Source organism: Eleutherodactylus coqui, chromosome 3 (assembly GCF_035609145.1).
Source record: "Eleutherodactylus coqui strain aEleCoq1 chromosome 3, aEleCoq1.hap1, whole genome shotgun sequence".
Lineage (NCBI taxonomy): Eukaryota > Metazoa > Chordata > Amphibia > Anura > Eleutherodactylidae > Eleutherodactylus > Eleutherodactylus coqui.
Window position 1 is genome coordinate 110,003,224 of NC_089839.1, and position 139,416 is coordinate 110,142,639.

Consider the following 139,416-nt stretch of genomic DNA (forward strand, 5'->3'; position numbering starts at 1 on the left):
ATTGTTTTCCTTGCTGACTAATTTCAAAAAGTGGCCTTTATCTGTAAAATGTAATTCTATGTTGTTCTTAGTAGCGTGCACAAAAGAGAAGGGCCCTATAGCAAATATTAATCTGGGCCTCCATTATGGTGGTTCCTTGAAGCATCTGGTGTTTGTTTCCCAATTCACTCCCTTTGCATGATCAGGGGGTCAATTATCTAATCTGCATGCCAACAATACAGTACCTTTGGAGAAGAGTCCTGCATGGGTTCCTGTCAGCTAACAGCAAAGGTGACAATGCCAACCAGGATTGAGGCCCTTCTGTTCTAGGTGATCCACACATAGGCGTAGCATCAGGGGTTGCTGGGGTCGCCATGGCGACCCGGCCCCTGCGTCCAGGGGGCCCGAGGCCGCCCTCCGCCATACCCACATGCACATTCAGTGCATTAATGGCTGGCCGTTCTTTCCCCCGCATGATGCGGCAGCCAGAACGGCCAGCCTGAGAGGAAAAGCAGGGAGGTACTCACATGGGCCGGCAGGGGAGGAGGGAGGAAGTCACATGGGATGGCAGGTGAGGAGGGAGGAAGTCACATGGGACGGCAGGGCACAGTGATCATGTGATCATGTGCTGCCCCCCTGCTTCCTGCTGAACGGGAAGCTTCTGAGTTTGCCTCTCCTGCTGCTGCTGTCACATGGAGGAAAAGTGGACCGGGCCCTGGGGTAAATGTATATATGTGTGTGTATCTGTCTGTCTGTCTCCCTTCTTTATCTATCTATATATCTATCTATCTCATATCCTTCTATCTCATATCTATCTATCTATATACCATCTATCTATTCCATATCTATCTATGTATCTATCTATCTATCTATCTATCTATCCCATATCTATCTATCTATCCCATATCTATCTCCTATCTTATATCTATCTATCTACTATCTATCTATCCTCTATCTCATATCTATCTATCTATCTATCTACTATCTATATACTATCTATCCTCTATCTCATATCTATCTATTCATTCATCTATATACTATCTATCTATCTATCTATCCTCTATCTCATATCTATCTATCTATCTATCTATCTATCTATCTATCTATCTATCTATCTATCTATCCTCTATCTCATATCTATCTATTCATCCATCTATATACTATGTATCTATCTACTATCTATCATCTATCTCATATCTATCTATCTATCTATCTATCTATCTATCTATCTATCTATCTATCTATCTATCCTCTATCTCATATCTATCTATTCATCCATCTATATACTATCTATCTCATATCTATCTATCTATCCATCTATATACTATTAATCTATCTATCTATCCCATATTTATCTATCTATCTATCCCATATCTATCTATCCATATACTATCTATCTATCTATCTATCTATCCCATATCTATCCATCTATCTATATACTATCTATCTCCTATCTATATCTAACTATCTCATATCTATCTATCTATCTATCTATCTATCTATCTATCTATCTATCTATCTATCTATCTATCTATCTATCTATCTATCTATCTATCTATCTATCTATACCACATCTATCTATCCATCTATCTATATACTATCTACTATCTATCCTCTATCTCATATCTATCTATCTATCTATCTATCTATCTCTGGTATAAGTTATACATCTCCCTGGATTTACTGTATTTTTTTGCACCCTTTACACACAATTAAAAAATGCATCAAAAGCGCATGCTGTTATTAATAGTGTCTGCAGCTCCTTAAGGGTGACTACCCACTACAGTTTTTTTTCACTGTGAAATTCACAGCGTTTTTTTTTCTGCAGGGGTCTATGGGACTTGTAATGTTAAAATAGCGATCGTGCAAAATCGCAATTTACAGCAAAATCGTGATTTTGCGCGATCGTGACCCCAGCAGAAAAAAAAACGCTGTGAATTTCGCCGTGAAAAAAAACTGTAGTGGGCAGTCACCCTAATACCGTACGTGGTCTTTAAATACTGCATAGAGGTTTTTTATGTGTCTTAATTGTGGTTCTAAAGTGCAACATAAACATGACTCCCCTGAGGCCGCTCTCACACGTGTTCAGAAAACGCAGCTTGAAATCGTGGCATTTTTACCGGGATTTCAAGCAGCGTTTTCGAACACTGGTTACAGCGTGTGACAGCACTTTTTAATGCACCCCATCATTGTGATGGGTGATGAGGTGTGTTAAAAATCACGAAAATGCAAAAATAGAACAGACAGCTCTCCAAAATCACAGTGTTAGAAACACCATGTTCGAGCGCAAATTTGAGTAACCTCGTTAAAATCTATGGGAGTGTTGTACCGCGGTTAGTACGGCACTCGGGGCGCTGTGCTAATAGCGGTAAAAAGCGGTGTGTCTGAGAGTGGCCTCCGGGGCTACAAACAAATTTTCATGTTCAGGAAATGCATCATGTTTGGAAAGATTACGCCAAGGGGCAGATCATGTATGCAGCACGATCTAGGTATGGGTACGGGGAAGTGTGGGGTGGAAGCCCAAGGCGGGGGGCCCTGAGCTGGACTTTTGCACCCGGGCTCCTGAGCCTTTAGGTACGCCCCTGGATCCACATGTGTAGTATCTTGGTGTCCCTTCAATAAAGAGTCACATAAAGTATTATGGAGCACAATCTTCTAATTTCCCGTTTAAAGACACTGGCAATACAAAGTTAAATATATGTTCTTTTTTTGTAAGAATGCAAGACGTTTCTGAAAATCTGTTGCTCATATTTTGCCTTTAAATAAAGGAATACAGTAGACTAATATTTTACTTCAGTTTATTTTAGGACAAAGCTTCTTTTTCAATTTTGAATTCAAAATGTCTTGGTTATGTAAGGGGTGAAAATAATTTATGCGTATGCCCATATAAGCCTGAACTGTGTGTATCACCCTATCTGTGCATGGGATCCCATGGAAAGCGAGTGTTGTGAGGAAAGAAGCCATCTGCAGAATGGAAGGGCTTCACCTTTGCAGCATGTCAGCAGCGGACGGCAGCATATTAGGGGGGAGAGTAGTAAAAAACACGGGTGTGGTGGAAGATAAATACACAGGGATATTAAAAATGAGATATAATACTGACACTTAATAATCAACTGTGAGGGCTCAGTCACACGGGCGCATCGGCACCCGTACACAGGCGGAATTTTGTAAGAAAAATGAACAGAATAAGCTGATAAAACCTGTTGCAAAAATACTTAGACTTGCCTGTTCTGTACATTTAAAAAAGAAAGTGCAGGTACTCCTTAAAGTGGTGGAGGCCACATCTTTCGCCTGGGGAGCATCTATGGACACAGATATGAGTGACAGAGGTTTATGAACCAGAGGGACCAGACAACTAAGGGACTGAAGATGGTGAACAGTGTATGGGAGGAGATGGAGTCTCCCTAGCTGAATGCTGAGCTACAGCAGTGTTGTAAAGTTCTGCGCAGCAGCCAGTGTGGGTATTATTGTACCTTGACGCCACCGGAAGATACGGGTTTGACAGGAGGAATGCCCCTGTCACACCTCCAGAGCCCGATAGGGTCAAGGCACAAAGGTCCTAGCAGCACAGTGTGGGTTGATTTGTCCCAGCGCTGCAGCCTTAGCCTGGGGGTTACTATAGTTCTTAGGCTTGTAAATGCTCCCATGTTACCAGTATAACATGGCAGCATTTACATCTGATAATGTCAGCCAAAGAACTTTAGTAACCCTCAGGCTAAAGCTGCAGCACTGGGACAAATCATTGCAGATGCTGCAGCCTGTGTGCTCTGTCCTGGCCGCCATTTCTGCCATGCGGGCTACGCGCCTGCCCACTCACCTCTCCTTTTTGTCTGCCACTGTCTCCCTCCTAGCCGGCGGATGTGAGCTCCGTTCAACCGGCCGCATCACTGCAGTGTGATGGGCGCTCCTGGTAAAGCGGTGTGACTTCCTTTTGCCAACGTCGAGCACCGTTTGTACTGTGAGGGGGGTTCTGACTTCTGGCCCACCGCCGGGTAAGCCACTTGCTCTGAGGGGTTTGCGGCTGCAGTGCAAGCGGCCACTGTATGCTTTTTCTGTGAATCATTAGTGGTCTTGCAGGACCTGCAGGCCAACACCCTGTGCAGCCAATGAGGTACAGGGGGCGTCACCCCCCTGTCAATCTTGACTCCACCAGAAATTCCTGGTGGCGTCAAGATACAATAATACCGCCAGTGTGTAGATGAAGAGAACTGATACTGCAAAATAAGTCACGGTGATCCATGTGATCATGAGTGCTCCCATACACTATAGTATGAGAGGACATGCTGGGGGCCTGCGTGTGCATATTGGCAAACACTTCAGTATGAACCATTAACCCCTTCTCTCCTCATGATGTAAGGGTATGTCATGGGGGCGGGGTACCTCCTGCAAAATGACGTACCCTTACGTCATAGGGAGAGCGCAAGATCATGACAGTCATAGCCGGCCTAAGTAGATTGCGGCATGGGAAGGGAGCGCGCTCCCTCCCATAAAGAGAGCGCGCTCCCTCTTTGAAGTTGCCGGGCTCTCGCGATATAGTAGCAACAGGATGCCAGATACCGGCGTCCTGTGTTGCCAGAGCCTATGATCGCCTGATAAGCGATAAGGCATGGCAGGACAGAAGTCCTGCCATGCATTATCACAGCGATCATCAGTGCTGTGCTTTAAGTCCACCCGAGGGACATAGATGTTGTAAATAAAAGATAATAAAAATGTACAAAAAAGAAAAATCTAAAAAAAAAAACTTTTTTATGCTTTTTCTCATATTAGCATAAAAAAGGTAAAAAAAATTAAAATGGCACATATTTGGTATCAACGCATCCGTAACGATGCGTACAATAAGTTGAACATGCTTTTTATTCTGCATGGCAAAAAGCGTTAAAAAAACGTTAAAAAACAGAGGCAAAATGCTAATTTTTAGCATTTTGCCTCCCAAAAATGCAATAAAAGTGATCAAAAAAGCCGTATATTCCCCAAAATGGTACCAATAAAAACTACAGCTCGTCTCGCAAAAAATAAGCCCTCACAGAAATCCATACATAAAAAAATTAAAAAGTTACAGGACTTTAAATGCAGCGATTTACAAAAAAAAAAAAAGATTTACAAAAAAAGGGTTTTTATTGCAGAAAAGTGGAAAAACCTAAAAACAATATAAGAATTTTGGTATCATTGTAACCGTAAAAATGTATTGTATCATTTAGGCTGCATGATCAACGCTGTAAAAAAAAATCTATGGCAAAATTAATGCGTTTTCTCTCCCTGTTATCATAAAAAAAATAATAAAAGTTTTACAATATAGTCTATGTACCCAAAAATAGCACCATCAAAAACTACAGTTCGCCACGCAAAAAACAAGCCCTTATACGGCCGCATCGACAGAAAAGTAAAAAAGTTATGGCTTTGAAAAATGGAGATGAAAATTTGCCAAAAATCGTTGCATCCTTAAGCCCAAAATAGGCCATGTCATTAAAGGGTTAAACATAGTCGTGACAGCTGGTGTCCAGTGTGTGCATGCCAACGAGGATACTGCGAGAGATGTAAATGCTGAGAGACAAGCTGCAGAAAGTGATCCTGAAGTTGGATGTAGAGAGCCAGGGACTAGATGACAAGTGCTCCTGCACCAGGACTGGAGGCAAGTCAGAATTTTACGTACATAAATGGAGGAAAGCTGACTTAGGACAATCAACATGAGAGTTATGTGGTGAATGAACTGATGAAAATTCTATCCATTTAGGCAATAAGCCCCGTGCATGAGATTGTGCCAGAGTGGGCATTAAACCCACATATCACTTTATAGAGACTGTTCGGAGTGTTGGAACCTGTGGTAGCAAGCATATTAGTAGTTAGGAATAGATAAAGACTGAGAGGGTTATCACTTAAAGGACAATTGCTGAAGTTACTAAAACTCAGACTTTATTATAGTATGTTTTGGAACATTTAATTACTGAAGCCTCCTGTGAAGTGATGATGCATAGTAACATAGTATGTAAGGCCCAAAAAAGACAGTTCAGCCTATTAGCCCCCAATGTTGATCTAGAGAAAGACAAAAAAAACAATGAGGTAGAAGCCAATTTTCCCCATTCAAGGGAAAAATTCCTCCCTGACTCCAATCTGACAATCGGAATAATCCCTGGATCAGTAACCCTTTTGAAGTCATTAAAGGAGATGTCCCGCGCCGAAACGGGTTTTTTTTTTTTAAACCCCCCCCCCGTTCGGCGCGAGACAACCCCGATGCAGGGGTTAAAAAAACCACCCGCACAGCGCTTACCTGAATCCCGGCGGTCCGGCGTCTTCATACTCACCTGCTGAAGATGGCCGCCGGGATCCTCTGTCTTCGTGGACCGCAGCTCTTCTGTGCGGTCCACTGCCGATTCCAGCCTCCTGATTGGCTGGAATCGGCACGTGACGGGGCGGAGCTACACGGAGCCGCTCTCTGGCACGAGCGGCTCCATAGAAGACTGCTGAAGACCCAGACTGCGCAAGCGCGGCTAATTTGGCCATCGGAGGCCAAAAATTAGTCGGCACCATGGAGACGAGGACGCTAGCAACGGAGCAGGTAAGTAAAAAACTTTTTATAACTTCTGTATGGCTCATAATTAATGCACAATGTACATTACAAAGTGCATTATTATGGCCATACAGAAGTGTATAGACCCACTTGCTGCCTCGGGACAACCCCTTTAATGATTATAGCATGTAATATTGTATCACTCAAAAAAGACATCCAGGCCCCTCTTGTATTCTTTTATCAAATTCGCCATTTGTTAAAAGAGTACTATTATACATAGTCATTAGAGCGCCCGCTTGTTACAGTCCTGGGTATAAATAAATGGTGGGAGAGATCTCTGTATTGTCCTCTGATATATTATACATTGGTATTAAAGTGCCCCCTTGTTACAGTTCTGGGTATAATAGATGACGGAAGAGATCTCTGTATTGTCCCCTGATATATTTATACATAGTTATTAGAGCTCCCCCTTGTTACAGTTACAGTCCTGGGTGTAATAGATGATGGGAGAGATCACTGTATTGTCCCCTGATAAATGTATACATATTTATTAGGTCACCAATCAGCCGTCTTTTTTCACTTTTCTTTTCAGTAAAGTTTAATTTTGCTGCATACGAACATCCTCCACCTCTGTCTACCATCACACAACATCAACCTGCAATGTCTTACAATTAGATTTCAAAACTAATTTTGACCACGTTAGTACTGTCAGTAATAAGTGCCATCTTCTCAGAAATTAAAGCGATATTCCAGTTATTAATATTTATCACGTATGATATAATTGATAAATGTTAGATTTGTAGTTGTCTAAAAGCTAAAATGGGGAACTTTCATCCCTGGCCAAGTGAATTGTATGAGGCAACAGCAAATTAGGTAGTTGACAGGGTCACCAGAGTGCCAGAGGATCTCGCACTGGGCCCAGGCTCTGGCAGAATAATGGCCCCAAAGATCTAGCAGTAGACAACTCCATTTGAGTCAATCATTTATAACTAGAATCTATTTGCTTTTGCCTTGATCACCCTATGATTACACAAAATGTTATAATGCAAGTTTTTTCATCTTAAGTGAATAGGACTGGCTGCACATCCCTGCACTGCCAGGTAGTCGGAGTGTCAATGTGCAGGAAAAATGGTAAAAGGGCCATAGTGAAGCAGCACTGTGTGCCTTTTCTATTTTCAGGATTGATCGGAAGGTTGACCCTGACGCCCACTCTCATGGGTCATAAAGTGTTGAAATATCTTAGAGGTTCTAAGATGGAAGTACTCATTGCATTGTATCTAATGAGCACTAAACAGCATTTTGTGAAGAGTGCATGTAGGATTGGGACTGGAAGTCTGAAAGGTGCAGCTTCAGCCAATAACTGTAGAGCGGAAAGTGATGTCAGAGAAAGTAGTGTCATTTTGGAAACTTCTCCTGTAGAGCCCAGTAGCATTCAGCAGTTTTGTTATTTTCCGAGTTAAGGAAACACCTGTCACCAGGCCCCCCATGCATTAAAATAACAAATCAGCATTTACTAACCTCGCTCTGCCACCCCGTTCGTACCCTCCTTCCACCAGCTTTGGTCTTTTCTGCCTTTGTTTACAGGCTGCTGTGACGTCCTGTAAACCTACTGTAGTAGTTAATAACATCGCTCAGCCATGAGCACTGAGCGCTGTCATTGGCCGCTGCAGCTTGTTTGTTGACAGCTGGGGCTGACTGCGGCCTGTAAAGTGACGTTACTGGGAGACTGGAGTCTTAGGAGTTAAAGGAGATGAGCAGGGGAGCAAGGAGAGGTGTGTGACCTCTGATATGTTATTTTAAGTCATGGGGGGAACCCGATTACAGGGGCTTCCTTAACTAGGACAACCACTTTAAGAACCTATAGTGTCCAAACCATTTTGATAACTTGCATTTGAACGACTAAAGTGATAAAATGTATAGCCCTAGTACATTACATAACTCTAATAGGTCCATTTTACTAATTATGACAATTTGCCTGGAGTTTCATTTTAAAGACAATAGAATATACATGATTGTAGGAAGACCAATTGTAGACTTAGTGTCCCTTTAATGTAAAATACAAAGAAAAATAAGACAAATTAGGTTTACAGTTTTGAAGCAACTAACTTTGATATGTTTGCATTGTAGACAATAAAAGAAAATCATAGAAAGACAAAAGCAGATAATAAAAATGACTATTCATTAGAAGTCATTGTCCTTCAAGCAGTAATCAACACATTAGTCACTGAGGAAATTGCAAGGAACATAAATTGTCTTATATTTTCACTGGTGACAGGTAAGGAGAATTTTAAAGGAAATATATGACAAGTTTTTACATTTTTAAAAATTTGATAAGAATTAGAGATGAGCGAGCGTACTCGGAAAAGCACTACTCGCTCGAGTAATTTGCTTTATCCGAGTATCGCTGTGCTCGTCCCTGAAGATTCGGGTGCCGCTGCGGCTGACAGGTGAGTCACAGCAGGGAGCAGGGGAGAGCGGGCGGGAGAGAGGGAGAGAAAGATCTCCGTTCCTCCCCGCTCTCCCCTGCAGCTCCCCGCTCCGTGCCGCCACCCGAATCTTCAGGGACGAGCACAGCGATACTCGGATAAAGCAAATTACTCGAGCGAGTAGTGCTTTTCCGAGTACGCTCGCTCATCTCTAATAAGAATGTATTTTAAAATAGTTTGATATTAATTGGAGTTTGTTTTTCTCTTAATTAATGATGTGTTTAATGGACAGTATAGTGTTTAAATCTGTGCAGTCTTAGGGTTCATTCACATGGATGATTTTGCGCAGCTAAGTTACACGCACAAAAAAAAATCGTTCTTAATAGAACCACTGGTTTCCAATTGAAACTTTCAGATAAACAATTTTAAGCTGCGCAAAAAAAAAAAATCGCACCTAGAAAGATCCGTTATCAACAACTGAAATTCACTGTTGCGCGAAAAGATAGGTCTTGACCTATTTTTTGACTGAAAAATGCAACTAGCTGCCTAAGGATGGGTTCACATAAGACGCAATTCCAGCTGAATTCTGGTCGAATGGCCGCACCGAAAAAACGCGAAAATTCCACTGGGAAAAGCGCAACTCCAAAACCTTCGGCCTTTAGCTGCTGGATTTGTAGCAGTTTTGCTCTCGGCATTCCGCTGTGGCTTTCTCTCTCCAAAGAGAAGGAAGAGACCACTGCGGAAAAGAATTGACATGCTGAGGAATTGAATTCCGCGACGCATGTCAGTTTTCGTGCGGCTTGGCCACAGCGTGTGGACGAGATTTTTGCAAAATCTCATCCACTTTGCTGGCTAATCCCGGGATTAGGAGCCATGGGCGGAATTGCCTTGCGGACTTTCCGCCCAAATTCCGGGGCAATTCCGCCCCCTGTGGGGGAGTGAGATTAGCAGCATAAATTAAACATTGCCATTGTTTAGCTAACACTGCTAAACAATGGCAATTAGAGGCAAAATGAGTTTGTGAAACAATGCCAGAGGGAGTGAGATTAGCAGCAGGGAGTGTTGATAAAGAATGTCTGATGGTTGTATGTAGTGAGTTGAAGGTTTGTGCTATCTCAGTGAAATAAAAAAAACTCTCCCTCTCAGTAGCACATTTTTTGGCAACACACCACTCCCGATCATGTGAATGGGTGATGTTAATGCTAATAAGGCTCGGGACTTGATCAGGGAAAATCGTCCATTCACGCAATTTTTGGTTGATTTTTTTTTGCACTGCGCACCAAAAAGCCCGCGCCCTGGCTAGGTGCAAAATAGGGGGAAGGACTACCCCTGCTGGGAGTGCCTGGCACCAACTATGAGTCAGCCCCCAAGGGGAGGACCTATCTGTGGCTACAGACTCCTTCAACCAGAACTTTTGCTACTTTTGTCCTGCCAAGATAGACTCCGGAATAAGACACCTACACCCACGCCCAACCAGAGATATTGCTGCCGAAGCATCTCTCAGAGTACAGCCCCACTACTGGGAAGAGGACCCACAGCTTCTGCTTTTGCCCAGCAACTCATTCACCTTTCCGCAACCTAATGCGGCTACCGGAGAAGTAGAGTCAGGAGATGTTGCAGAACCCACTCGCACCCTGTACACCTTCAGACAAGAAAATGGCACTGCCCAAGCGGAGTACTCCCTTGGATACGTATCCACCACCGCAATGCCGTGGAGAGGGACTATTTTCCAGAACTTTTAAGAAGTTTTGTGATCGAGTTTGAGGATCACAATCTTTCCTTTCGCTTTGCCAGAAGCCGCCAAGTTGTACCTAACCTGCGGCAATTTTAACAGGGACCCGACACGTCTCCTATTCTAATTCAGGACACTTCTTCTTCAGAGGGAGATTCCATGCAGGCTTCTCCTTCTGCTACCAGTTCTGTTGTGTCTGAGTGTGATGAAGAGGTTGGCCGGCTTCTACAGAGAAGTTCTTTGGAAAGTTTGGGGTAGAAGTTCCTGTAAGTAAAAGAACACCATCCCCCATCACAGTCACTGACTCCGACAGTGAAGATGTCCAGGAGGTAGTGGTTGCTAACTTGCTCCAGTTGCTGAACCCCTTTCTCATCTAAAGATGGACTGTTTTCATAAGAGACTCTTCCTGTTTCTTCCCTGTTAAGCCATTTTTTATAAAAAGGACTCAAAAGTAATATTCACTTTTTGCATAGCCTACTAATGTTTTTCATATTGAAAGTTATTGTTATTTATGTTATGCAACGTTTAAGTCATGCGCAGGAGAGCGTTATTCAAACATGCTTCTTATCTCACTCTCAAGTAATTCATGTGCTTAAATATTTAAAGTAATTTATTCCCCATAAAGTAGCATGCTTAATTTAAATATGCCCCCATGTAAATGAAACAGTATGCATGATATGCATGATTTATGTGTATGACTGGAGGTCTTGTGTTCCCCATGTCGCGTGCCAGTGTCAGTCCTCTGTCCTAGTCTGTGACAGTAGGCGGGGCCTTCCTTTCACCTCATTTCTTTAGTCACAGTCAGGGGATATTGACTTTATCTGGTGAAATACTTGATAGCTGAACGGAGAACAAATGGACACAATTAAATTCAATGGGGTCCATTTGGCGCCACTCAGTTCTATCCTAAGACTGATCTTTTCGGCCTGGGAATTCCCCTTTTTTGCTCCTATAACGGAGCAGGAAAATGGAACACCTGAAAGAAGGTGTAAACATAGCCTAACATGCACCTGCATACATACGTTTCAAGTTGTTTTGGATATACTGTCTAATGTTATTTCCTACCTCTGAGTAGCGTGTCACTGCTGTACGGCCCACACAGGGCAAAGAGTAGGCGCACAAGCCATCCTATCCTCTATGCAGAATCCATATTAGCTGTGAATGTTGTTTTTGTTTCTCAGATATACATCCAACAACAAATTAGTGCCAAAACACTACTTTTTATCCTCCTTGAGTCCACCTGCGAGAACGTCAGAGCATGGCATTCTCATGCCTTTGCATAAGACTAAAGGACTCCTTCAAGAAGAATGCTCTGGGCTAAATAGACCAGCTCATATTGATAATGGCGCATAGGGTTGTCCATCTTCCACATTCCGAGACAAAACTAACACCAAGCCAACATGTGAGGGAAAACCACTATGTTCAGGCCATACAATAAGTTTAATAATGGCTCTATAAATACTCAATATAGAATGGGAAAAACACACGTAGAGCTTCATAGCATTCTGCAGCAAAAACATGCAGTCCTTGGCTGCAATCAAAAATTAGAAACACACATAAAGTAAAAGACAACATGAAAGTACACCTCAGTGAGTTCCATAACCTTACACTGATGCCAATAAAATGGCACTGTAAAGAGATATTGAAATTACAAACTCCCCACTCCTTTTGCACAAATTAAAAAGTGAAGCGAGGTGTGGTGCCAACAGCAGGGTGAGTGGATAGCCCACATTTACAACAATTATTTTACATCTTGCTTACTATACCTTCCTGTGCCAGGCAGCATTGGGAAATATGAAAATTGTTAATTAGAGATGAGCGAGTATACTCGCTAAGGGCAATTACTCGATCGAGTATTGCCCTTAGCGAGTACCTGCCCGCTCGGAAGAAAAGATTCGGCTGCCAGCGGCGGGCAGGAAGCTGCAGGGGAGGAACGGAGGGGAGATCTCTCTCTCCCTCTCTCCCCCCCGCTCCCCCTTGCTCACTGCCGCAACTCACCTCTCACCCGCGCCAGCAGCCGAACCTTTTCTTGCGAGCAGGCAGGTACTCGCTAAGGACAATACTCGCTCGAGTAATTGTCCTTAGCGAATATGCTCGCTCATCTCTATTGTTAATTCATTTTTCATAAATCCTGAAAGGAGAAAAAAAAATTGCCAAAAATACTGAAAAAAATTCTGCTGTAAATAATACAAAAGGCAACACATTCTTTTTAACAATAAGTCATGGCTCCTTTTAAAAAACTGAATGTACAAGTTAAAGCAAAATCCAAAAACTATGCATCTAAAATAAAATCAAATACAATATCAGGTATAAGATTTTGTACAAGTTCAACAAAAACATATATGGCTCCAGTGGTATCTCACTGATGCACATACATAGAGACTGTACTATTGTTCAAATGCTGTTATTAGAATGAAACATAAGATATAATGTCTACAACATGCAGTATGATGTCTACCAAGTCTTTGTTAAGAAATCTATAACTATGTGGATTTACAGTAACTGCTGGAGATGTGTTGGTTGACATCTTTCAGCACTGTATGGGTATATAAATGCTCATGATAAGACATAACTGAAGGTCAAAAAGCAGCTTGATATGAATTTTCAAAAGGCAGCAAAAAAAAAAAGAGGAGCATGAGCTGAACTGAGCTACCGGTCAGATTTTGCTTATTCACATAGGAAATAATTAGTTTAGTGAAACAAATAACCAGCCTACAACATTAAGACAGTCTTATTACAAGATTTTAGATATACTTTAGACCATATACATCAGATTCAAGGCCTGCAAGCTGGATCCGGCCCACCACATTCTTTTATGTGGTCTGGGGAGTTTGGAAACAGAAGAGCCCCATAAGATTGAAGGGTTCTGAACTTTGCTGGGAAGACCCTTTGGTGGACTCATTTGCAGCTTGCCACTGTGTACCAAGATTGTGTCTGCCATCTTGGTGCTGCACTGTGATGTTGGGTGCATGTGGACTGAGAACTGTACCTGGATGGATGTGCATGTGGACTGAGCACTGTTTCTCCCGCTGAGCCTATCCTGCAGTACAAAGCTGCTTGCCAGGAATCGGAGCAGGAGACGACATGTACATACCGACTGCTACTCACTACCATCCTGCACAGTACAGTCCATTACAGCCTGCCTGTCTATATCCTGTGATACTCACTACCATCCTGCAGAGGACAGTCGATTACAGCTTGCCTCTCTATATTCTGTGAGCCTGCTGCAGGAATCAGAGAGGATGTTATACTGCTACGTAACCCAGTGAGTAAGGGATCTGCCAAAAGGAGTTTTTTGGAAACCTTTCACCAGATTCTGCTAACTCCCATACTTTTCCATTGTCTCTAACTACCTAGCAGTTTAGAGTCAAGTCATACATCGGAAGAGGTATTATTTATTTCTTACCTTTTTGGACCTCTTTATGTCACTGTAGTCCAGTCATTTCCCATGGGATCTTACACTTTATTAAAACCTTACCAAACTCTTATAAATAACCGACACAGACACCAATATTGGATAAATAAGGCCGCGGTGTTTATTAACGGGGTTACAAACATTTGGGGAGAAATATAACCAATAATAACCATAACACTTGCTGTAAACTCTGTTTTATAGACCCAAGTTTATTAACCAATCAATAACCATAACAGTTCATGTAAACTCTGTCTTACAGACACGAGTTTACCACCACCAAACTCTCCCCCAGTTTACCTGCCCACCCGCCTAATGCGGGCGACAATCCCCCATTAACTACACCGCAACAAACCTAAGAGAGGGAGGGCGGGATGCTGCTTCCTTTCCAGATGATGATGGCCCACATCTCTGCACCTCCATATCTCACTGCTGCTCCTCTCAGCTTGTTCCTCTGGGCCAATCACCAGACACTGTCAGGCCACCAGATTCTGTCTGACAACCACAGGCATTTCCCGCCATTTTTCTTCAGCCAATCAGCTGCTGCTGCCAACCAGTCCATCACTGGGCGGAACTCACTCTCTTTCATCTCATCTGACCCAGTAATGACCTTTGTAACATATCTGGTTAACCAGAAAACCTTCTCCATAGAAGGTGACATATCATCCATCCATCATGTACATAAAGCTCCCAGATCCCATGAGGCTTTCCCTCCTAACTGTCCCTCAAGCCTTACATGGGAGTAATTGTGAAACATTGAGAACTTATTTGTACCATTATAAGTGATCAATATCTCCTTTATGCATGAATAGCATTATAGAGAAGTTTTTGATGGAACTGATTTCATATGAAGTTAGGAATTAGATGTTCACAAATCAATCAGATGTGTTTCATTTACTAACTGACAGAATCATTTATTACATATCCACAGGATATTATCACAGGTGGTTTAAGTGATGTTAATCCCAATAATCACCATAATAGCATTCCCAAGTCTGATTAGTGGAAACGTTTAACATAACATTCCAATTTTGAATCAGTGGATTAATTCACAGGTATTGTCAATGTTTTCAATAAGAAATATATAAAGAAACATATAAAGAGGATCTAGAAAAGGGGGATAAATTGACTAATTTAAAACATTCCTAAAATATTAACCTTTTAGCTTTAGATCATCTACTGGTCACTCGAGGAACAAAAAATGAAAGTCATATTGAGCTATCTCTCATAAAAGAACTTGCATTTACTCATATGTGAGATGATGTACAGCAAAAGCATGATAGTTAGAAATGAGCGAACCTACTCGGCCACGCCCCTTTTTCGCCCGAGCGCCGCGATTTTCGAGTACTTCCGTACTCGGGCGAAAAGATTCGGGGGGCGCCGTGGGTGAGTGGGGGGTTGCAGCGGGGAGTGGGGGGGAGAGAGAGAGGGCTCCCCCTGTTCCCCGCTGCTACCCCCCGCTCCACCACGCCTCCTCCCGCCCCCCGGCGCCCCCCAAATCTTTTCACCCGAGTACGGAAGTACTCGAAAATCGTGGCGCTCGATCGAGTAATTACTCGAAACGAGTACGTTCGCTCATCTCTAATGATAGTACCATGTTAAACTAAAAAATCTATGTGATGTTAAGTAGCTTGGTATAAAAGATTTTTTAGAGGTATACTTTTATTTGGTAAGCATTAAAATTGTATTTGAAAGCTTATGGGGCACAGAGGCATAGAAGAGGCACAAGATTTAAATGATGTTACATCAAGACTTTTCATATTGGGTAATGTGTGATTAAGATAAGCCAGAGCAATAAAACATAGATTTATTTACAGTATGTATGGAAGGGTAAAAGGGTGACTTGAGCGATAATTGTTGCGTGTAAATGGGCCTTTAGGAGGTCATAGCTCTGGACTCAGTCTGATGGGTGTGAAGTTTCCAAGAAATGAGTCATAAATCCAGGGGTTAGATACAGTCTTTGCTAATAATTGGAGAGTTCTTATCAGTTGAAATTCCCAAATTGCTCTCTCTTGTTCTTCGGATGCACTTTCAGTATTAAGAGCTTTACATCTGTTATACTGTGATTTAACCCACAGGTGTACCCAGCTTCTTCATTATAATTTCTTAGTGCAAATTCGTCCAGGACTGTCATTTTTTTGCTTCTTTTCCCCAATGTAAGTTCCTTTAGACCACCTTGTACATCGTATCGTGTATACTATATTGGAGAATGTACACGAGAAAGAGTCAGTTATTTTACACTCCTGTTGTGTATTGGGTATGTGGACTGTCTCTATTGGTGGGTAGAAGACTTGTATATGAAGTGTGATGGTGATGAGAGGGTACTTTTGACGAAAAGGTTCTGTGGCTACTTATATAAGAGGAGAGGAAAATCTGGGAATATTTCTTTCAACCTGTTGTCTTTGTGGCATATGGTTTGGAGATCAGCAGTGATTTTCCTCAAGATGTTTATCTGAGGGTTGTATGTGACAATGAAAGCTGTTCCTGGGCTGCCTCAGAATTCAGGGAGTCATATGTTATTAAAATAACTAATTTCTTCCCCTGCCCTTACTTACAGCATATGAAGGGCTGCAGGCTAGGACTGAAGAGATGCCATAAAGGAGTAGCTGGAGGCAGTTCAACCTCTTTTTAAGTAGACCTGCCTCTCCTCCTCCAATTACATAGACAGACTGGTTGGTAGGTAGACCAAAAGTCCAAGTTGTAAGTATCAATTCCCCCAAACCCCCTTCACACAGCCTCCATTGATGGCGCACTCTGTGGCCCATCAGAACTACAGCATCACTGGGTCTCTGTGACCTGTCGATGCAGATACAACTACATAGTGTGCTGACTAGTTAGGAGGCATATGAGGCACCCGGTTTAGGTGCCCAATTAAAGTTGCAAAAGCTTTGACCACTATAGCTATACCACTGGGCATCTAGGTTTCTTATAGTTGAAAATTCACCAGAGACCAATAAAAAGTTGTGATATTTTTAAATATCTGTTTGAGCTTGGCTCTCAAGAGGGTGCACATACCATAAGCTCTCATTATATATGGCTCTCTGGTTATACTGATGCCATCTATATCTTTAGCCTTTCCCTTATACAAATCAAAGTCTATCTGTAGCCTCATTACAATGGCCCTCTTACTTATTTATAATTCTTATTTTTACATATCTATCAGATTTCACTTTAAAAACAGTTTCAAAAGAAGAAAACTGTCCTAACATGATTACATATGGGAATTTATGGTAAATATATCTTGATGAAATTCATGAACTGTAAGAATTTAATTATTTTATCAGTTATGTCATTTGGGAAATTACTTGGAATTAATTATTAATTTAAAAGTCATGGTAAGGAAAACACTGTTCTGAACATTACTCACATAGCAGTCTGTTATTATAAATGAGAACAGGCGTGCACTATTTTATTTCTGCTCCAAAGACCACATTATCAGATTGCACTACTCTCAAGTACCATAAGAAAACTTAAAGAGGTATTCCCATCTGGGATACCTATGGCATATTGAGTATATGCTGTAAATGTCCTCGATCGCCATTCCCACTTGTCACGAAAATACAAAAATAAAGTTCAATGCAGAAAGCAGCACACATGCATGATCACTACTTCCCCTCATATCCTTCCCTCTGGAGCACTTATCAGGGAATCTCTATATATAAAGCTGAAAGCCCTCACTGACTGACTGACTGACTGACTGACTGACTGACTCGCCAAAAGTTCTCCAACTTCCCAATGTCGTAGAAACATGAAATTTGGCGCAAGCATAGATTATCTCCAAAATAGGAAAAGAAATTAGGTCCCAACTCGATTATTCAATTCTAGCGCAAAAGAATTGGCGTCGCAATTTAACGTACATAATCTAAATCACTCACTTCCCAATGTCATAGAAACGGGAAATTTGGCACGAGCATTAATTATGTCATAAATAGGAAAAGTTAATGGGTCCCAATTCAATTATTCAATTCTATGCGCAAAAGAATTGGCGTTGAAATGTTACGTGCGGAATGTAATTTTCTCACTTTCCGGTGTCATAGAAACGGGAAATTTGGCACGAGCATTGATTATGTCATAAATAGGAAAAGCTAATGGGTCCCAACTCCATTATTCAATTCTATGCGCAAAAGAATTAGCGTCCAAATTTTACGTACGGAATCTAATTTTCTCACTTTCTGGTGTCATAGAAACATGAAATTTGGCACGAGCATTGATTATGTCATAAATAAGAAAAGTTAATAGGTTCCAACTTGATTATTCAATTCTAGCGCAAAAGAATTGGCGTCGAAATTTTACGTGCGGAATGTAATTTTCTCACTTTCCGGTGTCATAGAAACGGGAAATTTGGCATGAGCATTGATTATGTCATAAATAGGAAAAGTTAATAGGTCCCAACTCCATTATTCAATTCTAGCGCAAAAGAATTGGCGTCGAAATTTTACGTGCGGAATGTAATTTTTTCACTTTCTGGTGTCATAGAAACAGGAAATTTGGCACTAGCATTGATTATGTCATAAATAGGAAAAGCTAATGGGTCCCAACTCCATTATTCAATTCTATGCGCAAAAAATTAGCGTCCAAATTTTACGTACGGAATCTAATTTTCTCACTTTCCGGTGTCATAGAAACGGGAAATTTGGCACGAGCATTGATTATGTCATATATAGGAAAAGCTAATGAGTCCCAACTCGATTATTCAATTCTAGCGCAAAAGAATTGGCGTCCAAATTTTACATACGGAATGTAATTTCTTCCCTTTCCGGTGTCATAGAAACAGGAAATTTGGCACGAGCATTGATTATGTCATAAATAGGAAAAGCTAATGGGTCCCAATTCGATTATTCAATTTTAGCGCAAAAGAATTAGCCTCCAAATTTTACGTGCGGAATGTAATTTTCTCACTTTCCGGTGTCATAGAAACGGGACATTTGGCACGAGCATTGATTATGTCATAAATAGGAAAAGCTAATGGGTCCCAACTCCTTTATTCAATTCTATGCGCAAAAGAATTAGCGTCCAAATTTTACGTGCGGAATGTAATTTCTTCACTTTCCGGTGTCATAGAAACGGGAAATTTGGCACGAGCATTGATTATGTCATAACTAGGAAAAGCTAATGGGTCCCAACTCCATTATTCAATTCTATGCACAAAAGAATTAGCATCCAAATTTTACGTACGGAATCTAATTTTCTCACTTTCTGGTGTCATAGAAACATGAAATTTGGCACGAGCATTGATTATGTCATAAATAGGAAAAGTTAATAGGTCCCAACTTGATTATTCAATTCTAGCGCAAAAGAATTGGCGTCCAAATTTTACGTGCGGAATGTAATTTCTTCACTTTCCAGTGTCATAGAAACAGGAAATTTGGCACGAGCATTGATTATGTCATAAATAGTAAAAGCTAATGGGTCCCAACTCCATTATTCAATTCTTTGCGCAAAAGAATTAGCGTCCAAATTTTACGTACGGAATCTAATTTTCTCACATTCCGGTGTCATAGAAACGGGAAATTTGGCACGAGCATTGATTATGTCATAAATAGGAAAAGCTAATGGGTCCCAACTCGATTATTCAATTCTATGCACAAAAGATTTAGCGTCCAAATGTTACGTGCGGAATGTAATTTTCCCACTTTCCGGTGTCATAGAAACGGGAAATTTGGCATGAGCATTGATTATGTCATAAATAGGAAAAGCGAATGGGTCCCAACTCGATTATTCAATTCTAGTGCAAAAGAATTGGCGTAGAAATTTTACGTGCGGAATGTAATTTCTCACTTTCCGGTGTCATAGAAACGGGAAATTTGGCACGAGCATTGATTATGTCATAAGTAGGAAAAGCTAATGGGTCCCAACTCCATTATTCAATTCTATGCGCAAAAGAATTAGCGTCCAAATTTTACATGCGGAATGTAATTTTCTCACTTTCCGGTGTCATAGAAATGGGAAATTTGGCACGAGCATTGATGATGTCATAAATAGGAAAAGCTAATGGGTCCCAACTCCATTATTCAATTCTATGCGCAAAAGAATTAGCGTCCAAATTTTACGTGCGGAATGTAATTTTCTCACTTTCCGGTGTCATAGAAACGGGAAATTTGGCACGAGCATTGATTATGTCATAAATAGGAAAAGCTAATGGGTCCCAACTCCATTATTCAATTCTATGCGCAAAAGAATTAGCGTCCAAATTTTACGTGCAGAATGTAATTTTCTCACTTTCCGGTGTCATAGAAACGGGAAATTTGGCACGAGCATTGATTATGTCATAAATAGGAAAAGCTAATGGGTCCCAACTCGATTATTTAATTCTATGCGCAAAAGAATTAGCGTCCAAATTTTACGTGCGGAATGTAATTTTCACAGGTATTCCCACCTTCCCCCGTGTGCATGCCATTCTGAAATGCTGTGGGATTTCAGAATAAAAACCCTCTGAAGTTTGACTAGGAACAGAACTCTGAGTCAAAGAGGTGGACCATGTTGGCCTCTCCCCACCCGCAGCATGTAAACTGACAGCTCTTTTCTCGTACACAAAATGGAAGAGAGCTGTCAGTCAACATGCTGTGGGTTGGGGAAGGGGCAGTGTGGCCCACTTCTTTGACTCAGAGCTCCATTGCTAGTCAAGCTTCCAAGCCGTAGCATTTTAGAATATACATGGGGGCAACAGGCATATCTGTGCCGCGTTCACTTAGATATACTAATAGATAACAGACTGAACATGTGTCAACAGTGTGATGCAGTAGTGCAGTGACCCAGACTTGGATGGTATTTAGCTAGCAGCAGGGCAAAAATAGGATGGTTGTCACGGTGGCTCTGCCGCTCCTCCTGGCAGAGTGGAAAAATGCCTGTGTAGGGTCAAACTACAGCCAGTGGTAAAAATTTTAAACAAATAAAAACAAAATAAAAATAGGTAGTTGTTACAACCTGCTACCCACGGAGTCAGATAGGGTAAGATGTTACTTTGTCATGACGCAAGCCTGGATACGGGTAGGGACTTGTTAACGGAAAGGGGGAGACACTGATTAGATATTAGTAAAAACTTTCTGACCGTCAGGGTGATCGATGAGTGGAACAGGTTTGTCATGGGAAGTGGTGAGTTCTCCTTCAATGGAAGTCTTCAAACAAAGCTGGATAGATAGGTGAATCATGCATTGAGCAGGAGTTGGACCTAATCACCCTGGAAGTCCTTTCCAATTCTACCATTCTATGATTCATGCTGCCCGTTCATACGGGCAGTATGAACCCAGTGACAGATTCCCTTTAATACTGATGACCTATACTTGGGATATGCCATCAATATTAGATCGGTGACAGACTGGCGCCTAGTCGACTAACACCTCTGCTGAATAGCTCTTCAAAAGGGCTGCAGCATCTTAGACGAGTGCTGCAGCCTCTTCGTTGTATATCATTCATAGTGCTATTCATTGTGTAGTGCTTGTCCCTGGTATTGCAGCACAATCCCATTCACATAAATGGAACTGAGCTATAGAAAGGCCATGAGGCCAATGAACATGATATCACAGGCCCAAAGAAGTGGCCATAACTACCCCTTCAAACATCTAATCAGTGGGATTGTCGGGAGTCAAAACCCCAATGACTGATCCTATATTTACCGATCTTTAGGGTCACCAGTATTAATGTCTTGGAAAACCGCTTGAAATAGAACTCAAACAGCCTTATTGTGTCCCTATAAAAGTGCTAGCCAAATAATGATGCCCATAACAGTGCCAGGCACATGATGCTTTCCCATTGCAATGCTAACTACAAAAGGCATTAGTGCTAGCAAAAAAGTGCTTCCATAACAGTGCCACTCACAGTGCTGCACATAATACTGCTAACCGCAGTGCTTTCCCTATAATGCCAGCCAGCCAAAGCTCCCTATCAGTGGTTTTCACACAGTTCGGTTATCAGTGTGTCCTGAGGGTTGGGGGTCATGTGGAACAGTATTGCGGGCCACATGTTGTGCTCCTCTGTATAAGAGCTAAGTTCACAATTTCTATTTGAGACCATTGTCCAATACACTACTTGTTGTCTAAATTGTCCTAAGCCAGTGATTTGCAACCAGGGTGCCGCGGTACTCTGGCTGGAAATCACGTTGGTACTGTTGTTCCTCGACGCAGTGGCGTAGCAGGGTGGGTGTGGGAGGGGCAGCTAGTGAGAGGGGTGACAGCTCAGCCAGTCAGCTGTGGTCCTGGCACGCGGCAGGTGGAGGAGCTACTATTGGAGTCTGCCATAAGCCCCTCACGAAGCCTGCACTGCCCCCTAGCGCTGGTAAACCCTCCACCGGCGGTCTTGTCATGAGGGGACACACAGACCTGCAGAGCCAGCAGCTTCCAGGACCTCTGATGATGTCATGTCATGTGATACCCTATGTGGGAGGAGTCAGGGGTCGCATGATCACGGGGGAGCTCAGTAAATGTAGGACTGCGCTGTGTTCTGTGTTGGAGATGTGGGGGTCAGGATGATTGGATGGATGGAGTGAGTGAGTGGAGCTGTGGGGGTCAGGATGGATGGATGGATGGAGTAAGTGAGTGGAGCTGTGGGGGTCAGGATAGATGGATTGAGTCAGTGAATGGAGCTGTGGGCGTCAGGATGGATGGATGGACTGAGTGAGTTGAGCTGTGGGGATCAGGATGGATGTAGCAGAGCTGTGTGTGTGATGTCCTGGATTCAGGATGGATGTGGCGAAGCTGTGTGTGTGATGTGTGGGGATCAGGATATATGTAGCAGAGCTGTGTGTGTGATGTGTGCGGATCAGGATGGATGTAGCAGAGCTCTGTTTGTGATGTCTGGGGATTAAGATAGGTGTAGTGGAGCTGTGTGTGATGTCTGGGGATCTGTTTGGATGTAGTGGAGCTGTGTATGTAATGTCTGGGGATCAGGATTGATGAAGCTGAATTGTGTGTATGATGTCTGGGAATGTGGATGAATGCAGCGGAGCTGTGTGTGTGATGTCTGGGGATCAGGATGGATGTAGCAGAGCTGTGTGTGTGATTTGTGGGATCAGGATAGATGTAGCGTAGCTGTGTGTGTGATGTCTGGGGATCAGGATGGATGTAGCAGAGCTGTGTGTGTGATGTCTGGGGATCAGGATGTTACCATGCAGCGGTTGCTGGTCCTCCCGGGGCAGTGGTGTGCGGGGTCCCGCGGTCAGGGCGCATCCCCCTGGCTTGTTGTCTGGTGCCTGGCCGGCGTGGTGCTGGCGGTGTGCGGCGCTGTGTGGGCGCGCACCTGTGAGTGTAGCTGCCGTGCATGAGCTCCCTTATTATGTTCTGTTGGGAGTTGGCTGTCTCCCTCTCTCTGCCCATGGGCGGAGGCTTTTGTTTTAAGGTCGGGCAGAGACTGGCCCTCACTGCCAGTTATTGGTTTCCCTCAGTGTGCTAGCTAGTCTGTCTCGGTTGGTCTCCTACTTCTGTCATCTTGTCTGCTATATTTTGCTATTTTCCACCAGGTTTTTCCATCTGCCTCAGTTCTGCTTAGTATAACTCGTGTTGGTTATTTACATCTGCCTTTTCTGTCAGTATTCTACCCTTTCCATCCAGGTATGCCAGCGTCCCTTTCTTTGTCCCTAGTAAGAATAAGGATCGCCGCCCAGTTGCCCGCCTGGGGTTAGCCAGGAGTGGAGGCAAGTAGGCAGGGACAGGTGCTGTGGGTGAGATCTAGGACACCCGGGCTGGCGTATCAAGGGTAGTATACCGTAACACAGGATGGATGTATTAGAGCTGTGTGTGTGATGTCTGGAGATCAGTTTGGATGTAGTGGAGCTGTGTGCGTGATGTCTGGAGATCAGGTTGGATGTAGTGGAGCTGTATGTGTGATGTCTGGAGATCAGGTTGGATGTAGCGGAGCTATGTGTGTGATTTCTGGAGATCAGGATGGATGTAGCGGAGCTGTGTGTGCGATGTCTGGAAATCAGGATGGATGTAGGGGAGTAGTGTGCGCAATGTGTGGGGGTCAGGATGGATGTCCGGCTGGCCCTGCAGTGACAGTGTCGGGACCCGAGGATGAGAGCAGAGGAGCAGTAAATGCGGTACAACGACGTATGTACCATGTACTGCATGTAATCTTGAATGTTTAGGTGGTATACGTTATACCAGCTGTACATATCCACGTTACATCAGCATCACTGTATACAAGGGATGTATATCTCCTGTATGTAGTGATATGGAGCATGCTGGGGTAAATTGGGTATCTCCTGTATATAATTATATATGTACTACTGGTAAAGGCTAGACATCTCTTCCATATAGTGATATGGAGCATGCTGGGGTAACCTGGTTATCTCCTGTATATAATTATATATGTACTACTGGTATAAGCTAGACATCTCCTGTATATAGTGATATAGAGCATGCTGCGGTAACCTGGGTATCTCCTGTATATAATTATATATGTACAGCTGGCATAAGCTAGACATCCCCTGTATGTAGTGATGCCTGGAGGTCAAATAATATGTTGTAATAAGCCACACCCTAGCCACGCCCCTGAACACACCATAGCCACACCCCCTAACCACACCACATTTTGGTAGGGGTACTGCGCTGTAAAAAGAATTTCCCAGAGGTGCCCCAAGGCTAAAAAGGTTGGGAAACACTGTCCTAAGCTCTCTGGTCTTGTTAAACTTCTCTGGTCATTCCAGGTAAATAAAAGCTGCCATAATATAATATATAAAATACACAAAACTGCAAATATATAAAAGTTTGAGGTTCCCACACGTCTTATAATTCTTGAAGTCAATCATTAGAAGGGAAATGTGATCACATTAGGTGACTGGTCATTATTTGTTTCGAAACTTGAGGGATAATGTTCTTGAGTCATACATAAAGACTAGATCGTGCCCTCTCCACAATTACTCTCATTGTGAAGTACAATTAAAGTAAATCTTTATGAAATTACATTTTCATCAATCTGTGATCTGGATACTGTAGCACTAGATGAAGCCAGTTAACGCTTTACAGTTTTACCAGAAGTCAGAACTTATATAAGAGTTTGTATCAACAGGAATAGCAGAAGCTTATAAATAGTTGTATTTCTTAAATTTTGTATGGCTAGTCATGTTTTTTTTTTACTTAAAATTAAAAATCATACTAAAAGAAATCCTATCCCATGAGTAATTTGTCAATATTTAAATCAGTTTCCTAATATAGTAAGGATGCTTTCATACCTGCGAAAGCAGTTTCGTTTTTTCCGTGTGGGCAGCAGGAAAGGAGAATCCCCTGTCCGAAAGGGTCTGTGTTAAGATGCAACCGAACGGCACCGAACAGGCCCCATTGACTATAATGAGATTTGTTCAGTTTCCGCCCAGCTGCCCGGCAGAAAAAGCATTCCATGAAATGCTATTTCTTCCTGTATTTTGTGCCAGATCTTGGATATGGGTTCCAGTGCAGATGTGAACCCGGTCTAATTTATAGTATTTAAAGTTGTTATGATTTCTTGCTTTAGAGTTTTTTTTTTTAACTAATTTTTTTGAAGAATTTTTTACAAACTTATAAAAGCAACAACAAGGTGGAGTCACGGGCTTCAGGCTTTTAAAAAAAAAAAAGGCATGTGTTCTTTGAAGAATGTTTCACCACACAAGAAATTGTAGAATGTATGAAGTCATTCAAAGATACCTCATGGTACCTTAAACTACATAACACAAAACCAGTTGGATAGATTAACCACTTCCCGCTATAGGACGTACAGTTACATCCTGCGGGGTCAGTGTATTTATGAAGAGAGATCGCGGGGCGACCTCTCTTCATACAGCGCAGGCATCGGCTGTTTATTACAGCCAACCCCTGCCGACAATAGCTGCAATCAGCTGTGCAGCTGATTGAAGCTATTAACCCTTTAAATGTCCCTGTTAATTTTGATAGCGGTATTTTAAATCCCCCAAATGATGTTCAGGGTCCCGTACGGCTCCTCCCTGTATAGCCCCCCCCCATGTCGGGTGTCCTGGCAGCCGGGGGGCCTTCTGAAAGGCCCCAGGTCTGTCTCAGCAGACTGCCCAGCAAGCCATTCCCATGGGGTAGCTTGATAGACTGCCTGCCTGATTGCAGTAGGATTTAATGCTATGGCATTACATCATACTGCAGGAGCGATCAAAGCATCGCTAGTTGTTGTGCCCTGTGGGGACTAAAAAAGAAGAAGAAAAAATCAGAACAATAAAGTTTTACCAAACATTAAAAAAAACTTATAAAAGTTAAAATAAAACCTTTTGCTATATCTATAATAAAAGAATCTAAATAATAAAACAAAAATGCATATTTGGCATCGTTGCATCCGTAAAAGTCTGATCTATCAAAGTAATGCATTATTGGCCAAACGAAGCAGCAGAATGGATGCAAAATCAGGAGCTCTGTGTAACCCAGACTCATTAAGCTACTGCAAAGCTACTTTGGCGGTTCTAACCTACAGCCTCTGCAGGTCTTCAGTCCTGGCGGCTTGCAGATGACCTGCCACAAGTCCTCTCGCAGCCCGGATGTCTGCAGGACTTCTTTACAGTGCGGGGCCGACCACAAAGTGCAGCTTCTGAGGCCTCTGCATTTCCAGCCGCACCGACGGAGGACTGAGAGGAAACCTGGTCTTGCAGCTCCTCCTCACTGCGAGTGCTGAGATAGATCCCTGCAGGAGGAGAATGCTGAGGTGAGCTCTCCACAGGAGTCCCCAGGCCACTCTCCTCCCCAGACAGCAATGCCCAAGCTAACTCCCAATACGAAAGGGTCCTGCAAGGAGAAGCTGCAGGCTTCTAAAATGGCTTTGGTTCCTCTTACACAGACACAGCCACAAGTCTCCCCCTTGGCTAGCCAGCTGAAACAGCGTCCCAAACTGTCAGGGGATTATGCCGAGGGATCTCATAGTCCTCCTATAGGGGACGGTATCATTTCTTTACCCACTCCAGACAAACCTGCGACTGGGGTGTTTATGAAAGAAATGGTGGCCGCTTTAAAAAATTGTATGCAAGCTAACTTTGACTCTCTGATTTCTGCCTTAAAATTAAATATGGAAGAATTTGATGAGAGACCTAATCACACTGCGAGCAAAATGGGAGAAATTACGCAGTCTCACAATAACCTTATAGCTGCCCACCATGCTCTTATCGGAGAAGGTTGATCTACTCAAAATTAAAATAGCAGACATAGAGGACAGAAATCGACGCAATAACGTTAAATTTAGTGGAATCCCAGAATCTATCACTCCAGCGGGAATCATTAAATACCTACAGCAGCTAATAAAAGCGGTAGTCTCGGATGCTTCTCCCATGGATTTACCAATTGACAGGGCTCACAGGCTACCCAAGCCCAAATTTATTCCAGACTCTGCTCCTAGGGATTTTATTGCATGAAATCATTACTTTCACATCAAAGAAGCTACCATGCAAGCAGCCCGTAAACTGAACCAACTAACGGCACTGTTCAACGAAGTCCAGCTCTACATGGACTTATCCCAAGCTACTTTGTAAGCAAGGAAAAAATTTTCTGATGTCACCAGTGCTCTTTGCAAAGCAAAAATCCTATACAAATGGGCTTTGCTTCTAAAGGACAGTGTTAACCATTCTTTTTCCAAACCCCAGGAGGCGATTCCTCTGCTGAAATCATGTGGCATCTGCCCAGCCAACAAAACCCCGCACTTCCGACCAGAAAACCTAGATTTTAGGAGAAAGGCTACTTGACCAGTGACCGGAATCACTGAAGTTTCCAAAAATTAATCCAGAGGAACTTTGAGAGAGCCTGGCTGTAGCTCTCACTCAGGTGAACCTACACCCTTAACACAAGCCCACTTGATCTACGGACTTGTCATTCTGTTTCTTTTCATATTTCAGTTAACTAAGTCAATGCTTAAGTTAATAATGTTGGTTGTTTCCCTTGTTGTTTCACAAAGACATCCAATAACGTCCACTTTTTCCTATAGCAATAAATATTTTAAGTACAGCTGTTAGACTTCTTTCCATAAATGCTAATGGGCTAAACTCTCCATTGAAATGCTCATCATTATAGAAAGAAGCCCTTTCCCATAATGCCGATACTGTGCGTGCTCAGGAAACCCAGTTTGATGCTTCCGCGTGCCTGAAAATTTCACACAAATTATTTCCTAATATTTTCTTAGCCTGTGCTCCTAACAAAAAAGCAGGAGTGTTGATCGCATTCAGAGATACTATAACCCTAGTGGTATCTCTTCTAGAGAAAGACCCCAGAGGGAGATTTATAATCCTTCCGGGAACTATTAACTGTATACCCTTTACTATGCTGCACATTTATGCACCCAATTCCACACAAATCCGATATCTATACAAAACTATCAAGAAGTAGTGGAGGCATGAATGTGGTAGCGTGATTATCTGTGGAGACCATGCGTACAGGGATTAAAAGACAAGCTGATGCGTTTTGGCTGTTATACAGCCTTAATCATAGCATAGCTACCATGCGATAGCATAGCTATGATTAAGGCTGTATAACAGCTGAAACACGTCAGCTTGTCTTTTAATCCCTGTGCGCATGGGAATTTTTTAAATATGAGCCTCGTGTGGCACAGAGTGTAATCTCTCACCTACGACCTGAAGGCTGCAAGTTCAATCCCAGCATGACTCAGGTAGCTGGCTCATGGTTGACTCAGCCTTCCATCCTCTGAGGTCGGTAAAATGAGAACCCAACTTGGTGGGAGATAATAAATATTAATTATCTGAAAGTGCTGCGGAATACGTTGGCGCTATACAAATACCAAGATTTATTTATTTATTTAAATATGTACCCAATAAAGAAGTGATTTTTTTAATTAAAAAAACAAAAAAATTGGTGCTGGATCAAACCTTCGTATTTTTCAGTTACCATTTGTGACCAACGCTAAAATCAATACCGCTACGTGGTCAGACCATGCATCGATTTTGGTTACTTTCTCATTGGGTTGTCAAGGGGAGTAGGTCAGACAATGAAGCAACAATCTCTTCTTGATGGGGATCCCCCACAGCGCCAAAATTATTTCCTTAGCCTTAGTGGAATATTTTGATGTAAACGCCACTCGGGAGGTTTCACCTCTTACGGTTTGGCAAGCGCACAAGGCATTTATTAGAAGAATTCTCATCAAGATGAGTGCCAAGCATAAAAGAGAGAAAGCAAATCAGATCACAGAGGTACTTTCACAAATCACAAAGGTTGAATCAATACTCCACACTTCTAAACCTCCTGACTAAGGGGGAGTCTTCCCATTTACCTGCCGTTTTATTAACCCTAGATGCCGAAAAAGTTTTTGACAGGCTACACTGCGGATATGCCTTTAAAGCTCTTGAGAATTTCAGTTTCGATGGAAATATTATTAAAGCAATAAGCGTATTATATTCATCTCCCACTGCAAGAGTTCTTGTTGATGGTACACTATCAGACCCCTTCTCGATCACAAATGGAACCCACCAAGAATGTCCACTGTCTCTGCTATTTTTTACATTAGTGATAGAGTCTTTAGCTGAACATTTCAGACTAAATCCCTACATCCACGGAATAAATGCAAATGCTAAGCAGCATAAAATCAGTTTATTTGCGGACGATGTCCAGCTAATTCTAACCAATTCTTATTCTTTGTAAAAAATGTGTATTACAAGAGTGAAGTAAATTTTATGTAAAATTTTTCAATATACCATTTGCTACCCTTGTTTATTAATAATAATAATAATAATATAATAATAATAATAATATAACTCTGTATTGAATGTCATCTCATGTACAATGATTTTTGTGATACCAATAAAAATTTGAATGAGGAAAAAAAAAGTAATGCATTATTTACCCCGCCCGGTGAATGTTGTCTGAAAAAAAAAAATGAAGAACGCCGGAAATGCACTTTTTCAGTTACCCTGTTTCCCAGAAAAAATGCAATAAAAAGCGATCAAAAAGTCATATGTATTCATAAATTGTACCAATGAAAACTACAGGACATCCTGTAAAAAATGAGCCCTCGCACAACTATGTCAACAGAAAAATTAAAAAGGTATTGAAATTAATTAATTTATTATTAATTTAAAAAACTATATAGGTTTGGTATCGTAGTAATCATACTGACCCATAGAATAAAGTTACCATGTCATTTTTGTTGCAGTTTGTGCGCCGTAGAAACAAGAAGCACCGAAAGACTGCGGAAAGCTACTTTTTAAAACAACTCGTCCCACAAAAAACAAGCCCTCATACAGCTACGTCGATAGATAAATAAAGGAGTTACGATTTTTTAAAACGGGGGAAAAAAAGCGAAATGCAAAAAAAGGGCTGCGTCATTAAGGGGTTAAAAATAGATTTTAAAAAAGGGGAAAAAATAACCAACGAGCAATGATAGCTAGTATACTGGAGGTTGTGATATAAACTTCATACAAATAACAGGCACATTTTCGATTTCAATTTAGAACACCAATATTCAGGTATAGTATTGAGTGCAGGGAGTGGTAGAGTGAGTTGGTGCTCAGAAAGTTAGTTGGTTTCAGTTTACTAATATTTCATAGCAACATGAGACGAGAAAGTGAGTGACATAATATAACCTACTTTCACCTACAAGCCTCTCCATGCAGATTTGTATGACTATACAAGAAAGTGATACTGATTTTCGCATTCTTTTCTTCAATATGCTGTGAAGTGTTTTTCTTTATTGTATTTTGTACTTTTTACTATTTATAAAACCTAATAAAAAGAGTTGATAAAAAGCAACAACAAAAAAAAAAAGACAATACAGAAAAATCCAAATTAGTCCATTCTTTATAGTCATGATTTTATACAGTGGTAATAACAACTACATTAAGGTACAAGAAAAAGAATTAGACATTGGGGTTGAATACACTAGCCAAAATACTTCTATAAGTATATTAGAAAGAGACGTTCTCTAAAATAATATGCAAAGTAATTTGTAGTATTTCTAGCATAACCATATCTTTTTTTCATAATGTTGAGCCTCGTGTGGCGCAGAGTGTAAGCTCTCACCTACGACCTGAAGGTTGCAAATTCGATCCCCGCATGATTCAGGTTGCCGGCTCAAGGTTGACTCAGCCTTCCATCCTTCCGAGGTCGGTAACCCAGCTTGGTGGGGGGTAATAAGTAATAATTACCTGAAAGCGCTGCGGAATAAGTTGGCGCCATACAAATACCAAGATTTATTTCTATTTTTTATAATGTTTTGTGTTTTTCCCCTTGGTGCTGCTGCTATTCTTTACTGCTGCGTGCAAGCTTAGGTTACCATTGTAGGACTCTTAATGAGAATTTAATTTAAGAATTCCTCTTTTCTAAGGCCAGGCTCACACGAGTGTAATTTGCTGCATGCTACTTGTGAGAGACAAACGCGTGGCATGCAGCATGTCTGCAATGACATTGTGGACTTGCTATATGCTGCTAATCGCCATGCATTATCTTGGCGTGTATGCATGCATAATATGCACCAAGATAGAACATGCTGCAATTTTTCTTGCGTGCATGTTTTGTGCAATGCATGTGATTAGCAACATGGCAGCTTATGGCAAATTGTTACAGCGTATTACTCACGCATAAGCCGTGTTCGTAAATCACTGTCGCCACACGTTCGTGTGAGCACGGCCCAAGTTGAGATATTAGAAATATCCAGCAGTCTGATATTACATTGGCGTCATGAGAATTGATTGTAAGTGGAGTTTATAAGTAGCAGCACCAAAAATATAGATATATAGTTGTAGATACAATAGTGTATATCTTAACTATTAATATATATTAACTGGATATTCCCTTAAAAGGTCTATTGTGTGTTAGGTATTGGCATGATATTTTCAGCGCATGCTGTCACTCAAGTTTACAGAGGAGTCTATTTCCAACTGATATAAAAAGATTGGGTAGGGATTTCCTTCCATTGTTCCATAATTTGAGAACCTCATCTGCTCTCCATCCATTTGCAGATGTGCAGAGAATATAAAGGACTTACCCATTTTCTCGACTCAGCAATAAAGCCTGTGTTATAAATAAAAACTTTGGCTCCTTTTCATTAACATGAGAATTTATTAGCATAAGAAACCGCTTGAAGAAATTAAAAGTAAGTCAACAGAGATCAGCTTAGATTTGGTTTTTAGCCGCCCCTATGCTGGGATGTAGCACAGATAGCAGCATAGGTATAGAACATGTTAATTCAAACCTAATAGAATGTAAGTTGATATGCAAGGTGATTTTGTCATGGTCAGTAACTACATTTGCTGGTTACTTCTACCTCTCTTGTCCACTGATCGCGGTCCCCAACTACACCAGTTGTCAGATTTGGCAGATATTACACCATTTCTATGCTAGTGAACTTGTACCTCCTGTCTGTAAAGTGTGTCTGCCAGGTTCACCTCTTAAAGGGCCAGCATGGGCACCCAGCTCTTTCAATCCCTGGCCAATCCAGTCAGTTGTGTGGCTATATAAGATACCTTCCTCCACTGCTGGGTGCCATAGAAATTAGTTCCATATGCTTATGCAAAGGTGCTGTTATATCCTGACTGACTCATGCTTGGACCTGTGCCTTATTCACACAGCTTGCCCGTCTTCTCCTGTCCTGACGTCAGTCTGTACTTTGACCATAAAATCTGTTTGCTGCCTGCCTTGACCCTCTACCTGTCTCACTGTTATGCAAGAACTCATCCTGACCTTGGCTTTTGATATGAAATATATTTCTGTCTGCACCGCTGGTACCGTGCTATTGTGCTCTTGACCCATCTGTGTCATCTACTGCAGAACCAAGACTGCTGTTTGGGTAATTAGTGTCTGCAACCATTAACCGCATCTCCTACAAAGTATGTGTCTGAACTGAATGCTATTATCATAACCTAGACTGAAATAGTTCTAGTGAAGCAAGACTTGTTTATGACATTCAGCTCTGTTTCCATCTCCACTTACTGCTGGTTATGTTATTTGTGCATGGGTACATGTGAGCACAAGGGCATAGAGCGTGGCACTGCAGCATCTGCTCACTAGTGCAGAAGCTATAAGGCAGCACCGTGCAGGCTCCATTAAGAGTGAAGCCGGACGCTATCATTTTGACTGCTTCATGTGCCTTGGGGTGAATTTTGATGTACTTTGCAGTGGAGTGTACAGTAAGTGTCAGTTGTAGCCGTGGTGACCGAGACTGACTGGAATCTTCCAGTATCAACCAGTCTGTTCTATTAGAAGTTTAGTTAGGTTGAGCCATTGAACCCCACTAGAGCTGTTGATCCTGAGAACATTTTGGATGGTAAACCACCACCCTATCTTGCTGATGACTGTCATCTGTGGCCTTGCTTGGGACTGCCTGGCCTACAGAGAACCTTTTACTAGAATTGTCCCCAGAAGAAGTTTTCGATTGCTACCAGGAGAAATAATCTGTAGTGTGGGCTCAACAAGCCCTGGAAATACTGCTTTTGTAACTAGAGACTATTAGTGTGCCAACCCAAATTCTCTGCCAAGTTCTGTTCAAGTGAGTTACCCTGTTTAGCTGCTATATAACATTGTTACCACCATACCAGGACTACCTAATACTACCATACAGTAATTAAAGGGGTATTTCGCTTGTGAAGCAAATTTTCAAAAATTCTGGATATGAAAGATGTTTGCGCCATGTTTATGCACTGCTAGTTATGGATAGAAATTGCATAGCCATTACTTTTTTTATCCTGTCGTCCATTTCTGATGTTTTTCCACATTGCTAGTCTCCAAGATGGTTGCTGCATCCCTGTGGCCATGCAGCTTGAGGGTTTCTTTGGACGACTGTGATTTTGTCCCATTTTGTGTCCATGATAATCACGGGCCGCAAAATGGGGCAAAACAAAACTATTGGTTTCATTTTTGCTAGCATGATTCTCTCATATTTATATTACGTGTAAGAAAAGATAGGACTTGACCTATCTTTTTCAAAGTTAGATTTTCTATGTGCAAGAAAAATAGGGCAGGACCTTTCTACCCACTTTCTTTTCAAATTCGCAATAGTGCAGAGTTTTAATTGAAAAAAAACCCACTGGTTCATGCACTAATACGCTCTGTAGCGACAAGCAACAATTCCCTGGTCTGTTCTTCCTTCCTGTGTGCGTTCCCACTATTATTGTCCCTATTATTGGTCAGCAAACGAGTTCTGAGAGATGGATATAAAAAATAGCCATCCCTGGTCATTCCTACTGAGCAAGCCCGACCCAAGGGGCTGGAATGCCTACAGGTTGTTTCCAAGGTAACCTGAGAATATACGCTTCTGAAGTGCCAAGAGAAGGTGTTGGTTTTAAATATTACATTCATGTTGGTGCTTACCACTATATAAAAAATAATATCACTAATGATAGCTCTATACAAGAGCCAAATAATACCAACACATTGTGATCACATATGGCAGCTACATAATCACTGAATAATCTTCTGAATACTTTTAATAGAATTTTAGCATACTGTTACTGAATAACGACCACTATATAATATTACCCCATACACTGGCAATATAATGGAATATATTAATTCTACACAGGCGCCCTGCAGACTATGTAAGTTGTTAAGTCCCATTACCCCCAGTGATCACAGGTGATACCTTCTCTGACTGGAGTAGTACACTTTTCAATCTGGCCCAGACGTCTATGATAACTTCTTCCAGCCTCCGGGACAGGATTCCAGTGCGGGTTGGCACGATGTAATGACATTGTGCAGCCCTGTGCAGAGAGATCCAGAGATCCATTCTGATATCCCATAGGCTGTTGAGGTAAACTAGTTCTGCAGCATGACACGGTACCTGTGCAAGCTAGGGAAAAGCACTGTGTTGCTCTGTAAAGAAATAAAGTAGTTTTTTTTTACCATGCTAAGTAGGCCAGAGATTTGGGAAAATGTGTAGTGGCCCAGAGTTAGGGTCCCTCTAGTACGTGTTTGTTTATCCGGTGTGGATTGTTTGTGTGTGTCTACACTGTTGTCGGTCTTTATGTAATGTATGTGATGGCCTCTTTAGGTAGCCCTGAGGTCATTGTTTCGTGTTGGTGTCACCAAACTTGGTGTGTCTGTGTGCCTGTTTCCCTAACCTGTTCTTTGTGGTGTGATTGGTGGATAGATAGGTTGGGGACGGAGTTAGTTGGTAGAGAGAGGAGAGAGAAGAATGTAGTCGGTGAAGCAGGATATGTGTAAGGGAGGCTGAGGCTCTGATGCTTCCGCCTAGGGTAAGCCTGGGCTCATCTCTTTTAGCCATGGGATGCAATCACTCTGGGGACCTAAAGTCAAAATCAGTTTTTGTAGGAATTGGTGGTGAAGATTACGCACTCCCCTGCTTGACTACTGAGTGGAAGGACAAGACCATCTCCGCTGCTGCAAGTTGGAGGACAAGTCTGGCGTGAGTGACGGCCCAATAAATGCTGCTAGGTCAGCGAGCAAAGGGCTCAATAAGTAATGAAGAACTCTTCATGTGTTCCTCTTTGTGTCAGGGACGCTCTCCTAAGAATTCCCATCAGATAACTGAGAATGATGGCGACTGAATCTCGGGGAATGAGTGTTTTCCTAGTGTGAGGGGTTAATTCTAGATTTTCTCCTACTTACAAATTAAATAGAGAGAAATGAGCATTAATTTCACTGTCTGAAGTTATCTTTCTGTATTTCTTTCTGTTCTTGTTCTCACACGAATTCTTTTCTATCATACGAGTTCTTATCTATATACTCCCTTTTTCTTCCCTTCTGGGAAAGTATCATTGAATACTTTCTTTTTTACTTTTTATAAACTGATCATAATATGTTGATGTACTGTTCTGGGAAACCAGGTGTCTCTGAATGGAGTATTGTCAATTGTTTCTCCAGATGTCCAGCGACCCTGGGCATGCGCAGTGATTAAATCCTACGCAAGCAAATTTCTTCTATAACTGTAACCTCTGCTGAATAAACTTCCACTTCGCTTATGACAATCCCATGGTGCATGTGGCTGTCCATTTGCGTTGTCTGAGTACTCACATCTAAGACTAATTCGGAAGCAGACAGCATCAGCTGATGGGTCCCCTTGTGACCCCCCACAATACTTGGCGCTCCAACGAGGGACAGAAGTTAACTCCTTACCTGCAGCCGATACCTGACGACCCTGCCTGCCGACCAGCCGGACTGGAGGCCACGGGACCCAAGATCTACAAAACACCGGTATAAGGTAAGCCCTTGACTTACCACTCTAGCTCTGGGTTCCCCGGTCTTCAGTCACGTGTCGACAGACGGTTAGTTGCTGCATGTTTATAGGACACTTCTGCCTGTTATTTACAGTGTTCTTAGTAACCGTGCTAGACGGAAGAACCCTTGTGTGTATATTGCCATGCTGTCTGCTGTGTGCTGTTGAAATTATTGTTTTTTTTTGCCGGACTCATAATGTTAGCTGTAATTTGTAATGAGATTACTAAAAGCTGCCCAGCAAGGCAAGCCGTGGTCCTTCCTCTATCCCCATAAGTATAGTAGTAATATATATTCGTAGTATAGATTGCGAATATCCTGCCCCTTTGCGGACGTGGCAGAAGGGACTGAAAAGTCCAAAAGTATTTCTGCCAGTTGCGGACTCGCAGAAGATAATAAATATCCTGCCCGTTGCGGACGTGGCAGAAGGGACATTTAAGTCCAAAAGTATTTCTGCCAGTTGCGGACTTGCAGAAGAGGAAATATCCTGTCAATACTTGCTTGGCAGGAGGGCCCTCAAATATCCTGCCCCATTGCGGACGTAGGCAGAAGGGACTTAAAAGTCCATAGTATCCTGCCAGTTGCGGACTCGGCAGTAGGGACAATAGTGGTAAATCGAGAGGTAACTCCATAGTTAGAATGGGGTCTCAGACTTTCCTGACACCCATTGAGATAATAAGATTGGGGGAAGGGAAGGACATCTGTAGGCAAGCCTATAAAATATATAAACAGATAGGTAAAACGGCGGGAACCTTTAACTATGAGTTCTGGCAACAGTACGAGGAAAAGCACATGCAGGAGATCAGAGATGCCGTTCTAGAAAAAGGGAAACCTTACTGGGATTGTCCCAGGTGCGGACAACAAAACACTTTACGAAGACAGATGGCTTTAACTATGTGTAGACGGGAAAAGAATGAAACCATTGAATGTTATTTTGGTAGGCTGGAAACGAAGGCTAGGGACGCGTTCATGCAAGGCATTGGCCCATCATTGGCAGATAAAATAAAAGTATGTTAGACAGATGGATTGAGGCAAGTGTAGATACGGCAGTTATTAGAGAAAGGGAATCCTTTATAGTTTGTGTTCCTTTGGGACATAAAGCAAGTTCATGCAGAATCTGTGGATAATTATGTGACAAATAACCATTATAGTTTGTCTTGTATGTTATGTACTTTAATCTTTGTTGTACGTCTTAGTCTTCTTGTAATGTCTAATTTCTAAATGTAACAAAGTTATACCCCACTCATATCTGTGGGAGCTTTTGAGAATACAAGGGTTAAAAATGCGGAGAATGTTGCGCTGTTAGAAGCGCTTAGCATGTTGAGTTTTTTTTTTCTATGTGTTTAACTATTCCTCTGCCGTCCGGGTTTGATAGTCTGTGCAGAGAAATATACCTTTGTTGTTGCTAATAATTGGTGTTGTTTGAAGTCTGAATGTTCTGGCTGTTTTCCAAAAATCTTAGTTTTTGTTCTGTTCCATAGAGATATAAAATTTAAGGTCATAGAAGAAAGAAAGACGTTGAATGAATTACGTGACTTATATGGTTTTAAAAATAGAATATATATATATATATATATATATATATAGGAATAGATAGAGGGTTAATGCTTGATTTGTGTAAAGCTCTGTTCCCCCTTGTCACCCCCCCTTCCCTTCAGAGTTTAGTGAGATTGAAGTGAAAGCCTTGACTTCGCAGAGAAGGAATGTGTGCTTCTCAAGGCCAAAGATTAGAGTGGAGAACCCTGGACACTAGCCTTGTTTGCTTGAACAGAATTGAATGCATTTGTTTGCAAGATGAGGACAGTTGCATCATACGCGTTACGTCCTGAGACTTGACCACATGAACGGATGAGAGTTAATGAACCATGTTCAGACTGTAATGAATGTAAAATGTGTGATGTAGGTGCTGTGTGCTGATGAGGTGTCAGTCAGCCACCCACCGCATGTAGGCGTTGTGTGCTGATAATTTGGAAGCCTGCCAACAAGCCACAATTATACTGTCTCTGAGAGAATGTTCTGTAGAAGAAACGCGCAAACGGCCATACCTGTACTTACACCTGCTGCCAAACTCCGCACCTTTCTGGGCCTTGTTTCATACTGCCGCCCATGGGTCCACTCTGTTTCCGCCCTTATGCAACTACTCTATGACTGCCTTTCAATCATTCTTTTCTCTCTCACCCCTGAAGCTCATTTCTCACCCTTTTACACTTTATCCTTTATTCTTTTCTGTACTGAATTTTCTGGCCATGTGACGACAGTCTTGACACAAAAGCACGGAGGACAACCACGGCCACTTGAATACTACTCCATGAGGCTAGATCCAGTGGCTCGAGGAGCTCCCTCATGTGTTTGTGCGGTGGCAGCAGTACAGGCAATGGTTGACAAATCTTCGGAGTTGGTATTGGACTACCCCCCCTAGTGGTCCTCACCCCTCATGACACCCGGAGCATATACACGCAAGTGCAACCCAAGCACTTATTTCTGGCCCGTCAAATCCAGCTACAATGTGCTCTTGTCATTTTTTTCAATGTTGCTACTACCTTGAACCCGGTTACTCTCCCAATTAAGTATCCTAGTTCAAAAGGGGGGAGGAGAAGACATAGGTGATCTAGGTATTGCAGTTCAGCTATTTTTAAAATGCTTTTTTTTTATAAGGTTCTGATCTATTTTAAATAGAATACCAGCCTGATTGTCTAGCAGTAATTGGTGCAAGGGGTTTCAGGAGTGCCAATTTAGCTGGCAGAAACTGAACCGCTTGAGGTAATGTTTAAAGGGTCGCGATGCCTCACGCGCTTCCTTGTGCTGGAAGGTCCTGAAAGCATATTGGGAACTGACGTGATGGGACCCTTGGAATGTTGTATCAAACTTCACCCGTCCGGTGAGGCTCGTATACACCCCGGGTCTGAAAGTCACCCGACCTTCTGTCGGATGGCAGCAGACCAAGCGACACCTCTCCCTGTCCTCACTCTTACGCACGCAGAGGAACAAGCTCTTAGCCCCCTCGGTCCGTCAGTACCCCCTGGCACATGTCCAGGAAGATGCAATTGCAGACACTGTCTCTTCTTTATGTTAACTTAAAGCCCTTAAGGAATGTGTCTTCCCAGCCAATACCCCTTTTGTTCCCCGTTAAAGAGAAAGAGTTTAAAGGGCCAGCCAGACTGTCAGTATTTGTTTGCATTTATTTTCAGAGGAAAGCAGTACTGTTGGACAGTGCTGCCATAAGGGGCACAGAATAGCCCACAACCAGTTTACCAGATGCATGAAGCTGGTATTAGACGCCTGGCCAATTCCCGAGGTCACCACCCTCTTGTAATATGTTGATGATTTACTTTTTTTATGTACTCCTGACCCAAATAGTTACCTCAATGCATCACTAAGCCTTTTGTGTTTCCTCCATCAAGAATAGAAAAGCTGTAAGTTTACTAATGGAAGCCATCATGTTGCCAGAACGGGTGGCCATAATAAAGGTTAACTGAAAGCCCTTGTTAACAATGCATATTTTTAGTTTTTTTTTTGTAGATGGTACCAGGGGTGATTGACGACTCCACACTGGATATGCAGTGGTCACACAACAAGATGTCCTAAAAAGCAGAATGCCTCCGCATGTCTCAGCACAAGAAGCGGAACTGGAGGCCCTCACTGAGACATGTAGAGTGGCAGAAGGTAAGGCGGCAACCATTTACACTGACTCCCGGTATGCATTTGGCATAGATCATGATTATGGCCCAATATGGAAGGCCAGACAGCTTGTTATCTCAGTAGGACAGTCAATTAAGAATGGTGCAGCGGTGCAGAGTCTCACGGAGGCCCTACTTACTTCTACCTGACAAAGTGGAAAGCTCACACCAATTCCTACACCAGAGAGACAAGAGGCAACGCCATCACAGACCACACAGCAAAGGCAGCGGCCCTCAAGCCGTGGAAGAAAAGAAGAAAAAAAGAATTTGATAAAAACTTGGACTTTGATAAAAACTTGGACTTTGATAAAAACTTGGACTTTGATATGCTAAAGACTTTACAGTTACAAGCCAGCAAGGAAGAAAGACGACAAATGGACTAAATATGGGAGCAGCAGAAATGGGACGACGTATGGCGAACAGTCAACAGCACTTGCCCACCATAGTCCCTGTGCCCCATGATGGCCCAGCTGATGCACGGAAAGACGCACCTCTCAAAGCAGCAATGATGTCGACGCTTGAACGAGGACGGGTGGCTTCTGGGTTTTCTGTAGCTGCTGCATCATCTGTCCAATTTTGCATGATCTTTGCCGTAAGCAACAGGGCAGAAGTAAATTTGCCACACAACACTTGCCTAGACCACTCTACCCATTTCAGGGATTGCAAATTGACTACACTCAGCTCCCACTTGTTGGGAAGTATGAATATGTGCTTGTTGTTGTTGATTTCTTTTCAGGTCGGAGACCTACCCTGTTACCAAAGTAAATAAGCAGGTAATCGCACAGGAGCTCATGAATGAGGTAACCTGCAGATATGGGGAATCGGAAGTGATTGACTCAAACAAAGGTACACACTTCACAGGTGAAGTGATGCGAGAGGTGATGTCAGCCCTTGGGGTGGAACAAGCATTTCACACCCCATACCACCCGCAGAGTTCAGGCAAAGTTAAAAGACTAAATGGTACGCTTAAGTTAAAAGAAGTGTTGTTTGGCTCTATGCCAAGATTGGGGCTGTATCATCCACAGGCCCTACAGCAGGACTATGACACAGTGGCCGGAGATGTAAAGCACCTGTGTGACCAACTAACAGTAACCCAGAATCTAGTTTTTTTCCTTCCATTCCAGACCCAGACAACTTAGAGGGATCATACTCTCTGCAACCTGGAGACTGGGTGATCGTAAAGAGGCTTGTCCGGAAATCTCTAGAGCCCAGACTCGAGGGGCCCTATCGAGTCCTGCTGATCACACCTACTTTGGTAAAGGTTGAAGGAATTGTTGTTTGTTCTGGGACTAATGGGACTTTTCATGCTCTGTTTCGCCCCCTATGAGAAGGAAAAATGAAGGACATTTTATTTATTGTTGGACTTTTGGACTCTTCGCTTCATACTTTGCCCCCATATGAGAAAGTTAAGCTTGGACACAATGCCCAGAACCACTTTGTTAGACACCACCAAATACTGGTAGATGGACTAAACACCTCACAGGTGAAGGACTGTTGGACTTGTACACACGCACCAGTAACTGCCACTAGTTTTCCTTTCCTGGCTGTTCCTGTTCCGTCGAAAGAACTGCTTGCATGGATAAATGGAAACTCGGAAACCAGGGATAGCTGGTGGGGTAACGCGTTTAATTCTTTGAACCCTGCCAATTGGTTCTCTGGGTTAGGAGGTTGGTTTATGGGGATTCTACCAAGTATATTACAAGTAGTGATTATTTTGCTCGTCATATATATGTTGCTTTAAAGTTAATCATGTCTTGTATCACACGTTGTAGTAAAAAGGCTTTTGCTAAACTTTAACCCAGATGGACTTTGGGACCACCACATGACTCTAGGGAATCTGGCAGGAGCCAGCACCACTCGGGTGAAGTACCTAGCATGATGGTGGACCCTATGTCCAAATGGGGGAATGTGAGGGGTTAATTCTAGATTTTCTCCTACTTACAAATTAAATAGAGAGAAATAAGCTTTAATTTCACTGTCTGAAGTTATTATCTTTCTGTATTTCTTTCTGTTCTTGTTCTCACACGAATTCTTATCTATCATACGAGTTCTTATCTATATACTCCCTTTTTCTTCCCTTCTAGGAAAGTATCCTTGAATACTTTCTTTTTTACTTTTTATAAACTGATCATAATATGTTGAGGTACTGTTCTGGGAAACCAGGTGTCTCTGAATGGAGTATTGTCAATTGTTTCTCCAGATGTCCAGCGACCCTGGGCATGCGCAGTGATTAAATCCTACGCAAGCAAATTTCTTCTATAACTGTAACCTCTGCTGAATAAACTTCCACTTCGCTTATGACAATCCCATGGTGCATGTGGCTGTCCATTTGCGTCGTCTGAGTACTCACATCTAAGACTAATTCGGAAGCAGACAGCATCAGCTGATGGGTCCCCTTGTGACCCCCCACAGTAGCTCAAGTGTGCGGAGACTGTAAAGGAAAAAATGTGCCAGAAGTATTGTACCTAAGACTGTTAGGCCTTAGTCAGACGGGCGTTTTTAGCCGCGATTTGCGCATGCGCATGCGTCCGGCGATTTTTTAAAACCATTGCTTTGCAATGGTATCGGACACATGAGCGCTTTTTATGCGCTCGTCCGATAAATTATAGAACAAAAAATCGCAGATCGCACCTATCTGCGATCTGCGATTCCTGTTCTCTTCTGTATATGCGCTCAATGGGGCCGGCGGCAGAAGCGCTGACCCCATTGAGAACATATAGAAGACAAATCATTCTTCTCTGCCACAGCTGTAACAGCTGTGGCAGAGAAGAACGATGTTTGCCCATTGAATTCAATGGAGCGGCAATACAGCCGCTCCATTGAAAGCAATGGGCTGCCAGCGTGCGCGGGGTGAATTGTCGGGAAGGGGTTAAATATATAAGCCCTTCCCTGCAATTCATCCTAAAATGTGTTAAAATAAGAAAAAATTGTATACTCACCTTTCCGCTGCAGCCGGAGTCCAGCCGCGGCCGCTGTCAGTTCTCCTGAACTGCTTCTTGGCACTATTCAGCCGGCGGGGCTTTAAAATCCCCGCCTGCTGAATGATCTGCCTCTGATTGGTCACAGCCCTGACCAATCAGAGGCTGAAAACACTCACACACCCATTCATGAATTCATGAATGGGTGAGTGACTGCTGCCTCTCAGCGCTGAGCCAATCAGGGGCAGGTCTGACTCACATCCATTCATGAATTCATGAATGGGTGTGAGTGAGGCATGCCTCTGATTGGCTCAGCGCTGAGCCAATCAGGGGGCAGGTCTGACTCACACCCCCTTCACACCCACTGCAGGACGGCCACGTGGAGCTCCGGCTGCCGGCAGAAGGTGAGTATACAATTTTTTTTTATTTTAACACATTTTAGGATGGATTGCAGGGAAGGGCTTATATATTTAAGCCCTTACCGACAATTCATCCCGGGCTCGCCAGCAGCGCATTGCTTTCAATGGAGACGGCTGTATTGCCATCTCCATTGAATGCAATGCGCTGGACAGCTCCGGCCCGTTTCTAATGAAACACGGCCAGGAGCAGATTTTCGGGCGATTTGCGGGCGACTTGCGCGCACCGGTCACGCGATTTGCGGATGCGCATCCGTCATGCGATCCGCAAATCGCGCGAAAAATCGCCCGTCTGACTAAGGCCTTACAGTGTATTCTTGGAAAATCAAAGTTGGAAATGTTAAGTAAAAACCGTGTGCCTCTGATTTAAACTACACTTTGGCTATGGACTCTTTTATTTGGCTTTGGTAATTCCTTTTCTTAGAAAAGGCAATGGCGTCACATGGACAGATAAGTTTTCATCTCTATTAGCACGGCTGCTACCTTTTACCCCTGCACGCAGCCGGGTCAGGCCATGTCTGGATGTTCTGGGAGGAGACAGTAGAGCCATCGTGACCCACCATTGTGTTCCCCGCTGTCTCCCAGACAAAAGGTCTGGACTCGGCTGCTGCAAATGCACTTATGATCTGGGGGGTAAGTTACAGCTGAAATTTATGCCTTTCTATGAATTTTATTGAAACAATTCATCGCGTATCACGCATATGTGAAACGCACATGTAATATGCGGTGAAACACCATCGTGGACATGAGGCCTAAATCTTCCCCTGTGTGCTCTTGTGCACCTTTGTACGACTTTTGCATAATAAAACACTTTCCAAAAAGTTTGTGTGGCTGCATTCCGTTGATATTAGCTGTATGAGGACTTGTTTGTTGCAGGGCGACTTGTATTTTTCTTGGCACCATTTTGGAACAGTAGGACTTAACAGAGTTCATCCTCCATGATAACCTGTTAATTTTATTGTACAGGTCATTACAGTTGCAGTGATACCAATTAAGTATAGTACATACAGTACTGTGAAATAGGCAGGTGTGGCGAAAAATGCTGTAAAATAAGAATGCTGTTAAAAATAGAAGTGTTAATAGTTTATTTTTGTCAATTAAGAAAGTGAACAAACAAAAGAGAAATCTAAATCACATCAATTATTGGTGTGACCACCCTTTACCTTCACAACAGCATCAGTTCTTCTAGGGACACTTTCACACAGTTTTTGAAGGAATTCATGAAGAAGGTTGCTCCAAACATCCAGGAGAACTAAGCACAGATCTTCTGTGGATGTGGCTCGCTCCAATCCTTCTGTCTCTTCATGTAATCCCAGACAGACTGGATGATGTTGAGATCAGGGGGCCATATCATCACTTCCAGGACTCCAGGTCAACCATAATGACATGTACAATAGAATAAATTGGTTATTTATCCTGCACAATGAACACTGTGAAGTCCTATGCTGTTAACTGACGAACATAAAACTATTAACACTTCTATTTTTGAAAGTATTCTTACCTTGGAGCGTTTTTCCACACCTGCCTAAAAATTTTGCAGAGTACTGTATTTATGTATTTTTCCTTAAAGTATTTTCTAATAGAATGTTTTAATTTACAGTTTTTTTTCTCTCTTTTTTTTAATAGAAAAGTTTTATTATCTTAAAGGCCTAAACAGATGGGCGTGATTTCATCCCGTTATGCGACCATGATAATCACGGACGCATAACAAGACAAAACAAACCAATGATTTCAGTGGTTTCGTTTTAACAAGCGGTATTCTAGCCTGTTAACAGTATGGGCTAGAAAAGATAGGGCAGACCTATCTTCCTGCTTTTTTTTTCAACTCATGCAGAGTTTAAAGGATAAAAAAAATATGTTTTTACCTCGTTCATGCACAACTATGCTCCATAGATGCGTGCGTAGTTGCGCATATGCCCATGTGAAAAAGCCCTAAAATAGAAACTTCAACTTGTGATTTTCTGATCGCTAACATGGGCATATTAGGATCACAAACTTTTCACACCTAGGAGATGACTTGTAGTCCCAAAGGCGTATAGCCGCAGGGGTTATTAGTTAAGCTGTGAGAAGGTTAGTATTTGTTTTGGACACTCCCCCTTCCAGGTTCAAGGGCAGTTACCTTCTGGCTGGCCAGGGAGGGTCCCTGTTTCCTCTTCCTTGGACATTGAGTTGTGACAGAAGTGGGGCAAGCAGCATGCTGACGGCTCATCCTATTGGCCGCAGTGCATGCTGAGGTAGCAAAGGGCCAGAACACTATTTAAGCACCTAGCAGAGGGTAATAACCCTCTTTTCTGCTGGATAGAATCCCCCACCCACCCATTTCCTTTTTTGTGAGACAGTATATTTGGGGATAAAAATGTTTTATGTTTTGACCTCGTCACAGCTGGTGGTTTGTGGATATAAAATTGGTGACCTCCTGCCATATGTTTTGCTGGGCAATGGGTCCATACCAGTTCGGTTATATACATCGTTAATAAATAGAGATGAGTGAGCACCAAAATGCTCGGGTGCTCGTTACTCGAGTCGAACTTTCAGTGATGCTCGAGAGTTCGTTTCGAGTAACGAACCCCATTGACGTCAATGGGCGACTTGAGCATTTTTGTATATGACTGGTGCTCCGCTAAGGTTTTCATTTGTGAAAATCTTAGCAAATCACCAAAGTCATGTAAAAAACACAGAAATGGATAGGGCAGGCGAGGAGCAACATGCAGGGCTGCATTTCGGGCTCCGAGGTCTCACTATTAAGCCACAATAGTGGCAAGAGTGAGACCCCCCCCCCCCCGCACTGTCAGCATAAAGATCGTTCTCCTCTGCCACAGCTGTAACAGCTGTGGCAGAGAAGAACGATGTTAGCCCATTGAATTCAATGGAGCCGGCAATACAGCCGGCTCCATTGAAAGCAATGGGCTGCCGGCGAGCGCGGGATGAATTTTCGGGAAGGGCTTAAAAATATAAGCCCTTACCTGAAAAAGAAAGATTTTAGTGTAAAAAAGAATAAAAATGCAGGCATTCTCTTCAATGGAGCCGCTGCTGCTGCCGGCGACTCCATTGAAGACAATGGTCTGCTGGCACACCTGAATTCTTTTTCAGGGAAGGACTTTACATATAAGCCATTCCCTGGAAATTAATTAAAAGTGATTTAAAAAACAAAAAAAACAGATACTCACCTACCTTCAGCTGCCGGGGCACAGCCGCGTGTTCTCCTGCTGTCCCCTGCACTGTGGTGCTGAACTGCTGTCATTCAGCTGAGAGCTGCGCTGAGACAATCAGAGGCAACACTCACTCACCCATTCATGAATTCATGAATGGGTGTGAGTGAGATCTGCCTCTGATTGGCTCAGCGCTGAGCCAATCAGGGGCATGTCTGACTCACACCCCCTTCACACCCACTGCAGGTCAGCCACGCTGAACTCGTCTGCCGGGACAAGGTGAGTATATAAATATTTTTTATTTTTACACATTTCTGGATGAATTGCAGGGAAGGGCTTATATATTTAAGCCCTTCCCGACAATTCATCCCGCGATTGCTGGCAGCCCATTGCTTTCAATGGAGCCGGCTGTATTGCCGGCTCCATTGAATTCAATGGTCAGTGCTCGTTTAATCGAGACGAGTACCGCGTGGTGCTCTTCTCGAGTAATGAGCATCTCGAGCACCCTAATACTCGAACGAGCATCAAGCTCGGACGAGTATGCTCGCTCATCTCTATTAATAAAGTTATATTTATGTTACGCTATGGCTGACCCCAAGTCAACTCAACACGTAAAAGAATGTCAATAAAAAGATTGAAAATGGCATATGAGGGTAGTAGAAATAAAACAGTTCATTTATTCAAACTGTCGAGTGTCAGTATCCACTTTATTCATGATCACTTATGTCATATTTCCCCTCCCACCCCCTATGTTGGTCACAAGTCGGTTTTGCTGTCAGCGCAGTCACCAATGTGATTAGGCTTCCCTCACACAGGTGTTTGCAGAAATGCAGTGTTTTTCGATGCTGCGTTTACTGCAGTTTCAGCCTGGTTTCAGCAGTGCTGGCATTCCTTATTGCCAGAGTTTTAGCTGCATTTTTAGCACAGCTGAAAACACAGTCAAGGATGCTGAAAAAAAAATCAATACTCACCTAGCAGGTGCTGGGTCCCAGCTTGCCGGCTCTGATTGGCTGAGACAGTCAATGAATGTCTGTGATTGGGCATCGAGCCAGTGCCGAGAACCAATCATAACAATCTATTCCTGGAGGCAGGGTTCTCAAACCTCGCTTACAGCAACAGATCATCTGTCAGTGCAGAGGAAGCCTGGAGCAGCAGCCAGGACCCCGGGTGAGTATTGCTTTTTTTCCCCATCTAGTGTAGCTGGGACTGATTTTTGGGGGAGGGCTTATATTGCAAGCCCTCCCACCCCTCCCAAGCTTTGCAGCGTTTTCCACAGTGCTGAAACTGCTGCCCATTCATTTCAATGGGCGACGCAGGGCTGAAAACATCCAAAATAGAACATGCAACGCTGTCGAAGTGCAGCGCTCAAGACGCAGCGTTTTCAGCCTTGTGTGAGCAGCCCAATTAAAATCAAGGGGGGGGGGGGGGTGGACAGCATATAATGCAGTGCTGAAAACACAGCGTTAAACGCTGTACAAAAACGTCTGTGTGAGGGAGGCCTTACACAGAGCCTCCATCGTGGCTTCTGTTCACCTAATCTAAGCATCTAGGTGGTAAAACAGCAGGGATCAGAAATCTCTATGTACGTTCCAGCTGTCACAATGATGATGCAGGCACAGTTCCTGAACTTGCACAATCCGCCCATCATGTGGGAATTACATTTCACCTGCACTGTACAGAGCGGTGTAGGAAAGGATAACGTATTTGATTTTTACTAGGAAAACATTTTTCTATGTTCAGCCCCTTCTGATATGAGTAAGAAGCTCGTATGCTCCCTTTCATCTAATTGAAAAGTGTTTTAGCAGATTGCTGAGATTTTACCAGTTATGGGGCTTGTGGAATAGGATATCAAAGCTCTGTAAAAAATTAACCTGAGCTTTCACCCTTAATACACCATATGGACTTATTCACACGAGCGTATATTGGCCGGCGTTTTTACAGCTGGCCGATATACGCTTCCATCTAAGCAGTTCCCCCTTTCCCTCCCCCTCACCGGCTCTCTGCCCCTCTCCTCCACTCTGGCCCCCCCCACTCGCGTAACTGGCTATAGACAAGGGGCAGGGAGGGGGCGGGAGCTTAGCTCCACCCCTGTCCCACCCACTCCCATGCAAACTGCTCAGAAGGGAGGAGAGAAGCAGAGATCTGGGAAGGGGGGAACTGCTTAGATGGAAGCGTATATTGGCTGGCAGATATATGTCTGTGTAAATAAGCCCTAAGCCTGTGAGGCTGCCTGTCCACTGGCGATAGTTCATTGCGTTATCTGCGCCGATAATCCAGCCACGGGTAATGCAGTGAATGCTTTCCATAGACTTACTATGGAAAGTGCAGCCCCTGCGTACACGAGTGGAGAATCATAGGGATTCTCTTCTTGCGGGATTCAAATTGTGGCATGCCACGATTCTCTGCGTTCATCCTATCTGTCAGATAGGCTCAGTGCAGAGCCCTGACAGCTCACCCCCATGCTCCCCCGCTGCGGAATATTGCTAGCCATATTCCGTCACAGCCGTGGACAAGGGGCCTAAGAGGAAAAGAGGGACAGTGTGGGAAACTAGATATTCTGTGTTTTTTCACCTGGCTAATATGGTACCAAACTTGTATTTGTTTGTAGGGTATACAGTGCTAATCTCTGTTGTGTCAGTTTAAATTGCACTCTGCTGGTAGTTTTGTATTTTTGTGCATTTTTATCGTCTAACACTGTGGAGAGTTGTTTTGCGTGTGTTGTTGTTGGACTACACCTGAGGACTATTAGGGAGGTTTTTATTTCCTCCTTGCCCTGGGTTCTGCACGGTTCAATTTTCAGGCATTCTCCTTCTGTTGGTGTGGGAGAATATTGCTGAGTTCAGTAGTTTGTCTCGGTTCTGTGTTTTCCCAAGCAACCTTTAGGCCTAGTGTCCACAGGCAAATTAGAATTGTGGAATCCGTGCAGGGCACCCACAAATCAAGCCACCCATAGAGAAGCATGGTCGTCCACAAATGGATTAAAAGCATGTGGATTTGATTTTTGGACCTTTTGGTCCAGATGCTCCATTTTTCTGTAGATCCTGCAGGGACAGCTTCTATTGAAGTCAATGGAAGCTGTCCGATCCGTGGCACACCTGCAGCTGACACTGCTGCTGTGCCGGGGATCCACGGAAAAGCAGGAGATTTAGAAAAAAAAAAATAACATACTGCGCATGTGCGACAGTGAGCCGATAGGACCATGCGTAGTACAGCGAACCTGGAAGTAGAGGGATCTGCGCAGATGCCGCTGCTGGGGAAATCAGATAAGCGGGGCTCACTGGCCACGTGCCGTGGACATGAGGCCTAAGGGTGCATTCACACGACTGTATATCGGCTGGGTTTTCACGCCCAGCCAATATACGGCGTCTCTCTCTGCAGGGGAAGGAGGCTGGAAGAGCCGGGAGCAGTGCTCTGAGCTCCTGCCTCCTCTCCACCCCTCTGCACTATTTGCAATGAGAGGAGGCGGAACGGGGGCGGGGCTAAGTTCTGGGAATTAGCTCCACCCCTGTCCTGCCTCTCCTCATTGAAAATAGTGCAGGGGGGTGGAGAGGAGGTAGAGAGGGGGCGGGAACTCAGAGCACTGCTCCTGGTTCTTCCAGCCTCCTCCCCCTGCAGAGAAAGACGCCGTATATCGGCTGGGCGTGAAAACCCAGCCGATAAACGGTCGTGTGAATGCACCCTAAGAGATAAGTTTTGTGTTTGATTTGTGGTGGAGTTTGCACCTGCATAGTGGTATTATTTTCTTTTGGTTACAGGGAGAGAGCCCCAGGTACGTGTGTGAATGCGTCCTTATCGGGACGGTACGTTTATTATTAGGCAGGGACCATCTCTTGCTTGAGCTCCATAGGGAAAGTTCCTATATTCTTTGTTTGTTCCTTACTACTTATTGTTTGCTTTCCTGGAACTGTGGTGTGAACAGTTCCAGAGTGTTTATTTCTGGAATACAATTAGCGCACGTGACAATCTCCTTCTGTTAAGGAAGACAGTACCACATATCATATCAGTTTCTGAAGTTGTGGTCAGAAGAGGGGCTGTGGGGGCTCAATGGTTAAAATATTATTTTAATATTGGAAGGTTACCGGCATACTTGCCATTCATCCAATTTGCACCTGAGAGGCTCTGGTACAACTCTTATTGGAAACCACATGCGCACCGGTTGTTGTCGTCCCATACATGACTGCCTGCACATTACTATGCTTCTGCATGTCCTAATTCTCACCCGTGATATGGACAAAAATAAGACATACAATTAGTTTTTTTCATGCAATCTGTGCCTGTGGGAAAAAAACTTGGTAGTTTGTGCTGCCTCATTGAATATTATTGGTCTGTAAGCTTTCCGTTTGTCGTCCTTTTTTTTTCCACGTACGACACACGGACCAAAAAAAACACCAGTGTCAGTAATTCCTCCTTTATTTTTTTGTAGCTTTTTTATCTGTTTTTAACTATTATCTTTAAAAAAGATTTATTGAAAATGTTTTTTCTATTTATATCTTGGAGGAGACTTTATTATTTTATTTTATTAAACGTTATCTTAATTTGCCTTTTTTTGTCCCACTACTTGGATCTGTGATAATTTAGTATAATGCTTTGGAATGCTTGATATTCCAAACCATTATTGCCTATCACTACTTATGGCAAACATGGGAGCCTTTGGTAAGCGTCTTGCTGCCATGCTAAACAATCGGCACCCTACAATCATATAATGTGGTACTGGAACTCCTTAGATGCCTAGCTTGCTATTAGCAGATAAATTTGTTCTTACCGCAGTAGCTTGGCTTGGTATTACAGGCAAAGCTCCCATTGAAGTGAACAGAAATTTTGGCTGTAATACCAAGCTGGGCCACTGCAGTGGGAATGGCGCTGTCTGCTTCCTGCAGAAATAAACTCCATGCATGAGTGCACTGGCCTGGTGGGGGTTACAGACGGCGAACCACTGCTTATTAATAGACTATCCTACATATAGGTCATCAGCAAGTAAAAACAAAAACAAAAAATTAGAAATAGTGCCTAGATGCACTTTTCATTTAAGATATACAGTACTGTGCCAAGATTTAAGGCAGGTGTGGGAAAAAGTACTGCAAAGTAAGATAAAAAATAATAAAATAGAAGACATCTGGCTGCAAATGTATTCTGCAGCAGGACAACAATGTCAAACATACAGCCAATGTCATTAAGAACTATCTTCAGCGTAAAGAAGAACAAGGAGTCCTGGAAGTGATTATAAGGCCCCCACAGAGCCCTGATCTTAATATCACCGAGTCTGTCTAGGATTACATGAAGAGACAGAAGCATTTGAGGAAGCAGACAACCACAGAAGATCTGTGCTTAGTTCTCCAAAATGTCTGGAGCAACCTCTCAGCCAAGTTCCTTCAAAAACTGTGTGCAAGTGTTCCTAGAAGAACTGATGCTGTTGTGAACGTAAAGGGCGGTCACACCAAATACTGATTTATATTCCTCTCTTGTTCATTCACTTTGCATTTTGATTTTTTAAAAAACTATTAACACTTTTCTATTTTTGAAAGAATTCTCACTTTGCAGCATTTATTTCCACACCTGCCTAAAACTACTGTTGATGTATGTGTTACATTAAGATCAAAATGTTTGAGATTCTGAAACATGAAATGACAGGAAGTTCTGACAAATACATATTACAGAATAAAACCGCGCTCACACCTGCGTGAGGGTCAGTTTAGGATTTCCATCTATGTGCTCCGTTTTAGAGGAGAAAGGGCTCATGCCCACGGCCGTGACAATCTCCGCAAGCGGAATATCGCAGCGTAGTCCGCCATGGTGCCCCCGCAACAAGACCCACATACTTACCATTCCGGATCCGCTGTATGTGTCCTGCATGGAGGGTCGGCGCGCATGCACAGTACAACGCATGACGCGGCCGGCGGTGTGTGGGCCCGCGTATTCATGTGATACTTCTGCTGTACTAAAGTGAAAGTATAGCGTGACGGCTGGCTTCCATTAACTACAATGGAAGCCGGACACGCATATTCCTGCGGCATTTAGAACATGCTGCGGTTTATTTCACGCGGTGGAATTCCGCAGCGTGAACATTGAGCTATTAGGTTCAATAGAATAATGCAACGGAAATCTGGCCGTGTGCATTAGCCCAAAAAGTATAATAAAACAGAAAAAAAAAGTTTTTTTTCCTTATTGATTTCAATGGGATTTCAAAAAAACAGAAAGGCTTCAATTTGTTTTCATTCTGTCAGGTTTACATTTTTTTTAATGGAAAAATCACGCTGCAGACTGCGCTATCTTCCCGTCCAAAGAAACAAAAATCTATTAAAATGGCATCATACTGAAGCCTGTCTGCTTTTTGAAACCCCATTGGAATCAATGGGGAAAAAATTGATCAGTTTTTTTCTGTTTTATTTTAATTCCTCTCCCCAAACAATGGAGCAGAGAGGCGGAAACCCTGAACGGACACTAACACAGGTGTGACAGCAGCCTTATACTGCTAGAGAAGACATTTGTCACATCTTAGAGAAGCGATTCGAGGCCCATCTGAGACCTTCCGGAATCAGCAGTAGCAATACTATAATAATGCTGACTAGTAATAAAAAGAATAAGGGCAGGATCAGAATTTCCATGGATTTTGCTGTGATTTGGTGACAAATCCACAGTCTCATGTAACAGTGTTTTGCTGCAGATTTGTAGTGGATTGCATCTTGTGAGATCCACAAGGAATTTCCTTAGTAAGGGCCTAAAACACGGGCATGTTTTAGTCTCGTTATGTGGCTTCAAGGAAACCATTCAATGGTTTTGTTTCCACTATTGGGTCTCTCGTGTGTTAATAACACATGCGAGAAAAGTTAGTGCAGGACCTATCTTCCAGGTTTGTTTGTTTTCAAACTTGCACGCACTAGCACGGAGTTTGAATAGTCAGAAAAAGGCAAAGTTCATACGCTATTGAGTGGTGAGCATATTAGTGCATGTGCCCATGTGTTTTTGCCCTAAATCTAGAATATAATAGGGATTTTGAAGATGTGAATGATGCCCTAAAATCCTCCATTCCCATATTTTGTATTGTACTTTGTTGCATAACTATTGCTATTTTAAAGATGGAAGAGGCTGAGTGATGGCCTGATGTCTGCCCTGGGTGCCACCTGGGTGCTAGTATGGAGTACTGAGAGAGAGAGTGAGAGGAGCCGCCATGCAGCACTGAGTGCAACTTCAAATTGTGAGTGTGTACTGGTAGAGAGTTTGAGAGAAAGTGAAGAGAGTCACCGGAAGCAGAACCCCACAGATAACTGGGACTGTGGATTCTTCTGCCATCCTGAGAATCCTCCCTGTCACACCACTATCCTGTTTGGCACCTGTGTTATGCTGGCTGATGTAACGTTTATGGACTGTTAATAGTTTTTTCAAGTAAACAAGCTCTACCGACCATTCACGGTTTTGCTCAGAAAGTTATTTCTGTGTGTGTAGACTATGTATTCCAAATTCTGGATTCACTGAAGAGGACGGAACGGTGGCGTCATGAGTGACAAAGACTTTAAGGTAAACCGTGGATTGGGTTTTCCTTGTGAAACTCCCCCAACAGTAACTTGGTCAGGTCCCATGCTACCCCCAGAAAAGGAGATGGTAGAGCCCTGTGACAAGGCCTTATCTACCCCGCTATCTCCTAGGCTGTGGGCCCACTCCTCGGGCGCCAGGGCGAATTACCATCCACAACACTGACGCAGCTTCGCAGAGAGTAGTTGAGAGAGAGAGAGAGAGAGAGGGAAAGATCGCGTATGCATTTGTCCAGTTCCAGACCACTAAGTGGCAATGAAAAGTTTTTGTAGGAGGGTAATTGATTTAAAAATAATTTGATTACCCCCTGACCTGGTTGCAGTAGAAAAGGGAGGAGGTGCGGGGGGCACGGGAGCAGAGAGAATAATAATAGTGGACATGAATTGGGGAGAGGGGAAGTGTCATACAAACAGCTGTTTTGGTAGAAGAGTCACACCACACATTGCTGCTTTTGGGGAGGGGGGGGGGGCGTTATGCCTGCACATTGCTGTTTGGGGAGAGGGAAGGATGTCACAATAAAAAACAGTTAGCCTCCTTTTTTTTGTATTCTAAAATACTGTAAAATTTAAGGTGCGAGTAGCTAATAATGATCATTAAAAGTTGTAAATTACTAACTCTTTACTAGATTGTGAAAAATATTTTTGGTAGGTGTGCCTGAGGTTTAATTTTTGTTCCCTGAGGAGCCCTAAGGCTAAAAGACTGCTTTATAAGATAAGGAAAAGTTAAGATTCATGGAAAAACTGTAATATAGAGTGAACTAAGGAAGCTGGTTAGTATAGGACTGGAATGCTATAGATCTTTCATAACAAACTTTCACACTGACTGCAGTTCCTTCAAGGAAAATTGCTCACCATTAGTGCAGTCCTGAGGAGCAAGGAAAAGCTTCCAGCTTCCAGTCAGGTGTCTCAGGGACCTGAGAGATTGTAGCTTGTTGTTTACTGGTGACAGAACAGTAAATGTGAGTCCAACATATTTGAGAATGCGGTGGAATTGTGCATTGTTTAGAGTCAATGCAGTCAACTGGGGAAATGACGAGAAGGAAATTGTTCCATGTCTCAGGAACCGTGTGGCGTCCTGAGATAAGAAGTAGCTTGTTCGCTATGAGTATAAATGCAGGAAATGTGCTACACTCATGTTTCCTTTGTCACAACCGAAGTGCACCAGGGATGTAGACAAACTCACTCAGTCAGCCACTGACACATACTCACATTGTCGGTCCTTGCATGACTGAATCAGACCTACCTGTCATAGATTCCTACCTTGGATATGGGTAACATCACGGTTCATCAGAACATTACGTGTTACACGGAGCCGAAGAACATGACCTGCTTTACAACACTACCAGACAATTTTGTTGGTAAGAGAATCATTTCTATTAGAGATTGTAAGGTTGATCACACAGCTTCTAGTATCTCTAGAGATATGCGATTCAGGCTTCAGATTTATTATAACCATGTTAGTTCTTGGGACCGACCCTATTGTATAAAACATGAATTATAATATGACCGAAAATAAATGGGACCAAGTTCCTGTAACTCTATGGACGGATCTGGCCTGTACTAGTCTAGAATTCACTATATGTTCATATGTATCCATACGTGTCCTACTTTAATTCGCTAACAACACTTCCTGCAGCTGTGATTTTCAATATATTTTTTTATTGGAAATGTATTTTTTTCTTGAGTAATGATTAATGTAATTATATATTTTAACATTACCATAATTGTAGTAATTCTCTATGTAACTTTTTTACATGACTTAGACCAGATTCACATGACCGTCTTCGCGCGGGTATTTGCAATACGCAGTGAATAGAAACTATTGATTTCAATAGGTTTGTTCACAAGGGTGTGTTTTGCTTGCACAATTCCGTCATGTAAAGAAAATGCAGCACGTTCTATGCTCCTGCGCATTTGGCATATGAAAGTAATTAGGCTTATTAGCAATTTCAATATACGGGACTGTGGCTGCGAGTTTTTTTGCATGTGCGAATGCGCACATTTTGTGCATTCAAAAGGTACTGCAAACAAATGGTTTCATGTGCAAATAGGCAACGCCGATGTGCAAAAATGCGGTGTGAATGTGTGTGTAAATGTACTTGCTCCTGTGTGAAGCCAACCTCAGTACATTGCTTCAACTTACATTAGGAAACCCACCTGGTTGCAATGTACAGTACTTATACAACACATGATTTACCTGAATCTTTAGTGTATATATACATAAAACACATAAGACTGCCTGCACACAGGTGTATTTGTGCTGCAGGATCTGGAGCGGGTGTGCGCCACCGGATCCTGCAGCGAATACTGCCCATAACATGCTATGTAAAAGTGCTTTTTCCTGCCCACAAGCGGAAATCCCTGCCCACTGCGATTTTTTTCCACTTGCAGGTTGAAAATCGCAGCATGTTTTTTTCTGGTGCGGGCCTCGTACAGACAACTTCTATTGATGTCAATGGAAGCCGCCCGTCTCGCGGCCATTCCATAGTGAGCAGTGCAGTTTGTCTGCGGGATCCATGTCATCGCCTAGCGACGGTGCGTCAGACTCTGTACTATGCATGTGCGCGGTGTGACGGCTGGCACATCCGCGCTGTTGAAGCCACCTGCACACGAAGCCAGCGGACAGGTACGCAGGAGTCACCACCAGGGCACAGGGTTGGATTCCGCTGCAAGATCTCACAGCTGAAATCAGACCTATTCGTGTGCGGGTGGCCAAAAAAGGAGGTACAAATAAACACTATAAACTGCACCCTGAAAGCATTTACCTCATTAGAATATTACCCTATGAAATATACAATATTTTTGTGATGGTCCCACTTTTTATGCACATGCAGCATAAACAGACAGTTTAGTAGTATTACATATTGTATAGTTGATTTTCTATTTTATACTATATAGTTGATTTTATGCTTTTCAATACTTTATACGATAGCACATGACCGCTGCCGCAAATCGGAGGCTGCAGCATCACCCCTGGCATCAGAACTCATATCCTGGACACCATGATGCCAGGCGTTTGGGGGCATGATGCTGCGCCCTCTGATTGGCCGCAGTGGCCATGTGCTTCCACCTGGCTATCTACTCAGTGAGTATGATCAAATTTTTTATTTTATAATGGGCCCAGCTGCTGGAAAAGTTTTTATGGTCTTGATAAAACCCCTTTAACTAATATATTAGTAGTTGAGTTTATAGCTATTATGTACAGTAATATAGTCATTTTGGAGAAATTCTCTTTAGAAGACATTAGGACAGCTTTACATGGCTGAGAAAATTGTGTGAGATTTGCGCATTGCAAGATGTGCAAATATGAACACCATTTACAATTTTTTTTCCCGCATGGCACTGTGGTGCGATGCTATACGAGAAACAAGTCACAGCATGTTCTATCTGGCTGCATGATCTTGCATCACAGCCCCATTGTTTTCAATAAGGCCGGTGACAGCGGCTCGCAATATTGCTGCGTCTTTTTAATGCAAATGTCAATAGGACTTTTTAATGTTAAAAATGCATTGCACAAAAATCGCAAGTTTTTAACATTAGAAAGTCTTATCGACATTCGAGTTAAAAAAAACTCCATACAAGCCTTGTAACAATTCCTAGTCGTTGTTACAATGCTTGTATAAAGAGTCTAACATTGACTTGCAGGAATGGTCCCTTCCAATAGGTGAAGCAATACCTCTGCAGCGCCATCTGCCTTTTCTGTTTTTACATGACAATGCCTTGTATCCACTGGGCTTTCACATGGATGACGAACGGGGCGGGATTCAGGGCTCGATATCGCCCTCACCAGTGTAAAGTTAGCATGAGGTGTTCTTGTACTAACCTGAAGATATTCAAGGAATCTCAGCTTCTCTACAGCTTGCCTGCAGTCCTTTTATCAATCAGAGCCTTTGACTAAGTAGCCACAATTCAGACTTCTTTAAGGGCCAACTGTATTTTGCTGACTATTTTGCAGCAGACTGCCCTGGAATTTATATCCTCTAAGGACCTACAAGTATATTATAAAGAATACTTTCCCTTGCTGCAGCAATTTTGGCAATATGCATGTATTAGGGAGTTGCTTTCTACTGTGGAATGCAGGATATTGTAGTAGTGTATGATCTTGTATTGTTCTGTGATGCATTTGTTAACCTTTAGCACCATTATTTTGTGATTCTTTTTAAACAGGATGCTTTATATGAGTGTGGTTTGTATTGGAGGAAGAGATGGCATTAAATAAAGTACTTGTGTTAAAACCTAGAATTCTTGCCTCAGGAGAGCAAGTTCCCATAATGTTATCACATGGAATGACAGACATTTACCTGATGACGATGGCCAATACAGTGGAGTGGCCCAGAGTCCTCCAGAATGGCCACACAATCATTGTCCTGTCACAGCTGCCTGTGTGCTTCAAGGAGGCAAAGGAGGTGCCTTACATCAGAGAAAGCTTGTTTCTCCCCTTCCTAAGCTAAAAGATTGGCAACAGCTGGCTGCTAATTGGCTGTATGTTATGTCCCCACTGATTGGTCAGAGGGTGTGGTTGGAGTTCAGAGTGGGAAACGACTCAGTTTACCTCTATGCTGAGGGGGAGGAGAGAAGAGAAAGTGCGGGAAGAAGGCAGGAGTGAAAGAGTCAGAGCAGTCTTTAGCAGTCAGTCTGCATAGGAGGTCGTCAGAGGAGGATGTGCAGGGAGGAGGTCTGCAGTACGAGCAGCTGAAGCAAGTGTTTCTCTGCAGGAAAGCCAGGATTCACCAGCTCCCTAGTCTTAACAACATTGTAGAGGAGTAAGGTTCAAAGCCAGGGGTAGTAAAGCGACCATTTTAGCTCTAGGTTATCAAAATTGGGGTTAGGCCGGCTGTACACGACAGGGTCAGACTTCGGATGCAGGATCCCGCATCAGAATCTAAACCCTGTGCCTGACTGGTGACCCCACTAACCTGTCATTTCTTTGCGTGTGTAGGCGGCCTTCTGTACTGTGGATGATCCAGCTGGCGAGCTGCCGTACATGTGCAGTTTAGATTTTCCCGCACCGTCGCCAGGTGGTGACACGGGTCCCGTGACCTTTCTGCAGTGTTAATTGTGGAAGGGCAGCGAGTTGGACGGCTTCCATTGACTTCAATCGCAACCATCAGTGCGGTGCCCGCACAAAAATAGAACAAGCATTGCTTAGTCACAGCTAGAGTCTGCCAGTGCACTTTTGGCTGCGTAATTGGTTGCTGCTTAGCTTTTGCATGCATACGGCACTTTATCTTCTGGAATTTTGAGCCGGATCTGTGACGGAGGTTCTGACGTAGATGTCAAACTGGCGTTACACTAGCATGGTCGATATCTCTATATACAGGAGATGTATACTCCCTGTATATAGTGATATGAACTATACCAGTATAATCTGGGTATTTCCTGTTTTTGTCCCGTATGCGTTATCACGACTGTATAATGGGAGAAAAACACATTTGTCTGTTTAATTCAGCCCTTAGGGTGCCTTCATACTGGCAAGAAAATTGTGCAGGATTTGTGCGTTCTGGGATGTTTTCATGTATGGTGCCACGATGCAATGCTATGCAGGAAACACATTGCACCATGTTCTATCTTCCTGCGATATTGCCCATTGTTCTTAATGGGGCCAGTGGCAGCATCGCCGGCCCCAATGAAAGCAATGGGAGAACTCCGCGATCCTCTGCTGCGGCTGTTACAACCGCGATGGAGATACTTTTCATCACATGAATATGCTTTGTATCCGCAGGGCTTTAACATGGTGGCAAGGGCGATATTGGCCCGATATCTCCCTCGCCAGTGTGAAGGAGCACTCATGGTGGTTTCTGATGACTGTATGCACAATTGTGCGTGCCTCAGCTCAACATATTTGTGACGTGAACAAGGTTTAATAAGGTAGATTTGCAAGCGTATCGTCACATAGTACTGTACGTTTTGCGCATACAGGGTCAGTTCACGCACGTGAGACACCCCTTTTGTGGTTTAAAAGGATATTTATCCTAATAAGGTCCAGGTATGTGTTTTTTTTTTTTCCAGTGGAATTGCACAGCGTATCACACATTTGCACGCATTTTAAGTCTTCTTGAGACATCTATAGGGACCTTTGCTGCTCAATACACAGGAAAATAGAGCAGGTCCTATCTTATTGCTCGCGCAAAACCCATTTATGAGAACAAACCCGTTAGTATCAATGAATTCTATTCTCTGCGCATTCCGAGCGTATAATTTACGGGTGCAAAAATACGATCATCTGAAACCGCCGTTACTCATTGATTTCACTACACATAAATAGCCCTGCGCTGCCAGGTGCAGTATGTGGAGTGTCATCATGAAAAACATCCTGTCTTTTGTTCAAAATGTGGGAAGTTATATATCTTTTAGAACTTGGTGTTGGCTTTGAGGTCACGGAATCCTCAACCCACACAGTCCTAGCTGAGTAATTTGCAATAAGAGCGGTTATAGAGATTTATTGGCTTTTCAGTGACAGTATATTCTGCTTTGTGGAGTGAACAGAAAACCTTAGTTATATTGTTAAGATTATTTGTCCCAAAGGCCTAGGGGTTAATCATTGGGAAAGGGACACCAAATATAGCCAAGGCCTGAGTGGGCCCAAGCCAGTAATGTTTTCTACAGAAACATGTCCTAACCATAGTAGTTATAAACATCACAGTGGCATGCATCCCAATCGTCCCAAATTCTGTATGACAGTCCCGGATTTGGGACGCTGTCCCACAGTCGCAGTCAGCATGTCCTGCCCCCTCTCCCACCTCCTCAGTCATACATTAGAAAGGGTAGACAGGTAATCTGCCAGACAGATTCCTGGTGGGCTGGTCAGTCAGTGAGGCCGGCCCTCACAGCACAGTACAAACTGCACTGATAATACTTGATGGACAATAAAGCTGATGACAAACTGCTATACTTTGGCCTCCATTTTACATCCGTAATACAGAAGTGTATGTCTGCTGATCTTAACTCTGAGCTTCATAAATTCCTATGATGATTGGTTTTCGGGGGCCAAAATACGGCACTAGAGAATAGGACTAAAAACTGGCAGTGGAAATGGCGCAACACCCCAGGTTAAAGCATGCAGTTATTGAACAAAGGTGTGGAAAACTTCTTTTATTTAATAAAACATCTGATCAGTATATGAAAACATGTTTTGGGGATAACCCCTTCATCAGTGTAGCTGGTGTTTAAAATATACAAGCAATTGATGGGTCCCAACAAAGGTTAATAATGAGATCCCGTTTGCCTGTGTGGTGAGGGTCAGCCAGGGCAGGGCATGAGAAATATGGCACTATCATCAGCGTTAAGCTAAGACCACACTGGCCAAGCCAAACCTACTGCTGCAGCTAATGGACACATGATTACTGGCAGAATCATGTGGCTATTGGCTGCTGTGAATAGTTCTGGGACGAGTTGTAGTTTCTACTGGTACCATTTTAGCTCTATATGTGACTTTTTGATCAGTTTTTATTGTATTTCTTGGCTTGCAAATGACAAAAAATCAGCAATTCTGGCCCTTCTTTTCCCATTTTTTTCCTTTTCTTTGCTTTTTTGGCATTATAAAGAATATGTTAACTTCATTTATTGGGTCTAGACGTTTATGGAGATATTGACATTTTTTTTTTTCTTTTTTTACCACTTCTGCATATGGGAGCATTCAGCTTAATTTATCTGAATGCTCCTATAGGAAACCATTGGTTCTAATAGCTGCGTGTATTTAAGCACATGTTTTTTGCGTGCCCAGCTCCCCGTGTGAAAGACGCCTAATGAATACCCTTTTAAAAATGTATTTCCATCATCGCATTCAATGACCCATAACAGTTATATTTCCTCGCCAACTAAGCTTTGTTAGGTATTGTTTATTGCAGGACAGGTTGCAGTTTTAGTACCATTTTAGGCTATATGCAACTTCTTGATCCCTTTTTATTGTGTTTTTTAGGAAGCGGATAAATAGCAATTGTGGCACTTTTTTGCACCATTCGCGGTGTGATAGAACAAATATAATACTTATAGTGCAGATCTTTATGAACGCAGCGGCACCTTATGTGTCCTTTTTTTTCACAAAAAGGGAGTTTTGTAAAGACGAATTAAAAAAACAGGGTGTGGCTTCGTATAAAAGAGGAGTGGCCTACCCTAAAAATTTGGTGCTGCGTGCCACTGCACTTGTCCTCTTTTTGTTGCTCCAAAGTTGGGAGGTATGCAGTGGGCACCTCAGCAGCATGAAACACATTTCTGAAGATGTTGCAGTGGTGCTCCACTATTGGGGTAGATCCATACAGGACGGCGGCAACGCGACCGTGACGTCAGTGGAAACTGAGAGTCTGCATGTTTTTGCCCAAAACTACCTCTTTCAGCCTAAAAAATGCACGGCCATTACAACCAATCACACGGGTCTGCAAGTGAAACTTGTCCCAATATCGCGCTTGCCAACGTGCATTTCACAGGCGGATGTCAGGTGTTTTTCATTCAAAATTGTGTGTCAGAGGATCACAAGTATTTCTCATTGATTTCAATAGGAAACATCACATTACACGGCTTGCAGGTGCATGCAATGTCCTTATAGATCCCATTGAAAACAGTAGGCGAGCCATTCCGAGAGAACACTGAAAAATAGGATATGCAGCAATTTTTAAACCTCGCAGCATTGCTGTGAGGAAAAAACTAATTTATGTGAATAACTTCATTCAAAAGAATAAAGTTCATATTCGCGGGAGTTTTGTGCATCTTGCATCGCACAAAACACGGATGAGATTCACATTTGTGTGTATGTAGCTTTAGGGTAAGGATTTGCAGGTTTAGGCTTCCTCTACACTTGCGAGCGTGATATCGCGCTCGTGAACGTGCAAGGTACCCACGTATGCAAGGCGTTTTTCTGTCAAAAACACCTTTCATCACTTCTAGGAAATTGTGATCTTCAGCTGTGGTGGAGGATTGACAAGTGTCTCCCATTGTTCTCAATAGCAAACCTCGCATAGCACTCTGTGTTTTACAGTCCCATTGAAAACCATGGGTGATGCATTCAGAGGAATTTGAAAGGTGAGAACATGCCACGATTTTTTTCCTGCATCGCAGTGCGGGAAAACATTGTTCATGTATATGACTCCATTCAAAAAAATGGGGTTTATATTTGTGCGATTTTGAAAGCAGCCTTAGGGTAAGACAACACAAAAAGGCATGGATTGTAAAATAGCTGTGTGGTTTTACAGATAAATATCAGTTTTATCCACAAAACCACGTGGCCATTAACCACTTAGTGACCACCCTATAGTGTTTTTACGTCCTGCAGCTGCAGGACGTGTATGGAGGGGGTAGCGCCGCTATCTCCCTCCATACAGCGTGGGCGTCAGCTGTTTATTACAGCTGACACCCACGGGCAATAGCTCGGCCATTCGGCCGATTGCGGCTATTAACCCTTTAAATGCCGCTGTCAATTCTGACAGCGGCATTTAAATCCCCCGAACGCAGTTTGGGGGTCCCGCACAGCCCCCCCGCTGTGAGATCGGGGGATCCGTGCAGGTGTCATGGCAGCGGGGGGCCTAATGAATGGCCCCAGGGCTGCCTTAGCAGACTGCCTATCAAGCTATCCACACAGGGTGGCTTGATAGACTGCCTGTAAAAAAGCAGTATGACGTAATGCTATAGCATTACGTCATACTGCAGGAGCGATCAAAGCATTGCATGTTAAAGTCCCCCAGGGGGACTTCAAAGTAAAGTAAAAAACAAGATCAATAAAGTTTTTTAAATTGTAAAAAAAAAAAAGTTATAAAAGTTTAAGTCACCCCCCTTTTGCCATATCAATTACTAAAAATCTAAATCATAAAATAAAAATATGTATTTGGTATCACCGCGTCTGTAAAAGTCCGATCTATCAAAGTAGTGCATTATTTTTCCTGCATGGTGAACGTCGTCCGAAAAAAAAATAAAGAATGCCAGAAATACACTTTTTTAGTTACCCTGTTTTCCAGATAAAATGCAATAAAAAGCGATCAAAAAGTCGTATGTATTCCAAATTAATACTATCGGAAACTACAGGACATCCTGCAAAAATTGAGCCCTTGCTCAACTACGTCGACAGAAAAATAAAAAAATTATTGCGCGCACAAAATGACCGCAGAAAATAATTGAAGAAAATTAAATATCTTAAAAAAAAAATACAAGTACTACAGCAAAAAAAAACAACTATATAAGTTTGGTATCGTAACAATCGTACCGACCCATAGAATAAAAATATCAGGTCGTTTTGTTGCAGTTTGTGCGCCGTAGAAACAGGATGCACCGAAAGGTGGTGGAATGTCGTTTTTTTCCATTTCTCTCCGCTAAGAGTTTTTAAAAAGTTTTTCAGTACATTATATGGTACAATAAATAGTGCCATTGAAAAATACGACTCATCCCGCAAAAAACAAGCCCTCATACAGCGACGTTGATGGATAAATAAAGGAGCTACGATTTTTTAAAAGGGAGTAGGAAAAAACAAAAATTGAAAAAAGCAAAAAAGCCCAGTCACTAAGGGGTTAATTATCAACAAACAGGTAATTTTGAAAACTACAAAGCACATGGACTTGCATGCCTCGTGGTTTTTTGCCACACCCTGTCCTGGCCACCCGAAGGCTACTATTTGGGTCCGTACCCTAACTTCCTCAGCATATTCAATAGTCCTGACTCTGTAGCTTGAGAACTCTGGCTTGAGCATGTGCAGGTGGTGGTGGTGGTGGGGGTCACATTGATCCTAATACCATAATACAGGTCAGAAGGGTTTTGATTTGGCGCTTTACAGGGCACCACTGTAGTCTCACATCTGTACTACAGTCTGTCTTATACTAGTCTGGCAGTCATTACCCATCGTGATATCCCTAACTTGCTTCTGGAGCCTCCCCATTCTTCAGTTTCAGGGTGGGTTCTAGACCAGTGGGGCGGAGTTGGGATTCACACACTGACTCTCAGCTCTATTTCTGTAGATGCAGCTACTCCTCTGTATTCCCTCAGTGCAGCTACTCTGCTCCTCATAGGATTCACTTCTGTCCTGCTTTACTGCAAACCAGCACTTAATCCCAATAGTCCAAACAAAACACTCTCTCTATCTGGTCTGGACCGCCATGAAGACTTCGAGCCATGACTCGTCTCTGCACGCTCTTCCCACCCTGCCGATACTTCTAATGCTTTTCTCATTTCTGCCTACACAATAGTAATAATTCCCCCACTGTGCACACCACAAAATGTTTATGCCCCCAACTGTCCCCAGAGTAAATAGCCACCTCTGTTATCCAATGGTAATAATCCACCACTGTAATAAGCCTTGCTCTGTTGCACCTACTGTAAGAAATCGCCCCACTTTGTGCCCCTTACAGTAATAAGCTCCATTTTGTGCCAGTCAGTGTACTAAGCTCTTCTCTGCTTGTTCGACAGTAATAAGACCACTCTCTGTGCCAGCTTTTTCCTGACTGCTCTCTTATTTCTTCTTTACAGATCTCTGTACTGAAGCTGTACTGTAACTTTCTTTAATACCCTTTCTATCATCCATCGTGACGTACATCCCTGCAGTTAGCATGAAAAGTCCTGCATCCCTGCAGCCTGCTGATAGGTGCCGGAACCTGGGAGTAGGACATAGGGAGTGGGAGTTAGGATGCACACTGGCAAGGTGTGGTTCATGATGGATGGCAGAAGAGGTTATTGAAGAAAGTAACAGTACAGCTTCAGGATTGAAGTCTTTAACCCATTCCCTTCACACATATACCTATATACGTCCTAACAGCACATACCCTGTGGAGCTAGGACATTTATAACTGTCCACAACTGGATGGAGTGCGCATGGGAGCCAAACCTGCTCCACACATAGCCCCGCCTGCCACAGCCATAATTGGAGAAATCTCTGATTGTGGCTATTAACACTTTAAATGTCCTGCTCAATCTGAATTTAAATGTCCTAAATGCCCCTCCCCTCCTGCTGTAATACTATTACAGGGCTGCCATGATCTTTTGACTATTAGGGATGTCTGTGACACATGAGGAATAGACAGCCTGCTAAAATACAGCAAAATACAATATCATAGTATTCCATTAGGGTACGTTTACGTGAGATAGAAATGCGGCAGAATTCTCACAATGGCAAATTCCGAAGCATTTCCGCATCCAAAACGTTCAATATCCATAGCATCAAAACGGATTTTGACTCTGAATTAGCTGCATATCACTTGAGCTGTGGCGCTGCACACATTAGAGGTTGCTGGGCACCGCATGAAAGGCTGCATAATGCAAATAATTGGGAGGTGAGGGGAAGTGCTGTATCTGCCGATTTTGTCACTGTTTTGGATGGGAAAATGCTGTTGGTTTTGCTGCAGGACTTTTGGCTGTGGAAACTCTGCAGCATTTCTGCTCTGTGTCAACATATCCTTATAGTGTATAAGAGATCTAGCGGTTGCAAGTTCAAGTCCACCAAGGGAAGGGGTGTACCTAAAGGCTCAGGGGCCCAGGTGCAAAAGTTCAGCTCGGGCCCCCCTGGGGATTTTTTAACCCTCGCCCCGTACCGATACCTGAGGGCCAATGTCCACGTGCGGATTTTAGTTATAAAATCTGTGCGTGGCACCCGCACGGGAGATCTGTGCATTTTGCTGTCCATAGGGATGCATTAGCATCGGTAGGGCAGCTAAAAGCATGCAGATGGGATTCCTTTCCGGCGTGCAGGTCACACTCACAGGAAGAAATCGCAGCATGCTCTATTTTCCTGTGAATCTGCCACACAGACAGTTCCCGCGGCTTCCATTGAAGCCTATGGAAGCCGTTCATATCTGTGGCACAGCTGCAGCTGTTTTCGTGCTGCGCCGTGACAGAGCCGAAGATTTTTTTAAAAATTGGTGCGCATACACGCAGCACGCTGCCGGCGTGCCGAGCACGTCCGCCGACCGGAAGAAAGACGATCTGGCTTGCATAAAGGAGAGCCCCGCAGCGTCCGGAGAGGTAAGTGTAATATATTTTCCCTCTCCATGTCCGCGGGCATGTACGGATTTCACTGCGGGATTCAGCAGTGAAATCCGTGCGTGTAAGTGGGCATGAGGCCTAAGAGAGAGAGATTGATAGATACATAGATGGATAGATACATAGATATGAGAGAGATTCAGAGATAGATAGCTATGAGAGAGATATGAGATAGATATGAGAGAGAGAGATATGTCCTCTCTGCAAGTCCTTCCTCCTCCATTCTCCTACTCTCGTCTATAGCTCGTGCTGTCGGACGGACCGCACTAAGCATGCAGCTACCGACAGTGCAAACTGAAAGTGTACCTGTATATGGTGGAGGGCGGCCTCTGGGCCCCCTCAAGCGCAGGGGCCAGGTCGCCGTTGCGACCCCGGCGCCCCCTGCCGGTACGCCTATGACATGGGGTACTTCTACCAGAAATAAACATACTCCGTACATACATAGATCTGCATACATATATACATACACAGGAGTGCCTTTTATTACGGGGAGCGAGGCTAGAGATTGTGAATAATTTCCCTGATCCTAATTTATTAGTAGATCTCAGGATTTGGGATTCTCAGAAAGCTGTGACAGGATTGTGATTGTTAGACATGACCATTCTCTCTATGTAGATAAAGATAGTTATTACTGCAACACTCCCAGAAGCTGAAAATATTGTATGTTGATATCATAACTCTATGGAAAACCAGTAACTGGTTTCAAAGCCCTCAAAATATAATCTAAATCCAGAAAAGCAAATGAATTCAAATGAGCATTCTGTAATGTTTCCATAGACTTATATTGACCAGACATATGTAAAAAATTGTCAATTTGGCATACATTTGATTTCAGTGCCATGCTACCATTAGAGACTGACCACACAATAAATATGGGGCCGCAAGGCAGGAGGGCCCAGGGTCAAATCACCCAGCCACCTCAGCCCTATTTACAGAACCTTTATCCATTGAATCATTGCCTGACAGTGAAAATTTGATTACATACACTGACACTGGCCGGAGCACTCCGTTCACTATTCACTCTTTCCCACCTCTAGGCTTAGGGCTCATGTCCACAGGCAGGTTTGAATTGCGGAATCACTTGATCCGCAGTTCAAGATGCCCATAGGGAGACATGGGCGTGTGCAGCTTAATTAAAGCATGCTGGTTTGTTTTGCGGACCTTCTGGTCCAGAAAACAAATCGTAGCATGCTCTATTTTGCCGTGGATCCCGAAGTTATTAGTTTAACTCAAGGGTGAGATTTATGATCCACCCGCCATATAATAAATGCTGGTTAACCATCCTCTTCACAAATAATGACATTTAGAAAGTGTGATGCAATTGCTTGCCAAAATTATGTCTGGTTTATTAAACGAAGTCTCTTATATATCTCTTATATATTAGGAGCATCAAAGCTTTTCCAGCCGGTATTTTGCATTCTAATAGGGTTTCATACAATTCCACCAAGGTTCAACTATGTTCAGTAAGATTAAAGAGGTGCACTTTGGCACTATACAACCCACCAAAGATGATGATATCTAGAATACTGAGTCACAAAATCTACAATGAGATCGGCAATTTCACAGAATATGCAATAATGTACCCATCACTATAATTTATCCAGCAGGTGGCTGAGCAATTGGGAAAAATTTAGGATAAGTGGACTTGAGTATAATACCAATGTAAAGTGATTTTCACTATTGTTTATACATGGAAACTATAATTGAGTGATCTATGTGTCATTCCATTTTTATAATTAACTCTCAGGGCAAGTTCCCTTTCCTATTCCTTCAAAGGGTATATATTTTGGAAGGTTATTCTGTCATTCAATAATGTGTCAGCAGGCGTTAGCCTTTTAGTCTCTGATAAATATTCTAAATATAGTTGGGTTCCCCTGAAGTGAAGAGAGTTTATGGCTGTTTAGAAAGTGTTGAATTTGTAGGTATTGATAATAATCTGAGGGGTCAAATGGTGCTGAGACACTAGTTGTTCAAAGGATTTAAGTGATTCACCTTGTCATAATTGTGACATAGAGGTAATACCTAATGAGATCCACTTGGAAATGTTCACAGAGGGGATAGTGTATTGGAGCAGTTCCAATGTGATATATTCTGTTTGAAGAAGTCTTTGAGATTTTGTGTGGTTATGGAATATTTTCCATGTTGAATAAATTTGGATTAATGGAGAGAGATAAGTTGGTAAATGTAGTTGCCACAAGGGGAGTATGAGCAAAAATTTAATTGAAACTGGGGCTGCCAAATGATTATCAACATGGACCCAGTGTTTCTGGGACTCAGATCCCCACCATGAGGCTAGCTGTGATACATGTGTAGCTAAGTAAGGATCATAAATATCTGAGAGGTTCAGTCCTCCTACCCACCTATCTTTTGTAAGCATATTATTAACTAGTCATGGTTTCCTTTGTGCTCAGATAAAATGTGATAATCAGTTTATGGCAGTGAAAAACCATTTTGGTAGGGCAATGGGGAGAGAACAAAACAAATATAGTAATTTGGGTAGTAAAAGCATTTTAAGGCTATCCTTCCCAGCCATGATACTTCAAACTTAGAGACTCTTAGGGCTTCCTCTTGTAGTACATTTAGCATGGGGACATAATTACAATGATATATATTTTTATGTAAAGCGGTTATTGTAATATCCAAATATATCATACCTTCGTATTGCAAACAAATGATTTATTCTGAAGATAATACAGTATTACTAGACTGATTTAGCAAAAGCTGTGATTTTTTTTTGCGTACTAATCTTATAGTAGGAGATCTCAACGAAGTCTGTGATGATCTCCAGGGCGTAGTTAGGGAGTTTATAAGATCTGTTAAAAATAATATGATGTTGTCTGCATATATAAGGATATAAAGTATGAACGTTCTCCAATTTGGACTCCTTTAAGTGAAAAATTTTCTCTAAGGGCTTGAGCTAAAGGTTCTAGTCAAAGTACTAATGACCACTTGTCAGTGAGTCCGTGTGTGAGTGCGTTACATGCTCCACCCCTGATCACATGACTGTGACATCCTCACAGGTCCTGAAGCATAAATCATGCCGAGCCTGACAGCACCCATGTGCTCACAGGACCCTTGATGATATCACGTCACGTGATCAGTCACCTCGGCTCTGACCTTCACCCCTGATCGCATGACAGCGATGTCATCACATGTCCTTCAGTTTATTAAACATCTGCAGAGCCAGACAGCAGCACTGTGCTTACAGGACCTATGGTGATGTCACCATCATGTGATCAATCACCTATGTGAGAGGTTTCTTCCCTCAGTGTATGCAGGGCTCTGCTGTGTGACCTGCAGTGTGTGTCCCATCAGGATGTATTCAGAGAGTGTTTGGAGCCGTGCGTGTGTGAGACGGAGGAGCTAACCCGTGCGTGTGAGATGGGAGGAGCCAAGCCGTGCAGGTGTGAGATGGAGGAGCCGAGCTGTGCGCATGTAAGGCGGAGGAGCGGAGCCGTGCGCATGTGAGACGGAGGAGCTGAGCCATGCAGGTGTGAGATGGAGGAGCCGAGCCTTGCGGGTGTGAGATGGAGGAGCCGAGCCGTGCACATGTGAGACGTGCACATGTGAGCTGAGCCAGCGCGTGTGAGACGGAGGAGTGAGCCATGCACGTGTGAGATGGTGGAGACAAGCCGTGCACGTGTGAGACGGAGGAGCTGAGCCATGCAGGTGTGAGATGGAGGAGCCGAGCAGTGCGGGTGTGAGATGGAGGAGCTGAGCCGTGCACATGTGAGCTGAGCCAGCGCATGTGAGACGAGCCAGCGCATGTGAGACGGAGGAGCGAGCCATGCGCGTGTGAGACAGAGGAGCCAAGTGTGTGTGAGAAAGAGGAGACGAGCGTGTGTGAGACTGAGGAACCGAGTCGAGCGTGTCTGAGATGGAGGAGCCAAACCGTTCATGTGAGAGATGGAGGAGCACGTGATCTGTTGATAATGCCTCATTAGTAAAGACACGAGCTGAGGAATCAGAGTACAATGTAGATATAGCTTGGAAAAACGACCCTTCAAAGCAATTATTTTTTCAAAATCACATATTCCCAATTTATGCAATCAATTGTTTTTACTGCATCCAAACATAATAAGACTGCAGCAAGTTTTCCTGTATTATCTAGTGCTTGATAAATCTTCACAAATACCACTTTTTCTTCCCCAATTAAAGTTGGTAAAATTGGTGCCAATCTAGATAATATTTTAGAATAAATTTTAAAATATGTGTTCAATAATATGGGCTGAAATTTTTGGGAGTATATGGATTTTTTCCTGTTTAAGAAAGACTGACCTATTAGAGCTTTTTCTTTGGGGGGAGAGGGGGGCGGAAGAAACTTATTTAGCTGCTAATTGGAAAGTCTATTATTGCAATCGGGGAAGCAATGGATTTCTGGGCAGCAGAGAGGGTGGGTAGATTAATCTTTTGTAAGAACGCCTGAACATGATGGGCTTCTCCCAGAAACACGAAAGGTTCGTCTTTTAAATTATATAATGAATAATAATCACGGACACTATTTGCTGTATCTATTGGAGTCGCTAATTTCCCAATATTGTTTGGGCTTATTATAGATGGGATCCGTTGTTTAAGATGTTAGGCTTTGAGGTGAGGGGTCAATAAATTTCCAGATTTGTTGTTTTGTGAGTAGTATTTATGAATTAGCCCCTTATATATGCTTTGTGTGTTTTCCATAAAACCTGGGGATTTATCTCCTGAAGTGCATTGATATTGAAGTATTATTTTAGGACTTTTTCAATAATGTTCTTATGTTTTGTCTGAGATAATAGGAAATTGTTACTATGCCACAGATAAGTTGGTGTTTGGATATGCTATTGCTCGATAGTTAGAGATATGGCAGCATGATCAAACCACATTATAGCCTTAATCATGGGTTTTCAAGAAAGCAACAATAAATTCCTGTTGATTATAAACATGTCAATTCGTTGCTAGCTATTGTGGACTTGTGAGGTGAGTTTAAGGAATAATCTTTCTCAGAGCTATACATAGCTCCACAGGCATCAAAAAGTTCCTCCCTCAAGTCACCCAAGGACTGGAGATGTCTGCATAGTGTAGAAGTAATGTCCATAATAACCTCAAAGACTGCGTTGAAATCTCCTCAAATAAATAGATTGTTTTGATTCTATGAGTAAAATTCCTTTGTTTTTTGTTTGGGGTGTAGATGGAAGCTATGGCATAGATCTTGTTTTTTATGGAACACATTAGAATGACATATCTGCTCTGAGTGTCTATTTCCACTTTAATGAGTTGAGAGGCAACAACATTTTTTTAGCGCCAACAACATTCCCTTAGATTTGCAGTTGTAGTGGGAATGAAATATGTTAGAATAGAATGGCCGTTTTATACGCATCTTTTGAAACTGTGTATTTCCTGTGCATAAAAAATATCTGGTGATAATGATTTCACATTTCCCCACATATATGCTTTTTTTGACGGCTATTTAAACCTTTGAAATTGATTATATAATTTTAATTATAATATTGAACAGTAAATGAAAAAGGCATAGATACAAGGCTAATCTTATAGTCCTAGTTGTGGGTTTTTGATTGCATGGAAATATCTTCCATATACCATGTGAACCATAGTGTCTACCAGGTATAGAAGTAAAAACAGAAAAAATAGAAAGCAAAGATATGCAACAGTAACATCAAACAAGTTCTCATTACACAGTGAGTAAGAAAGGAAACAGCATGACCGCTCTAATCAACTGTCTAACTTGTTTGGAAATATAAGTCCTCATGTGTTCCTGGTTTGTTAATCCAAGATAGCACAGCAACTGGATAAACAAAACAGCAAAGTGCTTTTTTGCATGATTTCACAGTACGCCATTCTGTACGCCATGCTTTCCGTAAGTGTTGAGGAGTTTGGCTCTGATGTTTGGCAGGTATAGAGACCTCTAAATTCCATTGTTTTAAGAGGGAAATTCCATCTTCCAAGGATTCAACAATGAAATTGGTATTGTCTTTGGTGATCAGAAGACGTACAGGAAATCCCCATCTGCACAGGATTTTTGTTCCCTGTATCGTAACAAGGGAAGTAGATATCGCCTTTGAGCCACAGTTGCTGTAGACAAGTCTGTATATAAAGATAGCAAATGATATGGAGCAGGTACAGGATTTGCTTTTCTAGCAGCAGATAGTAATTTCTTCTTAGTTACATAGTATGTTAGGCTGAATGAAAACAATGTCCATCTAGTTCAGCCTGATTCAACATCCCCCTTGTCTGTTCAGAGGAGGGCAAACTTGAGATGAACAACCCCGCTGGTCACCTAATGTCTATATCCTGTAATATCATAGCGCCCTAGAAAGACATCTAGTCCCCTCTTAACCCCTTAGTGACGGCGTTATCGTAAAACTACGTCCTGCTGTTGCAGGACGTGTATGGAGGGAGGTAGCGCCGCTATCTCCCTCCATACAGCGCGGGCGTCAGCTGTTTATTACAGCTGACACCCGCGGGCATAAGCCGCGTTCGGCCGATCGCGGCTATTAACCCTTTAAATGCTGCTGTCAATTCTGACAGCGGCATTTAAATCCCCCGCACGCCCCCCCCGCGGTGAGATTGGGGAAACCGTGCAGGTGTCATGGCAGCCGGAGGCCTAATGAATGGCCCCAGGGCTGCCTTAACAGACTGCCTATCAAGCCATCCACACAGGGTGGCTTGATAGACTGTCTGTCAAAAAGCAGTATGACGTAATGCTATAGCATTACGTCATACTGCAGGAGCGATCAAAGCATCGCATGTTAAAGTCCCCCAGGGGGACTTCAAAGTAAAGTAAAAAAAAAAAATCAATAAAGTTTTTTTAATTGTTAAAAAAAAAAAAAAAAAGTTATAAAAGTTTAAATCACCCCCCTTTTGCCATATCTATTATTAAAAAATCTAAATCATAAAATAAAAATATGTATTTGATATCGCCGCGTCAGTAAAAGTCCGATCTATCAAAGTAGTGCATTATTTTTTCTGTACGGTGAACGTCGTCCGAAAAAAAAAAAATAAAGAACGCCAGAAATACACTTTTTTAGTTACCCTCTCTCCCAGAAAAAACGCAATAAAAAGCGATCAAAAAGTCGTATGTATTCCAAATTGATACTATCAGAAACTACAGGACATCCCGCAAAAAATGAGCCCTTGCTCAACTACGTCGACGGAAAAATAAAAAAGTTATCCCACGCACAATATGACTGCAGAAAATAATTGAAAAAAATTAAATATCTTAAAAAAAAAATACAAGTACTACAGCAAAAACAATACTATATAAGTTTGGTATCGTAGTAATTGTACTGACCCATAGAATAAAAATATCAGGTCGTTTTTGTTGCAGTTTGTGCGCCGTAGAAACAGGACGCACCGAAAGATGGTGGAATGTCATTTTTTTTCCATTTCTCTCCGCTTAGAATTTTTAAAAAGTTTTTCAGTAAATTATATGGTACAATAAATAGTGCCATTGAAAAATACAACTCATCCCGCAAAAAACAAGCCCTTATACAGCGACGTCGATGGATAAATAAAGGAGCTACGATTTTTTAAAAGGGAGTAGGAAAAAACAAAAATTGAAAAAAGCAAAAAAGCTCCGTCACTAAGGGGTTAAACTCCTCTATTGATTTTGCCACCTTAATGTGGAAAAAATTAATATGGATCAAAAAATCCCTTGGTATGATATATCTGCCATTTATAAAGTCTTGTGCTGGATACTTTGGCAGCAACACTCTCATGAGGCACTAAAGATATTGTAAAAGTTCAGAGGTAGACACATTTTCTGAAAGAAATATAAATTTCACACTTTTGTGGCATGGCCTATATTCCAGGTCAGTCACCATAGTTCGCAGTCATTTAGGTTTTGACTCCAGATTATAGTGTGCATCTATGAGGGAATTATTCGAGGTTGCAAAGTCTTCCATTTTTGTCTCCACATGATTAATTCTCTGTTCTTCCTCAATGGTGGCGCAGTTGATGGGTTGAATACGCTGTGTGAAACTGGTTTGCATGGAAATTTGTAGGCATTTCAGCATAGCTTTCATAGTAGTGCCTGTAACTGATGTGTCTGTCACCGGAATACCATCCAAAATGTCTGCTAAGGGTAAAGATATAGTATGTGATGTGTCTCTCACCCTTTTGTCAGAAGGCTCCTCTAGAGTGTCCAGTCTCTACCTTTGTTTCTCTGAGCTAGCAGAGAAAGAAGAGGCTGCAGACACCATGTGGCTTGCAGTTGATGATGATGATGATCTTGTTAATGCAGGGACTTCCAGCTTGTATCCACGAGTCCTCTCTCCGAGAGATGATTTGCTGAAGCAATTGGAGTAGCAGGCTAGGAAGGAAAACTTCACTGTGCGAAGTGTGGAAACCATGCCTTTGTCTCTGTAAATTCTGTATGTTCAGGCAAGAGCTCCACAGTCTCTGAAGCAGGGAAGCTACTCTGCAAGCTGCTGGCCACGCCATCTTGGTCTCTTGGTGGGGATGGCAAAAAGAACAGATTAATAGGCTTGCCTGTTTTAACACCTGATCTCTTCCCCCTCCAAGGCATCCTGGAGAGATCAGCAACAGTTTGGACCCGTTTGGTATGTTATGTAGATGCTGTAATGTCACTTACAGGCCCTGATTGTGTAGGAGCTCTGCACTAAGCCGCTATGCAGTCCAGCAGCCAAACTACTCACTCCCAAAAACTATTTAAATTTGATATTGCTTTAATCATAATGACTAAAGGAACAATCCTCAGATGTCACTTTTACTGCCCCATGCTGTAACAATTAACCCCCTGAACCTGGGCCAAAAAAATGCCCAGTTGAATTTTTTTAATTTCACTCCACTTAAAAATTGTTTGAAATTTCTCAGTGATATATGGTATGTTAGATGAAAATGTTAGAAATACAACTCGTACAAGCAAGTCCTCACATAGCTTTTTTTGTTAGAAAAGGTGGGGATGAAGAAAATGAAAATAGAAAATGAAAAATCTCTAGTCTTGAAGAGGTTAAATATATTTTATATATAAATAGACATTTTACCAATTGCAGCATACAAAACGGTTCTGAACAATACTAATGGCGAGAATGTTTATAGTCACAAGCTGAGCTCATGGATTTATCTTTATTCCCACTTGTAGAACATTTCATTGTTCTAGTAATATACTATTCATGTTCTACATAACAATAATGATGGTTTAAGTGTAGCCGCGTGTTTCCATTTCTTAGAATCAATGCTATTTTTAACCATTTTCTTGTTTCAGTGGACAGATATCAGAGCTGCCTCCAATGTTAGGGCTTAGTCAGCCGGGCGTTTTTTCGCGCGATTTGCGCATGCGCATGCGTCCGGCGATTTTATAAAACCATTGCTTTGCAATGGTATCGAACACATGAGCGCTTTTTATGCGCTCATCCGATAAATTATGGAACAGAAATCGCAGATCGCACCTATCTGTGATCTGCGATTCCTGTTCTCTTCTCTATATGCGCTCAACGGGGCCGGCGGCAGCAGCGCCGACCCCATTGAAAACATATAGTAGACAAATCATTCTCCTCTGCCACAGCTGTAACAGCTGTGGCAGAGAAGAACGATGTTTGCCCATTGAATTCAATGGAGCCAGCAATACAGCCGGCTACATTGAAAGCAATGGGCTGCCGGGGAGCGCAGGATGAATTGTCGGGAAGGGCTTAAATATAAAAGCCCTTCCCTGCAATTCATCCAGAAATGTGTAAAAAAAAAAATATATATACTCACCTTGTCCCGGCAGACGGAGTTCAGTGCAGTTCTCCTGAACTGCTCTCTGTAGTATACAGCAGCCGGGGATTTAAAATCCCCGCCTGCTGAATGAACTGCCTCTGATTGGTCACAGCCTGACCAATCAGAGGCAGCTCTCACTCACACCCATTCATGAATTCATGAATGGGTGAGTGAGTGCTGCCTCTGATTGGCTCAGCGCAGGGACCAATCAGGGGCAGCTCTCACTCACACCCATTCAGGTTTTTGCTGTATTGCCGGCTCCATTGAATTCAATGCGCTGGACAGCTCCGGCCCGTTTCTATTGAAATGCGGCTAGGAGCAGTTTTTTCGGGCGATTTTTCGGCCCCGGTCACGCGATTTGCAGATGCGCATCCGTCATGCGATCCGCAAATCACGGCAAAAAACGCCCGTGTGACTAAGACCTTAAAGAGACTCTGTCACCTACTGCTAGCCCTATAAGTTAAGCCTATGGGCTAAAAGTAGGTGATCTGCTGAGTCCGGAGATGTAAGTGTTATACTTACCTCCCCCATCTTTCCCCCGATGTCACTGCTAGAAGCTGCCATTGAGCAGCGCTGCTAAGTAGTCCACCCATTCTAATTTTTTAATGGTAGGACTACTTGGCAGCGCTGCTCAATGCACTGAGCGGAGGTTTCCAGCGTTGACATCTGGGCACAACACTTACATCCCAGGACCCAGCAGGTCACCTACTTTCAGCCCACAAGTTTAGGGCTCAAATTAGGTGATAGTCTCTTTAATTTACATTACAATGAATGTTTTGCTTTACAATTTGAATAAAAGAATTTACAGCAAGTAATGGCTGTCACAGATGAGCACTTGCCTTTTAAAGGTAAATGCATACAATTTGGATTTGTTCCAGATTTTCCATTGCGGCCTGATATACTTTTCTATGATGTTTTGGTGCTTTTTTAATTTTGTACATGCTCTTTTCCCTGCAATTATCGAGGTGTATAAAAGAGCCTACTGAAAAATTTCAGAAAAAAAAAATGCAAAGGATGCTGCATTTGGAAAGAAAAGGCCACTGATCAAAAATGCCACACAATTTTTTAAGATTTTGAAAGTAAACAAATTCCCCGTTGAAGTGAATGGGGAAAATCTGAAAATTTTGGACAAATCTGCAACAAAAATTGTTATGCTGAGGATTTAAAAATCCACACTGCTGGTCAATTTCCACATGAAAAATTACCAAAGAGATTTGTTACATTTTTGTCTACTTTACTGCTATTATATTCCACAGCGAATTTTTGTGCATAAATGTGCACTAAAAATTTGCAGGAAATGTGCTCCATGTGCATCTACGTTAAGGTCCTTTCACATGGGCGGAATATCTCTGCCACACGCAGCAGAATGTGCTACTCAGAAAATTCTTCATCAAGTTACACATGCCTAAATGCAGATGTTGATGCAGAATTTCCAGTTTCAACTCTGCATCAAATTCAACATCATAATCTGCACGTTAGACATGTAGATTTTGGTATGGAATTTCGCTGCAGTGTCACAAAAATATTCAGCCCATGTGAAAGGTCCCTTATAGAGATGAGCGAGCACCAAAATGCTCGGGTGCTCGTTACTCGGGACGAAATTTTCGCGATGCTCGAGGGTTCGTTTCAAGTAACGAACCCCATTGAAGTCAATGGGCGACCCAAGCATTTTTGTATATCGCCGATGCTCGCTAAGGTTTCCATTTGTGAAAATCTGGGCAATTCAAGAAAGTGATGGGAACGACACAGCAACGGATAGGGCAGGTGAGGGGCTACATGTTGGGCTGCATCTCAAGTTCCCAGGTCCCACTAGTAAGCCACAATAGCGGAAAGAGTGGGCTTTCCCCCCCTCCCAACAATTTTTACTTCTGAAAAGCCCTCATTAGCAATGCATACCTTAGCTAAGCACCACACTACCTCCAACAAAGCACAATCACTGCCTGCATGACACTCCGCTGCCACTTCTCCTGGGTTACATGCTGCCCACCCCCCCTGCATGACCCAGTGTCCACAGCGCAGACCAAATTATCCCTGCGCAGCCTTCAGCTGCCCTCATGCCACGCCACCCTCATGTCTATTTATAAGTGCGTCTGCCATGAGGAGGAACTGCAGGCACACACTGCAGAGGGTTGGCATGGCTAGGCAGCGACCCTCTTTAAAAGGGGCGGGGCGATAGCCCACAATGCTGTACAGAAGCAATGAGAAATATAATCCTGTGCCACCGCCATCAGGAGCTGCAAACGTGGGCATAGCAATGGGGAACCTATGTGCCACACATTATTCATTCTGTCAAGGTGTCTGCATGCCCCAGTCAGACCGCGTTTTTTTATAAATAGTCACAGGCAGGTACAACTGGGAATCCCCAACTCCGCAATGGGATTGTGTGCACCCACAGCATTGGTGGCTCCCTGGAACCCACCGGCTGTACATAAATGTATCCCATTGCAGTGCCCTGGACAGCAGAGCTAACGTCAGTGGACCGACAGCATGGGTGGGTGCCAGGAAGCCACCGGCGGCACATAAATATATCCCATTGCATTGCCCATCACAGCTGAGGTAATGTCATGTTTAATGCAGGTGGGCTTCGGCCCACACTGCATGCCCCAGTCAGACTGGGGTTCTTTAGAAGTGGACACATGTAGTTACAACTCCGTGTGGACCGACAGCATGGGTGGCTCCCTGGAACCCACCGGCGGTACATAAATATATCCCATTGCAGTGCCCAGCACAGCTGATGTAACGTCAGCTGTAATGCAGGTGGGCAAAAAATTAATTGGATTACACTGTAGGCGAGGGCCCCAAAAAATTGGTGTACCAACAGTACTAATGTACCTCAGAAAAATTGCCCATGCCCAACCAAGAGGGCAGGTGAAACCCATTAATCGCTTTGGTTAATGTGGCTTAATTGATAACTAGGCCTGGAGGCAGCCCAGTTAAAATAAAAATTGGTTCAGGTGCAAGTTTCAACGCTTTAATGAGCATTGAAACGTATAAAAATTGTTTAGAAAAATTATATGACTGAGCCTTGTGGGCCTAAGAAAAATTGCCCGTTCGGCGTGATTACGTGAGGTTTCAGGAGGAGGAGCAGGAGGAGGAGGATGAATATAATACACAGATTGATGAAGCTAAAAGGTCCCCGTTTTTGATGGTGATAGAGAACGATGCTTCCATCCGCGGGTGCAGCCTACGTATTGTTTAGGTATCGCTGCTGTCCGCTGGTGAAGAAGAGAAGTCTGGGTAAATCCAGGCTTTGTTCATCTTGATGAGTGCAAGCCTGTCGGCACTGTCGGTTGACAGGCGGGTACGCTTATCCGTGATGATTCCCCCAGCCGCACTAAACACCCTCTCTGACAAGATGCTAGCCGCAGGACAAGCAAGCACCTCCAGGGCATACAGCGCGAGTTCAGGCCACGTGTCCAGCTTCGACACCCAGTAGTTGTAGGGGGCAGAGGCGTCACTGAGGACGGTCTGCGATCGGCTACGTACTCCCTCACCATCCTTTTACAGTGCTCCCGCCAACACAGCCTTGACTGGGGAGCGGTGACACAGTCTTGCTGGGGAGCCATAAAGCTGGCAAAGGCCTTGGAGAATGTTCCCCTGCCTGCGCTGTACATGCTGCCTGATCTCTGCGCCTCTCCTGCTACCTGGCCCTCGGAACTGCGCCTTCTGCCACTAGCGCTGTCGGATGGGAAGTTTACCATCAGTTTGTCCACCAGCGCCCTGTGGTATAGCATCATTCACGAACCCCTTTCCTCTTCGGGAATGAGAGTGGAAAGGTTCTCCTTATACCGTGGGTCGAGCAGTGTGTACACCCAGTAATCCGTAGTGGCCAGAATGCGTGTAACGCGAGGGTCACGAGAAAGGCATCCTAACATGAAGTCAGCCATGTGTGCCAGGGTACCTGTACGTAACACATGGCTGTCCTCACTAGGAAGATCACTTTCAGGATCCTCCTCCTCCTCCTCCTCCTCCTCCGGCCATACACGCTGAAAGGATGACAGGCAAGCAGCATGGGTACCCTCAGCAGTGGGCCAAGCTGTCTCTTCCCCCTCCTCCTCATGCTCCTCCCCCTCCTCCTCCTCCTCCTCAACGCGCTGAGATATAGACATGAGGGTGCTCTGACTATCCAGCGACATACTGTCTTCCCCCTCCTCCGTTTCCGAGTGCAAAGCGTCTGCCTTTATACTTTGCAGGGAACTTCTCAAGAGGCATAGCAGAGGAATGGTGATGCTAATGATTGCAGCATCCCCACTCACCATCTGGGTAGACTCCTCAAAGTTTCCAAGGACCTGGCAGATGTCTGCCAACCAGGCCCACTCTTCTGTAAAGAATTGAGGAGGCTGACTCCCACTACGCCGCCCATGTTGGAGTTGGTATTCCACTATAGCTCTACACTGCTCATAGAGCCTGGCCAACATGTTGAGCGTAGAGTTCCACCGTGTGGGCACGTTGCACAGCAGTCGGTGCACTGGCAGATTAAACCGATGTTGCAGGGTCCGCAGGGTGGCAGCGTCCGTCTTGGAGTTGCGGAAATGTGCGCTGACCCGGCGCACGTTTCCGAGCAGGTATGACAAGTGTGGGTAGCTTTTCAGAAAGCGCTGAACCACCAAATTAAAGACATGGGCCAGGCATGGCATGTGCGTGAGGCTGCCGAGCTGCAGAGCCGCCACCAGGTTACGGCCGTTGTCACACACGACCATGCCCGGTTGGAGGCTCAGCGGCGCAAGCCAGCGGTCGGTCTGCTCTGTCAGACCCTGCAGCAGTTCGTGGGCCGTGTGCCTCTTCTCTCCTAAGCTGAGTAGTTTCAGCACGGCCTGCTGACGCTTGCCCACCGCTGTGCTGCCACGCCGCGCGACAGCGACTGCTGGCGACGTGCTGCTGCTGACACATCTTGATTGCGAGACAGAGGTTGCGTAGGAGGAGGAGGAGGGTGGTTTAGTGGAGGAAGCATACACTGCCGCAGATACCACCACCGAGCTGGGGCCCGCAATTCTGGGGGTGGGTAGGACGTGAGCAGTCCCAGGCTCTGACTCGGTCCCAGCCTCCACTAAATTCACCCAATGTGCCGTCAGGGAGATATAGTGGCCCTGCCCGCCTGTGCTTGTCCACGTGTCCGTTGTTAAGTGGATCTTGCCAGTAACCGCGTTGGTGAAGGCGTGTACAATGTTGCGGGAGACGTGGTCTTGCAGGGCTGGGACGGCACATCGGGAAAAGTAGTGGCAACTGGGAACCGAGTAGCGCGGGGCCGCCGCCGCCTATACGGCAGCATCTCCAGGCTGATCAATTTGGCAATGTGCACGTTTAACGCTTGAGCGTGCGGGTGCGTGGCGGCGTACTTGAGCTTGCGCTCAAACAGTGGCGCTAGCGACATCTGGACGCTGCGCTGAGAGACATTGCTGGATGGGGCCGAGAATAGCGGAGGTGAGGGTGTGGGTGCAGGCCAGGAGACAGTAGTGCCTGTGTCCTCAGAGGGGGGTTGGATCTCAGTGGTAGGTTGGGGCACAGGGGGAGAGGCAGTGGTGCAAACCGGAGGCGGTGAACGGCCTTCGTCCCACCTTGTGGGGTGCTTGGCCATCATATGCCTGCGCATGCTGGTGGTTGTGGCTCCCCAGCTGATCTTGGCGCGACAAAGGTTGCACACCACTGTTTGTCGGTCGTCAGGCGTCTCTGTGAAAACCTGCCACACCGTAGAGCACCTTGACCTCTGCAGGGTGGCATGGCGCGAGGGGGCGCTTTGGGAAACAGTTGGTGGATTATTCGGTCTGGCCCTGCCTCTACCCCAGGCCACCGCACTGGCTCGGCCTGTGCCCACACCCTGACTTGGGCCTCCGCGTCCTCGCCCACGTCCACGTCCTCTAGGCCTACCCCTACCCCTCAGCATGCTGTATTACCAGTAGTGCAGAAACAGAACGCTGTAATTAAATGTGCCACTTATTGGCCTGTTGTTGGAGGCTGACTTCGCTTACGGAACGCACAGCAGAGCCAGGAAATAATTTTGCGCAAGCCTGCTGTAACACTTAGCTGGCTGCGTATGAATTAGGACAACTACCCCCAGCACAGACCCAGTACACTGAGGACAGTCACAGGCAGCCCAAATAGATTTTTTTCCCCAAATGTTTTTGGAAAGGCCCACTGCCTATATTCAATAAATATGTCTTCTGTCCCTGCCTCACCACCACTACTGGCCCTGGACTATGTATAATTACTGCAGGGCGCAATGCTCTGCACGGCCGATATACAAAAAAAAAAAAAGTGCAACACTGCAAAAAGCAGCCTCCACACTACTGCACACGGTTAGATGTGGCCCTAAGAAGGACCGTTGGGGTTCTTGAAGCCTAAAATACTCCTAACACTCTCCCTATAGCAACTCCAGCAAGACAGCACTTTCCCTGATCTCTATCAGAACGCATCTGTGGCGAGCCGCGGGAGGGGCCGATTTATATCTCGCCAGCCACTCACTGCAGGGGGGTGGTATAGGGCTTGAACGTCGCAGGGGGAAGTTGTAATGCCTTCCCTGTCTTTCTATTGGCCAGAAAAGCGCGCTAACGTCTCAGAGATGAAAGTGAAAGTAACTCGAACATCGCGTGGTACTCGTCTCGAGTAACGAGCATCTCGAACACGCTAATACTCGAACGAGTATCAAGCTCGGATGAGTACGTTCGCTCATCTCTAGTCCCTTAGCCTGAACATGTGCTACCAGTGTGTAACATTTTCCTCTTCACTTACCTGATAGCTCATTGGCTCTCAAACAGCTGCAGTATATAGAAAGTTAAATTTGACCATTACACTGCCTCTTGATTCTGGTGCAGAAAACTCACAATTTTTGCACATGCAACAAAATTGCTACTTTTTAGGCTTTTACTTTGGTCCCTGACATTTTTTTTTTCAAAAAGTTCCCATAGCCTAGTGTTAAGGCACGTGGCTGAGCACATCCCCTCACATTTATTTTTTACGGCGTTCAGTGTGAAAAATAAAGAATGTGATAACCATCATTCTCTAAGTCAGCATGATTCTGGCGATACCAAGTTTATGCCAATTTTTTAGAGGCCAGGTTAAACAAAAATCTGCAATTCTGGCATGTTTATTTTTATATTTAATAACCTTAACCGTGCGGTATAAAAATATGTTAAATTACTTCTGCAGGCCAGTACAATTATGTAAATACCAAATTTATATATTTTTGAGGGGGGGGGGGGGGCAAATTTTTCACACTTTTTTCTTTTTAAATGTATTTTTTGTTTATTGCTGCATTCAAAGACCCCTAACATTTTTCTTTTTTTTTTTTGTCAATGGTGCTGCAAGAGGGTTTTGGTTTTTTTTTGCACTTTTTAATAGTACCATTTGTTGATCTATGTGATGTTTTGATCACTTTCCATTCCTTTTTTTTTTGCATGGCGAGATTTTTTTTTTATGCCATGCACTGTGCAGATTAAATGTACAAACATTTTTTTCTCTGGGTTATTACGAATGCAGCGATACCACATAGGATTTTTATATGTTTTCATTTTTTTTTCATAGTAAAGGGGAAAAGATGGGGTTTTGACAATTTTTATTATTATTTCTTGACTTTTTTTATCCTTTTCTTTAACTTTTCTATTTTTGTCCCACTAGGGGATTTGAATATCAAAATATTTTATCATTCTTCTAATACACTACTATACTTCAGTGTAGCTGGCAGATCCAGAGGCTATATGCAAGCCCTTGGTTGCCATAGCAACCCATTAGGACCTTGCAATTATATCACAGGGGTCTGATGTGTGACAGAGGGAGCCCCCTGCATCTGTCAGCCTTTTACATGCTGTGGTTGCACTGAACATGGTGTGTATAGGGTTAAACAGTGGGGATTGAAAGTTTCTTCAGTCCCTGCTGTTAGAGCAACAGCCACGTTGTCTTCTGACAGCCAAGCACCTGCTTTCCATGGCATGGAAGACCTGAACAAGATTCCAATGCAGTTGCCATCAAAAGACGGCATTGTAGCATAAAGCCCTCTAGCAACCACTCTCAAATGACACCTGGGCGGTTGTTAAGGGGTTAATATATATCATAAATATCATTTTCAGCCAATTTATGTTTAGGTAAATTTTAGGTGAAGTGTAAGGTATATTGGAGTAGATTTCTGAACTGTTTTATAGCTAGACAGTGTAAATTTAAACCAAGCAGGCCAGTAATGCGCCAGATTTTTCCGTGGTTCCTGCTGGGTATGCTAGGTTCATCTTTTTAAACTCTTGTCTAACTAGCAGCTATTGAATGGATTGTTTTAACTTTACTCCTTTGTAGTAAGGCGGAGTGGCATATTCTTTTAGGTACATTTGCTTCACAAATAGGTGTACAACTTGATGCAACACCTCAAAATGTGGCACCTGAAATGTGCCACATTATGACATATTTTATGACAAGGTATAGACACAATTGCACTGATACAAGTGTATACCATTACCTTAGCTCAAAGTTGGCTAAGGACTCAAATTTCTTATGAAACTAATTCAGTATGATATCACTTTATGCTAGCAAAACCCTTGATGGATTGTAATTCATGTCATAACCACTATGTGGCCATAGCAGACACATAGACTTCTCATAACAGAGTATCGCAAAACCATATTTCTTTGAAATGCTGTTCATCGAGGACCAAGTTAAGGGCTCCTTCACATGCATTTGCGGACGCCTCAGCATTGTGTTTTTCTGGAGCACATAATGCTTTTTTGCACGTGTATTTATACATATTACTGTAATTTTTCCGCCTTCAGGGCATTTTCATTTGCACATGGCAAACAAAGTCACACCGATTGAAATGCCTAATTAGTCTGAATGAGTTCCAGATGTGGTTTTTCCAGCAGAATTACGCAGTGTTTCACACATCTTTGTGCCTTGTGTACCCCCCTCCCCTATTGCCTTTTATTGGGACCTTTAGTGTGCAAATACGCAGAAAAATAAAGCATGTTTTATTTTTGCTTTTGGGTGACCGAAATGCGCATGAAAAATATGGAACTGTAAATGAATAGAGATGAGCGAACGTACTCGTCCGAGCTTGATGCTCGTTCGAGTATTAGGGTGTTCGAGATGCTCGTTACTCGAGACAAGTACCATGCGATGTTCGAGTTACTTTCACTTTCATCTCTGAGACATTAGCGCTCTTTTCTGGCGAATAGAAAGACAGGGAAGGCATTACAACTTCCTCCTGTGACGTTCCAGCCCTATACCACCCCCCTGCAGTGAGTGGCTGGGGAGATCAGGTGTCACCCGAGTATTTAAATCTGCCCCGCCCGTGGCTCGCCACAGATGCATTCTGACAGAGATCAGGGACAGTGCTGCTGATGCTGCTGCTGCTATAGGGAGAGCGTTAGGAGTTATTTTAGGCTTGAAGAACCCCAACGGTCCTTCTTAGGGCCACATCTGACCGTGTGCAGTACTGTTAAGGCTGCTGTGAGCAGTGTTGCACATTTTTTTTTTTGTAGATCGGGCGTGCAGAGCATTGCATCCTCAGTCTGCAGTAATTTTACATAGTATAGGGCCAGTAGTGGTGAAGCAGGGACAGTGGGAAAGGTGAAAGAGATATACTATCTATATAGGCAGTGGGCTTTTTCAAACAAATTTGGGAAAAATACTATCTTTGGGCTGCCTGTGACCGTCTTGAGGGTACTGCGTCTCTGCTGGGGGTAGTAGTCCTAATTAATACGCAGCTAAGTGTTACAGCAGGCTTGCGCAAAATTGTTTCCTGGCTCTGCGTTGCCCGTTACATCACCGCCGTCATCCCGTCCAGAGGAAAACAGTCTGCAGTAATTTTACATAGTACAGGGCCAGTAGTGGTGAGGCAGGGACAGTGGGAAAGGTGAAAGAGATATACTGTCTATATAGGCAGTGGGCTTTTTCAAACAAATTTGGGAAAAATACTATCTTTGGGCTGCCTGTGACCGTCTTGAGTGTACTACGTCTCTGCTGGGGGTAGTAGTCCTAATTAATACGCAGCTAAGTGTTACAGCAGGCTTGCGCAAAATTGTTTCCTGGCTCTGCGTTGCCCGTTACATCACCGCCGTCATCCCGTCCAGAGGGAAACAGTATACATATATACGCTGCCTACAGTATCTGTCTGCTGTCTCAGCTCAGCCTTTAAAAAAATAGAAGCAAAATACTTAAGGCCTACTAGTGGCCTTTGGACACTTGACTGCTTCTGCGCTGTGAATTCCACTAGCTCAGTCATACGCACCTACGTCTCACTACAGGCTTGTGCAAAATTCTTTCCTGGCTCTCCTGTGCGTTCCATAAGCGAAGTCAGCCTCCAACCACAGGCCAATAAGCGGCACATTTAATTACAGCGTTCTGTTTCGGCACTACTGGTAATACACCATGCTGAGGGGTAGGGGTAGGCCTAGAGGACATGGACGCGGGCGAGGACGCGGAGGCCCAAGTCAGGGTGTGGGCACAGGCCGAGCTCCTGATCCAGGTGTATCGCAGCCGACTGCTGTGGGATTAGGAGAGAGGCACGTTTCTGGCGTCCCCAGATTAATCTCACAATTAATGGGTCCACGAGGTAGACCTTTATTAGAAAATGAGCAGTGTGAGCAGGTCCTGTCGTGGATGGCAGAAAGTGCATCCAGCAATCTATCGACCACCCAGAGTTCTATGCCGTCCACTGCTGCAACTCTGAATCCTCTGGCTGCTGCTCCTCCTTCCTCCCAGCCTCCTCGCTCTATTACAATGACACATTCTGAGGAGCAGGCAGACTCCCAGGAACTGTTCTCGGGCCCCTGCCCAGAATGGGCAGCAATGGTTCCTCTCCCACCGGAAGAGTTTGTCGTGACCGATGCCCAACCTTTGGAAAGTTCCCGGGGTCCGGGGGATGAGGCTGGGGACTTCCGGCAACTGTCTCAAGAGCTTTCAGTGGGTGAGGAGGACGACGACGATGAGACACAGTTGTCTATCACTCAGGTAGTAGTAATTGCAGTAAGTCCGAGGGAGGAGCGCACAGAGGATTTGGAGGAAGAGCAGCAGGATGATGAGGTGACTGACCCCACCTGGTTTGCTAAGCCTACTGAGGACAGGTCTTCAGAGTGGGACGCAAGTGCAGCAGCAGGGCAGGTTGGAAGAGGCAGTGCGGTGGCCAGGGGTAGAGGCAGGGCCAGACCAAATAATCCACCAACTGTTTCCCAAAGCGCCCCCTCGCGCCATGCCACCCTGCAGAGGCCAAGGTGCTCAAAGGTGTGGCAGTTTTTCACTGAGAGTGCAGACGACCGACGAACTGTGGTGTGCAAGGTTTGTCGCGCCAAGATCAGCCGTGGAGCCACCACCACCAGCCTCACCACCACCAGCATGCGCAGGCATATGATGGCCAAGCACCCCACAAGGTGGGATGAAGGCCGTTCACCGCCTCCGGTTTGCACCACTGCCTCTCCCCCTGTGCCCCAACCTGCCACTGAGATCCAACCCCCCTCTCAGGACACAGGCACAACCGTCTCCCGGCCTGCACTCACACCCTCACCTCCGCTGTCTTCGGCCCCATCCAGCAATGTCTCTCAGTGCACCGTCCAGCCGTCGCTAGCACAAGTGTTTGAGCGCAAGCGCAAGTACGCAGCCACGCACCCACACGCTCAAGCGTTAAACATGCACATAGCCAAATTGATCAGCCTGGAGATGCTGCCGTATAGGCTTGTGGAAACAGAGGTTTTCAAAAACATGATGGTGGCGGCGGCCCCGCGCTACTCTGTTCCCAGTCACCACTACTTTTCCCGATGTGCCATCCCAGCCCTGCACGACCACGTCTCCCGCAACATTGTACGCGCCCTCACCAACGCGGTTACTGGCAAGGTCCACTTAACAACGGACACGTGGACAAGCACAGGCGGGCAGGGCCACTATATCTCCCTGACGGCACATTAGGGGAATTTAGTGGAGGCTGGGACCGAGTCAGAGCCTGGGACCGCTTGCGTCCTACCCACCCCCAGAATTGCGGGCCCCAGCTCGGTGCTGGTATCTGCGGAGGTGTATGCTTCCTCCACTAAACCACCCTCCTCCTCCTACGCAACCTCTGTCTCACAATCAAGATGTGTCAGCAGCAGCACGTCGCCAGCAGTCGGTGTCGCGCGGCGTGGCAGCACAGCGGTGGCCAAGTGTCAGCAGGCCGTGCTGAAACTACTCAGCTTAGGAGAGAAGAGGCACACGGCCCACGAACTGCTGCAGGGTCTGACAGAGCAGACCAACCGCTGGCTTTCGCCGCTGAGCCTCCAACCGGGCATGGTCGTGTGTGACAACGGCCGTAACCTGGTGGCGGCTCTGCAGCTCGGCAGCCTCACGCACGTGCCATGCCTGGCCCACATCTTTAATTTTGTGGTTCAGCGCTTTCTGAAAAGCTACCCACGCTTGTCAGACCTGCTCGGAAAGGTGCGCCGGCTCAGCGCACATTTCCGCAAGTCCAAGACGGACGCTGCCACCCTGCAACATCGGTTTAATCTGCCAGTGTACCGACTGCTGTGCGACGTGCTCACACGGTGGAGCTCTACGCTCCACATGTTGGCCAGGCTCTATGAGCAGCGTAGAGCTATAGTGGGATACCAACTCCAACATGAGCGGCGTAGTGGGAGTCAGCCTCCTCAATTCTTTACAGAAGAGTGGGCCTGCAATCATTAGCATCACCATTCCTCTGCTATGCCTCTTGAGAAGTTCCCTGCAAAGCATAAAGGCAGACGCTTTGCGCTCGGAAGCGGAGGTGGGGGAAGACAGTATGTCGCTGGATAGTCAGAGAACCCTCATGTCTATATCTCAGTGCGTTGAGGAGGAGGAGGAGGAGGGGGAGGAGCATGAGGAGGAGGGGGAAGAGACAGCTTGGCCCACTGCTGAGGGTACCCATGCTGCTTGCCTGTCATCCTTTCTGCGTGTATGGCCTGAGGAGGAGGAGGAGGAAGAGGAGGAGGATCCTGAAAGTGATCTTCCGAGTGAGGACAGCCATGTGTTGCGTACAGGTACCCTGGCACACATGGCTGACTTCATGTTAGGATGCCTTTCTCGTAACCCTCGCGTTACACGCATTCTGGCCACTACGGATTACTGCGTGTACACACTGCTCGACCCACGGTATAAGGAGAACCTTTCCACTCTCATACCCGAAGAGGAAAGGGGTTCGAGAGTGATGCTATACCACAGGACCCTGGCGGACAAACTGATGGTAAAATTCCCATCCGACAGCGCTAGTGGCAGAAGGCGCAGTTCCGAGGGCCAGGTAGCAGGGGAGGCACGGAGATCAGGCAGCATGTGCAGCACAGGCAGGGGAACACTGTCCAAGGCCTTTGCCAGCTTTATGGCTCCCCAGCAAGACTGTGTCACTGCTCCCCAGTCAAGGCTGAGTCGGTGGGAGCACTGTAAAAGGATGGTGAGGGAGTACGTAGCCGATCGCACGACCGTCCTCCGTGACGCCTCTGCCCCCTACAACTACTGGGTGTCGAAGCTGGACACGTGGCCTGAATTCGCGCTGTATGCCCTGGAGGTGCTTGCTTGTCCTGCGGCTAGCGTCTTGTCAGAGAGGGTGTTTGATGCGGCTGGGGGAATCATCACGGATAAGCGTACCCGCCTGTCAACCGACAGTGCCGACAGGCTTACGATCATAAAGATGAACAAAGCCTGAATTTCCCCAGAGTTCTCTTCTCCACCAGCGGACAGCAGCGATACCTAAACAATACGTAGGCTGCACCCGCGGATGGAAGCATCGTTCTCTATCACCATCAAAAACGGGGACCTTTTAGCTTCATCAATCTGTGTATTATATTCATCCTCCTCCTCCTGCTCCTCCTCCTGAAACCTCACGTAATCACACCGAACGGGCAATTTTTCTTAGGCCCACAAGGCTCAGTCATATAATTTTTGTAAACAATGTTTATACGTTTCAATTCTCAACTCAATAAAGCGTTGAAACTTGCACCTGAACCAATTTTTATTTTAACTGGGCTGCCTACAGGCCTAGTTACAAATTAAGCCACATTAACCAAAGCGATTAATGGGATTCACCCGCCCTCTTGGTTGGGCATGGGCAATTTTTCTGAGGTACATTAGTACTGTTGGTACACCAATTTTTTGGGCCCTCGCCTACAGTGTAATCCTAGTAATTTTTAGCCCACCTGCATTAAAGCTGACATTACCTCAGCTATGCTGGGCACTGCAATGGGATATATTTATGTACCGCAGGTGGGTTCCAGGGAGCCACCCATGCTGTGGGTCCACAGGGACTTCACATTAGGGATTTGTACCTGCCAGTGTCTATGTATTAAAAACCCCAGTCAGACTGGGGCATGCAGTGTGGGCCGAAGCCCACCTGCATTAAACCTGACGTTACCTCAGCTGTGATGGGCAATGCAATGGGATATATTTATGTACCGCCGGTGGCTTCCTGGGACCCACCCATGCTGTCGGTCCACACGGAGTTGTAACTCCATGTGTCCACTTCTAAAGAACCCCAGTCTGACTGGGGCATGCAGTGTGGGCCGAAGCCCACCTGCATTAAACCTGACGTTACCTCAGCTGTGATGGGCACTGCAATGGGATATATTTATGTACCGCCAGTGGGTTACAGGGAGCCACCCATGCTGTGGGTCCACAGGGACTTCACATTAGGGATTTGTACCTGCCAGTGTCTATGTATTAAAAACCCCAGTCAGACTGGGGCATGCAGTGTGGGCCGAAGACCACCTGCATTTAATCGGACGTTACCTCAGCTGTGCTGGGCACTGCAATGGGAAACATTTATGTACAGCCGGTGGGTTCCAGGGAGCCACCCATGCTGTGGGTGCACACGGAATTCCCATTGTGGAGTTGTACCTGCCTGTGACTATTTATAAAAAACCCCGGTCTGACTGGGGCATGCAGACACCTTGACAGAATGAATAGTGTGTGGAACATGGGTTCCCCATTGCTATGGCCACGTTTGCAGCTCCTGATGGAGGTGGCACAGAATTGGATTTCTCATTGCTTCTGTACAGTGTACAGCATTATGGGCTATCGCCCCGCCCCTTTTAAAGAGGGTCGCTGCCTGGCCGTGCCAACCCTCTGCAGTGTGTGCCTGCAGTTCCTCCTCATGGCAGACACACTTATAAATAGACATGAGGGTGGTGTGGCTATGAGGCCAGCGTGTGGCATGAGGGCAGCTGAAGGCTGCGCAGGGACACTTTTGTGTGCGCTGTGGACACTGGGTCGTGCGCGCGTGGGGGGGGGGGGGGGGTTGGGCAGCATGTAACCCAGGAGAAGTGGCAGCGGAGTGTCATGCAGGCAGTGATTGTGCTTTGTTGGAGGTAGTGTGGTGCTTAGCTAAGGTATGCCTTGCTAATGAGGGCTTTTCAGAAGTAAAAATTGTTGGGAGGGGGGGGGCCCACTCTTGCCGCTATTGTGGCTTAATAGTGGGACCTGGGAACTTGAGATGCAGCCCAACATGTAGCCCCTCGCCTGCCCTATCCGTTGCTGTGTCATTCCCATCACTTTCTTGAATTGCCCAGATTTTCACAAATGAAAACCTTAGTGAGCATCGGCGATATACAAAAATGCTCGAGTCGCCCATTGACTTCAATAGGGTTCGTTACTCGAAACGAACCCTCGAGCATCGCGAAAATTTTGTCCCGAGTAACGAGCACCCGAGCATTTTGGTGCTCGCTCATCTCTATAAATGAACCCCTTGAAATAAACGGCTTCTATTATCTGTGTATTGTGCATGCAAATTTTGCTCACGCAAATACGTCCTTGTGAAGCTGGCCTAAGGAGGGTACATTTGTAAATTGCCTCACTGTGTGCTAATTATAGGGGAACTATGTACCTCTAATCTTTGCTGTTCAGCTGCAGGAAAGGGCTTGGCTGGGAGAGTGTTCTATATTTGGTGAGCAGTGATATCACATCTGTTGCTCTTCACATTATACATATAAGCACTTCAATAATCCATCTCTTGTTTGGAAAATAAACATTACTTACTGTAGATTAAGCCGCAGGAATTACATATAGTGTCTTTTTAGCAAGATAACACAAAATGACAAATTGTTTCCATCTACTTATCTTTTTACTTGTTTGCATTTTACCCGCACCCTATGGTGGGTGCAGTTTTTCTCACATCAGACTGTTGGACTAATTGTCGCCGTTTGTTATCTTCATTAGAAAATTCCATCTGAAACTTGAAAAAAAAATCTTTAAAGCAAATGAAGCCTCGCCGTGCTTAGAAGTTTGTATTTCTAGTGTAGATGAAAATGCGTTAATGTGCAGCAGATGCTGTCGTGGGATGGTCATTCTTAAGTAATGGCTCACTTCCACAGGTGTAAATGTAAAATGCCACATGGATTATGCAGTGTTAAGAATCGGCGGTAAGAAAACTTTTGCAGCATATGGCAGTGATTGCACACCGTGCATGGCAGCATATCTCACGCACGCTGTCATGCATAGTGTGACTTGTTTCTTTTCTTTTAATTCTCTGCTCTGTCTCATAGCGCCATTGTTTATGCAATGCTGCCCATACGCAATGTATTGCATATGGACAGTGTTGATTATGCCACTCATAGAAAACAATAGGGCTGTACGAACGTAATACGCGGTGAATTAGAGCCTGCTGTGTTTGCAGCCAGCCGGACCAAGGAGGCGGTCAGCAAAATGGTGGTGGTCATGACTGCTCTTCTCCAATTGAAAATGTGGCCTGGTTCAGTATTGCTCAGTGGTAAGTTGGCAGTTCTTATAGCGTGGTGCCTGCGGGGTTCAGGCGTTGTAAGATGGTGATACTCCAGTGGGGCGCTACCCAGGGAGTCGGGTAGTGGAAGATGTTTTGTTGTGACGCCAGTCTGTACACAGGTAGGGACCTGTTCCCCCCAAATAATAATTCTAAAAAGTGGAGAAATAAATATAACGGGAAAAGAACGTCTTCCTTTCTCTGGAGCACGTAGTGCGGTACCTCAGTGCAGGTGTTAAATTGGTGGAAAGACACTCCAGAAGCCAGTTTGCAAAGTAAAGAAAAACAAAACAGATTTATTCCTCTAGAGCAGATGAGAATTCAGATTAATTTGCTTTCAACAGTTTCACATGAGATGACTTGGTGGTAAACAGTTACTTTTGCAGGCATTAAACGGGTTCTGTCATTAAAAAAAAGAAAGATTTTAATACTTACCTATTCCTTCCCCGTCAGTCTACTTACCAGATCTTCACCTCACCTATCTTCTCCTGTCTCCTGCAGTTCCGGGAGGGAGTCACCTCGCCTCCAGCTGCCTGAATCCTCTGTTTTCTGTGAGGTTACGCACATTGACGGCAGTCTTCTTCCTGTCCGGCAATGTACATTACATCACAGTTCACAGCCCAGCATGGGGAGGGCCGGGCTATTGCAGAGACTGCTCCTGCAAGCTGTCTCTGCAATAGATCAACATTCCTTCCTATCCAGTGAACGCTATGTCATAGGGGTGTGACCTTTACTGAAGAATGTGAGGAATGCCGGCTTCATAACAAGTCTGCTGGCTGGAGGAGGCATGACTCCGGTGACTGCAGAAGCTCAGGGAGAAGAAGATGCCTTAAGAAAACTGCCTGTGAAGGAAAAGGTGAGTATAAAATTTTTGTCTTTAATGACAAAAGCCCTTTAATCAGTTCTGCATTTTCCTCAGGGGCTTGGTAAAAGAAAACTACATTTGTACACTTTGCTGTTCCTTCCAGATTTTCTTCCTAGCTGTGCCTATGAGTGGCTGATTTAGTTTCTTTTCCTCTTCTCAACTTCTCCTTTTTTCCTTCTTCCTCTGATACTCTCAGTTAAACAGTTTTTGCCCTTGAATACTCACACTTGTGATGTTATTTCTTTCCCACCGCACTGGCTGCTCTGTGATGACTCAGCAGAGGTTTTCTCCTTCTCTTTCAGACTCTTCTGATCTGGCTAGACTGACTTAGCTCCGCCAATTTCTAACTTTTTTATATTGCCACACAGCTCCACTTGTAAAGGGGACTATATTCTAGCAACCACAGGCTGTCTATTTTGCTAAGCCTGGCTAACCACTCCCCCAGCTGTTCCTAGGTGACCTGCACTCACTAAGGGACTGGGGAACATTATCAGCTAACAACATACAATGGCCTAGATAAACATAAGATAAACATAGATTACAATAACATGAAAACTTTAACTTTATAATTAATGACAATGAGCAATGATTAAACTTTCACACAACCACAGAAGTGCTGAAGTACCCAACTCTTTTTCACGCCTTGTATTACACGCAATGTATATATGCTAATGTTAATGGGTCAATGAAATTAATGTACTTGACTCCATTCACTACGTCGTGAAATCACGCTCGTGGGATTGAGCCATTAGGGCTTAAATACATGGGCATGTTTTAGTCCCCGTTATGTGACAGTTTAATGTATACCAAGGAGGAGACACGAATCAACTATTGTTGAAGGGAAGCATCTGGCAGTAGATTCTATAAAAAGCCTGATACCTGAATTCAGCTATGTTCTGATGTCTGCACACAGCTCAAAATAACAATAGACTTAAGTGTAAAAATAGCATCAATAAAATATATGCGCGCAGTATATTTATATAGAAATATTAAGGGTGTTTTGTCATTAAAATAAAGCCCTGCACCCCAGCTGGGCCTGCCCAAAATAACAAACGAGAGTATTTTCACCTCCCCTTAGGTCCCGAGACTCGGCTAACATCCAGCACTGGCATCGGCAGTAACTTTCGGGTAGACGGGCTGGACAGAAGCATGTGATCGCTACCCATCAGAGTCGGCAGTGTTACATCCCCAAATACCTGGCCAGGATATGAACTGTTTAACCCCTTTCTACAATGCACCATAATAGTACATTGGGGGAACTACATAATTTCCATGACCCCGCGTGCTAATATGGCGCAGTGATGGCATAAGCTCAGGAGCTGTAGCAGCACGGGTAGGGGCCATTTGTATTATATGGCACTCACACTAATGGCTGGGATCAGAGCTGTTTAACTTCTTAGGGTTAAAGGGGTTGTCTCGCGGCAGCAAGTGGGCTTATACACTTCTGTATGGCCATATTAATGCACTTTGTAATGTACATCGTGCATTAAATATGAGCCATACAGAAGTTATTCACTTACCTGCTCCGTTGCTGGCGTCCCCATCTCCATGGCTCCGTCTAATTTCGCTGGCTTCTTGCTTTTTTAGACGCGCTTGCGCTGTGCGGTCTTCTGCCTGGTGAATGGGGCCGCTCGTGCTGGAGAGCTGGTCACCGCGTCGTCATCGTAGCTCCGCCCCGTCACGTGTGCCGATTCCAGCCAATCAGGAGGCTGGAATCGGCAATGGAACGCACAGAGCCCATGGTGCACCATGGGAGAAGACCCGCGGTGCACCATGGGAGAAAACCGCAGTGCATCCCTGGGAAAGAACCGGCGGCCATCTTAGGCAGAAGATTTTTAAAACTTCACATTTCAGCACATCGGTGAGTAGCAAGCGGTTTAAAAACTGCTTTAAATTGCTATTTTATGCCAGGGGGGTGACAGGGGGAATGGGGTAAAGTAAAATTTTGATGTTTGCCGCGAGACAACCCCTTTAAGTGATTAAGAGGTGAGTGACAATAGGTTGCCATGTCAGTAGGGGCCATTTGTATTATATGGCACTCACACTAATGGCTGGGATCAGAGCTTTTTAACTACTTAGGGTTAAGTGATTAAGAGGTGAGTGACAATAGGTTGCCATGTCGGTAGGGGCCATTTGTATTATAAGGCACTCACACTAATGGCTGGGATCAGAGCTGTTTAACTTCTTAGGGTTAAGTGATTAAGAGGTAGGTGACAATAGGTTGCCATGTTAGTTGGAGGCCTATTAATTGCCTCCTGGCCTTCCATGCCTTTCAAATGTACAATAACAGGCAATAGTAGATTTCTAGAAAGAAGCATTTCAGTGTATTTTATGGGTGATCAAAGGATCACATGTTCACGTCTCTCCTGGGGATGTTTACTTTGAGTCTTTTTTTTGTTGTCAAAAATTAATTTAAAAAAACATAATTGGCAGGGGTGCGCAACTTTTTCTGGCCCGAAGGCCATATTGCCATACTAAACCACTTCCAAGAGCTGCAAGGGTATTCCCATCTGAGACATTTATGGTATATCCTAAGTATATGCCATAATAAATCAAAATCCCACCTCCAGGACTCCCAACTATTTGGAGAATGGGGTCCACTGGAAACTACATGTGAGCAGCTGCGCATAGATATTTCTATGTCCACATGATTGGGGTCGTACATAATGACATTGTGGGCCACATGTGGCTCCCGGACTCCATGTTGTAAACCCTTACATAATTGGTATTGCCATATCCACATGACAACCTCTACAATAAAATGAGAGCATCAGTTATCATGCTTGGTGAACAAGTCTAGATGACTATCTTTTCAGCCCGGAATGAAAGCGCCCGAGGCTATATTGGTCCAGCTGGGCGCTTTTATGCTGCGGGAATATGGCCATGTGATCTGATGCATTGGATTCCAGATCGTAGTGTATATCGTCTGGCTGTGAAAATGGCGGTCGATATACGCTTGTGTGAAAGAAAAAAAAAAAAATATATATATACTCACCTCTCTGCCACTGCCATCTAAAAATTCCCTGCGGGGAGTCCCCTTTAATACGTTCGTGTGGGCAACTAGGAAAGCGCCCCCACGTACGTGCCCAAAACAGGCTGGGTTATAATATACCAAGGGAACCTAAAACGGACTTCAGACTAGATGTGCTGACGGAAACACTAACTGGACAGAGCACTGCATACTGCGGACTGGACTGATGGACAGACTTAACATAGGGACTGACCAATGACCAAAACACTCAGCTTGCATACTTGTAGCAATAAGCAGATGATATAGCTATAAAAGTACAAGGTATTTGTTTGTATATTGGCCAAAATACTTAAGACTGCAAGCCGCAATCAAGGCTCCTTGTTGTCTTGTGGGTCCCTACTCAAGCAAGATAACATGTACCAGAGGACCCTAAGGACTACCCTAGCCCAGATATGGCAATCAAACTCAGCAGGACAAAGCAAAAACAAACTGACATAAAACTGACAGAAAATAAATGTTAGAATGGACATGAACCAACAAGACACCAAACACACAGCAAGCTGCAACGGCTAAGAATACATGACTGCTCAACCTGGACACCAAAAAGACACTGACAGGAGCTGGGTATATATGTGAGCAAAGACCCAGGGGATTGGCTAGTAGGAGAACACCACACCCAGCCAGCTCAAATCATTCAACACCTGTGGGGCTGTGCTGCTAGAAACCATAGTACTACAGGTCCTAGCAGCACAACCTAACACTGTTGTCACTGAACAATGTGACAGGGGGGAGTAAAGAATTCCCTGACCACTGCCTGTGATTGGCTGAGCGCTCAGCCAAACAGATACAGCCCTTTCAGCAGACGGAAATTTTAAAACTCCGCCTGCTGAAAGAACTTCATTACAGTGATGGGACCCAAGCTGCTAGATGCGCCTGAGCCCCGGTAGCGGCAGAGAGGTGAGTATTTATTTTTTTACATTTTTTTACACCAGATAGGAATGATTTTCAGGGAAGGGCTTGAAATATAAGCCCTTTACTGAAAATTACTGCAGGAAATCAATAGGAGAGCTTCTTAATCCTCTGCCATAGCTGTGACAGCTGCGGCAGGGGATTCTTTACTCCTCGTGGGGAATCCCCTTGTCACTGAACACTGTGATAGTGCTGTCAGTGTTCAGTGACAAGGGGACTCCCAGCTGGGGAATATTGACACGCACCATGGACGTATGGTGCACGCATGTCCTATGTTTTGCAGGTACATGCGTTTGCACGCCTGTAAAACATGGACATGTGAACACAGCATAGGGAACCAATGGTTCTAATAGACGCGTGGTTTTGTGTTCACCTACCGATATGTAAGCACACTCATGTGAAAGCACCCTAAAGTAAATACCAAAGCACAGTTTGGTAAGTACTGTGCATCATTTATCATTATTCCCTCATATTGCTTCTGCAACTGATCCTTAATAAAGCAGGAAGCAATGAATGTGATCTTGCCTTTGGTATGACTAGTGTATGCTGCGTTTAACACAATTAAAAGATAATTATGCAGTCTCAGATGGAACTAACATAATTAACTATCAGCTTACATTAAGTAATAAAGGATGCTGTTTACTTTTATTTCAGGTTGTAACAATGTAGCGAATGAAAAATAAGAAAATGAAAATCTTGTACTTTTAGGAGAACATTATTAGGCTCTATTCACATCACATTTTGTAATTTTTTGGAGTATGTGCTGGAAAAGCTCTGACACCGGAGGAGGTGGGGGTGGGGGAACGATGGGGAAAAGAAGTATAACCCTTATATTCCCAGACTCAGTGGGTCACCTACGTTTAGCCCATAAAGCTTAGTTCATAGGGCTAAAAATGGGTGACAGATTACCTTTAAATGAGTGCTTGTGCTTCAAGCTTGGTGGGTCACATGACCTGATTTTGAGACTTCCTCTGATGTAATGACCAAAATCAGAGGCTCCTAGCTTCCTGTCCTGACCATCCTGTCTCAGCCACATGAGTATTTGTAAGCTGGTTGGAGAGCCAGGAGCAGGCACAGTTGTAAACTTAGAAGAGGGTACTGTGCATGTGCACCAACACAGCCTAGCTTATATAATAGTGGGTAAATGAGTAATAAAGGTTATATTTCTGGATGGTGTGTGTACTGTGTAATTCTTATTCCACAGTATTGCCATTTGCTGGAAAAGGATCTGGAAGGTAAAAGATCAAGATCAAAATTAGTTTAGTGGGTGGGATTTAGTATTCATGAGCTGTGTGTAGGAGGAGGATACAGAGTGAACAGGCAGAGATGCAGCCCATGGAATTATGGGAGATATAGTAGAGAAGCACAGAAGGACTGTGAACAGGAAATAATAATGTACACAACAACAAAACCTAGTAGACTCGAGGGGTACAGAAAATGCAGATGAAAGGTAATGGATAGATTAACTATAGTACAGTGAGATGATTTCTGACTATTTTGGAATCTGACTTTGGTCTCGGACTACCCCTTTAATTTTTTAATATAGTTATCGGTCATATGTGACCAAAGCCATATAAAATCAATATACTTACAGTGGTATCGGACTGCTGTTTTGACACTCCGGAACCACAGTATTCAAAAGGTGATGTCACCGGCTCTTGTAAAATAGAATCCCTTACTGGTTTATGGGACATCACTGATGACGTCCCTGTCTGATCCCCTATTGGCTTCAGTGGTCACATAGGTAAACAACCCATGTGACAACTGCCGCCGAAGTAAACAGAAGGTGTGAATGGTGGTGGAGAGAAGTTAAATGGGGTTGTGTTGGAGTCACCAGAGAATGAAGCTGCATCATGTTTATGTGCGTATACAAAACTTAGGCCCAATGTCCACGTGCACACACGGAATCCACTGCTGAATCCAGCAGCAGAATCTGTGCGTGCCCACGGACATGGAGAGGCAAAGACAGATTCTTACCTCTCTGGATCCAGCGTGGGTCTCCTCTGTGCCGGCTGGATCTTCTTTCTTCAGCATGGCGGATGCGTCCGGGATTGCTGTCCAGCGCGCTCAGCACATACGCAGTGCTTTCTTTTTTGTTTTTAAATCTCCTGCTTTCCCGTGGATCTGCGGCACGTCCACAGTGACAGCTGCGGGTGTGTTACGCATCGGACGGCTTCCCTGCAGGATCCACAGGAAAATGGAACGTGCTGCGATTTCTTCTCACGTGTGCGATACGCACGCCAGGAAAAAAATCACATCCACATGATTTAAATTGCCTTGCGGATGCCAATGCATCCCTAAGGGGTGGCTAGAGGTGCCGCTCTCCCTCCGGATTTTATAATTAAAATCCGCATGTGGACATTGAGCCTAAGTTTGTACATTGAAAGATCGTACATTTCTGTTACTGTCACTGTATATAACAACAAAACAGACAAACTCTGATTTGGTATGGGGAATATTGCTGATCTCGGTTTGTGGACTCAGTCATTCTTCAAATTTGCGAGTCCAGGACTTATGCAGCATAACAGAGACAGTTCAAAATATGCAATCTATACTCTGTGGTCTTCTGTTCTCACATATTGTGCCGCCCTGGGATTGTAGACTATTTAGTTGGCGGTGCTTTTTTGTGAATATAAAACAAAAAGACATTGAAACTGTAAAAAAATTAGTGTGTGTTAACGGCCTCAGACAGTGTTTAGAGTTGCGAGTTTGCAGGCCTGATGCACCTACCTGTAGGGTAAGAGGAATTAAATTACACTGCACAAAACAGGGAAGGTTCACAAAGATTTAGTCTATACTCTGTGACCTTCTTTTCTCACATATTGTGCCACCAAGCGATTGCGGCCCAGTTAGGGCTCCTATCCACCGGCGAATTTTCACTGCGTTCCCCGCAGCGATAATCCGCCGTGGGGAATGCATTGCTATGGAAAGTGCAGCCCTCCTGTCCACGAGCGGAGATCCATCTGCCGGCTCCTGCTGATGCTACCGGGGAGCGGCTCCCATCACGGGATTTTGCAACGCCCGTGGACAGGCAGCCTTAGTTGTTAGCGGTTTTTGGTTATTATAAACCAAAAATAATCCCAAACAGGGAAACTGCAGACACACAGTATGTGTCAACGGCTTCAGACGTTGTTTAAAGTCACTAATGTGGCCGCTCCGAATTATTTGCAAGTCTTATGCAGCTACCTGTGGTTTTCTGCAAGCTACAAAGTTCGCTGAAAAGTTACATAACTGCAATACAAAGTAAACAAAAAAAAAACTAAATAAAAAGGAAATGCTAAGAATGCTAGGGATAGGGGACATGCTGCCTTGGAAAGTCCTCTGGAGCGAGATAGCAAAAAGCCTCATCCTGCTGTAGCTGCCTCTTCCTCCATCTCCTTCTGTGCTCATGCAGTAGCCTCTGAGCTCAGAGAGGCAGTTTTGAGTAGAGACAGTAGAACGTCTACTTCAGGCCTCTCCTCTGCAATTAATGATTGGGCAGAAACCTCAAATCCAGTTGTTTACGGGTGCTTTTAAATAAAACTATTTGCATTTAAAAAATTGTTCAAACAAACTAAACTCAATGACGATCATTCAGTCTAAACGCGAATGAACGACTGAACAACGAATGCGAATTGTTCGCTTCTTGTTCAGTTTCTGAAGGTATAAAAATCATTGTTGGATCATTCACTCATCATTCTATTTAACCCCTTAGTGACGAAGCCTGTTTGTGCCTTAATGACGGAGCCAAATTTTGGAAATCTGACATGCGTCGTTCAACGTAGCATAACTCCGTAAAGGCTTTACATATCCAAGTGGTTCTGACATTGTCTTTTCGCCACAGGTTGTACTTCATTTTGGTTGTAAAAAGAGACCGATATAATTTGTGTATATTTATTAAAAGCGCCAAAATTGGGAACATTTTGAAAAAATTTTCATTTTTTCACATTTTCAACTGTAATATCTCAAATATGTCCAAACATACTGTACAAATTTTTTATAAGATATATATTTCGATCTGTTTACTTTATTCTGAATGCACATTTGAAATACTTTTGTGTTTTTTTAACCATTTAGAGGACATACAAATTTAACATTACTTTTCAGCATTTTGAGGAACACTTTGTTTTCCTGCACCAAGCCAAGTTTGCAAAGGCTCATTAGTGTCAGAATAACAGATACGCCCCAAATGACCCCATTTTAAAAACTACACCCTTTAATGTATCCACTGAGGGGTGTCATGAGTATTTGACCCCACAGTTTTTTTTCAGGAATTAATTAAATTTAGAGGAGAAAAAATAAAATTTCATATTTTTGCAAATATGTCATTTTAAAGACATATTTTTTTCCTATAGTGCCCATGAAAATGAGGATTTACACCCCAAAATGGATACCCCCATTTCTCCCGTGTTCAGAAATATACCCATTGTGGCCCTAATCTTATGTCTGGATGCACAACGGGACCCAAAATGAAAGGAGTAGTTGGTGTCTTTCAGAACATAAATTTTGCTTGAAGGCGTTTTAGGCCCCATAGCACCTTTGTAGAGCTCTTGAGCGGCCAAAACCAAAGAGAACCCCCACAAATGACCCCATTTTGAAAACTAGACCCCTTAACGAATTTATCTAGGGGTGTACTGCCCATTTTGACCCCACAGTTTTTGAATGAATTCAAGCAAAGCAAAAGGAAAAAATTGTAATTTTTGTTTTTTTTGGCAATTCTGTCATTTTAAAAACAGCTTTTTTTGTACAGCACACACATGAATGAAGCCTTGCACCACAAAATGGATATCCCTATTTCTCCCGTGTTCAGAGACATACCTATTGTGGCCCTAATCTTATGTCTGGATGCACAACGGGGTCCAAAACGAAAGGAGTAGTCGGTGGCTTTCAGAACATAAATTTAGCATGAAGGTGATTTAGGCCCCATAGCACACTTGTAAAGCCCTTGAGCGGCCAAAACGACAGAGAACCCCCATAAATGACCCCATTTTGAAAACTAGACCCGCTAACGAATTTATCTAGGAGTGTACTGTGTATTTTTACACTACAATTTTTGAATAAATCTAAGCAAAGCAGCGGATCCCATCTGTGAGCCCGGCTGTGACCCTGTGTACGGCCGCGTAATGTACTGCGCATAACTGCCTACTCACACAGGCGGTCATGCGCAGTACTTTTTTTTTGTTTGCATTTCCCGCACCGTCGCTTAGCGATGACGCGGGTACCCGCAGCCCGTATACAATGTAGTTGTGTATGGGCAGCGGGTATATCCACGACCATGGAGCACAATGGGCTCTATGTTGCGGATATCCGCGGTAAAATAGAACATGCTGCATTCTCTTTTGTGTGAGTGGATTACACAATTCCGACCCGCTAATGTGAGCGGAATTGTGTAATCCAATGCGATTGATCTGCATAATACCGCGGATCAGACGCATGCGGAATCTGTAATTCCTATCCGGTCATGTGAGACCGGCCTAAGGTAGATCGCTACCTTTTTATCACGTGACCGGGGACCGCTCAACAAGGCCACACGTCACTGCTCCAGGCTCTCGGCGACCAATTTTCCTGGGCTCCCCGACTCCTGCGCATATATCCGGTGTTTTACCGGCGGTCGCATGCGCAGAATCTGGGAAAGTTCACGGAGGAACATCGCGTCGGGGTGCAAATACGGAGGCCTCCGGTAAAATGTTTCATCTCCTTTCACCGATCGCATCGGTGAGGGAAGATGACCCTTCACCTTTTTCTTACTTTTACGTGATCGCCATTATCCATTGGATAACGGCGAACACGTGATCGGGAACCGCTCACCGCGGCCCCCCTTGAAATCTCCAGGCTTTAGGCTAAGTTTTGTAGCCAGGAGCAGGGAGATTTTAAATTATCACAGCTTTTGCGCATGCGTCTGCCATTGTGGCGACGGCGGCGTGCGCAGAAGCTGGGGTAAGGTCCGCGGATAAATCCACGGGCCTTAGGTACGTCATTTCATCCTCCCTCACAAATATGATCCGTGGGGGGAGATGAAATGCAAGCTTTTTTAACTTTTTAAAACTTTTTTTTTTTACTTTACATGATCACTGTCATCCATTGGATGACAGTGATCATGTCCCTGGTGACATCTCTCTGCTCCTGGCTACACATGGAGCAGAGGGATTTTAAATTTCCCGGGGCTCGAGCCCCTCTGTGCACGCGCCCGATGTCAATCATCGGGCGCGCATGCGCAGACGGGCACTTCGGGTCCCAGGACATCGGGACATCGCAGAAGACCCGAGGTGAGTATTTTCACCTCCCCTCATGGATCCAAACCATGAGGGGAGGTGAAACTTTACTTTTTTAAAACTTTTTTTAACTTTTTCGCGATCGCCGCTATCCCCGGTAACACCTCCTGGTTCCAGGCTACCTTCAGGAGCCGGGAGCCAGGAGTTTTTAAATTTGCCGGGGGCTCCCGGGCTTCTGCGTGTGACGTCATCGTCTGGCGTGCATGCGCAGAAGGCCGGCGGCGGGTCCGGGAGGACCATATCTTCAGCGGGCAGCGGGGAGAAGGCGGGTGAGTATTTTCAGCTGCCCTGATGGATCCGATCGGGCAGCATGGATCTGTCACGTCCTCAGGCAAGTGGGCATTAATCCAAAGAGGATGCATAAAACTACGTCCTCTGGGATTAAAGCCCACTTACTGAGGACGTAGTTTCCCGATGGGGCAGTCGTTAAGGGGTTAAACACTGATCGTTGAGTGTTTCACATAGTGAATGTAAAACATTGAAGGACAAGTGAGCAACTTTTGTTAGACCAGTCAATGATGAATCTGCCTGTCTCAACAGGCTGCACAAGAGCGAACGAGCTAGTGGTGAAAACTCCCACACGTTCATAGTGTATAGCATTAGCAGGCACTGTATAGAGATTGGTGACTTGACGCCTGTGAAGTAGCTGCAGATCAAAGATGTTTGTGTTTTGGCCTGCCTTGAGGAAGCGACCAAAGTGGTCAGTCATGATGGCACACTAATTAGTATGACCATTTCTGTTGTCTGTCTGCTGGAATAGGCACTACAGGGTCTGAGTGAGTATGACGTACTGTTGCCACAGGAGGAGGAGAAAGAGATACCAATCTCCCAACTGTCTGGTTAGTCCAGTAGTACTCAACACCACAGGCATGGTGGCTTTGGGCAAGAAAAGAGGAGTTGTCTGTTCCAACACATTTCTCCACCCATGCGAGAAGTATGGAGGAGAAAGAAGAGGGAGATAATTTAGGACCAGAGGCAAGAGAGGGGGCTACATAACATTCTTTCCATCCATCACTAACCCCATCTATTCTACGTGGATGGCGGGACCAGCCTGTAGACACTCTTAGGCCTGACCCCAAGGAATGTGGGCCATCTACCTAAGTCACTTTAAGGCATATGAGTGCTTTCATGCTACAGTGCTTGCAGAAGGACCTTTGCCTAGCTCACACCAAAACATTACATCATTACCTGGTGGCCATTCTCCTTGGTCCCTGCTACAAGGACAAAATGACAAATCTCATTCTGGCAGAGGAGAGAGACCACTAAATGCAGCAGCATCAGGACAGACTGTTAACAGCTTCAGCAGGGCATTTTCCCATGGCTGTGGGAATGCATCTGCAATGGATCGCAGCTCTGCGTCTCATGGCGTATGAGCAGGAAGCTGCCATAGCATCACACCAACACCGGTAGCAGAAGTCTAATAGAGGTGTGGCATAGTGTTTTCAGCTCATCACAGCCTGCAGCAACACTACAGGGTTGGACTCACAGTCACAGGCAGCACTTATTATACATTATTCTGACCTCTTCTTTACACACAGGATGCACCGACATCATAGACACCATTACCACCATACATACATTTATAAACATAGTGTGCTGCCAAACATTCTGCTGCTCTCTGATACATTATATCACATATATAATACCCATATCTTCAGATCACCTTTTACATCAGAAACACATCACACCATAACTGTGATGTGTTTCTGATCTAAACTTATATACGCTATTCTTAGTTCAGTGCCCACGTGTACATGACCCCGACCCTAGCCAGGGACTTATGTAATATAGTCCCAGGGCATTATCACACTCAAACAGTTTTAGCATCGTGTTCCAGCTTCCAGTTGCACAGAAACGTTCTCTTCTACATCACTACTGCAGTGTCAGGCACTCCTTCTCCCACTTGCTGAGGGGTCCTTTAACTTTGTGGTCTGACTGGCCCATATTTGGCATTGCCTCTTTGGCCATCAAGTCATCAGAGCCCTTGTGATCCTGCTTTTTGCCCCCAGGTTATCAGGGCATTTTCATAGACTTCTGCGCTGCTCCCCAGCATTTGGACAATGCTACACTTGCAGCAAGCTGCCTCCGCTACTTCTGCTGGCCAGGCTGCTCAGTCCCCTAGGCATAAATTCTTACAACGTGTCGGCTATATGTGTGAAAAAAATGCTTTATTCTTTAAAACAGCAGGCATCAGGCTTTACATATGATGTGTTTCCAACGTTTTTTCACATGTAGAGCTGACACTTTGTAAGAATTTATGCCTAGTAGTGGCGTTTGGACTGTCGGCGTGTCTGGAGCTCCTTGGACTTATGCAATTGTAAATCTTATTTCCCGTTTGAGAGTAAGTGAGCTTTTATTCTTTTGATTGTGTGCTCAGTCCTCTGCTGCTGTTTCCTCAGGGCTACTGCCCTCTCCTCCTGTAGTAAACTATTGATTACCTATCCTCAGAATAGGTCATTAATAGTAGATCGGTAGGAATCTGCCTCCAAGTTCATCATTTGATCGTTGGCGCTGCTTATTAGTGTCTGGAGCTGCTGAGTGCTGGAAACGCATAGCTCCATAAATTCTGCAATGGCTTGGCATGGTACTGCAAGCACAGTTTGCATTGAAGTGAGAAAGAGGCTATGGAAGATATAATTACCCCTTAAAGGCCAGGGTGTTTTGGTCCTAAAGAACCAGACACTTTTTAAGTATTTTACCCATACAATGGTTTTACTGTAATATTTTTTCTTTCTTCAGCTACCCAAATTATTTTTGCTGCATTTTTTCCCCATAACATATAGGTCTTTTTTTATGTATTTTTTCTGACTTTATTCTTGCTTTTTTAGTTTAATTAGGGGTAAAAAGTAAAAAAAACATTTTTTAAAATGTATAGTTATTTTTGAAATGAGTATGTGTATGCTAAAATAAAGTAAGGGATTACTCATTTTGTTTCGGATGTTTTGATATATAACTTGTATAGTCTTGAATTAAAGGGCGCATAAGGCGATGGTTTAGGTTTGAGTCAGGGGTTGGTAATTTTCTTTTTTAGGGCTCAGTCAGACAAGTTTTTTTTTCACGCATGAATAGGTATGTTTAAAAAAATGGCTCTATTAGAACCAATGCTTTCTAATGAAAGCGGTCACATGTCCGTTTTTTGCAAGCACTAAAAATTCGCACCTGCAAAAGATAGGACAGCATTTTTCGTTTCGCACGATGCGATGTCAAAGCTCTTAAATAAGTCTTAGCTGCAGGGAAAAAAGAAGAATACATCACCTATTCATTGAATGGCTGTTATTAGTCAAAGTGCTCAGCCACTCAGAGGCAGAGCTCCCAGGAGGTGGGGATTTTTCAATCTCTGGACAGAAGGAAATGAAGAAGCACAGTGCCGGGAACCCGGGGGAAGAAGATGCTGCGGAGTCCAGGACAGCGCTTTTTTTTTTTACTGCAGCTAGTGCTTATTTTCGGGTTAGGGCTTATAGCTTTATCACCCCCTCCCCCACCTCCCCCCCCAAAAAAAAATCGCTGCAGGGGTTGCCTTCATCCCATTGCTGTCAATGGGGCGGCAGCAGCGCTGGCCCCATTAAAAGCAATGGGATAGCATCACGCTCTTCTGCCACAGCTGTGGCTGGGGATCCCTTCATCACAGTGCTCAGTGATGAGGGGACTCCCCCTGGGGATGAAGGAATCAGCAGCCACAGCTGTCACAGCTGTGGCAGAGGAGCGCTATGCTATCCCATTGCTTTCAATGGCGCCGGCGCTGCTGCCACGAGCCCCATTGACAGCAAGGTGAAACCCCTGGATGTGACAGCATCCAGGGGTTTCACATTAAAGGGAATCCCCTGCTGCAGCTGTCACAGCCGCAGCATGGAATAACGATCCTCTCCCATTGCTTTCAGTGGGGCTGCACTATTTATGTGTGAATCTTACCATTGTGTGACAGCACAACAAGTGCGAATTAAAAAGGCATCTGAAGCTTCGGTCACGCATTTTTCATATATGCACTGTAAATTTACTGTGCTTGGTTGTTAAGTAGTTAATGAGAATCTCTCTTCAGTTGGTTGGAAGTATTACTTTAAACTGCTGTTGTAAATGCTATGGATTTTGCGCTCAAAAGATGTAGAAAAGAAAATCCATAGCATATTCGCCTCATTTGAACATATCCTCTGTATTCCCTAGTGTCTGTGTGAGATGCTATATCGGGAGATAAGTTATTGATCAGAACACACAGTATGGTTAGTTATAGAGAGAGGGGGTGGAAAAGCATCACATTGCATGATAAATCCACCCACATATGTTTTCTGCATGTGAATTAGTCTTTGAAAACTCCATTCAATAGAACTGAAATGCAATTCAATGCAGATTTTAGTATGCATTCTGCAACTAACCTGTCAAGTCAACATGTCCTAAAGTGTTGGATAGAATGATGAAAGTTCTAGAGATGAAGTGATTGGAATCTGCTGAGAAACTTACAAATTTAAACTAATTTGTCTCATTCTTTTCTGTCTGGTCAACTGATACTTGATAAGCATCAGTGACACTCATCTGTTTTGGATATTTCTTGTTCATATACAAATTTTAATAATATGATAGCCCTGCTAAAAAATAAAAATTGATATTTAAGAAAATAAAATTGAGATATTAATTAGAGATGAGCGAACGTACTCGTCCGAGCTTGATACTCGGGCGAATATTAGCGTGTTCGGGATGCTCGGTACTCGTAACGAGTACCACGCGATGTTCTGGTTACTTTCAGTTTCCTCTCTGAGACGTTAGCGCGCTTTTCTGGCCAATTGAAAGACAGGGAAGGCATTACAACTTCCCCCTGTGACCTTCAAGCCCTATACCACCCCCCTGCTGTGAGTGGCTGGGGAGATCTGATGTCACCCGAGTATAAAAATCGGCCCCTCCCGCGGCTCGGCTCAGATGCCTTGTGAGTTAGCTGAGGGAAAGTGCTATCGTGCTGGAGCTGCTGTAGGGAGAGCGTTAGGAGTTAGTGTAGGCTTCAAGAACCCCAACGGTCCTTCTCAGGGCCACATCTAATAGTGTGCAGTACTGTGTTAGCACTGTATTTTTTTTTTTTTTTTTCAAAATTGGATCTGCAGAGCATTGCGCCCTGCAATAGGCACAGAAGTGGTGGTTAGGCAGGGAGAGTGTTAGCAGTGAGTGTAGGCTTCAAGAACCCCAACGGTCCTTTCTAGGGCCACATCTATCCGTGTGCAGTACTGTCCAGGCTGCTGTTAGCAGTGTTGCATTTTTATTTTTTTTTCTCAAAACCGGCTGTGCAGACCATTGCACCCGGCATTAATACTACAGGGATAGAATTGTGTAGGCAGGGCCAGAAGACATACATCATTCATTGAATAGACGCAGTGTGGCTTTTCCTTTGAAAAACAAGGGAAAAAATTCTATTTCGCCTGCCTCTGACAGTCCTCAGGGCTCTGGGTACGTGTGTGCTGCGTGCAGAACGTTAAAAAAAATCAGACGCAGCCAGCTACGTTTTACTGCAGGCTTGCGCCAATTTTTTTCCTGCATGGGAAATCCCTGATCTGCTGTAGCGAATAACTTTGCATCACTGCAGTTCTGTGACACATTTGCAGGGCCACAACGCAGTTATTAAGCTTAGTAGTATTCATTGAATACACGCAGTGTGGCTTGTCCTTTGAAAAACAAGGGAAAAAATTCTATTTTGGCTGCAGGCTTGCGCCAATTTTTTTCCTGCATGGGAAATCCCTGATCTGCTGTAGCGAATAACTTTGCATCACTGCAGTTCTGTGACACATTTGCAGGGCCACAACACAGTTATTAAACTTAGTAGTATTCATTGAATACACGCAGTGTGGCTTGTCCTTTGAAAAACAAGGGAAAAAATTCTATTTTGGCTGCAGGCTTGCGCCAATTTTTTTCCTGCATGGGAAATCCCTGATCTGCTGTAGCCAATAACTTTGCATCACTGCAGTTCTCTGACACATTTGCAGGGCCACAACACAGTTATTAAACTTAGTAGTATTCATTGAATACACGCAGTGTGGCTTGTCCTTTGAAAAACAAGGGAAAAAATTCTATTTTGGCTGCAGGCTTGCGCCAATTTTTTTCCTGCATGGGAAATCCCTGATCTGCTGTAGCGAATAACTTTGCATCACTGCAGTTCTGTGACACATTTGCAGGGCCACAACACAGTTATTAAACGTAGTAGTATTCATTGAATACACGCAGTGTGGCTTGTCCTTTGAAAAACAAGGGAAAAAATTCTATTTTGGCTGCAGGCTTGCGCCAATTTTTTTCCTGCATGGGAAATCCCTGATCTGCTGTAGCGAATAACTTTGCATCACTGCAGTTCTCTGACACATTTGCAGGGCCACAACACAGTTATTAAACGTAGTAGTATTCATTGAATACACGCAGTGTGGCTTGTCCTTTGAAAAACAAGGGAAAAAATTCTATTTTGGCTGCAGGCTTGCGCCAATTTCTTTCCTGGCTTGGAAATCACTGGTAATACAGCATGCTGAGGGGTAGGGGTAGGCCTAGCGGACGTGGACGCGGCCGAGGACGCGGAGGGCCAAGTGAGGGTGTGGGCACAGGCCGAGCTCCTGATCCAGGTGTGTCGCAGCCGACTGCTGCGCGATTAGGAGAGAGGCACGTTTCTGGCGTCCCCACATTCATCGCCCAATTAATGGGTCCACGCGGGAGACCTTTATTAGAAAATGAGCAGTGTGAGCAGGTCCTGTCGTGGATGACAGAAAGTGCTTCGAGCAAGCTATCATCCACCCAGAGTTCTGCGACAATGAGACACAGTTGTCTTGCAGTGAGGTAGTAGTAAGGGCAGTAAGTCCGAGGGAGGAGCGCACAGAGGATTCGGAGGAAGAGCAGCAGGACGATGAGGTGACTGACCCCACCTGGTGTGCAACGCCTACTCAGGACAGGTCTTCAGAGGGGCAGGCAAGGGCAGCAGCAGGGCAGGTTGCAAGAGGCAGTGCGGTGGCCAGGGGTGGAGGCAGGGCCAGACCGAATAATCCACCAACTGTTTCCCAAAGCGCACCCTCGCGCCATGCCACCCTGCAGAGGCCGAGGTGCTCTAAGGTCTGGCAGTTTTTCACAGAGACGCCTGACGACCGACGAACAGTGGTGTGCATCCTTTGTCGCGCCAAGATCAGCCGGGGAGCCACCACCAACAGCCTCACCACCACCAGCATGCGCAGACATATGATGGCCAAGCACCCCAAAAGGTGGGACGAAGGCCGTTCACCGCCTCCGGTTTTCACCGCTGCCTCTCCCCCTGTGCCCCAACCTGCCACTGAGATCCAACCCCCCTCTCAGGACACAGGCACTACCGTCTCCTGGCCTGCACCCACACCCTCACCTCCGCTGTCCTCGGCCCCATCCACCAATGTTTCGCACCGCACAGTCCAGCCGTCGCTAGCGCAAGTGTTGGAGCGCAAGCGCAAGTACGCCGCCACGCACCCGCACGCTCAATCGTTAACCGTCCACATAGCCAAATTTATCAGCCTTGAGATGCTGCCGTATAGGGTTGTGGAAACGGAGGCTTTCAAAGCTATGATGGCGGCGGCGGCCCCGCGCTACTCAGTTCCCAGTCGCCACTACTTTTCCCGATGTGCCGTCCCAGCCCTGCACGACCACGTCTCCCGCAACATTGTACGCGCCCTCACCAATGCGGTTAGTGGCAAGGTCCACTTAACTACGGACACGTGGACAAGCACAGGCGGGCAGGGCCACTACATCTCCCTGATGGCACATTGGGTGAATTTAGTGGAGGCTGGGACAGAGTCAGAGCCTGGGACCGCTCACGTCCTACCCACCCCCAGAATTGCGGGCCCCAGCTCGGTGGTGGTATGTTCGGCGATGTATACTTCCTCCACTAAAGCACCCTCCTCCTCCTCCTCCTCAACCTCTGTCTCGCAATCTAGATGTGTCAGCAGCAGCAGGACGTCGCCAGCAGTCGCTGTCGCGCGGCGTGGCAGCACAGCGGTGGGCAAGCGTCAGCAGGCCGTGCTGAAACTACTCAGCTTAGGAGATAGGAGGCACACGGCCCACGAACTGCTGCAGGGTCTGACAGAGCAGACCGACCGTTGGCTTGCGCCGCTGAGCCTCCAACCGGGCATGGTCGTGTGTGACAACGGCCGTAACCTGGTGGCGGCTCTGCAGCTCGGCAGCCTCACGCACGTGCCATGCCTGGCCCACGTCTTTAATTTGGTGGTTCAGCGCTTTCTGAAAAGCTACCCACGCTTGTCAGACCTGCTCGTAAAGGTGCGCCGGCTCAGCGCACATTTCCGCAAGTCCCACACGGACGCTGCCACCCTGCGCACCCTGCAACATCGGTTTAATCTGCCAGTGCACCGACTGCTGTGCGACGTGCCCACACGGTGGAACTCTACGCTCCACATGTTGGCTAGGCTCTATGAGCAGCGTAGAGCTATAGTGGAATACCAACTCCAACATGGGCGGCGCAGTGGGAGTCAGCCTCCTCAATTCTTTTCAGAAGAGTGGGCCTGGTTGGCAGACATCTGCCAGGTCCTTCGAAACTTTGAGCAGTCTACCCAGGTGGTGAGCGGCGATGCTGCAATCATTAGCGTCACCATTCCTCTGCTATGCATCTTGAGAAGTTCCCTGCAAACCATAAAGGCAGCCGCTTTGCGCTCGGAAACAGAGTCGGGGGAAGACAGTATGTCGCTGGATAGTCAGACCACCCTCCTGTCTATATCTCAGCGCGTTCAGGAGGAGGAGGAGGAGCATGAGGAGGATGAGGAGGAGGGGGAAGAGACAGCTTGGCCCACTGCTGACGGTACCCATGCTGCTTGCCTGTCATTATTTCAGCGTGTATGGCCTGAGGAGGAGGAGGAGGAGGAGGAGGAGGAGGATCCTGAAAGTGATCTTCCTAGTGCGGACAGCCATGTGTTGCGTACAGGTACCCTGGCACACATGGCTGACTTCATGTTAGGATGCCTTTCTCGTGACCCTCGCGTTACACGCATTCTGGCCACTACGGATTACTGGGTGTACACACTGCTCGACCCACGCTATAAGGAGAACCTTCCCACTCTCATTCCCGAAGAGGAAAGGGGTTCGAGAGTGTTGCTATACCACAGGACCCTGGAGGACAAGCTGATGGTAAAATTCCCATCCGACAGCGCTAGTGGCAGAAGGCGCAGTTCCGAGGGCCAGGTAGCAGGGGAGGTGCGGAGATCGAGCAGCATGTACAGCCCAGGCAGTGCAACAGTCTTTAAGAGCCTGGATAGCTTTATGGCTCCCCACCAAGACTGTGTCACCGCTCCCCAGTCAAGGCTGAGTCGGCGGGAGCACTGTAAAAGGATGGTGAGGGCGTACGTAGCCGATCGCACGACCGTCCTCCGTGACGCCTCTGCCTCCTACAACTACTGGGTGTCGAAGCTGGACACGTGGCCTGAACTAGCGCTGTATGCCCTGGAGGTGCTTGCTTGTCCTGCGGCTAGCGTCTTGTCGGAGAGGGTGTTTAGTGCGGCTGGGGGAATCATCACAGATAAGCGTACCCGCCTGTCAACCGACAGTGCCGACAGGCTAACACTCATCAAGATGAACAAAGCCTGGATTTCCCCAGACTTCTCTTCTCCACCAGCGGACAGCAGCGATACCTAAGCAATACGTAGGCTGCACCCGCGGATGGAAGCATAGTTCTCTCTCACCATCCAAAACGGGGACATTTCTGCTTCATCAATCTGTGTATAATATTCCTCCTCCTCCTCCTGCTCCTCCTCCTGAAACCTCACGTAATCACGCTGAACGGGCAATTTTTCTTAGGGCCACAAGGCTCACTCATATAATTTTTCTAAAAAATTTTTATACGTTTCAATGCTCTTAAAAGCGTTGGAACTTTAACTTGAACCAATTTTTCGTTAAACTGGGCTGCCTCCAGGCCTAGTTACCACTTAAGCCACATTAACCAAAGCGATTAATGGGTTTCACCTGCCATCTTGGTTGGGCATGGCCAATTTTTACTGAGGTACATTAGTACTGTTGGTACACCAATTTTTTGGGGCCCTCACCTACAGTGTAATCATAGCAATTTCTATGTTCTTCGCCTGCACTCATGGTACAGAAAGGTGTGTGGGGTTGGCCTACACTTTAGCTACATAAATGTAACTTGGGCCTTGGCTATACTGCAGCTACTGAAATGGAACTAAGACTGCGCTCCCACTATACTGCTGCTTCGGAATTGTTCCTGGGGCCTGTGTAGGCTGCTACTATTACTTAAATGGAACTTAGACTATGCTCCTCCTATACTGCTGCTTCGGAATTGTTACTGGGGCCTGTCTTGAGTGCTACTATTACTGAAATGGAACTAATACTGTCCTCCCCCTATAATGCTGCTAGTGATATGTTAGTGGGGCCTGTCCTAATGCTACGGCTGAAATGTTACGAATTCTGGGCTCTGCCTATACCGCTGCTAATGGTATGTCTCTGGGGTGTGGAAACAGAGGCTTCCCAAAGACATGATGGCGGCGAGGCCATTTCCCACCAACGCGGTTACTGTTAAGGTGCATATAACCACGGACACGTGGAGAGGACACGTAGTGCCTCAAAAACATCCCCCTCCTCCTCCAACAATGAAAACATTCTTGGCAAATGCCTTTGCATTGGTTCGTCTGGTGGCAGTCCAAGAATTTCACCTTTACCGACACAACAAAAGAGCCCCCCCACCATCCCCCCGCCACGGCCCACTTAATCCTGGCCACATTCCGAAAACCAACAAAATACAACCGTGCTACTAGGTCCGCAGTCACCACCACATTACCACCAACGCGGTTACTGTTAAGGTGCATATAACCACAGACACGTGGAGAGGACACGTAGTGCCTCAAAAACATCCCCCTCCTCCTCCAACAATGAAAACATTCTTGGCAAATGCCTTTGCATTGGTTCGTCTGGTGGCAGTCCAAGAATTTCACCTTTACCGACACAACAAGAGAGCCCCCCCACCATCCCCCCGCCACGGCCCACTTAATCCTGGCCACATTCCGAAAACCAACAAAATATAACCGTGCTACTAGGTCCGCAGTCACCACCACATTACCACCAACGCGGTTACTGTTAAGGTACATATTACCAGTCTGACTGGGGCATACAGACACCTTGACAGAATGAATAGTGTGTGGCACATGAGTTCCCCATTGCTATGCCCACGTGTGCAGCTCCTGATGGAGGTGGCACAGGATTGGATTTCTCATTGCTTCTGTACAGCATTGTGGGCTATCGCCCCACCACTTTTAAAGAGGGTCGCTGCCTAGCCGTGCCAACCCTCTGCAGTGTGTGCCTGCAGTTCCTCCTCATGGCAGACGCACTTATAAATAGACATGAGGGTGGTGTGGCATGAGGGCAGCTGAAGGCTGCGCAGGGACAGTATGGTGTGCGCTGTGGACACTGTGTCGTGCAGGGGGGAGGGGGGTTGGGCAGCATGTAACCCAGGAGAAGTGGCAGCGGAGTGTCATGCAGGCAGTGATTGTGCTTTGTTGTAGCTAGTGTGGTGCTTAGCTAAGGTATGCCATGCTAATGAGGGCTTTTCAGAAGTAAAAGTTGTTGGGAGGGGGGGCCCCACTCTTGCCGGTATTGTGGCTTAATAGTGGGACCTGTGAACTTGAGATGCAGCCCAACATGTAGCCCCTCGCCTGCCCTATCCGTTTCTGTGTCGTTCCCATCACTTTCTTGAATTGCCTAGATTTTCACACATGAAAACCTTAGCGAGCATCGGCGAAATACAAAAATGCTCCGGTCGCCCATTGACTTCAATGGGGTTCGTTACTCGAAACGAACCCTCAAGCATCGCGATAATTTCGTCCCGAGTAACGAGCACCCGAGCATTTTGGTGCTCGCTCATCTCTAATATTAATACATTGTGTAATTGATGCTTTTGTTAATATTCTGCACGGATATTGCAGAAATGCCCTCAAACTGTGGAAAAATAGCCTTTTTAAATACAAGCTAGCATAATTAAACTTTATATTTTGTAACTTGATTTGTAGTGCAAAAATCACTACTGTTGACAAGTATGATGGTGTTTAAACTGTGTTATACTTTAAATCAAGTTAATATTTGAGGCGTATTTGTCAGTTCTCTGGTGCTGCCCTATGTGAGAGCAATATATAGTAAAAGGAAAGTAAGGGCTAATGCCCACGGATGGATTATCGCTGCAGAATTCATGGCCAGACCCCCCTCGCGAATTCCGCAGCAATGACCGTCCATAGACATACTATGGTAAACGATTCTCCCCTGCCCACGAGCGGAAATCAACTGTGGTTTTCTGCTCGCGGGGGAGAATTGCAGCATGCTTTAATTTGTGTGAAAGATCGTACGGACGGCTTCCATTGCAGTCACTCGCAGCGGATCCAGGCAGGTGAGTATGAAGTCTCTGGAGGGCGCCCGGTCTGATTCCGATGCGAGATTTCGCAGTCGGATTCTGACGTGGCCGTAGGCATGAGCCCTTAGGCTGGCTGCGTATAAATGGAGAAAAAAAAAGCTGTCAATCACTGTGTGGTGAAGGAAATAAGCTTTGTTTATAAGTCGTGGCAGAATTTAAACAGCTTTTTACATGAATCAAATCATAAGGGCTCATTACCACGGCCGTGACGGGCTCCGCAAGCTGAAGACCTCAGCGGAGTCCGTCACGGCGCCCCCCCCAAGCCCCAATACTCACCTCCGGATCTGTTGTGCAGCTTCTGCATGACGGGCATGCGCAGTACAGCGCATGACACGCCGGCAGTGTCATATGACGTGCCGGCAGTGTCATATGACGTGCCTGGCGGTGGGCCGGGGCGCGTATTCACGCTATACTTCTGCTGTGCTACAGCGGAAGTATAGCGTGACAGGCAGCTTCCATTGACTACAATGGAATCCATCCACACGTATTCCCACGGAAAATAGGACATGCCGCGGGTAATTTTACGCTGCGGAATTATACGATGGAATTCTGTAGCGTGAACATTGAGCTATTAGGTTCAATAGAACCGCGGAAATCCATCCGTGGGCATTAGCCCTAAAATGTAATATATCCCTTATGTCAGCATCTTCCCCTCTATCATTTGGTGCCTGATAGCGTAAAATATAAGAACTAACAGATCTTTACATGAACTTTTAAAAGGAGTTTTCCAGTTTCTACAAGTTATTCCCTATCCATGGGATAGGGGATAACTAACTTATCTGTGGGGGTTTGACCGCTGGAATCGCCACTGATCACAAGAACGGAGTCCTAGTCGGTCCCCAAATGAATGAAGCACAGGTCAGGCGGTGCATTGCTGCCCACTCATTTCAATGAGAGAGCAAAAGATTTCTGAGTGTTTGACTTGGGAATCTTCAGTACTCTTAGGTCAGATTCACACGACTGTATTTTTTCACTTGCAAAATTAATGCACGCAATACACTGCGAAAAGAACCCATTGATTTCAACGGGTTAGTTCATATGCACATATTTCGCAGCATGATCTATTTTTCTGTACATTTGGGCATCAATTGTCCCCATGGAAGCCAGTGGGGATGCGCAAACACACACGCAATATTCTATAAGATGTGTAAAACACTGCGTAATTGTGCAGGAATATGAAAACATCTACTTATGGCTGAGAGCAATGGTGTGTATTTTTTTGTGTGCAATTGTGCATTACCTGCACATGCAAAAAGTGTAGTAAATTATGCTGATGCACACACAAGAATGCAACATTCCTCCCACAAAAGCAGTGCGCTTTTACATGTGCAAATATGCATATTCTTATGTGAATCTGGCCTTATTGAAATAAATGGAGCAAAGTGAGTGTTTCACGCACAGCCTGGCCTGCGCTTCATCATATGGGGTTCGACCGAGACCCCATTCTCGTGATCAGTGGGGGTCCCAGTTCTTAGACCCCACCGATAAGCAAGTTATCCCCTATTCTGTAGATAGGGGATAGCTTGTAAGAACCATAAAACCCCTTTACAGGCTTGTTCACATCTGCCTCGGAAATTCCATTCGGAGCCTCTATTGCTGATTTCCATTAAAATACAGGATGTATTAGTGCTGTGTGCAATACTATTTCATCATACAAAAGGCCGGACAGCCGAACGAAAACCAAACCGACTCCATTAGTCAATGGGATCTGTTTGGTGCCATTGGGTTCCATCATGAGACGGATCTGTTAGGTCAATGGTTTCCATTTTTGTGCTTCCATAACTAAGCAGTAAAACGGAAACCAAAGTGCTAATATGAATGAAGCCTTTCCTCACGAAGTACACAGGATATTAATTTAATTTCTATTCCTTTACTTGTTTCTGTATTTGCAGTGATATTATTTTCTTTCTCAACAGGTGGAATAATATTATCGTTTACAGTCTCCATTGCCATTGGATTGATAATTGGAGGTACAATATGGATTCTAATTACATGCTTGTCTCGTCGACGTGCCAGTGCATCGATTTCCCCAAGAATGACCAGCTCATCAAGTCGCCGTCCTAGAACTTCTTCTCATAATCATGCATTAAATAGATCTGGCTTTTATCGTAACAGTAGTTGTGAACGTAGGAGCAACCTCAGCCTAGCTAGCCTGACTTTTCAAAGGCAAACTTCACAAGAGCAGCCTGACCCATTCGCAAGAAAACCTAGCTTCAGAGCATCCACGTTTCATCCGTTTTTACAATCTCCTCCTCTTGCAGTTGAAGCTGAGAGTCAACTCGTTACTCTACCTCGTGCCAACAGCACATCACCAACAATTAACACTACTAGCAACTTTAGTCGTCCAGACTTCCACTGGTCTAGTAACAGCCTACGTCTTGGTAACTCAACTCACACACCACCTCCGGCCTATGAAAGCATCATTAAAGCTTTTCCTGACCCTTGAAAACTCTTGCACTCGCACAGAAGAACTCACACAACTCATACACTAATAGTTCAATGCACAGAAAAGCAAAACAGAAAATATACCAACTTACTGTTTACAAGAAAAATTTAGGTTGCTTTAAACTAAGGCGATGTTGGGTCAATATTTGACTCACTCTATACCTTGTGCAGTGTATTTTTACTATGTATATGAACACTGAATCAATTATATCTTGCTTGCAACTGCTTGTATGAGTGGTTTGCTTTCTTGACAAACCTATTTTTATTGCATAGTAAAAGTCTTACATTTAATTTTGGATTTTTCATGCCCCATTAACCTTGGTCATACTTAATAAACTAATTTTTGATGTACACAGTAACCCTATACAGCCAATATTCAGCATTTGGAGTTAAAAGGAAAATAGTTTTTTTTCTTAATACCACTACTATGGTGCCTGTACATATATCAGTATCTTCCACTACAGTTTTGCAATGCAGTTTATGTTCCTGCAGCTCATACTGATTAAGCAGACGGTTTTAATGCGAGATTCACAGAAAAGTGTACTGTATCCCTTAATTAAAATTTCAATTTTATTAAATTTAAATATATATATATATATTATATATATGAAGTAAGTGCACTCTATAATGTCCCAAACTATAATATCTAGATGAGCATTCAGAGTAACTGCCCTGAAAAGGGCAACACCACACTGGAACATGACCTGGGTCTTTAACATCTTTCCTTTCTTTTATCCCCTACCTATTTTTAATTAGGAAAAGAAATGGAAACGTAGGTCAGGTTCCACTTTGGGGGGAGTCGTCCTTTTCAGGACAGTTACTCTCTTGCTCATCTAAATATTATAGTTTGGAACATTATAGGGTGCAGTAAGATTTTTTAATACAGTTGCGTCTCAACTGTACTGGCAGTATGGCCAAAATATTCATTGCAAAGCTGTAGTAATTTGTAGTTAAACTATGTGCAGTTTTGCCATGCGTGTTTTAGTTACACGACACACTACCACTACATGTATGAGCAACCTTCATTTAGCTTGGGAAGTATAACCTACATATGGCATGTTAAGCTATAAAATGCGATATTACAGTAAACTATATGAAGGACAATCTTTATAGTTTTTACTTAGCTTTTGATTCTTCAAAAATATCATGCATGACAAACTTTTTTATGCTAGTTATTTATTTTATCCAATATAGTTATCACAGAAGGACAACCAGTAAAAGTTTACCTTTAGGCCTTAGTCAGACGGGTGTTTTTTCGCGCGATTTGCGGATCGCATGACGGATGCGCATCCGCAAATCGCGTGACCGGTGCCCGAAAATCGCCCGAAAATCTGCTCCTAGCCGCGTTTCATTAGAAACGGGCCGGAGCTGTCCAGCGCATTGCATTCAATGGAGCCGGCAATACAGCCCGCTCCATTGAAAGCAATGCGCTGCGGGCGAGTGTGGGATGAATTGTCGGGAAGGGCTTAAATATATAAGCCCTTCCCTTCAATTCATCCAGAAAACTGTTAAAATAAAAAATATATATATACTTACCTGCTCCCGGCAGCCGGAGTTCCGTGCGGCCGGCCTGCAGTGGGTGTGAAGGGGGTGTGAGTCAGACCTGCCCCCTGATTGGCTCAGCGCTGAGCCAATCAGGGGGCAGGTCTGACTCACACCCCCTTCACACCCACTGCCGGCCGCGCTGAACTCTGTCTGCCGGGACCGGGTGAGTATATATATATTTTTTATTTTAACACATTTCTGGATGAATTGCAGGGAGGGGCTTATATATTTAAGCCCTTCTTGACAATTCATCCCGCGCACGCCGGCAGCCCATTGCTTTCAATGGAGTCGGTTGTATTGCCGGCTCCATTGAATTCAATGGGCAAACATCGTTCTTCTCTGCCACAGCTGTTACAGCTGTGGCAGAGAAGAAGGATTTGTCTTCTATATGTTCTCAATGGGGTCGGCGCTGCTGCCGCCGGCCCCATTGAGCGCATATAGAGAAGAGAACAGGAATCGCAGATCACAGATAGGTGCGATCTGCGATTTCTGTTCTATAATTTATCGGACGAGCGCATAAAAAGCGCTCATGTGTCCGATACCATTGCAAAGCAATGGTTTTATAAAATCGCCGGACGCATGCGCATGCGCAAATCGTGGCAAAAAACGCCCGTCTGACTAAGGCCTTAATGTTACTTTTCTAAAACCAACATGAAATTTATATAAATGATTCAGAGTAATATATAAATGAAAAATATCAATCACTGTAAAAGTGGACAGCCAAACTTGCGTTAGGGACAGTACTGCAGGGATTGCAACTACAAACTACAGCTCTCTGTTATCAGTCAGCCATATAGAAAAATCAATCACTGTAGAAGCAGGCAGCGAACAGGTATAAAATCCCTGGTGTGTACTGATTATTTAGCTGGCTAATAACAGAGAGAAGTAACTTGTAGTTGCCATCACTGCAATACTGTCCTTGACACATGTTGGCTGCCTGCTTCTACAGGGATTGATTTTTTAAATTTATATATTACTTTAATTTATGTATATGGAGTTTATGGCGATTTTAGAGAAGTCACATGAAGAGATCCTTCACATGAGTGTATTTCCATGTGCAATATGCAGAGAATAAAGCCCATTGATTTCAATGGGTTAGTTCACATTTCCATGTTTTGCACGTGCATTTCAGCAACGCAAAAAAAACCGCAGCATGCTCTGGTCCCCATAGGAGTCAATGGGGAGTACAAAAATGTTCTTGCAATACGCTGCATAATACACTGCATAATTACACTAGAAAAAACACATGTGGAATTAATTAGCCATTTCAAGCGGTGCGTCCAGTTTGCCGCACAAAATATACATACCTGCAGGCTGAAAAAATACAATAAAATACACTAAAATGCATTTAAAAATGTGTTTCTTCTACAAAAATGCAGCGCTGAAGTGCAAGCAAATATGCATATACCCATGTGAAGAGGCCCTAAAGATTAAAGGGGTTTTCCAGGCAGCGACATAATACATTGGTTTCGGAAACCATCCCATTGATTCCAACGAAAAATACACCTGCAATTATAAGCGCAAGCCATCCGAACCGATGTATCCCAGTATTGACAGCCGCCGCTGCCTGGAAAACCCTGTTTAGTTTCAATGGTTGTCCTGTGATGACCACTTATATTTTTGACTTCCACTGATTATCCTTTGAGAATAGGCATTTTTTTGTGATTTTATCCAATATGACAATTATATAGAATATATTGTGCTATTTTTTTCTTACTGGATGTAACAATGTTACATAGTACAAATGTACAGCGTCTTCTACAATGTTTTGTAAACTGGTTGTAATTTCGAGATGAAGTGTGTAAATACTGCAGTGCTGTCATTGATTTAGACATTTGTAATAAAAAATGCAGAAAACTTTATAAGTGAATTAAGTCTCCTTTTTAGAAGTAAATGCCTACTTTGCAAACACTAAAATGTATTCAAGGGTTTGCAACCCAAAGTATTAACCGTATGATGCTCGAATATGCCGTCACTTCCTAAACAGTGGAAGTATCATCCTTGGGATGGAAAAAGTCCTGGAACTGTGGCACTTAGTTTATTTATTGCCAAGTGACACTCAGCAGATATGTAGGAAACTGAAAGACAGCTCCGTTTACAGTAACTAAAGGGGTTGTTCCAAAAATCACTTATCACTTAACCACAGAAGAAATGATAAAAGTTTGATCGTGGGAATCTCACCACTGAGACTTCCACTGACACCGAGAACGAGGGTCTCATGTCTCTCTCCTCTGTCACTGTGGGCTTGCAGCAGCCACCTGCAGTGACAATCGATTGAATGCAGCAATGGTCGCACCTGTACATCACTACTCGCTTCATTTCAAAGGGACTAAGGGAAATAGCTGAGTGCAGCTTCATAATCTCTGGCAATCCCATTGAAAATAAATGGAGCAGTGCCGTGCATAAGTGACCAGACTCCTGCTGTAACAGTAAGTAATGGCATGTACTATTCTGGCGATCTAACAATTGCATCTTTACGTCTCCCTCAGGATCTAAAAAACAGCTTCAAAAAGGTGCAATTAAAGTTTAATTTAAAGTTTAAAAAAATCCAGTTTTTAAAAATATGCATTTTTTCCCACAAAAAACGATTTAAATTGATAAAACACCAAAAAGAAATGTAAAAAAGCCACACATGATGGGTATTACTGCATTAATAACGACCCAAACAATGAAAATCCTTTGTTCATCGTGCATGGTGAATGTCTTAGGCCGCCTGCACACGAAGGGATTTTTCCTGTGGAATCCACAGCGGGTGTCCACATCATGGATCTGCAACAGATACCTTTCGTAGCCTGCTATGGGAAATCGCTTTTTCCTGCCCACGAGCGGAAATCAATTGCAATTTCCACCCGCAAAGAAAAAATCGCAGCATGCTCAATTTTTGCACGGATAGCTTCTAAGTCAATGGGAGCCGTTTGACCTGTGGCCTTTCCATAACTACTTTGTGGAAAGGTCGCAGGTACTCGCGTCATTGGCTAGTGACAGCGCGGGAAAAATAAACATTTGGGGAAAAAAAATCTGTAGTGCGCATGTCCAACAGCAGCTCTCCATCTGCAGTAGAGAAAAAGATGACTGAAGAAAGGTACGCAGGGAAAGGTACAAAATAGGCTGGTGTTTAAGAGCCTGAAACATTATTTAATGTGTCTGTCACATCTTGGCACACAGCAAGGTATGAAAGTGACGTGTGTGTGGGAAGGGCCAGAGAAAGAGAAAACCCCTCACTGTGAGGGGATAGGGTGAATGTAGTCTTAGCGCGGTGATTTCCAATGTACGCTGGTGTACATGAGAAGTTACCAGGGGTGCTGCAGGAAGGAGAGATAGAGTCAGCCACAGAGAGACAGAAAGACACAGAGATTTTTTTTTTTGCAAGAGTGCCATAAGATAAAATTTTTTTGAGGTGAGCCATGAGCCGAAAAAGGTTGGGAAAAACTCTTTTAAGCTAACTTCACACGGGCATGAATCATGGTATTACATTGCATTCGCTACCATGTGAACAGCCTGCATCGCTTTGGGGATGTAGCGATCATCCGCACCGGCTGACAGCAGGATCGCAGAGTTTCTCTCATTGTTTTCAATGGAAGACCTCACATCATATGCACCTGACAGCCGTGGCGGAGGATCAAGGATTTTGTCTCATTGTTTTCAACGGAAGACCTCACATTGCGTTCACCTAGGAAGTGGTGTGATGCTCCCCCGGCCCCATTGGAAGCAATGGGCGCTGCAATGCGAGAACATGCATTAAGATAGAAAATGTCACAATTTGTGTCCCTAATAGCATCGTGGCACCATGCAGGAAAACCTCGCTCATGTGTACGACCCCATTCAAAAGAATGGGGTTCATATTTGTATGAGATTTGTGCTTCTCACCTCCTGTTTGAAGGCAAACTTATGAGACATGAGAACAATTAAGATGGTGTTCCCTTGTTTAACTGAGATAATGAGAGGCCTCTTACAGAACAATGAGAACTTTGTGGGAGAAAGGCAGAGTAAAAGCAGAGAGAGGAAAAGTGCTCCCAAGATCAGAGAAAGAAGAGAGAGAGAAAAATTCAGTGTCCTGGTGCATGTAAACTGACAAGGATTCCACATAGTCTGTGAGTAGTTGGCTGCAGACAAGCAAGACGGTCAAGGGTGTCAGAGTAAAAGGAGTAAATATTAAATTAAAGGCCAAATTTACACGGGACGAATGTCGGGCAAATGATGTCCAACACTTTTCCCCACACATACTAGCTCCTGTGCTGCTGCACAGGAGCTGGTATCGCTGGCTCACAGCGGGGAGGCTGGAGGAGATTTCCCTCCTCGCGCTCCCCCGCCGCTCTACATTGACATAACATAGCGGTCGTTCAATACTGAACGGCTGCTGTTTACATTGCATTTATGCAGCATAAACGATGGACGATAAGCTGATCGCTGATCACTCAGTGTAAATAGCCGCCTTTCAATACTGAACGGACGCTATGTTAAGTCAATGGAGAGGCGCGGGGGAGTGCGAAGAGAGAAATCTCCTGCAGCCTCCGCACCCCCCTACTGGCCGCTCTGTGAGTGAGCCAGCGATACTAGCTCCCGTGCAAGAGCACAGGAGCGAGGAGACACAGGGCCAGGTGTTGGGCATTGTTTGCCCAACATTCGTCCTGTGTAAATGGGCCTTAATGTGCACAACCTGATAAACCTTGTGTGAAAGTAATCAATTAATGGTTTAAAAGCACATCCTTCACAGCTATTCCCATTCCTTCAGCGATTTTGTCTATTTTTCCACAAAGCAGTGGGTCAACAGTTGTTAAATATAGTTTCTTATAGTATTCCTTGTGAAAGATGTCCTTGAATTTGTGCCTTCTTATCACAAGGTGTGATGAGTCATTCATTGTTTTTAAACAAAGGGCAACTCATATACCCCAGATTCACTGGCATTGTTCCCAGATGGTGTGGTTAGATACAGAGTTAGGCCTTAGTCAGACGGGCGTTTTTTCGCACGATTTGCGGATCGCATGACGGATGCGCATCCGCAAATCGCGTGACCGGTGCCCGAAAATCGCCCGAAAATCTGCTCCTAGCCGCGTTTCATTAGAAACGGGCCGGAGCTGTGCAGCGCATTGCATTCAATGGAGCCGGCAATACAGCGGCTCCATTGAAAGCAATGCGCTGCCGGCGAGTGTGGGATGAATTTTTGGGAAGGGCTTAAATATATAAGCCCTTCCCTGCAATTCATCCAGAAAAGTGTTACCATAAAAAAAAATATACATACTCACCTGCTCCCAGCAGTCGGAGTTCCCCGCGGCCGGCCTGCAGTGGGTGTGAAGGGGGTGTGAGTCAGACCTGCCCCCTGATTGGCTCAGCGCTGTTGGTGATGTGCTCAGCGCTGAGCCAATCAGGGGGCAGGTCTGACTCACACCCTCTTCACACCCACTGCAGGCCGGCCGCGCGGAACTCCAGCTGCCGGGAGCAGGTGATTATATATATATTTTTTATTTTAACACTTTTCTGGATGAATTGCAGGGAAGGGCTTATATATTTAAGCCCTTCCCGACAATTCATCCCGCGCACGCCGGCAGCCCATTGCTTTCAATTGAGCCGCTGTATTGCCGGCTCCATTGAATGCAATGGGCAAACATCGTTCTTCTCTGCCACAGCTGTTACAGCTGTGGCAGAGAAGAATGATTTGTCTTCTATATGTTCTCAATGGGGTCGGCGCTGCTGCTGCCGGCCCCATTGAGCGCATATAGAGAAGAGAACAGGAATCGCAGATCGCAGATAGGTGCGATCTGCGATTTCTGTTCTATAATTTATCGGACGCATGCGCATGCCGGATGCATGCGCATGCGCAAATCGCGCAAAAAAACGCCCGTCTGACTAAGGCCTTAGGCCTTAGTCAGACGGGCGTTTTTTCGCGCGATTTTTTAAAACCATTGCTTTGCAATGGTATCGGACACATGAGCGCTTTTTATGCGCTCGTCCGATAAATTATAGAACAGAAATCGTAGATCGCACCGATCTGTGATATGCGATTCCTGTTCTCTTCTCTATATGCGCTCAATGGGGCCGGCGGCAGCAGCACCGACCCCATTGAGAACATATAGAAGACAAATCATTCTTCTCTGCCACAGCTGTAACAGCTGTGGCAGAAAAGAACGATGTTTGCCCATTGAATTCAATACAGCTGGCTCCATTGAAAGCAATGGGCTGCCGGCGAGCGCTGAGCCAATCAGGGGCAGCTCTCACTCACACCCACTCACACCCACTGCAGGCCAGCCGCGCTGAACTCCGTCTGCCCGGACAAGGTGAGTATATTTTTATTTTTATTTTTACACATTTCTGGATGAATTGCAGAGAAGGGCTTATATATTTAAGCCTTTCCCGACAATTCATCCCGCGATCACCCGCAGCGCATTGCTTCCAATGGAGCCGGCTGTATTGCCGGCTCCATTGAATTCAATGCGCTGGACAGCTCCGGCCCGTTTCTATTGAAACGTGGCTAGGAGCAGTTTTTTCGGGCTATTTTTCGGCCCCGGTCACGCGATTTGCGGATGCGCATCAGTCATGCGATCCGCAAATCACGGCAAAAAACGCCCGTGTGACTAAGGCCTCAGGGTGCATTTACACTGCAAATATGATCGCTCAAAAGATGGCTTTTGAGAAATCATTTTGCATAATCTATTACTTGGCTCTAATGCCTATTAGTGCCAAATAGCAAAGTGTCAGCCACTGGTAGCTGTAATCAGGAAACAGACTCCCACTGTTTCCTGATTACTTTCGCTTCAAACTGCTAGCGGGGCTGGCAGCTGAGAACAGCTGATACAATGTTATCAGCTGTAATCCGCTCTCTGTAGCACAGTGTGCGGTCCTTCTTATCAGCTGTTCTGCTAAACGATGGTTTTCCAGCAGAACTGAAAACCATCGTTTGGCAGAAAACTGAAAGATGGGCACATTTAGACACAATGATTATCGCTCAAAAGACGGCTTTTGAGCAAAATTTGAGTGATACTCATTGTGTCTAAATAGGCCTTAACTAATTGTTATATTACTGGTAATAATTTCTTTATGAAATGCTTAGTAATGCGCACACACAATAACCTCACTATTATTCACTGTAATGGCCAATTGTCGCTCAAAATTTGTTCAAATGAGCGAAAGTGTACAACGGGTATTATTACGGGTAAATGCGAAGCCATCGTGCACTATTTGTTCACTTGTCATTGGTCGCTGAGTTTCGGCCTGCATTAAAATAGTCCCTAGTTTGTTCGCTTGTCGTTAGGTTTGAACAGCATTCATTCAGTCATTCAGTCTTTCAAACAACTTGAGGGGAGAGGGGATTGTTTGCCCAGCTAAACAAAATACAGGCCCATTTACACCAGCCGATGATCGCTCAAAGATCGCTCAAAGGATAGTTTGAGTGACGGCTTTGAGCAATCATTTTGCATAAACGTTTAAGTAGCTACTTAAGAGCAATTAAGTGTGCAAATTAATCCTTGGCTGAAAGCAGTGAATAGCCCGATGGCTATTATCTGCATTCAGATTCTTTGTTCTCCAATGGGTAACTGCTGATGAATTTAACAATTAACTAGCAGTGCACAAAAAGTGCACAATGGGTGCAAATTTATATATATATATATATATATATATATATATATATATATACATATATATATATATATATATATATATATGTTAGAATATACATATATGTTAGAATGTAGCGTGTGAGCGGTTGAGCGGAGGCGGCAGCATCTGAGCGGAGTGTGAACAAATCTATCTTCACTACTTCCACAAGTAAATTGTAGATCCCCATTAGGATGAGCTCCATGTCTGGCAATGTCATACAGTGTGCTACTTGTGCAATGTATGCGGTCCTTGATCAGCCGATCGAGGGTGCATACTGTTGCGCAAGATGCGTGCACGTCGCACATGTAGAAGCCCAAATTCTGGATCTAAATGAGCAACTGGCAACACTGAGAGCCATTGACAACATGGAAACAAGTTTGCTGCTCACTGAGCAGACACTCGCTGGGGTAGAGGCGGGGGCGGATGGTAGTACGGAAGAGCAGGGGGAGCAGGCAAGAAGCTGGGTGACAGATGGAAGGAGGCGTAGAGGGAATAGATCCAGGGAGGCTGGTCCTGAACTGGCACAACCCAACATGTCTGCAACGTTGGCAGATGAGGGCGATGCCATTACAGAGCCAGCACCGCTGCAGCACGACATGCCCTCTGAATGCCAGGGGGATGACTGCTCTGGTGAGACGGGCACGCGGAGTGCAGGGCAGGCTAGACAGGTTCTAGTGGTGAGGGACTCAATTATTAGGGGGACAGAGAGGGCAATCTGCCATAAAGACCGGGATCGTCGAACGGTGTGTTGTCTTCCTGGCGCTCGAGTTCGATACATCGCGGATCGGATTGACAGATTACTGGGAGGGGCTGGTGAGGATCCAGCGGTTAGGGTGCACGTTGGCACCAATGAACAAGTTAGAGGTCATTGGAGGGCCCTCAAAAATGATTTCAGGGACTTAGGGTCCAAGCTCAGGGCGAGGACCTCCAGGGTAGTTTTCTCGGAAATACTACATGTACCTAAAGCCACACTAGAAAGGCAGCAGGAACTTAGGGAGGTAAACAAGTGGCTCCGGAGTTGGTGTAAGAAGGAGGGATTTGGGTTCCTGGAGAACTGGGCTGACTTTGCTGTCGGCTACAGGCTCTACCGTAGGGACGGGCTGCATCTTAATGGGGAGGGTGCAGCTGTGCTGGGGGAAAAGATGGCTAGAAGGCTGGAGGAGTGTTTAAACTAGGGACTGGGGGGGAGGGTAAAATGAGAAATAGTGGGGTAGCCAGTGTAACTAGCGATCTGGGTCCAAGCAAAGGGAATGGGGGTCGAGCAGGGGGTGGGGTTAGTACAGTTAGAACTGATAGATCAGCCATAAGTACGAATAGCAACAAAACGAATTTAAAAAACAAAAAAAAATGATATAAATTGTATGACCACGAATGCAAGAAGTCTGATTGGTAAAGTGGGTGAGCTTGAAGCGAGAATGACTGATGAAAATTATGATATAGTCGGAATTACGGAAACATGGCTTGATGATAAGTGCGATTGGGCGGTGAATTTGCAGGGGTGCAATCTCTTCAGAAGGGACCGAAGGAACCAGAAATGGGGAGGGGTATGTCTGTACGTCAAATCGAACTTGAAGCCGAGGCTACGGGAGGATATAGGGGTAGCAGACGAACAGGTGGAATCTCTGTGGGTAGAAATACAGGGAGGAAAAAATAACAAAATCCTGATAGGGGTCTTCTATAGACCACCAAAAGCAACAGAAGAAACTGAAAACTTACTACTAAGGCAGATAGAAGAGGTGTCAAAGCGCAACGAAGTAATTATCATGGGGGACTTTAATTATCCAGATATAACATGGGAGAACGAAACCTGCAAATCTCACAGGGGTGATAAGTTCTTGAGAGTAATTAAAGACAATTACCTGAACCAACTTGTGCAGGAACCAACAAGAGGGAGGGCCATTCTGGACCTAGTACTAACCAACAAACCGTAATGTATAAAGGGGGTGCAGGTTGAGGGGCACTTGGGGAACAGTGACCACAATATAATCAACTTCCAGCTGTCACTCAATAGGAAGCCTTATCAGGGAGCGACAACGAAACTAAACTTTAGTAAAGCAAAATTTGATGTGCTTAGAACTACTATCGGTAACATTAATTGGGACAACATCCTCAAAAATATCGGTATAGAGGACAAATGGGAAAAGTTTAAAAGGATCCTAATCACCTCATGTGAGCAGTTCATTCCCTTTAAAAATAAAAGAAACTCAACTAAAAGGAAACCAATGTGGCTCGACAAGACGGTAAGAGGGGCAATAAATGAAAAAAAGAAAGCGTTCAAACTACTAAAGCAAGAAGGCAGCGAAGAAGCGCTAAAATCATACAGGGAAAAAAACAAAATATGCAAAGATAAGATCAAAACTGCCAAGGAGGAAGCAGAAAGACGGATCGCCAAAGAGAGCAAAAACAACCCGAAGCTATTTTTCAACTATATTAACAGCAAAAGGATTTGCAGGGAGAGCGCTGGCCCTTTAAAAAATAATGCAGGAGAAATCATTGATGATGACGAAGGGAAAGCAAATCTACTAAACAGTTTCTTCTCAAGTGTATTCACAAACGAAAAGGAAATGCCACACGAGATGCAGGGGAATAAAATGAACCCCTCACAAAATATCTCATACCTAATGCAGGAGGAGGTGCGGAAGCGACTAAAGAAAACTAAAATTAATAAATCGCCAGGCCCAGATGGATTACACCCAAGGATACTAAGAGAACTAAGTGACGAGATAGCTAGGCCGCTATACCTAATATTTCTAGACACTATCAAGACCGGTGTAGTACCATTGGATTGGCGCATTGCCAACGTGGTTCCAATTTACAAAAAAGGGAGCAAAAAGTAAGTCTCACTTCAGTAACGGGAAAAATTTTCGAGGGGATTCTGAGAGACGCCATCGATGAGTACCCCAAGGAGAATAAGGGAATAACTCCTCACCAGCATGGATTCATGAAGGGTCGCTCATGTCAGACAAATCTGATCAGTTTCTACGATGAAGTAAGCTCTAAGCTGGACCAGGGAGAATCTATTGATCTCGTATATCTCTCGTATATCTAGACTTCTCTAAAGCCTTTGACACCGTGCCACATAATAGGCTAATATACAAAATGAGGCAGCTCGGACTGGGCGAAAACGTGTGTAAGTGGGTAAAAAATTGGCTCAATGATAGAAAGCAGAGGGTGGTAATAAATGGTTCGTACTCTGATTGGACCACAGTCGCTAGCGGGGTGCCACAGGGTTCAGTATTAGGCCCCACTCTGTTCAACATATTTATCAATGACCCAAGAGAGGGGCTTGCACAGCAAAATATCAATATTTGCAGATGACACAAAATTATACAATATAATTAATGCAACGGAGGACAATGTGCGGCTACAAATGGACCTAGATAAGCTGGGGGCTTGGGCAGAAAAATGGCAAATGAAGTTCAATGTTGAAAAATGTAAGACTATGCACATGGGCAGGAGAAACGGATGTCACCAATATTCACTTAATGGGGTACCACTAGGGAAAAGTGATATGGAAAAGGATCTGGGGGTATTAGTGGATAATAGACTAAACTGGAGTAACCAATGCCAGTCAGCTGCTGCAAAGGCAAATAAAGTCTTGGGGTGCATTAAAAGAGGTATAGGGGTGAAGGACGAGAACATTATCCTTCCATTATATAAGGCACTTGTCAGGCCTCACATGGAATACTGCGTACAATTCTGGTCACCGGTGCTCAGGAAAGATGTCACAGTGCTTGAGGGGATTCAAAGAAGGGCAACTAAACTAATACATGGAATGACGGGACTGGAATACCCAGAAAGGCTATCCAAATTGGGACTATTTACTCTAGAAAAAAGAAGGTTAAGAGGCGACCAAATAACCATGTATAAATACATGAGGGGACAATACAAGGATCTCTCCCAAGATCTGTTTACACCCAGGACCACAACGGTAACAAGAGGACATCCGCAACAATTAGAGGAAAGTAGGTTTCATCACCAACATAGAAAGGGGTTCTTTACTGTAAGAGCAATTAGACTGTGGAACTCTCTGCCTGAGGAAGTGGTGATGGCAAAATCCTTAGAGGAGTTTAAAAGGGGACTTGATGTCTTTCTGGAGCAGAAGGTTATTACAGGATATAAATCTTAGGTTAATTGTCAATCCGGGTATATAGGAAGGTAGGAACTGTTAGGGGTTGATCCAGGGAACAGTCTGATTGCCATTAGGGAGTCGGGAAGGAATTTTTTCCCCAAAAGGGCTAATTTTGGGGTTTTTTGCCTTCCTCTGGATCAACACAGGAGGATAGATAGGCTGGACTAGATGGACATTGTCTTCATTCAGCCTTACATACTATGTTACTATACATATATGTTAGAATATATATATATATATATATATGTTAGAATTAGAGATGAGCGAACACCAAAATGCTCGGGTGCTCGTTACTCGGCACGAAATTTTCGCAATGCTCGAGGGTTCGTTTCGAGTAACGAACCCCATTGAAGTCAATGGGCGACCGGAGCATTTTTGTATTTCGCCGATGCTCGCTAAGGTTTTCATGTGTGAAAATCTGGGCAATTCAAGAAAGTGATGGGAACGACACAGCAACGGATAGGGCAGGCGAGGGGCTACATGTTGGGCTGCATCTCAAGTTCACAGGTCCCACTATTAAGCCACAATAGCGGCAAGAGTGGGCCCCCCCCCGCACTGTCAGCGGCGCAGATCGTCTGAAGAAGTGAGTAATGCTTTTTATTCTTTGCTCCACTGTATTGCCGGCGTATAAGGTGACAGTTGGGGGGTCGTCTTATACGCCCCGTCGCCTTATACGCCGGTATATATTTTTAGTGTATCACATTTCTGGATGAATTGCAGGGAAGGGGTTATATATTTAACCCCTTCCCGACCATTCATCCTGCGATCGCCGGCAGCCCATTGCATTCAGTGGAACCTGCTGTATTGCTGGTTCCATTGAATTCAATGGGCAAACATCGTTCTTCTCTGCTACAGCTGTTACAGCTGTGGCAGAAAAGAAGGATTTGTCTTCTATATGTTCTCAATGGGGTCGGCGCTGCTGCCGCCGGCCCCACTGAGCGCATATAGAGACGATTTATGGCCTTTAGAAGGACCGTTGGGGTTCTTGAAGCCTACAATACACCTAACACTCTCCCTATAGCAGCTCCAACACGATACCACTTTCCCTGAACTAATGTCAGAATACATCCGTAGCGAGCCGCGGGAAGGGCAGATTTCAATACTCGGGTGACACCTTATCTCCCCAGCCACTCACAGCAGGGGGGTGGTATAGGGCTTAAACGTTGCAGGGGGAAGTTGTAATGCCTTCCCTGTCTTTCAATTGGCCAGAAAAGCGCGCTAACGTCTCACAGAGGAAAGTGAAAGTAACCCGAACACCGCGTGGTGCTCGTTAAGAGTAACGAGCATCCCGAACACCCTAATATTCGCACGAATATCAAGCTCGGACGAGTATGTTCGCTCATCTCTAGTTAGAATATATATATATATATATATATATATATATATATATATGTATTCTTTTTGATATACAACCTTATATGTATTGCTATTTATGTGTAAAACATTTCATTTAGCAATGACAACATGTTCTTTTACCAAACAAAATCAAGCCGCATTAAGTCACCTTCCCTAAACCAGGGAAACAATTGGACACTCCGCAAAATGTTTGTCTCATCTCGCTATTAAACACTGATATTAAACTTTAAAGTTATTAGCATCTACACTGGCTTATATTTTACAAACTCTGATTCAAGAGGATCAAGTGGGTTTTGTGAAAGACAGACAAACTCTGGATGGCTTTTACAAGACAAAGGAAGAACTACTTTATAATGTGCATTATATATAATCAACAAAAACTCCTGCAGTCTTTCTTGCTTCAGACACAGAAATCATTTACTGTATAAACTGGATATATGCTTCCACAGTTTTCATAAAAATGCGTTTTGGGGTCATTTCCTTAAAGCTATATCTTCTCTATTCTCCAACCCCTCAGTGAAAGTTTTTACAAATGCGGGCTATGTCAGATGACTTTAACTCCTTAAGGACGCAGCCCTTTTTTTCCCCATTTTCAATTTTTCCTCCCTCCTTTTCAAAAAATCGTAACTCTTTTATTTATTTATCAACGTATATGTATGAGGGCTTGTTTTTTGCAAGACAAGTTTTATTTTTTAATAGTACTATATAATGTACCATATAATGTACTGAAAAACATTTAAAAAATTCTAAGTGGCATGAAATGGAAAACAACAGTGTACATATTGCAATAAAAATTACATGATAACTTTATTCTATGGCTCAGTACGATTACTACGATACCAAATTTATGTAGTTTTTTTTTTTGCTGTACTACTTTTATTTTTTTTCAAACATATTTAATTTTTTAAAATTTATTTTCTGCCGCCATCTTCTAACATAGCTTTTTTTATTTTTCTGTCAACGTAGTTGGGTCATCCTGTAGTTGTGGGACATCCTGTAGTTTCTATTGATGCCATTTTTTATTGCAGAAGGCTCCTAGCTGCCATGACAATTGTATGGCAACCTGTGATCTCCTTGCCGGTGGCCTACGGGCCCCCGAAACATCAGTCGGGGCATTTAAAGGCTTAACAGCTCTGATGAGTGGCACGGCTTATATATATATATATTTAACCCCTTCCCGACAATTCATCCCGCGATCGCCGGCAGCCCATTGCTTTTAATGGAGCCGGCTGTACTGCCGGCTCCATGGAATTCAATAGGCTAACATCGTTCTGCCGGGACAAGGTGAGTATATATATATATATATATATATATTTTTTTTTTTACACATTTCTGGATGAATTGCAGGGAAGGGCTTATATATTTAAGCCCTTCCCGACAATTCATCCCGCGCTCGCCGGCAGGCCATTGCTTTCAATGGAGCTGGCTGTATTGCCGGCTCCATTGAATTCAATGGTCAGTGCTCGTTTAATCGAGACGAGTACCGCGTGGTGCTCGTCTCGAGTAACGAGCATCTCGAGCACCCTAATACTCGAACAAGCATCAAGCTCGGACGAGTATGCTCGCTCATCTCTAATTAACACTGCTATTAATGCAATAAAATACCTCCATTTTTGTAAAAAAGGCATTACATGTAAACACAGTGTGAACACTTCTCTATCATGTTCATCTATAAAGGGGTAATGAGTTGTCAAACACCATGCCCCCCACATTGTATGATAAAAAAGATTAACAATGCTAGTAATGCAATAAATACCTCCATTCTTAAAAACAAAAAACAAACGTGTTTGATATTAACATGTCTAGTGTGGACACTCTTCTATCCTGTTTAGCTAACTATATACACACACCAATGAGTGGGTGATGATGTGTCAGACACAATCTTCCCCACATTGTATGGTTGAAAAGACTAACACTGCTATTAATGCAGTAAGATACCTCCATTGGAAAAAACACATTTGATATAAACACATAATGTGAACACTCCTCTATTATGTTTAGCTATATATATGCCGAGTGGGTAATGAGGTGTCAGACACAATCTTCCCCACGTCTTTGGGAGAATTACACATAAGTGGGAAAAGGGGAAAAAAAGTTTAAACATCTTTTTTTTTATCTTTCCTTTACTCTCCCTATTCCTCTTTCCCTCTCTTTTGTTTAATACATTTTTATTTATTTTCTACCAACATCACATACAATACAGTTGAGAATAGAAAATATCAATGGTATTATAGGGCTTTGACATATACACCTTGCTGAATAAATTTATGAACCCCAATTAGAAACATTATATTCCAATCTATAACTTAACACACAAATCAGACAGAGAGAGAATGGGTTGAAAAAAAAAAGAAAGGGGGAAAAGGGGGGAGAAATCCAGGTAGTGACTCCTGGGTAGCCGCCTCTGCTTAATATCTGATCAAATTACTCACAAGTGCCGTCTTGCAGCCATCTGGAGAATAGGGGGTATTCCGTGCATCCATGCAAACAGCCCACATGCGTAGAAGCCTTCGTATCCCTCTGTATCGTCTGCTAGTCTCAGCCCCTCCATGCGCTTAATTTCATCCATCCCCCCCACCCATGCACTCTGGGGGATGTCTACACTCTGCTTCCAAAACCTGGGAAAGTTCCTATCGCCGCCCTATGATACAATCGAAGATCGGGGAGACCCACTCCGCCCTGCTCTTTCTGATTGGTTAGACTCTTATAGCTAAGCCTCTTGGATCCCCCCTTCCATATAAATTTAAGTATCAGGCCTCACAATCTATCAAAAAAAAATCCAGTAAGGCAGCACGGTGCAGTCTGGAAAATATATAGCAGCCTAGAAGGACATCCATCTTAATCGCACTCGTTCTACCAAACCATGACATAGGAACCCCTGCCCAGCCTTCCAGATCCCTTCCCAGGGTCGACAAAAGCGGTTTGTAGTTTAGCTCATACATCTGAGCTGGATCTGCTGGGATCTGAATCCCCAAGTATTTGATTGCGTTGAATTTCCAAAGAAATGGGAAGGCCGCTGCCATGTCTGCTACCTCTCTCTGTGGGATTGAGATATTGAGTATCACTGATTTTTGTGCATTTACTTTATAATTGTTGAGTTCGCCAAAGATGGCAAAATCTTGCATAATATTGGGGAGGCCAACTCGAGGGTTAGGAATTTATACCAGGAGATCGTCTGCGAAAAGTGATATGTTATGTTCCCTAATTCTCGTATTGAGGGGTTACTTCTAACGGCGTTAGCCAATGCCTCCATAACCAGAATATACAAGGTTGGAGGCAAGGGACACCCCTGTCACGTGCCATTCTTGATCTCAAAGGGAGTGGATAATCTGCCATTAATCGTGATTTGGGCAGAGGGGCCGCGGTACAATGCCATAATCCAGGAGAGCGCCCTGGGCCCAAGGCCTAACTTTAGAAGGGTCGCCTCCTGGAATCTCCAACTGATCCTGTCAAACGCTTTTTCTGCGTTGATGGACAACAGACATAAGTGAGATCTTCCTCTGTGTGCCCAAGCTATCAGAGATAGGGTCTTAATGGTGTTATCCCTCACCTCCCTGCCCGGGACAAAGCCCACTTAATCTCTATGTATAAGACGGGGGACCAAGAGGTTCAATCTGTTCGCTAATATTTTTGAGAAAATTTTGAGATCGCAGTTGATGAGTGATATCGGGTGATAATTGCCACACAACAAGGGGTCCCTTCCTGGTTTAGGTATCAACACGATGAGTGCCTGAAGAGCCTGGGGAGGGAAGGGACAGACCTGAGAGACTGCATTGAAGGCCTGTAGGAGCAAATTAGAAACCAGATTCCCACATGTCTTATAAAATCTAGGGGAGTACCCATCCGGTTCCGGGCTCTTCCCCACCTTTATTCCCTGTAGTACTTGTGAAAACTCCTCTGCATCAAAATCCTGATCTAGAGCCTGAGACTCTTCTGTTGAAAGATGTCCTGGAGCATTGCAGTCAAGGTATTCCGCTAAAGCTCGTTGACTCTGAGTATCCGGTGAACCCTAGGGTTCCAGGATATTGTAGAGTTCGGAGTAGAATAAGCAAAATGCCTTGAGAATCTCCCGTGGGGAGTGAACCTGTCTCCCCTCCGAGGAGTTTATGGAGTATATATGTGGGTGAGCCATCCTAGGGTGGAGTGCCCTGGCCAACGACCTGCCACTCTTGTCCCCGTATTCATAGTAGCCAGCTTTAAACTTATCCCTTCTGCAGAGGGCTTTTTGATCTAGAACATCTAGAATTTTATGTCGAAGTTCTGAGATTTTTGTTCGGAGAGCGGCAGCCGGTTGGGACTTGTTTGTCATTTTTTTAAATCATTGAGTTCCCTTATTAACTAGGTGAGCCGTAATGTGTGTTCTTTTTTTATCCTAGCTCCATGTGAAATAAACACGCCTCTCAAAACGCACTTCAGGGCCTCCCATTTTATCGGGGCGGGCGTGGAGTCTGCGCTATGGTCCAGTTTGAATTTTTCTATTGCTCTAGTAACGTCGCTCAGGCAGGCGGCATCTTTAAGTAGATTATCATTAAGACGCCACGTAAGCGCCCCCTTCCCTGTGTCTCCTGAGCCCAAGGATGCAAAGACTGGTGAATGATCTGACCACAAAAATATGTCTAAGGAACACTGAGGAGCTCTGTCGAGTAAACCTTGGGAAACAAAAAGATAGTCAATCCTACTATAGGAATTATGTGCCATGGAGTGGAAACTGTAGTCATGCTTACCCGAGTGGATGCGCCACAAGTCAATCAGGTCCATACTCACTCGCATCTTCCGAACCCTGTGAGTGCGGAACGTCCTGTAGAAGAATCTAGCCAAGGATCCATGTGCATATTGAAGTCCCCACCCAGAATGACTGATGTCCCCTCCGCAAAATCTGACAATCCCCAAAGAGCTCTGGAGGCAAAGTATACCTGTCCCTGGTTAGGAAAATACATGTTAGCAACTGTATAGATCCTATTAGCGATAAAGATTTTTAGGAAGATGTACCGCCCATGCACGTCACTCTCCTGTGCCAAAACTGGGGGGGGGGGGAGGGGCACTGATTTGTGAAATGCTATATAGACTCCACAAGTTTTATTCTCAGGATTGGTGGAATAAAACCACAGGGGGTAAAACTTATTCCTACCAAAATCCATATAACCGCTACATGAGAAGTGCGTCTCTTGGAGCATAGCAATCATGATCCGTTTTTTGTGGATTCTATACAGCACTTGGTTACATTTGTTAGGGCAATTGAGCCTCTTTGTGTTAAAGGAACAGACTGTTATTCGAGATATACCGCCAATTCAGAGTATTGTGCAGTCAACCAGCATGTGTTATAGGGCGGTCTTATTCCCTGGAGTGGTGGGGGGGGGGGGGGAGGGAAAAGACAGAAGGATAGAGGGGGAAGGAAAGACAAGGGTAACATGCATAAACATAAACATGAAACAACACTACAATCTTTGACTTCACAATGGGGAATCAGCTATCAATCGACTAATGTCCTTGCAGCAGTATGTTTTTGCAGTCCCTAGCGGTGGAAACGGCTAGGTCAAGTCTAAGTTTCTGACCCTGCCTCCCCCCCTCCCACGGCATCTGGAAAAAATTATGTTTGGCATTCATAACGGTATAACATATAGAAAAAAGGCCCAGTGCGGCCAAAAATATGAACGAGATGTGATTGAAATGAGAAAATTAGAAAAGCGTAGCATGGTGACAGGACGTACATGGTCAGGAGCAAAATGCAAAAGCGAACAGAGCCTG

At 44.3% G+C, this 139,416-nt stretch overlaps 1 protein-coding gene across 1 annotated transcript; it reads left to right on the plus strand.

Moving 5' to 3' along the window:
* Positions 1-54,976: 54,976 nt before the first annotated feature.
* On the plus strand, positions 54,977-120,578 carry MYCT1 (MYC target 1). The gene is made up of 2 exons (XM_066595962.1): positions 54,977-55,180; positions 118,517-120,578. Exons 1-2 carry the CDS (start codon positions 55,090-55,092, stop codon positions 119,044-119,046), a joined length of 621 nt encoding a protein of 206 aa, XP_066452059.1. The 5' UTR covers positions 54,977-55,089; the 3' UTR covers positions 119,047-120,578.
* The last annotated feature ends 18,838 nt before the right edge of the window (positions 120,579-139,416 follow it).

Bases quoted from the DNA above. Each gene is read 5' to 3' on its own strand.
- MYCT1 (XM_066595962.1), top strand. From the start codon at position 55,090: ATGGGTAACATCACGGTTCATCAGAACATTACGTGTTACACGGAGCCG. The intron at 55,181-118,516 runs GTAAGAGAATCA...CTTTCTCAACAG, and splicing joins ACTACCAGACAATTTTGTTG to GTGGAATAATATTATCGTTT.